Source organism: Patella vulgata, chromosome 5 (assembly GCF_932274485.2).
Source record: "Patella vulgata chromosome 5, xgPatVulg1.2, whole genome shotgun sequence".
Classification (NCBI taxonomy): Eukaryota; Metazoa; Mollusca; class Gastropoda; family Patellidae; genus Patella; species Patella vulgata.
In genome coordinates, this window is record NC_065883.2 from 65,631,447 (window position 1) to 65,775,625 (window position 144,179).

At 35.9% G+C, this 144,179-nt stretch overlaps 3 protein-coding genes and 1 long non-coding RNA gene across 11 annotated transcripts in view; 2 read left to right on the forward strand and 2 right to left on the reverse strand.

Annotated features, from left to right (window-relative positions):
* Window positions 1–25,501: 25,501 nt before the first annotated feature.
* Window positions 25,502–100,230, forward strand: LOC126820427 (TNF receptor-associated factor 3). Of its 4 annotated transcripts, none has more exons than XM_050548398.1 (12): window positions 25,502–25,568; window positions 36,121–37,808; window positions 60,785–60,896; window positions 73,330–73,576; window positions 73,804–73,908; window positions 77,460–77,621; window positions 78,108–78,188; window positions 80,863–80,937; window positions 81,995–82,108; window positions 88,011–88,082; window positions 91,997–92,195; window positions 93,426–100,230. In XM_050548398.1, the coding sequence occupies exons 4-12, from the start codon at window positions 73,331–73,333 to the stop codon at window positions 94,001–94,003; spliced, it is 1,632 nt and encodes a 543-aa protein (XP_050404355.1). In that variant the 5' UTR covers window positions 25,502–25,568; window positions 36,121–37,808; window positions 60,785–60,896; window position 73,330; the 3' UTR covers window positions 94,004–100,230. The 4 variants fall into 4 exon arrangements, with proteins under 4 accessions (XP_050404355.1, XP_050404356.1, XP_050404353.1 ...); XM_050548399.2 differs by lacking the exon at window positions 25,502–25,568 and adding an exon at window positions 33,672–33,764; XM_050548396.2 differs by lacking the exon at window positions 25,502–25,568 and adding an exon at window positions 34,592–34,741.
* Window positions 29,822–74,981, reverse strand: LOC130012823 (uncharacterized). Of its 3 annotated transcripts, none has more exons than XR_008788053.1 (3): window positions 73,222–73,342; window positions 72,579–72,672; window positions 29,822–31,249 (listed from the first exon to the last, which is right to left on the reverse strand). It is a non-coding gene; the product is annotated as an uncharacterized LOC130012823 (long non-coding RNA). The 3 variants fall into 3 exon arrangements; XR_008788055.1 differs by lacking the exons at window positions 29,822–31,249; window positions 73,222–73,342 and adding exons at window positions 60,762–60,838; window positions 74,883–74,981; XR_008788054.1 differs by lacking the exons at window positions 29,822–31,249; window positions 73,222–73,342 and adding exons at window positions 67,997–68,364; window positions 74,883–74,981.
* A 5,619-nt stretch (window positions 100,231–105,849) lies between the features above and the next one.
* LOC126820439 (WD repeat and HMG-box DNA-binding protein 1) lies at window positions 105,850–126,465 on the reverse strand. The gene is made up of 16 exons (XM_056100821.1): window positions 126,361–126,465; window positions 125,192–125,364; window positions 122,854–123,038; window positions 122,401–122,482; window positions 121,350–121,515; window positions 120,381–120,498; window positions 119,728–119,836; window positions 118,825–119,001; window positions 118,184–118,291; window positions 117,194–117,396; window positions 115,687–115,823; window positions 112,064–112,146; window positions 110,921–111,058; window positions 109,456–109,559; window positions 107,191–107,326; window positions 105,850–106,129 (listed from the first exon to the last, which is right to left on the reverse strand). The coding sequence occupies exons 2-16, from the start codon at window positions 125,357–125,359 to the stop codon at window positions 105,926–105,928; spliced, it is 2,118 nt and encodes a 705-aa protein (XP_055956796.1). The 5' UTR covers window positions 125,360–125,364; window positions 126,361–126,465; the 3' UTR covers window positions 105,850–105,925.
* Window positions 126,466–136,042: 9,577 nt separating this feature from the next.
* Window positions 136,043–144,179, forward strand: part of LOC126820436 (suppressor of cytokine signaling 5) — an 18,614-nt gene continuing 10,477 nt past the window's right edge. The window contains exon 1 of one of the 3 annotated variants that reach the window (XM_050548418.2): window positions 136,043–136,168. Coding sequence is in view for 1 of the 3 variants with exons in the window: in XM_050548415.2 (XP_050404372.1) it covers window positions 139,941–139,950 (10 nt within the window). In the remaining 2 variants the exon portion in view is untranslated. Of the gene's footprint in view, window positions 136,169–139,818; window positions 139,951–144,179 lie in introns of those variants that run through there. The other 2 variants (XM_050548415.2, XM_056100822.1) reach the window with 2 other exon arrangements.

Below are 144,179 nucleotides of genomic sequence, written 5' to 3' on the forward strand. Positions count from 1 at the left end.
TTACCTGACATTAAGTCAAGCGAGTCTAGATCCGGCCAATCAGATTTCGTATCGAGTAATGGGCGTCTTCCGTAAATGGTCTTCCACCAATCAAAAAATGAGATTAATCCAACACGTGGCATCTCTAATATTTGCCGGGATTTTTGGAAGATATAAATATATCTAGCTAAACTTTCACCATTATCTTCACTTAATAAATTACTTTGAAACGACAATATTGGATCTCTCTTATATTCAGGTAAGCCTCTATGTATATTTTAATTGTTTAAACTTTATATATATTTTATTCTAACCTTTGACTTAGAATTATATCCTTTTATATCGGATCAATACGATTAGTAGAATCGAGTATTACATTAATAGATATTTCTTCATCTACGTAAAATATTAATTAATAAACGGAAAAGTAAGAATTGATATGATTCATTACTTGTTTAATTACTTGAGAATATTTTACAATATATATATTTATTAAAACGGAAAAGTACGTTTGTCGACGAAATACTTGTTTGTTTAAATATGTTTCAATAACAGATAATTAATGTCTAAAATAATTAGAAATGGTTCGCGCTAAATTAAACGGAAAAGTAAGGATTTACATGATTTATTACTTGTTTAACTTCTAGCGAATATTTTACAATATATATATTTTTAATAGACGGAAAAGTACTATATATTCGATAGATTACTTGTTTATTAAAGAAATGTGTTATTTAGATTAGTGGAAATAATTAGTGACTAAAAAGTACGGTATATGTTATTTTCGATTAATACTTGTTGCTAAATAGAGAATAAAGATTTAATAGTTATATTTACTAAAGATTTAATAGTTATATTTAATAAAGATTTAATAGTTATATTTATTAGTTACATTTAATAAGGATCGTACATTTAAGAAATTCTACATCAGTAACTTGTACCTCTTCACAAGCGAGTTAGCTCTATTGTATTACATTGAAATTATACATATATTATTATTGTTATTATATGCTACACCACCCTATGTATATATATTATTATAAGCTACACCATCCTTTACATAGTATTTACGTTATATTGTTATTAATGTTTGAATTTGAATAATGATGATCTTCACTTAATAAATTACTTTGAAACGACAATATTGGATCTCTCTTATATTCAGATTAAAAACCACCGAAAACCACACTTTTACAATTGGGGAGATGTTTTAAGATCCTGACTGATGTCGAAACAAGGAGTTGATCCAGATAATTTTCCAAGATATCCGTTAAGAAACAAAGAAACAGAGAAAACAGGAGAGATATCGGAAACTGAAATTACAGTTAACACTGACATTAACACGATAGCTTCAAACTCCTCTACAGAAGACAACGGTACACAGGTATTTGCAATGAGTTCCCTGCAGTTACCCAGATTCAGTGGAACGGGAAACGAGACAGCCGCAACTTTTATCTGTGAGTTTGAACATTTAATGGCAATACAAAAAGTGACTAACGATAGTTTGAAATTATCAAATTTGTCATTTTATTTAACTGGAGAAGCCAAACTTTGGTTCCAGAAACTGACACCGGAACAGAAAGACAGTTTCCAAATAGTGAAAAATTTGTTTTTAGATGAATTTAAATATGTTTTAGACGTATCTAAATTAAAATTACAATTGCAACAACAGACTAATGAAAGCATTGAGCAATACGTATCAAAATTAGGCCAGATTGCCTTCGCCAGTGACGGGAAAGTGCCCGAGGAGTTAATAGTGCATACCGCGATGGAAAATCTCTTGCCACGAATAAAATCGAGTGTAACACAATCTAACCCCAAAACAATTAAAGAACTGAAAAGTGCTATTGTAATTGCTAATAGAGTAGCCATGTTACAACCATCAGAAACTGTTGTGGCAGCAGCCACAGGCAATATGCAAATTGGGCCAAGTATCTTGAACACAGTTACAGACACTCTAGGCAAGTTTAGGGACGAGATGGTCGACTTGAAGAACAAAATGGCCGACATAGCAGCCGAAGTTATGTATGTAGGTCACCCATTACGACAACCGACCACAGACGTATTTTATGAACAACGAAACCAGTATCAACATGGACAACAATATAACCAACCACGCTACCATTCCAACAACCAGTCGCAGTATTATAATCACACGTTTTCAAAACAACAATTTCCGCAAGGACAGAACCCACGACACCAATGGAACAGTCGGAATCAACGCTGTAGAGGTTGCGGTGAGTTTAATTGCTCTATTAGAAATTGTAATGGGAAATTTTGTAATTTTTGTAATTCTAATACCCATACATATAACAAATGTTATAAACGCCCAGGCAACAGAAATGGTGCTCAAATGAAATGATTCGTGGTGCCTGGATCAAGCAAATATGGTTTGAACAGGCATACAGAAACTATTGAAATTAATGAAAATAATGCTGGTCAAGTAATAGCCGTACAAACGTCCCTGGAAAGAAATATGATTGAAATTATGATAAGTTCAAAACAGTTAAATGCATTAATCGATACCGGGGCTAGTATATCTATTCTATCTTTCAATTTATTTAATAAGTTAGGTTTTAAGAAATCACAAATTGAACCATCAAATATAATCAAAGTAACTGGAGTAGGTGGTGATCAGTATAATGTTTTGGGTACTATGAAGGTACTGCTTTATATAAACAATGTTTCACTCCAACACGAATTCCATATTATGCCACAGGTACACCACCCAGTAATTTTAGGACTTGATTTTATGGAGCGATTTAATACAAAAATAGATATAAGTAAACGTATTGTGTCATTTGATGAGGGAATACCTGACATAGCATTGATATCGAACAACATAGGCTTAGTTAGACCCCAAAAATCTATCACACTTAAAGCTCGTCATCACGTTGACGTACCTGTGAGATTGGCAAATTTTAACTATTGTAACGCAGTTTTATTAGAACCAAATCCCATTCTTGCGAAAAAAGGTATTGTAGGAGCTAGATGTCTTGTTCAACCATTGGAAGGAAAGGCTGTGCTACGTTTATTAAATTCCACAAATAAAAATATAAAAATTTATAAATCTAACATATTAGCCACAGTAAATAATATTGAAGAGAATTCTATAATGGACTTATTAGACAATGAACATAGCACGCCTGCAAATCCGGGCGGTAATGTCATGTCTTTAAAATCCGAGGAATCTCGTGAAAATGAACTCGAGTTCGATTTAACAGATTCTGACTTATCGGATAATGAGAAACGGGAATTATTGTCATTTTTGAATACAAATCGACACGTATTTGCGAAGAATCTTAAAGAATTGGGTAAAACAAAGGGTTACAAACACGTCATAGATACTATGGAAAACGAAGGTCCGGTACGTTCACAATTTTATCGACAATCGGCCGAACTTAGAAAGGAAACCTCGCGGCAAATAAAAGAAATGCTTGACAACAATATCTGCGTTGAAAGCAACTCACCCTGGCGGTCACCGGTCATTATGGTTAAAAAAAAGTCCGGAGAATGGAGATTCGCTGTAGATTACAGAAAATTAAATAAAATTACTAAACCAAATTATTTTCCAATAATACGCTTTGAGGACGTCATAGATTCCGTTGGGGAAGCACAAGCAAAAATATTTTCAGTATTAGACTGCGCGAGTGGATTTTGGCAATTAGAAATGGATGAAAGTACAAGACACAAGGCAGCATTTATTACCCAAGATGGCGTGTATGAATGGAAGCGAATGCCTTTCGGATTAAGTAACGCTCCAATGACTTTTCAAATGGTAATGACTGAAATATTACGCGACATGAATTGGCAGTACGCTCTTGTCTACGTCGATGATATCATCATTTTTAGTAAAAATTTCCGCGAACACATTCAACATCTTAAAAATGTTTTCCAAAAATTGAGCAAAGCGGGTGTGACACTAAAGCCTAATAAGTGTAAATTTGCAGCACAAAGTGTTAAGTACTTGGGACACATTTTTAGTAAAGATGGAATTTCAGTTAACCAAGAGAAAACCGAAGCTGTACAAACTATTCCAGTACCAAAAAACCAGCATGAGATTAGACAATTTTTAGGCCTTTGTAACTATTACAGAAGATTCATTTTTAATTATTCACATATCGCACAACCTTTGAATGATTTACTACGAAAAGATATAAAATTTGAATGGACAGATAAATGCCAAAATGCTTTTGAAACTTTAAAAAAGACGTTAGTGTCGCCACCTATCTTAGCTTTTCCGGATATGTCCAAACCGTTTATATTGACAACTGACGCTTCCGGTTTCGCGCTTGGTTACATTCTTTCTCAGATTGATAAAGACGGACGCGAGCACGTTATTCATTACGGCGGTAGGTCTTTGCATCCCTTTGAAAAAAAATGGACAGTTACCGAACAAGAATGCTTAGCCGTTTTGGAAGGAATCAAAACATTTAGAGTTTATTTGGCTTCTTCTCCTTTTCAAGTCATAACTGACCACAAAGCCTTAACATGGCTCAAAGATACAAAGCACACGTCAAATAGACTTCTTAGGTGGGCAATCCAAATTCAAGATTACCAATACGAAATTGTGCATAGACCAGGAAAGAAAAATCAAAATGCAGACGCTCTGTCGCGAAGAATGTATCCCGAAAAACCTGTCAATGAAAGCATTGATGACATACCTTCAATCAATAATTTAGAAATACCGGTAATGTCAAAGGACGATTGCATAGAAGTCGAATTTACATACGCACAGGACAAGCCAGAATCCACAGCGGAAATCAATAGTATAACAATAACAAATTTGGGAGATTCTGATATCGTCAATTTACAAAGGCAATGTTCCGATTTCAAAGATATATTTCAATATTTGGAGGATGGGTATATCCCAGAAACATATGACGAAAAGTTAGTAAGAACCATTGTTTGTAGGTCTTTTGAATACGAAATAGTAGATGGTATATTAAGTCATTTCCCCCATCCACGTGCAAAGACGGATAAGAATACCACCGTCAAACAAATTGCAGTTCCTCGGATACTAAGAGATGACTTGCTAAAATCGTATCATAATTCTTTAGCTGGGGGTTGCCATAAAGGTAGGGAAGCAACTAGGTTAGCAATCATGCAAAAATATTGGTGGCCAAAACTTTATGACACGGTGAATGACTACATTTCCAATTGTGAAATTTGTCAACGAACAAAAAACAATGCGCATAGTAAAGTCCCTTTAACTCCCATGCCTATCGAAGCAGCATTTTCCAGACTTCATATAGATTTCCTTGGTCCACTACCTGAAAGTCCAGAGGGGTATAAGCACATTTTATTGGTAGTAGATTCTTTCTCTGGTTGGCCTGAAGCATTTCCTACAAAAACTCAAGAAGCTAAAGAAGTGGCTGACAAACTTTATCATGAAATTTTTACAAGATATGGTGCTCCTAGAGCTCTATTAAGCGATCGTGGTTCGGCCTTCATGTCGCATTTGGTTAAAGCAATTTGTGAAATATTTCAGGTAACTAAATTAAATACAAGTTCGTATCATCCCAGCACAAATTCCACTTGTGAGCGCCGAAATGCCGTAATCGAACAAGCACTGCGTGCTTATTGTAATAAGGACCAATCTAATTGGCCATCATTAATTTCGTCCATCATGATGAGTTTTAGATCCTCTATATCCCAATCCTCTAATTATTCACCATTTAAACTTCTGTTCGGTAAGGAAATGCTTCTACCTTTTGATACCAATATAGTACCAAAAGATGCCATCGGTAAAAATACAGAAATGTACTTGAATCAATTGATAGAGAAGTTGAAAGTTTGTAATACTATTGCAGCTGAAAATATTAAAATGTCGCAAGATAGGAACAAGCTTTACCATGACCGAAACGCAACTATCCCAAGATATGAAGTAGGCGAATGGGTCTTGTTGAAAAACGAAAAGAAAGTTAAAGGATTGTCTCCTAAATTACAACAAAAATATATCGGACCGTACGTCATTATTCAAAAAGGACCTAATTTTACTTACAAATTACAAGATGCGGAAAACGATAAAATCAACAAAGGTTTTACTAACGCGTCGAAGCTCATACATTTCAAGGCCAAGAATAAAGTAGACATCCCTAATCAGAATGTCAAAAATCAGATCCAATCTCAGGTTAAGATTCCACCTCGTCAAGCACAGACTCCTTCAGTAAATAATGATGACGATAAATTATATGACATGAAAAAGATTATGCAGTCTAAAATACGTAACAATCGAAAGGAATACCTTATACTCTGGTCGGATAACAGTAGGACGTGGGAGCCATTTATGAATATTCCTCTCTACATCCGCAATGATTTTCATGAGCGAAAAACAAATTTGGGAAAGGCTAGAAAACGCTCAGCGCAGAGCAAATTTATCAGGAAATTACCTTGAAATCATACACGTTTAACAACATCAGTGACCCCCCCTCCCTTATTGATTAATTTCTTTTTATGAAATGTAGCAAGCTAAACAATTATAGATTCGTCTATGTTTATTAGTGCTAGAATTATTGGCGTGCACCCAATTTTTCACAAAAAAATATAGCTTAGCTACGTCTCTTATTTTTTTACCTTTTTATTTTTTTTTTCTAGGCCTATTTTCAAAATTATGGATAATTTTACTGGTATTCTTTGCTAATTGCCCCCACATGGTCTTCGCCACTGATGTTATACAACGAATTAATTACGGGGTAATATTCCGGCAAGCCAATCCCAAGACAGTGACGTTCGGAGTGGAAAATTGGGTCCATACGTTTGAAATACCACTACCTACCACCCAGAGTATTCCTGAATTTCCCAGGTGTGTTAAGAACGAGAAAACGTGTCTGCTAAGTCATCAGTTACTGAAAGATGTTAATGCTATAAAAATAAAAACATTGACTAATATCAACGAAACGGTGTCGCTAATAAAGAAATTAATACCTCAAACAAGACAGGTGCCTATAAGTAGATCCAAAAGATCCTTGCTACCCTTTATTGGAGAGTTCTCGAAATCTCTCTTTGGGACAGCTACGCAGGATGATATTAAGTTATTGGCTAATCATATAAATGAACTTACTAAGCATGAATATCAAATCACAAAGGACATGACGCAACATGCTAAGCATTTTTCTTCATATATAACGAAAGTTAATAAAAGGTTCGATAATGCTATGAAAGGTATTGAACAAAATCACGATGCCATTGTTTTCGCTGTCAAAAATATGGAGTCTACATATTCTGATATTAGAGAAGCTTTAATTGCTATATCGCACATACTGACTGATCAAATACAACAGTCTAGTGTTATTGAACATCAATTAAATGATTTAAAGAATGGCATTCAAAGCCTAATAGAAAATAAATTGTCTTCATTGATAATAAACCCCGAAACATTGAGGCGTACCATTCATCAATTAAGTATCATGTTGAAATCTAAATATCCTACTTTTGAAATTCTTTATACTGACGTCAGATATTACTACGCTAATGCGAAATTTATTTTAACTAAACATAAGAATAAGATATATCTATCATTAAAATTTCCTATTGTTGCTATTGTCAAGAAATTAAATATGTATAAAATCGAAACAGTTCCAGTGCCAATTAACCAAACTTCACCTCACACCACTCAACTTCTTGATTTAAAACAGTATTTGGCGGTAACTCAAGATCAACAACATTATGTAACCTTTAATTCGGATACCATAACTAACTGCATTGGTGAAGATAATATTTCATGCTTTTTCAAAATTAATTTATACGCAAGTACGGTTGCTTCTTGCGAATTCGCAATATTTCTTGACAATAAGCAAAATGTAAAGTCAAACTGCGATTTTAGATTTCAACAAAATAATAACGCCCAATTCATTAACCAGTTATCACCTACATCTATACTGATTCATAATATTCCTGCTTTGGCTTTTATTTGTGAACATAGTAAACAAAGGATGGTTCAAGGTTGTAAATTTTGTATTATGTCAATTCCGTGTAGATGCTCAATATCTACAAATGAGTTTATTATTACAGAAAGTTTAGGTAATTGTGCACATGATTCAAATGAAATTACTAAATTACACCCTATTAACCTTGGTTTGTTACAACATTTTTTTAGTGACACTGATTTAATGTCAATATCTGGTAGTTCGACTTATCCGAAACCATTAAATATTAGTAATATTCCTACATTCAAATTATATTCACATGCTTTTAATAATATAATCGCTAATGACAAATCTAGTCATTTAAGTTTGGAACGTATGGTTAAAAACGCTAAAAAGGATGAAATGATTTATAAATCCTTATCGGAAACTATGTTGGATAGTCATTTAGACATGACGACTAATTATTTTGACACAAAAACTATATTAACTATGAGTTCGCTTCTTGTATCTATGGTATCATTATTAATTTGCTTGTGGTTATTTTGTAAATTGCGCACTGTTACTGCAGCACTTTGGTTACTGAAAAAGGCTCAGGCAGCTGCATTGGATAATAACTTGCCATCATTTGAATATCACCCGGAAGTCGAAACAAACCAGGACATTATATCACAAAACTATACGTATTATATTAGCGCAATAGCCGTCACAATTCTTATTTTCACATTTTTTGTTATACTTTTTAAATTTTGGAAGAGACAACTTTGTAACGCAAAAATAATATTAGAAGTAACGTCCGGATATTCTTGTGTACAGTTAACTGTTTTGAATTTACCATTATGTGGGAATTATTGGGATATTATACATCCTGATAAGATTAATAACTTTTCCCTTAATTTTTCAATGTTCCCTACCCTTACTGTGGACATGCCAAATTTTAAAGTCACCAATAAAATTACAGGTGATATGATTAGACCTAGACATAAAATTCGACTTTCCTTGTACCAGGCTTATAAACTTAAACAAATTTTATCTCATTCATTTACGACCTATCTGTTGCTTGAGCATGGGTATACATCGGTTATATTGCCACAAAATTATGCCTAAATACGAAGCTCCCATTCATTTTCTGATGTTGTAATTAGCTCAAACCTTTTCCTATTTTATATTCCGATAAATATCTTTTTATAGTTTTAATATATTATGTATGTATATTTTTATTTGGTATATTATGTACCTATATTTTTTTTTGTGTATATTATGTATGTATATGGGTTTTTTTTGGTTTTAATTAAGGTTAATGCGATTTTACGCATTTAGCCATATTTTGATGATTTGAATTTTGAGGACAAAATTTTTCACGGACGAGGGGTATTGTAACAGTGTACATTGACAAAATATGCAATATATTTTATTTTAGATATTTTATTCTTATGTATATTTTATAGATTATATAGTTTATTTTAAATGTATATATGTTTATTAAAGACGTCGAGTCTATATTGCATAAATCAACCTTGACGCTGATTTGGTGTCAATAGATCTTAAGCATATTATATAATGGTATACTGATATAGAAGAACTTGAATAGAGGGTCCTTTATTGGTTGTTTATTTTAAAGTAATTAAGTAAGATTAATGGTGACAGCTTTAACTTTAAAAACAATACCTAGGATTACACTGACGCTATTACTCGGGTTGTCGTTACCTGACATTAAGTCAAGCGAGTCTAGATCCGGCCAATCAGATTTCGTATCGAGTAATGGGCGTCTTCCGTAAATGGTCTTCCACCAATCAAAAAATGAGATTAATCCAACACGTGGCATCTCTAATATTTGCCGGGATTTTTGGAAGATATAAATATATCTAGCTAAACTTTCACCATTATCTTCACTTAATAAATTACTTTGAAACGACAATATTGGATCTCTCTTATATTCAGGTAAGCCTCTATGTATATTTTAATTGTTTAAACTTTATATATATTTTATTCTAACCTTTGACTTAGAATTATATCCTTTTATATCGGATCAATACGATTAGTAGAATCGAGTATTACATTAATAGATATTTCTTCATCTACGTAAAATATTAATTAATAAACGGAAAAGTAAGAATTGATATGATTCATTACTTGTTTAATTACTTGAGAATATTTTACAATATATATATTTATTAAAACGGAAAAGTACGTTTGTCGACGAAATACTTGTTTGTTTAAATATGTTTCAATAACAGATAATTAATGTCTAAAATAATTAGAAATGGTTCGCGCTAAATTAAACGGAAAAGTAAGGATTTACATGATTTATTACTTGTTTAACTTCTAGCGAATATTTTACAATATATATATTTTTAATAGACGGAAAAGTACTATATATTCGATAGATTACTTGTTTATTAAAGAAATGTGTTATTTAGATTAGTGGAAATAATTAGTGACTAAAAAGTACGGTATATGTTATTTTCGATTAATACTTGTTGCTAAATAGAGAATAAAGATTTAATAGTTATATTTACTAAAGATTTAATAGTTATATTTAATAAAGATTTAATAGTTATATTTATTAGTTACATTTAATAAGGATCGTACATTTAAGAAATTCTACATCAGTAACTTGTACCTCTTCACAAGCGAGTTAGCTCTATTGTATTACATTGAAATTATACATATATTATTATTGTTATTATATGCTACACCACCCTATGTATATATATTATTATAAGCTACACCATCCTTTACATAGTATTTACGTTATATTGTTATTAATGTTTGAATTTGAATAATGATGATCTTCACTTAATAAATTACTTTGAAACGACAATATTGGATCTCTCTTATATTCAGATTAAAAACCACCGAAAACCACACTTTTACAATATGGAAGCCGAAAAGTACCCGTTTGCTCCTTCTTGCCTTGGTTCTAATCTCGCCCCGCTATGCCTTCGCTGCTCTACGTGTAACAGCGCGAAGTCAAGCAATAATCAGACAAGTAATTACACTATAAAATAAAAGAGTGCAAGAAATCATATTTTTCTAATAGAATTGAAAACAGTCAAAATAAGCAGCGTGAATTATTTAAAATATCAAATTCTCTTCTTGATCATACACATGGTCAAACAATTCTACCAGAATCTGATAATCCATTTGAACTTGCATGTAAATTTTCAAACTATTTTTTAGAGAAAATTCAAATAATCCGCTCAGAATTAAAACCAATGGTATTAGCAGACGGTGACAATCATAATCGTGATTCTTAAATCCCTCCGACTTTGTGTAGGTTTCAGAATGTCGGTGAGAATGATATTAAAAAATTAGTGAAAGAATCTTCTAAAACCACTTGTTCCAATTCCATCCAAATTCCTAGTGGATAATCTTAATGTGTTTTCTCCGGTTATTACCGACATCATCAATTCTGCCATAAGTGAAAATTGTGTCCCTGATGTATTTAAGCTTGCCATTGTTTTTCCTTTGATCAAAAAGCCAAGTCTTGACAGAAATCTTGAAAGAAACTACAGACCAGTGTCCAATTTAAGTTTTATATCAAAGCTTTTAGAACGTTGTATTTCAAAACAGTTAGTGTCTCATATAAGTGATCATGATTTATTGGAAAAGTTCCAAAGCGCCTACAGAAAATACCATAGCACTGAAACTGCTCCCATACGTATACACAACGACATCAACTTATCTGTAGATAAGAGTGAATGTGTTCTACTTGTACTGCTGGACTTATCGGCAGCTTTCGACACTGTTGACCATCTGTAACCGGTAGCCGTAGCTATCTTAATTATTTGTATTTCGTTTTCCGGAAAAGCGCTCCGTAGTTCTATATTTAGACTATGGGTGTAAGTTTTGGTACCTATCGCTACTCTAGTAAAATCTATCGTTTTCTCGGCACAGTCATCGCCTGTTTAATATTTTGATATTTTTATATTGTGTAAGAGTATATATTTCTAATTGAGCATGCTGCCTATGTTTTTATTATTGTTAATTGTGTCTGCCGACTGTATTTTCAAGCAAGAACTTTACTATGTATTTATATGTATTTTCACTTAGTTTGTTATAATATTTAGTGGGCAGATTTTGTAAGTAAATATTTTTGATGGGAACTTATATGCATCTGGTAGATAAATTATCTAGCTATCCGTGCCTATCCTTAGTTTTGTGGTGCCTACTCTGTGTCAAAAGTTCTGCATATTTTTTGGATAGTACCCGTGTCTGGATTTTAGATTCCATGCCGACTTGTCCAAGGGAGATAATATTAGCTTCTTGTTTATCAAGAATTTATTAATTAGTAGACATGTTTAATTTAAGTCTTATTTAGTATATTTTATCCTTTCAAATTATTATTTATGCATGTTGTAAGCCATGTGTCATGTTGGTTTAGTTGAGGCATGGGTTCTTTTATTTATTTTGTGTCTGTTAGTTTAGGATTTCACCCCACCTTTTATTACTAGGTGGATGAATAAGTTGAGTCTCATTGCCTCCATGCATTAGCCATTTGTCTTCTAGACTGGATAGTAATATCCTGGCTCAAGGAAGTGTTTTGACAGCGTTTGAACACAGTGTTTTATTTAGTCTTTGTGTCTCGTAGTAGAAAGTGTTTTTAGAAGTGTTTTGTAAGTAATTATTAATATTACATAGTTAGAGACGACCACAAATCGTCCCGAAGCCACGTAATTTCGGATACCCGAATTTGACCTTGCTATCCCCAATCGAAAATTATATGTATCATATATGTTTCTAATTTTTATTAAACCTTTATAAGTTCCTGTTGTTTCAGTGTCTATTAATTTATTAGACTAACAGTGTGCGGGTAACACTAAAGTTTAATTGGTGGCTGGAGTGGGATAGTTTTGTGAAGAATTGGGAAGAAGTTGATGTTTGGAGTTATACTATGTTTTATCGCTGTGGAGATGTCATCAATTGTCAACATGAATAGACTTGATAACTTGAGTCTTGGAGAGTTGGAGGCCGCTATTGCAGAACTTACGGATTCGTATAACAGCGACATTGCAACGCTTGGGAGGATGTTATCCCAAACAAGGGTTGATGCTGTTCCTCCATCATTCATGAGTCAGAGATCGACAGTTCCTGTTAATTCGCCATCTTTATTTTCTGACATGAGCAGATCTCCTGTTCGATGTCAGAATCAAAGGCAATCCAGTGTTCGTTTCAGTTCATCTACGTCAGGTTTGGAGAGAACTGCAGATTATTACAGAGATTCGAATCCTGTTAGAACGAGGACGTCTACGCCAGTAGAGACTCAACGACAGAGAGATAATATGTATGGACCTGTGTCTAATATCTCAACCTTAGCCAGTCGCTGTTCTCCAGAATCTAGCAGAAGGGCAAGACAAGAAGACAGTCATATGTCTGGATTTGACAGAGCTCAGACAGCCGATGCTAGACCATTACAAAGGTTGGCTAAGCCTATTGCGATGCCCCCGAAGTATAATAGTGAAACACGATTGAATGATTATTTGGTTCAATTTGAAGTCACTGCAGAGATCAACTCATGGAGTGAAGGTGATAAAGCGAGATTTTTGGCGATTAGTCTTACAGGTAAGGCAAGTGATATATTTGGTACGTTGAAACCAACTGATGTTCTTAACTAACCCTGTTTGATAGAAGCTTTAAAGCAGAAATTTGATCCCCCGGAGTTAGCGGAGATGCACAAGGTACAGTTACGAGAACGACGAAGAAAGAACAACGAAAGTTTATCGGAGTTTGCTCAAGCTGTCCATCGCCTGGTGTATTCTGCTTATCCCAGAAGTAGTGAAATAACGAAAGAAGAGATGGCTAAAGATCATTTTATCCAGTATTTTGGAGATAGCCAGATGAGAATGCTTGTAAGCCAAGCACGTCCCCGAGATTTGAATGCCGCACTACACCATGCTATGGAGTTAGAAGCCATCAAACATTCAGATCCCGATGTACGCTCCACTCATGTAGCTAATGCAAAACCCAAGTCTGGAAAGAAGGCAGAATCTGAGAGTTCTGAACTGCATAAAATGATAGCAAGTTTGAAAGAAGAATTAAAAGAAGTGAAAGAGGAGTTACGAGAGTCAGAAAATAAGATTTCAGATAGGAAAAGAAGAGACCTGTCTGAAGTAACATGCTTTAATTGTCTAGAGTTAGGGCATTATTCTACGACATGTCCCTCACCTCGCAAGAGTCCCCCTGTTGGCTCTTGGCGAGATGGGAGGGTACCATTTCAGCAGACTAATCAGAGAGATACACCTGCTGTACCAGTTCCCATGTCAGCACCTTCAAGGTCACATCATTCTAGCTTAGACAGAACTGTTGGTGTTGTGAACCCTTCCAGTTCCGGTATTTTTGTTGAAGGCAAAGTAGAGGGGCTGGACACAGAATTTTTAGTTGATACAGGTGCTAGCCTGTCGATGATTTCAGAAGATTTTTATGATTCGTTTGAAGAGAAAACCGAGTTGCGTCCGGTTAATTGTAAGCTGTTACAGGCTGATGGCTCGCCTTTAAACGTTAAGGGTCGTGCATCTCTTAAGATCGAAGTTACCGATAAGAGTTTTGTTTTCCCATTTGCAGTTGTGACCATGCCAACAAAGGCTATTCTTGGTCTAGATTTTGCAAAAGAGGAAAATGTTATTATTAATGTTCCTTTGTCAGAGATTTATGTTGGTGGTCAGGTGATCCCATGTCAGACTAAGGGTGGAATTGGTGTATGTCGTGTTATCCCCGAATCGGGTACCGAAAAGGATGATTTGGTTCGTGGTTCTTTGATTGATACTTTGCTTAAATCTTGTAAGGAAAGCCTAACAAGTCAGCAGTATAATATTACAGTGACTACTTTGTCCAGGCATATAAAGGCTTTTGCGGTTGATAGTGATGACGTTGGTAGAACGGAACTTATGTCTCCTTGTATAGAAATTGGGAGTCATCCACCGATTTGCCAACCATCCAAATTACCGCCAGATGTTTTGTCTTACAATTATCATTGTCATTTTATTGATTGTAAAGAGAGGTTTCGCTCAAAATATTTCTGGAGAAGACATCTAGCTACACATTTGCCGAAGAACGACAATACAGATGATATATATGCTAAGCTTGTCATGGATGAAGTTGCAAAGTCTAAAGGTAATACTTCAAAATCTACACTGAAGACTGTTCCGGTAGCAACAGTAACAAGTAATTCTGTTGGTTCTAGTCCAGCTAGTGTTGTGGATTCGGAGGCTACCAAACGTTTTGTTTGTCAAATTTCTCAGCAGCCCAAATCGACTTTGTCGAACGAAGAGAAGACTGTTGATCTTGAAGTACCTGTTGATATGTCTTTTAGCCCTAAAGAATCTGTTGCAGTTTCGTTAAGTCCAAAGAAACTGCCTACAATATCTTTGAGTCCCAGGAAGGATAATTCACCTATGAAATCTGATGCAAGGCCTAAAACTTCCGATGTATCAACATCTCCCCCACCCTTATGGCCCATTGCTATGTCTAACTCAGATGGGCCATTGGGATTTACAATTAAAGAATCCATACACAAAACATCAGAGGCTGGTGGAAAAGAACGCCTTTACCGACTTATACCTAGATGGGGACAGGAAGTTGCAGACTTTGATGGTAACGGGAAACTGAAGGGTTTCAGGACAACGCTACAATCTTTGTATTGGCCCGTCGATGAAGCTCCCCCACCGCCCTTGGAAAAATTAGAAGAAAAGAGATAACGAAAAGTGAACTTTAAGTAATGTTTGCGAGTTTAATCGACAATTATCGTGTTGAACTGATCGTGGTTCATAGTGATATAAAAGTGTGTTGACTGTATACGTTATTTGTATTTGTGTTGTGATGAATATATATATCGCGGGAACAAATCAGTGATTTTCAACTCTAATGACTGTGTTAATTCTTTAAACTGTGATTTTATAGATCATCAGTGTGAACTGATTTCGCGAAAACATCGCGTTTGCGAGCTGAAATTTGGACAATATGTCGCGTGTTGGAGTAAAAGTGACTTGAACTGTGATTTAATGATTTGACATTTTGAACTTTATAAGTTTATTCCAGTTATCAGTGTTTTGAAATGTTTAATTTGTTCATTATGTTTACTATTTCGATCGAGGACGATCGATTTTCGGAGTCGAGGGTAGTGTAACCGGTAGCCGTAGCTATCTTAATTATTTGTATTTCGTTTTCCGGAAAAGCGCTTCGTAGTTCTATATTTAGACTATGGGTGTAAGTTTTGGTACCTATCGCTACTCTAGTAAAATCTATCGTTTTCTCGGCACAGTCATCGCCTGTTTAATATTTTGATATTTTTATATTGTGTAAGAGTATATATTTCTAATTGAGCATGCTGCCTATGTTTTTATTATTGTTAATTGTGTCTGCCGACTGTATTTTCAAGCAAGAACTTTACTATGTATTTATATGTATTTTCACTTAGTTTGTTATAATATTTAGTGGGCAGATTTTGTAAGTAATTATTTTTGATGGGAACTTATATGCATCTGGTAGATAAATTATCTAGCTATCCGTGCCTATCCTTAGTTTTGTGGTGCCTACTCTGTGTCAAAAGTTCTGCATATTTTTTGGATAGTACCCGTGTCTGGATTTTAGATTCCATGCCGACTTGTCCAAGGGAGATAATATTAGCTTCTTGTTTATCAAGAATTTATTAATTAGTAGGCATGTTTAATTTAAGTCTTATTTAGTATATTTTATCCTTTCAAATTATTATTTATGCATGTTGTAAGCCATGTGTCATGTTGGTTTAGTTGAGGCATGGGTTCTTTTATTTATTTTGTGTCTGTTAGTTTAGGATTTCACCCCACCTTTTATTACTAGGTGGATGAATAAGTTGAGTCTCATTGCCTCCATGCATTAGCCATTTGTCTTCTAGACTGGATAGTAATATACAAGAAAAAAAAAAAAAGTAATATCCTGGCTCAAGGAAGTGTTTTGACAGCGTTTGAACACAGTGTGTTATTTAGTCTTTATGTCTCGTAGTAGAAAGTGTTTTGTAAGTAATTATTAATATTACATAGTTAGAGACGACCACAAATCGTCCCGAAGCCACGTAATTTCGGATACCCGAATTTGACCTTGCTATCCCCAACCGAAAATTATATGTATCATATATGTTTCTAATTTTTATTAAACCTTTATAAGTTCCTGTTGTTTCAGTGTCTATTAATTTATTAGACTAACAGTGTGCGGGTAACACATCTATTAATACTCCTAAATCGACTACAGAATGTGTATGGAATCAAAGAAAATGCTTTTGAACTTATTACTTCGTATCTAACAAACCGACATCAAACAGTTATACATGTAGTTGGTGATCACTCTTCACCGAAAAACATTCTCACTTGTGGCGTTCCGCAAGGATCAGTTCTGGAACCCATACTTTTTAGTCTTTATACATCACCCATTGAAGACATAGTTCGTAAGCATGTTCTGTGTTTCCAATTATACGCTGACGATACTCAGATTTATCTATCATTCCAACCCTCTGTTGACAATCATTTCATATTTTCTAAATCAAAACTTGAACAGTGCATAGATGGCATTAAAACTTGGATGACTTCAAACTTCCTTAAGTTAAACGATGACAAAACCGAATATCTACAAATTGGTTCTAAAACTGTGCTTAGTATAGTTGACTCTGATCCTTCAATTCGTAGGGGGGTTGGATGGCCGAATGGCTAGCACGTGCGTGTTGTATCATACGGCCTGTCATTGAGTCAACTGGCGTGGTTTCAAATCCCCGGTTGTACGTGACAAGGAGTAGGGTCCCCTGTCCAACCTTGTGGGTTTTCTCCGGGTCCTCCGGTTTCAAACCACTGCTAAAAAAACCTACGCGCAAGCGAATTATTGAAATAAAATTAAACCATATGTTAGTCCCTAAATGACCTAGTTTGTGTTGAGTGGACGTTTAACCCCATCTCTCTCTCTCTCTCTCTCTCTCTCTCTCTCCCTTCAATTCGTGTGTGTAAAACTGTTATCTCCCCATCACAAACTGCAAGAAACATAGGAGCCATCTTTGACTCACATTTTACAATGGAAAATCATGTTAATAATATTTGTAAGAATGGCTATTATAATCTACGCAATATAAGTAGAATACGTAAATTTTTAGCTATTGATGCTACTAAAATCTCTTGTTATTTCACGTCTTTATTGCCTGAACTCCCTGTTAACTGGTCTACCGGTTAAGCTACTTTCAAAACTACAAAAACTGCTAAATTCCGCAGCACGCCTGGTTACTGTGCGGGTTATCATGCGCACAGAATTCCAATTCTTTATACCCTTCACTGGCTTCCTGTATCATTCAGAATTGATTTTAAAATATTATTAATCGCGTAGGGTTAGAACCTCCATACTTGTCCGAATTGATAAAAATCCGCACTCCAGTGAGAAACACAAGGTCTTCTAGTGATGATTTACTGTTAGTACAAACTCGAGCCAGACTAGCATCCTATGGCGAGAGGACCTTTTCATTTTATGCACCGTTACTTTGGAACAAATTACCTTATTTTATTCGGAAATCACCTTCTATCATTACATTCAAATCGCACTTGAAAACTCATTTATTCAAATAGGCTTTTTACTGATTTTACACATTTGACTGTTTTATGTGTAGGTAAATTTTTTACATTGTCTTTCTCGTTTTACTGTTTTTAGGAACTGTTTTTATATTTTGTTATTTCTTTTTTTCATTTTTTTTTATAAATGTTCTTTTTTATCATAAATTGTATTTTTCTTTGTGATTGTTAAGCGCATCTGAACACTTCGGTGAAAGATGCGCTATATAAATGTATTAAATAATAATAATAAAATAATTAAAATACTATGCCAGATTTAGGCTTGATTTGTGCCAAGAAAATTACTGATCACTCCATATAAATCCTCATGTTAAAAGACATTTCACTAAACTACGCCTAAATTTATTCCCGTTCGCTGCAAATAAATACAAATGACAACAAATAACCAGCTCCACGTAAATGTAAATATTTAAATGATCTAAGATGTACATATATTCCAATCAAATTTCAGACCTTTATTAATAGGCCAATTTTTTTTCAAATTTGTGCTCTAGTAGTACTAGAGAGGTAATTATAGCCAGATCGATATATTTGGACAAGGCGTTCTCATATAAGAACCACAGAATAGGCCTAAATAATTCAGTTTTATACCAATTGTAAATCAACAAAATAAAAAAAATAACATAATTAAGAATATTACAAAATTCTAACCCCAAAAAAACTATTATCATTATATTATTTTTTTTCCTTTGGACACTACATGTATTTATGGAAAGATGTTTGTTTTTGAAAATGTGTCTATATATTATCTCTGTATCTATGGGTCTATGACCTAATTACGGAATAACTTATTTATTTATTTGAATATAGTGCTTTTTCGTTCGGAGGGAGGGGGTATTTAAGGTGTCTGACCTGCATCGAGGAAACACTTAACCAGCAAAAATAAGACAAACCTGAAGATAAACCCGGGGATTGGATGGGATTCGGTCGACTTCCCGCCAAAGAATGTCACAGAAAGACTCACAGGGCTTCTGGCTGATCAAGGTAATGTAGCAACGGCCTCCTGGCGCGGAAAATCAACAGCCCATGCACGGTATGGTGTGGCGTTGTCGTCAATAAAGATTGACCTTGTGAGATTTGGGGCCAGAATATCTCTTTGGTACCGTTGCCCACTGTGATTACTTTCATCTGTTATGTATGTATAAAAGGCAACACCATATCATGATAGAGCCTGCTCTGAGAAATTCTTCTGCCTATATCACATAACTTGATCCTCAATATCACGCTTTATTACACTTCAATTGCGGTATCAAACAAGCGGTGTCAATACATGTACACGATACGCGGAGATTTTGGAACAGGGAAAAACAATAGGGCTCATCCACTCATCGTCCAATGTCTCACAACGAATATGAACCTGTAGCCTTTATCGCGTTCACAAGGTTTTGTTTACCCACATGATTGAAACTGTAGCCTCTATCGATTCAAAAGGTTTTCGAGGGGCTTAATTCCGGAACAGAAGGTCGCGGAATGCTGTTTATCGATAGGAGTCGTGCTCCCATGCTCCCAATTCATCACACTAGAAAGCTTACAAACTTACGCTTTGTGTATGTAAGGCCATAACTCAAGCAGTTCCACCCAAAAATCAAATTCAACCAACATCTTTTGATCCTTAACATCTAAAACGGGAAAAAATTGAAACACAAATTAATGTGAGAATGTGACCGGATAAACATTTACAAAATTGACAGATTTGTATTTATAGCTTCGTATCGGTATCATTGAAAGTCCAAAGAAACATCCAAAAACAGACGAACCTTTACTGTAACCTGCGCCTGACGACGGTGGAGGTGCGTCAGTTGGCTCATCAACAGCTTTATTTACTTACAAAAATCGAAATTTAAACGAAATGAAACGACATGACTGAAGTCATAATGATAGCCGATGGCACACCTAGGCTTCCTTATACAAATCTTCCTTGGTGCACGTTTCATGTTCCTACGTCGCCATACCTGTGCTCTACCATGTGCTCATGGTCAAGAGAAAGTGATTGCCATCCGATCAGTGAATTGTTCGCCATGACGCCATGTTTTAATCATGTCGTGCTCTGTAACATGTTATTCGTGCAGCCTTATGGTCACGTGACAAGATAGTCGGGTAGTTCTCTTAGCGCCATGATGTAACCATTTACTTTTCAACAAAAGGATGTGGTCGTACGAGTCTCGAAAGAGCTACATCTTCTCTTGCAGACGTATTGTGAGCTCTAACAGAACGTTCTCGAAAACGCCCCAATGGCAGACTGATTACCACTCGGCATCGTATTCTACGCAAAATTTTACTCTAGAAAAATTGGGTCTGGTTTTGTGCCCATTTGGTGGACACCCCCCCCCCCCCGCGCTGAGCCTCCAGACTATAGAGGTTTTTCCTCGGTACAGTAGTGTAGCAACCCGGGAAAGTTGTTCATGAGTTAGTAACAAGCGTTGATATATAAATCCAAGAAACTTGTCTACTAAACATAAACTTATTATAGCCTTGCCATGTTCCTACTTTTAGTTCCAGTCCCAATATTGAGACTGATTATTAGACAGAGACCGTCCCTGTATTAAGTTCTGTAAGAAAAATGTAAAAACGCACTTAGTAATGGCAGTTTATGCTTAAAGATACATTATGGGAGATTCGATAACGAGTTTGCAGTTCTCACTATAATAGTTAAAAACTATAAAATGTAAAGGCAATTTGCTGAAAATTTCATTCAGATTGATCCACTAAGAACCGAGAACTAAGCTTTTGAAATTTCCGCGTGGCCCCTGTCATCATTACTAAAGTCAGTACGGTAAACAGCATAGTCTCGATTATCCATTTAATCGTTAAATCGTGAAGGAAAATTATGCAGTAAATCGGCTCATAATCCACTTAAAGATCGCAGGCTAAGATGAAATCTAGAGATGATTATGGTCTGGTAGGTTAATTAGTGTCTAATTAATAATTTAAATAACATTTCAGGCCTAAAGAAAGACCTGCAATAGACATTTTTAGCTATTGCATAATATGATTTTAGTTGATTGCAATTTTTAAATGTATTTCTTGTTTGTAGTTTAAAAGAGAATATAAAGAATAAAAATTGCTTTTGATAATAGTATAAAATGAATGAATTATGATATGTCATGAATAAATTATATATAACTAATAATAGAATTATACACTATTGTCATCAATCGACTGCAGATGTGGTATTGTAATCTTTAATTGGTACAATTCTCTTATTCCTTTCATGAGACTTTCTTTAGCCAGCACGTGCTTCCATTTGTGGTCATCTTCGAGCCAGAGCAAAAATCACCCCCCCCCCCCAAAAAAAAAATGACATAATAATAAAACGTTATCAATATTTTCTTAAATATCCGTTGGTGAATAATTGGGTTAGTATGCAATGAATAGCGTAAAGTTTTTTTATAAACAGAACTGTGCTTAGACAAGTTGGAGACATGTACCAATGTATCGAGTTCGTACTCTCGGAGGGAGGCCATTTAACAATGGTTTCACTACTGCATATTTTCTAATAAAGAGGGGATGTACGACATGGAGATCCGAGTATTTGATTTAGTGATTGCAACTATTGGCCTATTGTTCTGCTCCGACTGGGCATACATCATAGTGTGTGCTTTTGGGGAATATTTGCCCGGACAGCGGCACTAGGGCCTACACTTATATCGAATTGGAACTGCCACCTATGTGTACATAGGAAGGAACTCGGTTTTTCGTCCCATTAGAACGACTATTTCGTTGTCCCTTATCAGGCCGTCTGCCCTGCACCTCTGACTAGAGGGAACCACACCGGGAAATCCTGTTGAACTTTCTCTAGTGTGGCCTTTTTTAAAAAAAAAATGTCATAAAATGTTATAAATCCTGATTAATATGAAACTCATCAAAAGTAAATATTCACTTGTCGGCTGCTATCACTGAAAGGGGTGACGTTGGGCAGAGTTACTTAGCTCTCAATAATTTTAACTTTTCTTCTTCTAAAAAATTAAATTCTAAAACATTTTTTAAAATTATTATTAAAATAAAACAAATTTGTTGTAAGTATTTCTGATAAAAAATTAAATTCTAAAACATTTTTTAAAATTATTATTAAAATAAAACAAATTTGTTGTAAGTATTTCTGATAAAAAATTAAATTCTAAAACATTTTTTAAAATTATTATTAAAATAAAACAAATTTGTTGTAAGTATTTCTGATAAAAAAGATATTTCCTATTTAGTGTAAATTTGTACATAAAATAGAATCGGAAGGCACCAATTCTGCTTCACCAGTCTGCACAACGACTTCCAGCGTGAACAAAGTCCGTGTTATCGAATTCAAAAGGTCAGTCGTCTTCTATAGACCCAAAAGAAGGCGTTCGCATTATAGGTGCTGATCCAGGAAAATTTACAGGAGAGAGTTTGCCAGGTTCTGGTTACGGAAATTTGACATTTTACAATGCATAATGCCATCATCGTCTCCAAATTACGTAGGCATACATACACACTTAATTTATTTATCTATTTTATTGTAAAACACATCTGGGCACTTATAAGAAAGATGGGCTATAAAAAGTACCATAATAATAATAATAACGCTGAGCTTTTTAAAGATAGAAATCCAACACTCCGTTTGACGTCAATATTTATTTAATTAATCACATATTGTGATTCAATTTCATTGATGCAGAGCATTAATGGTGATATCACATATGTTTATATCATTATCTCGCGTTTTGAATGCCCATCCTATCCCACCATCAGATGATAAAGGATAAAAGTGCTGTTTTAAATTTTGTTTATGTAAATTTTTATGTGTGTTTCTCAAATCTAACCATAGGATCTTTCTGCAACTTTGCCTGCCCCCCCTAAAAAAAAATAAATAAATAAAAAAATAGATGGTTTGTTTTGATTAAATATATTTTCAAAACATTTTACGAATCCGAAATCACCGAATTTTACGAACGAAATAACTGACTATGCATAGTCGTGGATCTTTTTTTCTTTTAGTACCGTGACAAAAATCATTTTCACCCGCAATTGTCTAATTTCAAAAATTCGTCGCTGTGATTTCGTCCCAGAAGTTGAGGCCAACTTCTTTAATATTTGCACGATTTTTATTAAATTTTGAATATAAGTAGATCTTACTGACGAAACTTGAAAGATGCCATTAGAAATTTTCTAATTTATCTCCTATTGTAGAAATTTAGGATCAAAGTTTTCAGAAAATCGACATATTGAAACGTGAAAAATCCCAAAGGCCTTTGCGATATTATTACTTACAGATATGGGAGTTACATTTTCTGAATCCTTGACGGAATGCCTAAAAATGTTCAGAGCAGAATTTTGATTTCGGTCAACTGATGGTCACCATTTGGAATGTAATATGATCTGGTTGATCCAACTTCAACGATGCCATTAGAAATTTTATACCTTATCTCCCCTTGGAGATATTAAAGATCAGAGTTTTTTTTTTAAAAAATCGATAAGTAGGTCAGATTGCCTTAAAAATTTATTTCTGTACTAGCTAAGAAAATACTGACGCGTACACAAAATATGGAATTTGTCGACCGAATCGGAAGTGCCACCACCTTGAAACGTGAAATATCCCTAAGGCCTTTGCGATATTACTTACAGACATGGGGGTAACATTTTCTAAATCCTTGAAGGAATGCCTAAAAACGGTCAGAGCATAATTTTGATTCGGGTCACCTGATGGTCACCATTTTGAATTGAATATGAAAGAAAGTGAAAAATCCGCTTTATCGAGTATGAAAAATAAATACAATCGGCCGCAAATGACGGACCCGCGGTCGATCAAGGGTTTCTATCCTTGAGTAGGATGGTCCATAACCTGAATTATGTGAGCTAATAAAAACTGAACTCACTTGTCCGCATGATATATATCTCTAATCACAAATACTTCAATAACGAGGTTGCTCGTCCAAAGCAGGCAGCAAACAATTGCCCAAAATAGACATTCACATGACAATATTCCTTAACTTATTACCAGATATCCTCTTACAGTCTCATATAACAACTTTTGGTCTTCGAAGGAATTATTAGTGAGCAAAAATTCGCACGTGTATCTGTTATCACTATAGTCACTTCAGTCAGTTATACAGAGGGATAACTCGTGTTTTCCTTTTGTGTTCGTCACTTCCGATTGTTGAAACTTATTACGTGTCTATCGTAGCAATGATCTCTGTGTTAAAATTATAATATTTGGAATGTGTTTAACCAGTTCTATCACATATGTGATAATGACTGACACCAATATTGTCCTTTACAACACTCCAGCATAAACATTCAGTTTCTCAATATCTGGTATTCATCTAATATTTTTCCTTTTTTCAGCTATTGGACCTACCAATGTTTTTTCTAACCTGGAGATCTCCTTTCCTCCATGAATAATAATGGCATCTTTCTTGTCAATGGGAGTTGTGATTCTAAACTACCGAAATTCTCTCTCTATACTTTCGAGTCAATCTTCCCAACAATGTGAAATGCTTGAGGGTTGATATTAAGGCCTTTGTGTTCTTGGGGGACTAAATGCGTTGTCATTCCCCGCCATGTTTTCTTTTCGAGATCTGCTGCTCAATTTTTCTTTAATTTCTGTCTTTTCTTCTCAAAAGTTCGCCACCTACTTGGGCTACTCTTATTATCTGCTCTAATCTTTGTTTTCTCTATTTCTGCAAGTTTTCATCCTCGTCGCCAATTAAATATCTCTATGCGTACATAGGCCTGCGTTAAATTCAATCGTCCCATAGTGTATTCCCCGTAGCTAGAAAATTCTAGAGTGACATAACAAAAAGTATTCGTTACAGGTACTAAGGTTAAAATATTTAATGTAACCAAGACGGTTAACTGGTTTTGTCACTAATAAACAGCCTTGCTCATTGAAGCCGGTCAGATTTTAAGCCACAAAAATCAACGTGGCCAGACTTCGATTGTTGATGAATGAAGGTTTTATGGTAATTCTTATCATATATGTTAAAATAAGCCCCAAATATTGGCTGTTTATTTCACTATCTATACTTACTTGCATCAACATTTAGCGATATGTTCCGGACTCCTTCTATGACCGAAAAAATAAAAATAAATCCAGTTATCTCCCCTTAACCACTCCTTAACTCAGTACTTTCAATGTTCGGGCAGCCATTTTAGAGCCACGCGGTTTTAAGGATAGGTATTATCTTAGTCATTTCTAAACCTTCTACCGTTGCTCATTTTATTATTTTATGTAGTTTCATTTTTTTGGAGAGTCTGTCTGCGTATGTGTCTTATAAGCGAGCACTCGAATGTCGGAAGAGTCTTTCAAAAATGCTCGAAATGTGGTCGAGCCATGTCGTGTGCAGACAACTACGACTGTTGTTATCGACACCCAGTATGTTCGGAGGCGGTTAGATCTGTTTGATAAGGCCAACTTCAAGTTTGGTCTAAGGTCACGAGATGTAAACAGGACTAGCGCTAATGCCAACCCAACCCAACCCAACCCTGGACCTAGCCCTAACGCTTGTCCTAACCCTAACAATCACGTGCCCTAACCTTATTTACATCTCATCGACCATAAGGATATAGATTTAGCTGGTCGGAGGCACAGAAATGAAATGAAATGGGGTTTAACGTCCTACTGTTCTGTTCCTATACTGGGCTAATGAAGACGGGCATACATTTTCACATTTTGCTCGAGCAGCGCACAGACCGAAAGCTTCCAAGCGAACTGTCGTGCTAAAAGTCTTGGATAATTGGGATTCTAGTTTGACTCGCACTCAAACTTCAGGTTAAATTTCTTCCAAAAATATATGCCAAATAAAGGACTGTCTCTGTGCTCAAAGCGCTTTGACCTTATCAGTGCTTCAAATGATCAATTGGGCAATAGTAGTGCAGAAAATGTTCAGTCCTCCGGGGAAAATGGAAGTCTATTTAACACTTCCTAGGCTTTTCCAGGTCTTAGCAGAGAGCCAGACGAAAAACACTCCATTTCCTAATGTATGTTACCTTTTATAAGTGGTTTTCGCCCTTGTTTAGCATGCAAGATTCGATAGACCAGAGAGTCAATGAAGGTTTAGCTTCAAAACCTAAGGGAAGACCGGATGAGATTTGGGAGAACTCTTTAAGCACCCCAGCAAACAGGAAACATGGTGTAAAACGCAAACGATTTGATAGGGTTGGACAGTAATATCAAAGAGGGAATTATGAGTTCAGCAGACTCCAGGCATTTGGGCACTCCTGATCGTTTCAATAATAAATCCTATGGAGTTGTTAACGCAGATTTGGGTCTTTTGGACTTGGGCTCTAGATTACTGCTTAGACAGATCTCTTAGGCTAATTAATTACATTTTATTTAGACAAGACTGTTTAAGATGAAGACAAACAGGAAGCCTTGCAGTCTTTGACTAAATTACTTCAATCCATGGCGGATGTCACACCTCGCTGTATCTATGAGCCAGAAGGAGTCTCTATTTGAGGATCATGGCTTTGAAGTATAAGGCTACGACAATCCACAATAGGCTCTAAACTATTTTGTGGCAAATTCTTTAATATTTTGCACAATAGTGCAAAAAATTTATGTGACGCTAAAGCGACACAGCATCTCAATGATTTAAAGAGAAAGGAGTTAAAGAGAAAAAAGGGTTCCTGACAAACAACCTTTCCATAGCCCCAAGACGCCTCGGCTAGACAATTTTTCCATAGACAGGAAGAGCCTAAGAATAGCTTCAGTAGGAGTTTTAGGATAAGAGGTCTGTCGGGTCAGGGCTTTAAAATGCAAGGTAGTCAGGCTTGGGCTTTCGCCACCGAAAATAAACCACTGGAGCCTAATCGAGACGGCAGATGTAAATCAGTCGGTAGTGGGAGGTCGTCTGCGGCCAGGGTTAGTAAGTTACAGGGCTATTAAGTCGGTCAAAGAGAGGAAGGCTCTGGTGTTCGTCTACTTCCTGGTGTTCAATTTTTGAGCAAGACTCAAGACTTGCTACTGATTCGGATGATGTTTTGCTTTGTCCATATATATATATATATATATATATATATATATATATATATATATATATAGGTTTTAAAAGCGTATATTCAGGGGACTAAACTTCTTAGGATACAAACCCGTTAAATGGACAAACACAAACTAGAACAGACAGGAGTAGAGTAAACCTTTATATTTAATCTAAACCCGCTTCCTAAAGCTACGAATTCTTTTATTTGCTAAATGTTGATACAGGAACGTATAGATACCTTATAAACATTGGTCTTACATTTAAAAACCCTCGGTTTGTTGTATTTTTATACGCCCACATTTTCATGTGGACGTATTATGCCGTCGCCCCTGTCCGTCCATCCGTCCACAATTTGTTTGTGGACTCTCTACAGGTCACAATTCTTGTCCGATTTTGACAAAATTTGAAATTTTGGTTTATCCCAAAAGATCTCGGCTGCTTTCGATATTGGCATGTATCGGATTGGAACTTCATTGATTATAGCCCCTATTTGTACGAAAAATCACGTTTTTAGCTTGTGGACCCTATAGAGGTCACAATTTTTATCCGATTTTGTTGAAACTTGAAATATAAGTTTATAACCCAAAGATTTTGGTTCCTTTCGATATTCGCGCATATCGGACCGTAACTTCCAGAATTATGGCCCCTGATTGTACGAAAAATCGCGTTTTTAGCTTGTGGATCCTCTCGAGGTCATAATTTTGATCTGATTTAAAAAAAACATATTTTTATATCACCGTTACACCCTAAGGAAGGTTGAGTTCGAATTTCGTGAAAATCGGACCAAAATTGCCTGACAAAATGGCCGCCGTTTGTACGCGAATAGTGTAAAAATATGGTAAATCAAGGTTGTAGACCCTGTATGGGTCACAATTTTAATTCGATTTTGATGAAATATGAAATGCTTGTTTATGTTTGTCACATATCGGTTCGTAACTTCCTGAATTATGGCCCCTGATTATACGAAAAATCGCGTTTTTAGCTTGTGGTCCCTCTGGAGGTCACAATTATTATTCGATTTAAAACAACATTTGATTATATCACCGTTACACCGTAATGTAGGTTGAGTTCAAATTTCCTGAAAATCAAACCAAAACTGCCGGACAAAGTGGCCGCCGCTTGTACGCGAAAGGTGTAAAAATATGGTATATCAAGGTTGTGGACCCTGTAGAGGTTACAATTTTAATCCGATTTTGATGAAACTTGAAATGCATGTTTATAACCCAAAGATCTTGGTTCCTTTCGATATTTGCGCATATGGACACAGATCACTAAAGATTTCCCCATTGACTCCAATGTTAATTCTCGTATCTTAGACCGGCTCTTAACTTTTTCCCAAATTTTCGTTGGGTAGAACGCTTTCTACCACAGATGGAGCAACATGTGGCAACCACTTGCCCAAAAGCACGTATGAGGTTCTTCATGAAAAACTTGAGATACACAAGCTGGAAGTAGAGACAAGTAAACATGCAATTTCAGGCCCTACATTTCAACGTAACCAACCTCTCAACTCTTGTATCCTTCCGCATCAAAATTATGAATATTCACCAAAACCTGGCAGAAAATGTATTTTCAAACCCTTTTCCTCAATTCTACACCAAAAAGTCAACAAAAATCGCCATGCAAAAGGGGGAAAAAGGAAAAGGGAGAGGAAGACTAAAAATAGCTTTGGCCCTTGTTTCGTGGGTGACGGCGTAGGAATATTTGGTGATCTGTGTCCTATATAGGGGTGAAACTTCAGGGATCACCAAAAGGCCTTTTTTATTTCCTTCCCATGTGTTCTGGCAACATGCCGGTGAAAGAAAATCAAAATCAAAGAATAACTGTAAAAATGATGGCCCTTTAAGTACACATGCTGCTTTATGTACACTGGTGCATCTCAGGTCCATAGGCCTTTTGTGCTAAAATTTAAAAATCTTTCTTATTAAAGGCAGTATCTGAGTTCTGTGAAAAAATTAGACAAGTAACAAAGAAACTACATACAAAACACTCATAATTTGGAATTTTTTTCAAAAATATAATTTTTTACTGCCATGTGATGAAAAATGTACAAAATTTACATGTAGCATCTCTCAAAATACCAATAATTTTCCACTTTTTCAAATATCCGGACGGACAAGAAATATATTTTTAGAATCTGTGGACAATATGCAAACAGAAAAAATGCAAACCAGTTGCAATGATTGTAATATTAGAGATCTATACTGAAACATGTATGCCTACCCCCTGAACATGCCACTGATTGAATTAATCTAATCTATGGTTGCAGAACTTACATTACCAAAGGAATCTGTCTAACAGCTATGTTTTACCATCCCTGGCTAACATATGCACATATAAACTAAAATAGGTGCAATAAATATGAATTATGGTTAAAAATAGGCCTTGATGAATGAAAAAAATGCCATGTTTGGTCTATGATCACCCCTCTCTAACAGAAGGGTCACAGAATACACAATTTTCACAAATTTGGGAATATTTCAATGTTTCCAACATCTCAAACCTCAGAGGCATGTTACAAATTTGTATTGCAATCCTTGTGCTGAAGCAAGATGTCTGGAACTTTACATTAATTTCCTGAAAAAATGAAGTCAAAAAAGTAGTCATGACAGACATGACAACATAAAAAGAGGCCTGAAAAGGAGAAAAATTAACATTTTATTGTTTTATAGGCAACATAAATGCAGCAAACACCACAAATGCTGGATTTTGATAAGAAAATATTGAAAATTAAACTGACATTTACACATCTACACCAGTTTTATATCTGGGTCTGGTCTCATTGGCCTGAAATGCCTCAGGGTTCTACGTTTGACTCTGAACAAATAAGGGTTAGAAATCCTTGAAATGCACAAAAAAAATATTTTTGGGTGAAAAATAACATTCTTAGCTGTAATTCAACCACAAATTCCAATTAAGATCATTTACATGTCAACACAGGTGCATTTAAATCCCTCAAAACACATTAATAGAAAAGGGTGGGGTGGGGCATTTATTTCCTCTCTAAACAGAATGATGGAGTAAAAAATGTCTAGAAAGGCTGGGATATTGCTTCCTACATGAAGGAAATGCAAGAATTTAATGTTTCAAAGAAGAAAAAAATGCTTATTCTGGGTAAAATAGTGGCAAAATTGAGCCAACCCCTGTTTTGAACATTTTGTACAAACCCATCTGCTGTACATTATTAACTCAGTGTTACCAATTTTCAATTTTCTGTAGGAAAGCTGGAGCTATTTCTACACCTGACAAACATGTAGATCCCATCTAAGTTATATTAGCAAAGAAAATATGGGCATTTTTAGACATTTTGACTCATTTTAGTAGTCATGAAAATATTAATTTCTACATCCAAATGGGGGGAATCTCAAGATTTTTTGTGAATATTCCTGATTTTTAGACAAAATTTGGTGAAATTTCAATACTGTTCATTTTATCTGTGCTTTCTGAGACTGAATAAGCCAACATTGGGCATTAGAATATTTTACTTACTGTTAAAAATTCAATAAAAATTGAAAATTGAGAAATTTGCAGTAAAATCACAATTTTTCTTCAAAACTTTGATTTTTTTTTTTTTTAATTAACTTTTTTTAGTTTTTCTGTAGCCAAACTATTTTATTCATATTTTCTGAGAATTTAATCTTCATATTTTCAAAACTAAGGCATATCAGTGACAGCCTTATCACACACAGACAGGACACAGATCACTAAAGATTTCCCCATTGACTCCAATGTTAATTCTCGTATCTTAGACCGGCTCTAACTTTTTCCCAAATTTTCGTTGGGTAGAACGCTTTCTACCACAGATGGAGCAACATGTGGCAACCACTTGCCCAAAAGCACGTATGAGGTTCTTCATGAAAAACTTGAGATACACAAGCTGGAAGTAGAGACATGCAATATCAGGCCCTACAATTCAACGTAACCAACCTCTCAACTCTTGTATCCTTCCGCATCAAAATTATGAATATTCACCAAAACCTGGCAGAAAATGTATTTTCAAACCCTTTTCCTCAATTCTACACCAAAAAGTCAACAAAAATCGCCATGCAAAAGGGGGAAAAAGGAAAAGGGAGAGGAAGACTAAAATTAGCTTTGGCCCTTGTTTCGTGGTGATCTGTGTCCATATCGAATTGTAATTTCATGAATTATGGCCCTTGATTGTAGGAAAAATCACTTTCTTTTTAGCTTGTTCTCTATCCATCTCTCAAAAATGTGGGCGTATCCTGCCTGGCAGCCGCTGGTTTTTCATGTGGACGTATATTGTCGTCGCCCATGTCCGCCCGTCGTCCACAATTTGTTTGTGGACAATCTACAGATCACAATTTTTATCCGACTTTGACGGAACTTAAAATATAGATCTATCTCCCAAAGATCTCGGCCCCTGTCAATATTGGCATGTATCGGACCATAACATCATGAATTATGGCCCCTAAATGTACGAAAAATCACGTTTTTAGCGTGCGGGAACGCTGGAGGTCACAATTTTCACCCGATTTTGATGAAACTTGGAAATGCATGTTTATAATCCAAAAATCTTTTCGCGCATATCGGATCGTAACGTCTTGAATTATGACCCCTGATTGTACGAAAAATCGCGTTTTTAGCTAGAGGTCATAATTATTATACAATTTAAAAAACCGTTTGAATGTATCACCGTTACACAATAATGTTGGTTGAGTTCGAATTTCATTCGGACCAAAACTGCCGGACAAAATGGCTGCCCCTCGTACAAAAATAGTTTATCAAGGTTGTGGACCCTCTAAAGATCCCAATATTGATCTGATTTACTACATATTCTTGAAATGCATGTTTATATCCCAAAGATCTTGTTTCCTTACGATATTCGCGCATATCAGATCGTAACTTCCTTAATTATGGCCCTTGATTGTACGAAAAATCGCGTTTTAAGCTTGTGGTCACTCTAAAAGTCACAATTATTATCCAATTAAAAAAAACCGTTCCAATATATATCACCGTTACACCTTAATTTTGGTTGAGTTCTAATTTCGTGAAAATCGGACCAAAATTGCCGGACAAAATGGCCACCCCTCGTACGCAAATAGTGTAATAAACGTCTGGTATATCAAGATTGTGGGCCCCTCTAGAGGTCAGAATTTTGATCCAATTTTGATGAAACTTGAAATGCATGTTTATTACCCAACGATCTTAGTTTATTTTGATATTCGCGCATATCGGATGTAACTTCCTGAATTATGACCCTGATTGTACGATAATCGCGCATATCCGAACGTAACTTCCTGGATTATGGCCCCTGATTATCACCATTCAACTATAATGAAGGTTGAATTCGAATTTCTGGAAAATTGAAATGAAATTTCCCAACAAAATGTCCGCTCTTTGTACGCTAATTTTGTAAAAGTGTAATACGAAGGTTGTGGACCCTCTAGAGGTCACAATTTTTATCCGATTTTGATGAAACTTAAATACATCTTTATATCCCAAAGATCTCAGTCCCTTTTGCTATTTGCGCATTTCAGACCATATCTTTCTGGAATATTGCCCCTGATTGTATAAAAAATTGCATTTGTTTTTATCTTATTCTCTATCCATCTCTTGCAAAATGTGGGCGTATCCTGTCTGGCAGCCGCTCTTCAATAGACTCGCCAATCCATCCTCATTGGTTTTCTCCAACAGTTAATGACTGCTATGCTCAAGCGAATTGTTGAAATAAAATTGAACCTGGGGATCACGGTGGCTAAGTGGGTAAGACGCTGGCTCGCTAGCCTGGAGGCCGGGTGTTAGATCCCTGCATTGGCCGAGAAAGTTCATCCAGATTTTTCGGCGTGGTTCTCCCTTGTCAGTAATGCGGGACTCGGACTGGGGGCCTGGCAAGGACAGCTGTCTAGTCGTTCGGATGGGACGAAACACCGAAGTCCCGTGTACACATTGGCATGCACGTAAAAGATCCCTTGACAGTTGGAATGCGAATGCGTATGCCCGTCTTTATTAGCCCAGTTCGGAGCAGAACAGTAGGACGTTAAACCCCATTTCATTTCATTTCAAATTTGAACCTAATTTGTGACGAGTAGACGTTAAATCCCATTTGCTCTCTCATTATATTTATTAGAAAAGAGTGGCTGTAATTAAATCACATTCAATTTTATATTAAGTGAAATGTGCCCTTTAAAAATATTGGCTACGAGCCAAATAAGTCGTCAGTTTTGAAAATAATCTTATCGCGTGAATACAACTGAGTGCATTATTTTGTTTTGCTGATATGCGTCATAGCATCTATAAATCAATAATGGATTTTATTCAGAGTTAAGAGGTTGTGTCATTTAAAATAGTGGTATAGTACTGTGAGAACTGCGTTCCCTTGCTTTGTTCGGGACAGTGAAGGCGTCCACGTCCATTTTCAAGGAAAACCAAACGTACGTAAAATTCCTTAATGTTGTGAACAATTGGGCTATTGTCATTATGCGAAATTGTTGCTTTACTTAAAGGAGCTAAATCGCTAATATTTTGGACCTAGAATGCATATAATAATGTAATCCCATTGTATATGAACCGATTTACATTCATTTGTTTCCGTTTTGGCTCTAATTTCAAATCAGTTATGTCCAGCGAAATACGGCATGAGTCCCAACTGACTGGCAATTTTTAGCGTCTGGTTATTCCAGTATATTGTGCATGCTCTCCAGATAAGATATGGCGTCACCGCTTGACATGAGTTGTGGAATATGTCTAATCTCGTTCTTCCTGGTCATTTGTTACAAATGACGCTGAAACGCACTATGGTACACGATTCGTGTACCAATGGAAAAATGTTTATTTTGTACCAGAAGCCTATATCTTTTTCCGGTAAGATCACAACATCAGTGTTGATTTAAATTGACAAATAATTCGTGTTTTCAACGTGTAAAACTTTGGATGATATTGAGTTAGAGACTTAGCTACTTTAACTTTTTGAATAATCTCGAACATCCTTTCATTTAGTGTACAAACGACGGCATGTGCATCACGCACTGGTCAGTTCTTGACTTGGGATCCTAGTCGGAGTTGAACTTGATAGGCATATGATTGTAGGAAATTTATTTTACATTGGATGTCAAAGCCTGTTTAAAGCATTTATTTATAATTTTGGGAAGTCTGCCAAAAACGATTTCTATATCAGTTGTTATTGTAATTTATTGGGAAAACCGTAATTTATTATGAGTAACGAAGTTATCGGGCATACCCAACAATCCACATTAAATTACGTCACAATTCACAATTTTTGAAAACAGATTTTCTATAAACACGTGCAGCCGGTATACAATCACAGGTGTGATGGTATCGTAGGGTTATTGCCGGGGACCCCAGATTGTCATTCTTGGATAATATTAGGACAAATACCGTAATAGAAATCGTAAGTTATTTTTACGTGCATTCTAACTTAATTGAGTAGATCGGAACGATGCCACTTGAAATCACAAGTCGAAACCCCAGTACTTTGAAGATCTCAATCTACCTGCATTAGTATCGTTCAATGTCATGAGATCCAGTAATTGTCTGGGCATCTCATGTGAAATCTGTGGAAGAATAACGTCATTATTATTTCAATGTTCACGTCCAAAATGCATAGGTCAGCAGTTCAAAATACTTATGTTGAAATACAGGATTGACTTTTCCATAATACAAAAAACAGTTTAAGAGAGTTATGTATTTGTTATTTTCACATTACACTCCCCCATTTTGCATTATGCATTATAGACAAATGTATTTGAGACTTTTGCATAATAGACCTCAGGTTGTAGATGCAGACCCCCATTTAATTTCACATTCTCGGTACCCACAAATCTCATATTTTGCAAGTGCTTTTGTGTGGTCTGGAATGGACAAAGGGTTTGATTTAACATTTTCGGCCAGGTTTATTCTGCTATACAATACACTTCATGTAAATGTGGTTGGGATGACATACATTTCTTAAAGGGTGTCAATTCTGACTTGACCCATTTATATTAGAAGTAAGCAACGTACATGTTATCGTCGCCATGTTATTTGAGGTTTTCCCAAAATTCTAACGGAATTTTAGCCCTTATCATTGTTAATTTGTTGATCTTCCACCTTATGATGTCAAGTTGCAGACCATCACTGTCTAAGAAACGCCATTCAGCAGACGACCAGCACCAAGACCGGTCGCATCTTTTCTATTTTGACTTTCTTGTAATAATTGACTAGTTTGTTTTCTTTTTGAGTGAAGCTTGTAAGATCGCAACATCAATGTTGATTTAAATTGACGAATAATTTGTGTTTTCAATGTCAAAGACTTTGGGTGATATTGAGTTAAGAGACTTGCATACTTTAAACTGTAAGAGGAGAGGCATGGTGAGGTTCATAACCGGTGGAGACTACACTCACATGGCTATATTATGAAAGTTTAATCTCTAAAGGGAATATCAGCCCAGAACTGGTTTAATTTTCAGTACCGGTATCGTCAAAGATATGATCGGTATGTTCAAAGATATGATCGGTATGTTCAAAGATATGATGAATTGAATATATGCCAACAATGGACATCCTCTGCACACAGCAAGCAACACCCTAAACTGTTTAAATCAGTTGATGGGTCTTATTGTCGTCCGATTTAAATTCGAGCAAGGGAGGGGGTATTTACCGTTGATAATTTGCTTTTGTTTCTTGATTAACTGGTACTAATATAATCAATATGACAATATTTTAGCATGGATGAAGTCGCGACAAATTAGATATTGATCAGCGACTTGACTTTTCTTTTCTCTCTTTTAGGTGTGGTACAATGTAATTGGTTGAATTTCCTGATGGTGAACATAAATGAAGATATGATGGAATAAAATTAAGATGAACCTACAACTGGTCACAATGATAAGTGTTCGGAAAAAAGATATATCTACAAAATATTGAATCATCGGATGAAGGCATATATATTAACAATGACGTTTTATCCAGGAAACAAAAAGCAAATCGTACACATCGGTTCCAAACTATGCTGTGCTTTCTGACTGGACAGTGGGTGTAACACTATTAGTGTATAACAGTAGACCAGTTTCGTAAATATATGGTTTATTTACAACGGGAACAGAATATCAAACATCTACATAATTACAACAATCTTGAATCAACCATTCTGCCCCTCTGCCAAGGCAGCGGCTGAACTCGGGTGAATCCATACACTCGTCCAACCCTTTCTTCTCCTCCCGGCTCTTCTCTGCTAACTGTCAGTTAACTCCTCAATATATACCCTTGTTCACAGCTATCATGACGCCATCATTACTTGGAAAATGACGGCCGACTAGTTCCGTTTTCATTTTTAGAAACCGGTACCATCCATGGTTACAAAACTTTAAATTGAAGTTTATACTTCGTGCTTGTGTTCATGCAGATCATTAATTTCAGAGATATGGCTCTTGTTGTTTATAGATTAAATTTATCGCCCGGTTGATTTATAGCCTACACATTTATATCCATGTCACGCATAGCCTACTGGAAGTGAGATCGGCTAACCTTTCCAGGTCATAAGCCTCCATGTCCGCCATATTTATTTCATAAATTAGAAACAAGTATGGCGGCTTGGGGTCGTTAACTTTTTTTATTTAATTATTTCGGTATTTTTGTAACCGGAGTTCTGCTTTAAGTAGATATAACAAAGTCGAAGAAAACGAGTACGAGCGTGTACTATTTGCAAAGAAATAATAAATTTTAATTCTATATCTACATGCAAATACAAGCAAACATCATTATACAGCCATTGAATAACCGAGCATGACGTCACCCGTCACCGTAGTCATTTTGGGTTTGTGACAACCGACATGCCAAGTTTCCTGTCGATTTTTCTTAACTTGGCAGAGCCTTCCTTTTTGGCGTTTTTTTTTTTTCGAAAACCGTCACACCCAGTAACAACTGGATGACAAGTAGCTCTTGGTCCAAAAACCCGAGTTGGAAGCATAATTAATGAGACGTTAAGTATTTCAGTTTTACTTGTCTTTACTAAACTAGGATCTGGAAGAGATGTTATCATTGACGAGTTCTGAGTGGTGTGAGGGATTAACCAATGGAACGGCGAGCTTTAGGCGTGTTTTTCACGGAACTGTGGGTAATCCATTAGTAACATCAATGTTGATTGGTTAATCAAATGTCTGAAGTCATAGGGTCAAAAGCCGCTCGTATGACCTCTAACGCGACCTATCGCCACAACCGGTCAGATCTTCTTGTAGTGTAGGCCATCGAAAGTATAAAAAAAAAGAAACGAAACGAAATATAGATCTGTAGGCTATTTTAATCAGATTGAACTCAGCGTAATATCCCCTTTAACATGTTATTTATTTGGGAATGCCCAGTCAATCTTTTCACATGAATGTTTATATTCGGCTCTGTATTAAGTCAGTTTTTCGGGGAATATGCGTAGTTTTGAATAGACCTATGTGTTGAGGGGAGAGATAACTACAATTTTCCACAAGGTATGTCATTTTCAGATCTATTTTGTCATTATTTTTTGTAATAAAAACGGGTAAAAGCATGTTGTTTTTTTCTTTTGTCAGTAATAAAAGAATTTATAAGACATCAGGGGTGGATTGGGTCCGGGCTCCCGTGTCGAAGCGGTCCCTTTTACTGACCTGGAAAATTTTGAAATATGAACCCCAAATATGCGATTTGGTGGCATATCTGATTATAATCTCTGTCAAATAATATATCTCATAAATCGATTAATTTATGCCCAAATCCCGACCTGCAAGTAATTTACAACCGTCAACCTGTGAAATTATCATATCGTCATATTATTAATTAACGTATTATCATTGTATCGTCACGAGTATTTAACGGGTTAAAAAATGGGACTAGTTGAGAAAATTTTGACCATTTGATTAACCAGTTAGGAATATTGAATAAGTAGGAATATTTTCATTGAAAAATGCAGGATTCCGAATTCCGGCCCACACCCGGCCCAGAAAGTCTATTATACCAGCCCATTCCAGACTCCAGGGGTAGGCGTGGCAGCCCGTTAAAGCCACCGGCCACATACAAAATGATCATCATCGCTCCATGGTAGGTCCAATACCCCCCCCCCCCCCTCCCCATATAATGTTCAGCAGAAAAAGTTTTTTTAGACGAATTGGACAAAAAAAATTTTTTTTCATTTTTTGTCGCCCCTGCAGGACATTATAAATCGATTAAGGAATCATAAGAAATTTAGCTGTTCAAGTTATTTAAATATCCATAGTATTCTTCGACTGTATAAATAATCAGGAATTTAAACATGTAAACAAAGAAAATATGCTGGCTACGTGAGAGCAGACACTCGCTTGTATGGTGTTGTGCCAAGGCACGAAGCTATTCCTTCTTATGGGTGTTGCAGGAATCAAATTACCCTCTGTAGGGGTAGGACAATTGCACAACGCCACCTAGGAGTCGTGGCTAAAGTGCAGACAGCTCGATAAATTAAACCTAATTAAAAACTTAAACATACCGTATGCAAGAGCTAAATCTGTCTATTGCTGGTCTTTCTTTAGGCCTGAAATGTTATTTAAATTAAGATTAGACATTAAAGATACATTATGGGAGATAAGATGAAGAGCTGGTAGTTCTCATTATAATAGTTAAAAACTAGATAATGTAAAGGGAATTTTCTGAATATTTCAGTCAAAATGATCAACCCTGAACCGCGTATTTAGCGATTGAATTTGGGTTGATGTTATAGCGCACACTTCAAAATACCAAAAAACGGGAGGAGCTACCAATATTATAATAGCTAGCTGAGCAGAAATTCTAACGTATCTGTAAAGCCAGGCTGACACTTGCACGATTTTGTCGTGGCAAGTTGGGGCACGAACTGGGAGGCTCCCGCACTGTTCACGAATGCGTGCCCATCAGTGTCCACATTGACACGAACTGGCACGATGAGTTTACGCACTTCCCGCATTGGCACGACGAGTTTGCGCAATTCGGACGGTGTTCACGACCCGGTCGCTAAATTTAGTCGTGACCAAAATTTTGAACGGGACTACGCACACTTCACGCCAGTTTACGACTAGTTTGCGCACTGGCACGACTCGAGTCGTGCCAATGCGTGCCACGGAATCGTGCAAGTGTCAGCCTTGCTTAAGCGGGAATTAAGAAGCATAACCACGCCTTGACATGATCGGTGAAGATCGTTTTCTACACATCAGCGAAATGGCGACACCGCTGCCAACCGACAAGACGGACAAGATGTTTAATTCAAATAGGAAGCCGAGAAATATATTAAAGCGACAGAACACGCGACGACACAATATATAACACGAAAGACCAGGAAATTCAATACATCAGGTAGGAACATATCGACATGTAGGCTCATAATATACTATTCAAAAAAAGTAGGGGATATTTGATTTTGGGGGCTTAATACTAAAATATGCAAATGACTACGAAAAAAGTCACTATAGAACCTAACAGAAGAAACATTTCCAGTTACATGTGACGCCCAAACGCACCAATAGCTACCGCATGGGGGTCCAACCCAAGATTTGCACGACTCTGACTTTAAATGTTACAGTCATTGTGGCATTGAATTCCAGGGTGGAAACATCAGTTTAATTGTTTTAGTGACCAGAAAACAAATTTTGATATGCGTCGGCTTACCCAGCAAATCAGATCAGCGCTCGTCTTCAAACAGACACTGGTGTGAGAGTGAGTGGCCAGACGATTCGGAATCGACTGCATAGGGGTCACCTTCGCGCCCGACGTCCTCGCGTGATCCCTTGTTTGAGAGATCATCACATTCAGGCAAGACGTCGTTGGTGTAGGGATCGTCAACAATGGGATAATCGACGCTGGAGCAATGTGATGTTTACAGATGAGTCAAGGTTCACTGTTGATTTTTTGGACAGACGTAGGAGGGTGTGGCGTCGTCGAAACGAGCGCTTCCAAGACGTTAACGTCATCAGACATGATCGATTTGGGGGTGGTTCTGTTATGGTGTTGGGAGGCATCACTGTTGCTGGAAGAACGGCTTTACATGTTGTTGCAGGGCGTGTTACAGGCCATACTACCGGGACAACATCTTGGCAGTCCATGTTGTGCCGTTCGCACGACGTCATGGCCGCCGTTTCATCTTCAAGGATGACAACGCAAGATGTCACAGGGCCAGGATCGTTACAGGTTACCTCCAACAACAGAACATCACCACATTACCTTGGCCAGCACTGAGTCCCGACCTCTCCCCCATCGAGCATGTCTGGGACATGCTTGGACAGAGGTTACGTCAACGTCAACAACGTCCTGCCAATGTCCAAGAACTTGCTGCTGCGTTGCAACAGGAATGGGACAATCTGGACCAAAATGACCTTAGACGTCTCATTAGGAGTATGCCACGTTGGATCAATGCTTGTTTGGCAAACAGAGGAGGATTTACCTGTTACTGACTTGGTTGTGATGCTGTGGTAACTTTGCTGTTTGACCCCGGGTATCATTTTACCCTTATAATGGTCAGTCTGTGCCTTACTTAGTCTAACGATCATTTGGAATAAATCGATGAATGTGAACTTCATTTCATTTTGTCATTTGTTTCTTCGTCAGTTTCATTAGGTGACTTTAATAACACTTAAATATCAAATATCCCCTACTTTTTTTGAATAGTATAGTAATAAATATGCTGTAATAATAATAAATATGCTGTAATAGTAATCCGTTATGGGTGAGAATCAGATTATCAAAGTTAGCTATAAAAATAAGGCTATATTGTTCTTTAAACTCATGGCTTGGGCCCTGTTTCACGAAATCTTAACTAAAGATAAAATCCAAATTTTAGTAGATAACTTCAGTTTTGATAGGCTAAGCACTAAAATCAATCTAATATTATCCAATCAAATTACTAAAATTTGGATTTTATCTTAGTTAAAATTTCGTGAAACAGGCCCCTGGAATAGCAAGAGAACGGGTTTTAACATTTATATAGTAAGTGCAGGGGGACTGCACCACACAAAATTTACACAAAAACAAATACACGGACAAGACATCATACTCAGGAAAACACAAACAGACAGACAATTCAAAAAAGTGAATGGATCAGGGGGCTAGCCGTAACCGTCCACTGCGCTGTACAGTCCCGGGTCTGTAGTAACACAGACTTCACTCAAATTTGAAAACAATTAGGAATACCCATTGTGCAATGCCAGCATGAGTCATGGTCTGCTATATGCTACACGAAATACGAATGCAAGTATATGTAGTAAAATTCAACTATACAAGTAACCACATCGGTGAAATGTATAAAAAAGTAGTCCAAACCTAAATGCTCTAAAATCAATCAAGAAACGTTTCAGTATTCAATACATATAGGGCACATGTTCTATCAGTCACAAAAACAAAAACAAAACTGAATACAAAGAAGCAAATAGGAAATGTAGACTGTCTCGAGGAACAGCCGTCTGCTGACTGAGTGGCGACGTTCACTCGGCAAACCTCGGCAGATTCCGGTATCCTACATCTAGCCTCGGCTGTGTGACAGTGAGTAAGTGATATGTACCTACGCCTATACATTTGCGATGCGGCACCGGTTTACTTATAAGGGAAACTTGCCCGCGTTTAGAAAGAAGTTCTCAAAATTGCGTCGTTCGAAGAGTGTGTAGAATTTTCAGTGCAAATTTGTCCTTGTCTAAAGAAAATAGGATAAACTTGAAAGAAAAACAGCTTCAAACTTTGAAAATTTTGTAAGATAAAACATTCTTCAAATATAATCCTTGAGTGGCATTTAGCGATTGAACACATTAAAAACACAACACAGTTTATATGGAAATACAATCACTGGTTTATAAGTATAGCACGACGTTTCGACAAGTATTCTCTTATCGTTATCAAGCACAAATGATATTTAGTTAAACTAAAAGGTGATATTTATAGTAAAACAAAAAAGAAGCCATAGATAAATGCTGTTAAAATACAAGATAATAGTTAAATTGATCAAAGGATAATTAAAACTTAAATATAGTTAATTGGTCGTCATGGACAACGCTATTGTAATCCGGGAACTTGAAAGTAGTTCTAATGGCGGACTTTGTTATACAGCCGAGATTAGATGTAGGGTACTGGAATCTGTTGTGGTTTGCCGAGTGTGGCGACGTTATTTTGGGAATGACGTCATATCTTAGAAGGTGATAAAAATCACAATAATACGGGAGATAATCCAGATAAATTAACGTTAAAATCTTAAAAACTATAAGTTTTAGCGGCTAATCGGAATTATTAAGTTATGTAATTGTACAATTTATAATATATTAATATAATACCCCACACAAGAAATGCAAGACAGGTATGCTGAAGAAATCGTACTATGTAAATGTATTTATAAAGGCATAAAATTAAGGGAGTTAATGTAGTAGTCAATGTGGTATGCCTCCAGTTGTTCAAATGATTTCCCTTGATATTTCCAAGGTGAAGATTGACAGCTGTCAATCAGTCTGCACCGGTGGCTATGATGCCTGTCGCATTTTCGTGACTACGAAAGAGTGTTCATCTTGAATTTGGGCCTAGCCTCCATCGTCACTACTAAAGTCGGTACGATAAAATGTAATGTAATCAGAAGCAGCAGACCGGGTTCTAATCCAGTAAATATCGCAGGCTAGCGATGTCATCCAGAGTTAATCATGGTCTGGATAAGTAAATTAATAAAATAAAACCAAGTACGAACAATCCAAACCATAAGACAGAATTCGAAGTCCTAAAAAACGTTATTGGCAAAATAGTGTATTCGAGCTAAATAGTGTAATCAGCAAATGGACTGCTCCTCGTGTACAAAATACACGACAAACAGTGGTAACAGGTGTCCGGAAGAGTAAGTTTACCCTGCCTGGCGCCACACCCGTCATAGCTGCATCCAAACTAAAAGGCGAAATGTCGGTAAAATAGCGTGATTGGCCAATGAACTATCGGTATGCAAAATGCACGCGATGAAATGTGTTAACGATGTAGTAGACATTATCAGGGAGATAGTAATAGTATACGTGTCAATTAAATATATCTAGAATAATAGCCGTGAGAGACACGTTAGATAACATTTCAGACCTAAAGAAAGACCTGGACCCGATTCCTAGAAAATTCTTAAGCACGTTCTTGTGCTTAGATTTAAGTAGACTTTGCATTTAAGTAAACTTACCTTATTTTGTGTTCCCAGAAAATTCTTAAGAACGTTCTTGTGCTTAGATTTTAAGTAGACTTCATTGTAAGCACAAGAACGTTATTATGCGTTCCAAGAAAAAACTTAAGCACAACTTCGTTCTTAAACATAGTCAATCTAAGCACAAGTCCCAAGCAAGGTATACGGCTTGCTTAACAACCTTAAGTCTGTTTCCACTTCAAAAAGATGGCTGATCGTAGAGTTATTCGACGGCATTTCCGACACCTTTTGATACCAAAGAGACAATTACAAGACAGAGAAAATCCTTCTCCAGAAGAAATTAAGAATAGGCCTACTATAGAAAATTTCGCTTCTACCCTGAAACCATTTTATTTATTTGCCAATTAGTAAACAATAGGCTACAAACACACGGGCTACTTAAGATCAGGCGCTCTCACAATTATTCAGTTAGTTTGTATGTGTCTGCGTTTTTTTATCTTGAGGTACATGTTATATGTGTATAGGGGACATGTAAAATGCATCTAAATCAACCATATATATATGAAGTCAATGAAGCAGCCGAAAAATTTATGACGTAATTCGCATACCGGTACCAAAGTTGTTTTAGTGACGTTAAAGAGCATCGTAGTCTCAGTTTATGGTAAACTTTACCAGTCACAATGTGCTTAGACTTATACTTGGCTTGTGCTTACGTAAGAATGGTCTTGAGAATTTTCTAGGGACGGTATTTTTATAAGTTTCTTACGTAAGAAAAAGTGAAGCATGACTTTGTGCTTACTTTAAGAATTTTCTAGGAACCGGGCCCTGCAATTGGCAGATTTAGCTCTTGCATAATGCATGTTTAATTAACGTATCCAGACCATAATCAACTCTCGATGTCATCGGTAGCCTGCGATATTTATTGAATTAGGATCCGATTTGCTGCTCAACTTTCATTCATGATTTAATTATGAAAACGATAATCATGATCGAGGCTAGGCCGAAAATTCAATCGCTAAATTCTCGGTTCAGAGTGGATCAATTTGACTGAAATTTTCAGTAAATTCCCTTTACATTATCAAGTTTTTTACTATTATATTGAGAACTGCCAACTCTTTATCTAATCTCCCATAATGTATCTTTAATTTACAAGTCAATCGCGTGATAAATTTCGTACCAAAATCTCCTCACCGCCACTAGTCTTGTGACCAACGTCTAGTATCCCCCCGTGTCGGCCTCGCTCCACTGTCTCCATTGAATCTTGGGGGTATTGTAGCCCGGAGCTGCATTCACTCAACTGCAGCCTTCTGCCACAACTCGCTCATCCGACTAAACTCACGGGGCAAATTCTCCACCATCGTGCACAGCCTACCGATTACCGGTTGAGCTTCACATTCCATGTAAGAGAAATGCACCCAGAGATAGGTACCCTCCCGCCTTTGCGTTTGACAGACGGCCACTCGGAGTTTCTGTACTGAAAAGCCCTCAGTTCTGTACGGTGTTACACAATTGACATTATTTAGGAACATGTCACTTAACGCCTTCCATACATGAAATCGTTTAAAACTTTTTTTTATCATATTATGACCAACTTTAGTTAGTTCTAGTGTTATAGCCCTTGTTTCACTTTGTTACACCTAGTGAACGCTCTAACATCAAAAGTTTTCTGCCAATCTGTATGAAATTTATACGTGTCCTTTAAATTAGTAAAAAGAAGAATCTTGTTGAATTTCAGCAGTTTATGTTTATTAGTTCTAGAATTATGGTCCTTGTTTCACTTTGTTGCACCTTGTGAACGCTCTAACATCTAAAGTTATCTGTCGATCTGTATGAAATTTATATGCAGTTACTTAATGTTTATTAGTTCTAGAGTTATGACCCTTGTTTCATTTTGTTGAACCTTGTGAACGCTCTAACGCCAAAAGTTATCATCCAATCTGTATGAAATTTGTATGTATCATTTAGATTAGTGAAGCCACGAAGTCTATTGATATTACATTAAAGATACATTATGGGAGATTTTTATAGAGAGTTGGCCATTCTTGCTATAACAGTTCAAAAGTAGATGATGAAAGAAGAATATATTGAAAAATTCAGTCAAATTACTTTATTCTGAACATAGTTATCATCGTTGTAATATTTGCCTAGAAATGGTAGCGAAATGTGTCTTCACCTTCGCCGAACGTTTGATTGACAGGCGTTAACTCCACTTACATGTCTCGATTATTAAGTAAAGTTTTCAATGGCATACGGAAACGTTTTACAGCGGCCTCGCTAAGTACTCTCTATCATTTAGCCTCGATCTAACTGACGTATTTTCATCAGGTTACCCCTTATTTGATTTAATCAATTAGTGAAATCCTATTTAAATCCGAGCTGTAGCCGAGCCATCCGTGGGACTACAGAGTTGATTTTGGTCTTGTTGTTTAAATAAAGATCTAATTTATAATTTCTATAACATCTGAAGCCTAAATTAAGACTTGAAATAATCAAATTTAGCTCTTGCATAATGCATGTTTAATTATTTCTAGAGTAATGGCCCTTGTTTCATTTTGTTCAACCTTGTTAATGCTCGATTGATGAAAGTTATCATCCGATATGTATGAAATTTATATGCATCATTCAAATTTGTGAAACGAAGGTCTATTGAATTTCAAAAATTTCCGACAATTATTTCTACAGTTATGGTCCTTGTTTTACTTTGTGAACCTTGTGAACGTTCGAATGACAAAAGTTATCATCCAATCTGTATGAAAATTATATGCATAATTTAAATTAGTTAAACGAAAAAGACTGTCAAATTTCAAAATTGTCTGTAAATTACTTCCAGAGTTAATGCCCTTGTTTCAGTTTGTGGAACCTTGTGAACCCTCAAACGACAAAAATTATAATCTGATCTCTATGAAATTGTCTTGTAACTGCACCCAATTACCTCCAAAAGAATAAATATGTGACAACCCTTGTCGGCCGCCCGGACGATTTAGCTGCTGTTGGCGTATGTTTCGTTGCCTGGCAACCTATCCTCGACGAAAACTCAGCGAAAACTGGGAAAGGACAACGTCAGTCGTCAGAATGGAGCTAAAAAAAACAGCTTAATGAAGTGTACACTTCCTCCGAAGTGTTCATTTCCAACACACTTCTATAGACACTTCAAATGAAGTGTTAAAAAAACTCCACCGAAATGTTTATTTCAAGCACACTTCCAAAAGATGGCCTGTTTTCACAACATTTCATCGTCACTTCTGAAAGATGGTCTTTTTTCACAGCATGTCATTAACACTTCTGGGAGATAGTCTTTATACAACCACATGCCTTTCACACTTCTGGGAGACAGTGAAAATAGATGATCATTTCATCGTCACTTCTGAAAGACTAGTAAAAAAACGATCATTTCATCGTCACTTCTGTGAGATATGATCATATAGATGATCATTTCATCATCACTTCTGAAAGATAGTCTATATACAACTGCATGTTATTAACACTTCTGGGAGATAGTGAAAATAGATGATCATTTCATCGCCACTTCTGAAAGACTATTAAAAAAACGATCATTTCATTCACACTTTCAAAAATTGATGAAATAAATGATGAAATAAAATGTCGCGCAGCTTATTATATATCCCCCCTTTCTGTGTCGGGGAAATGTAATCCTGTATTCATTATTTACACATAATAATTAATCAAATTGGTGGTTATTCACTGTTTCGCTTCGTCTAAAGTCCAGTGGTACGGAACTCGTATTATTTGACGGGGATATGGCCGGGTATTTAAATTAAAAATGTGGGTCTTAATACAAAATTCCAGATGTCATATTACGTATCACTGAAAAAGCACGTTCTTTGCTCTTTTCAAATATGTAAATTATTTTCTGCCGCATTTATATTTATTTACTTTGAAAAACAATCAATGTTGGATGGTCTAAAATCTATTACCATGTTTACGGAGAGGTACTTTGTGTGTTGTTGTCCACCAACATGGCGGCGTCCTGTATCTAGGTCATGTATCGGATACCGGTACGCTCTAATAGGCATAGACTATAATCAAAATGGCCGACGAGAATTGAATGTTTGTATAGTTGAATTTCATTAAGACCTAATGTGGCTTTGAACACACGGAATGCAAGCATGCCTGCCTTATTTGACATTATATTATTTCAAATTATACTGTCACCATGGGTCGTAGGCGTAATATAGCGATTAGCGACGATTCCCGAATGATCGAGATTTACTGTCGGCATTTCCTTTATCAGGCTACCGCTTCAAAATGTACACAAGTGAATGACGAGTCTTATGTAAAACTGATCTAACAAATAAACTTGCTATTTCTATCAATGATTCGGGTACCTAAATATAATAACAGGCCATCATACATGTGTAGGCTACACGGTAAAAGTAAACGTAAATTTGGTAATCCTTGTAAGATTTGATGTGTTGTGTAGGCTGCACGGTGCCGGTACATATTTAAAATATTTCATTCAATACGGTATTTTAAAAGACCAAAGCCACCAATAACACTCAATAGCCAATACATGTAATTTTACATCTGACTGAAAAAATAGGGTTGGCTGTCAAAAAATTTTTGTAAACGTATATGATAGCCTAATATTGCTGTGATATTTAACTGTAGTTGTCGAGAAGATTTTTTAAGCAAAACTTTATTAAAATAACCAAATAATAAACTGGATCTTAGTAAAGCATCTAAAGAATGGGCTAATGTAAAGCAAAGTAAGATTTGGCAAATAAAAATTCCATTTGGCCATAAAATATATAAACAATTTTGCATGTGAAAGTGATAGCTATTAAATTGCTATATCCTATGTTTACAATATTATGCTACTGACATTTTATTGTTGTTGAAATGAGTTAGTGCATATTGCTTTAAGCGGTGGACACAGTAGCTGAATGATTCTGTCGAATGAATCCGCGCCGTCACTGTCATCTGACTGAGTGATTCGCGAATCAAACATGTTTGATATATTCGCCCGAATTATAGTTAATCACCAATCATATCGAGAAGTCACGTGATTGTTTGAAGACATGGTCGCTGCCATGTTTAATCATGCGAGGTCAAAGGTGATGCAATCGACTAGTGAATCGGGTGGGAGTATGCCCACTTATTTGGCCGAAGCCGAATGATTCAGCTAGTGTGTCCACGACAGACCTTATGATTTCACGCGCACACATTAAGCACAAGACCATTCAACCCCCACATTGAAAAGAAAATACGCAAGCAAAGAACTAAATGTTAGCCCAGAAGTTACATGGTTTGTGTTGAGTGGACATTAAATCCCATTTTTTCACTATCTCATATACAAACACAAAATGTGCAGTGTGCTGTGGGAAATTTTACCTTGACAGCTGCCATATGACCTACTCTTATATCAAATTACAACTTCTTTTACATGTTGCTTTTGATTTCCCGGTTGTACGTGACAAGAAGTAGGGTCGCCTGTCCAACCTCATGGGTTTTCTCCGGGTCCTCTGGTTTCCTCCCACTGCTAAAGACCCCAACGCAAAAGCGAATTATTGAAATAAAATTGAACCCATATGTTAGTCCTGAAATGACCTAGTTTGTGTCCAGTGGAGGTTAAACCCCATTTCTCTCTCTCTTTTACATGCACACACACACACAAGACCTCGGGTTCTTTTACGTGCGCACCAATGTCCTAACTACTCCAAACAACTATGGATACTTTCTTGACAGGCCCTCCGCCCTACACCACTGACAATGAGAAACCTTTGGTCAGAAAATCCTAATGAACTGTCTAGGCCAACAGTGGGATGCTGGTTAGTGAGCCTGCATTAAGCAACTGATATGAAATGAAATGGGGTTTAACGTCCTGCTGTTCTTCTCTGACTGAGCAAATGAAAACAGTAATACGCCATTCTATAAGGGAAGTTTTGCCCTGACACATTGAATTCAAACTGCCAAGGGTTCTTTTATGTGCACTCCATTACTTTGTCTCTTGCCAGGCCTTCCGTCCTGCACCGCTAACAATGGGGAACCACACCAGAAAATCATGATAAACTTGGGATTTCTAAGTTAGCGAGCCAATGTCTTACTCACAGAGCCACTATAGTTAGTAAAACAAATGTCTTACCCACCGAGCCACTGTGGCTCCCCTATATTAGCAAGTGACAAATTGAATGATTGGTTATAATGCCCTGTTTTTCTGCTCCATCTGCTGAAACCGGGGAATAATCTGTCAGACAATTTTGGAGAATGCACAGACAGTATGAACAACTAGATGCTGTTTCTTGCCAGGACCTCTGTCCGATAGGGGATCACGTGGCTAAGTGGGTAAGACGCTGGCTCGCTAGCCTGGAGGTCGGGTGTTCGATCCCTGCATTGGCCGAGAAAGTTCATCCAGATTTTCCGGCGTGATTCCCCCTTGTCAGTGATGCAGGACGGAGGGCCTGACAAGGACAGCTGTCTAGTCCTTCGGATGAGACGAAAAAACCGAGGTCCCGTGTATACATTGGAATGCACGTAAAAGATCCCTTGGCAGTTGGAATTCGATATAAGAGTAGGCGATAGTGCCGCTGCCCGGGCAAAATTTCCCTCATAGCGTCGGGGTCTTTATCAGTGGGAGGAAACCGGTAAATTGCTAATATTTGAGACCTAGAAATTGATACAGTTGGGTGGAAACGCATATAATAATGTAATATGAATGAGTATAAACAGATTTACATGCACTTGTTTCTGTTTTACTATAATTCTAATCAGTTATGGTCGGTGAAATGCGACAGAAGTATCAGTTGAATGGTAATCTCTAGCGTCTGGTTAGTCCAGTCTACCCCGATAGTATTTATTGCACATGCTCGCAAGATAAGAATATGATGTCACCGTTTGACGTGAGTTGTGGAATACGTCTAAGCTCGTTCTTCGAGTCCCTTGTTACAAATGGCGCTGAAACGCATTATGGTACACGATTAGTGTACCAATGGTAAAATGTTTATTTTGCCTTAAATATTGGATATCAGAAGCCCATATTTTCCCCGGTAAGGTCACGACATCAATGTTGATATTAATTGATAAACAATTCGTGTTTTCAATGTCGAAGACTTTGGATGATATTGAGTTACAGACTTAGCTACTTTAACATACTTAACAGTTTATATAACTAGATGGACAGTAATAATTCTGATAGTCCTATGTTCCCACGTTTACATTCACACTTCTCCGCCATAACACCGCTTGGTTGGGGGCATTGCGGGATTTAAACCTCTTAACCAGCCCCAAAAGTAAATGATTAATAACACACCCGACCGATGGCCTCAACAACAATTATCCATTGCCACTGGCACTGTTGCAAACCCATCAATTGTGTTCAGGAATATATGACATGCATATATTTACATATACGCATAAGAACGTTAATATTTCTGGAAGTATAAAATATAACACAATATTCAATACGTTTCCACGAATTTAGGCTATAACGACAAACAATCTCAGAATAGTAACGTCTATGTTCATATACATTAAACATGGAACTGTATCAAATAAAATTAACGAAACGGAAGGTAATTTCCATGGTCCCAGTAGCTTAGAAAGCGATATGCACGTAGGTTATAGGTCAACTTTGAGCTGACATCGATAAGCTGATCCCTACAAAAAAAAAAAAAAAAAAAAAAACTTGACACAAACCCTAGTTAACATTGATCGTTAGATTTGCGTAAAGTTTACGTCATTATGGTTAGATTTTGGTTAGCGTCCAATAATGGTAAAATTCTACGGTTAAATTCACGTTACTTTTACGTCAGAATGGTTATGGTTCCTTCACGGGCAAAGAACATTTGGTTATTGGTTGACTGTATTTCCCATTTACTGCCGCAAATAATGAATAATTTTGAAGGTTTTAATGGTTGGTTATATTTTCGAAACTTTGCTCATCAAAATTTGACATTAGAATAGCGTCCAAAAATGATGTTTATTTAATGTTAAATTTACGTTAAAATAGTCGGTCAGTTGAACAACATTTGGCTCATCTTTTAACGATAATTTAACGTCAGGAAATGACGTAAATCTAACGTAAAGTTTACGGCATTTTTACATTAGAATAACGTTATTTTCTGACGTAAATCTAACGTAAAAATTACGTCATTTTCTGACGTAAATCTAACGTAAAAATTACGTCATTTTCTGACATTAATCTAACCTAAGTGACGCAAACTTTAGCTAAAATATACGTTGGATTTACGTCAGATTTACGTTAGATTTACGTCATTTTCTGACGTTAAATTGTCGTTAAAAAGATGACCAAAATGATGGTAAACTGACCAACCATTATTACGTAAATTTTACGTAAAATTAACATCATAATGTTATGTAGGACAGTACTTTAATATAGTTCAAACAACATAAAACTCTCAACAAAAGATCTGTAAATGTACCTGAAGAATGTGCAGTGTTTCTTAACAGCTTGAATTATACAACTATAAATATTAATTCATATGTAATTAAGTATGACTGATGTTTTTCCGTCTTCTGAGAAAAATGGCGATTAATCGTGCAATCCATGACGTATTAGAAACCATCGAATCTTCCGTAACCTTTGAACCTTATGCTCAGTAGTTAAAGAAAATATTAAAGATACTGTGCCATTATGGAAGACCAAACACCTCTTTATTCAGTGTCTTAATTCTTAGTTCTTAATTCATAGTCCGTAAATCTTATTTCTTCCTTTGATGTCGTATTTCGAGAATTGAACACTAAAATTAACATATGTATCTTAAAATTTTTATTTGTTTTACAAATTAGACATTTGTCATATCAGATTTGTAAAATGTATTTTTGTTTAATTTAATTTTATTTTAATATAAAGACAAAATTTAGTTTAGTAAATCCAAAATATTATCTACATTTAAATTTCATCATAGACATACAAAGAAAAACAAATCTCGATAAACAAATTTCTAAATACAAATCTCCAAATACAAATCTTGCAAAACATTTCTCAAAAAACATTTCTTCAATAACATTTCTCCAAAAACATTTCTCGAAATTCATCGAACCGGAACATTATGACGACATAAGCGGAATCCAACCTGGCTTACAATAAGTCACCATACAACAAAGGACAATCGATAAACATATATACAATAAGAAAAATTCACTCGATGACCGTGATTTTAGTGAAATCTGAAATCGCGTGAGTGTTATATATATATATTGTTGATCTGATCTAGCATTAAATAAAATAAATTGAAAGTTGTTTATTTTTAGTGATGAGGTTTTTTCTGGTAGCGACATTTTTCTTTGAACAAACGAAAGAGGGTTTTATCTCTTCTAAATCATGTAATCATGAATGTGCCAGTAAAATAGCTAATATTCGTATATTCAGCGATAGACAAATAGATAGTGAAGCGGTTTACGATAACTAGAATTTCGTATTAAGACGCGAATTTTGACTTTTAAATACCCCTCCCTCACTAAATAGAGTTCAGACAATCCAAATAATATCTGCTTTAACAATTTACGTAAATATGAATATGTCAGAAAATATTTTACAATTTTGAAAATGTATTCAGACCTTTTTATACGCCCACATTGAAATGTGGTCGTATATTGTCGTCGCCCTCGTCCGTCCGTCCGTCAGGCGTCCACAATTGCTTATGGACGCTCTAGAGGCTAAAGTTAATATCCGATTGACTTTAAATCTATACACAGTGTTGAAGGTCATGAGACGAAGAAGCCTATTGATTTTCAGCGATTTCCGATAATTACTGCCAGAGTTATGGCCCTTGATCACTTCAAAATATCTTATGGTCGCTCTAGAGGCCAAAGTTAATATCTGATTGACTTTAAATATATAAACACTGTTTAAGGTTATGAGACGAAGAGGCCTATTGATTTTCAGCGATTTCCGATAATTACTGCCAGAGTTATGGCCCTTGATCACTTCAAAATATCTTGTGGATGCTTTAGAGGCTAAAGTTATCATCGGATTGACTTCAGATTGATACACAGAGTTTATGATCTTAAAACGAACAATTATATTGATTATTAAACATACATTATGCAAGAGCTAAATCTGATTATTGCAAGTCTTTATTTAGGCTTCAGATGTCATAGAAATTATAAATTAGATCTTTATTTACACAACAAGCACAAAATCAACTCTGTAGACCCACGGGTGGCTTGGATTTAAACATAATTTCATTGATTGATTAAATTTTTAAATGGTGTCGTAAGCTGAGATTAACCGTTACGTTTACCAGTGCCGCAACCGCAAACCCATTTTCCAAGCATTTCAGACCAAAGCAGAAGGCAAATTTTTGATTACCTGATACAATTAGATAACAGAATGACCTATGAGCACTATCATTAGATGAATTTGAGAATTCTCTTCAGTGTCAAAAACAAAAACCTTTTATTCTCCGTGATGAAAATAATGCAAATTATAATATACATACAGTACACGTATTCGGCAGTTCTGTTGACGCACATCACAGAATATAGCGAGAATCTTCGAACTCACAGAAGTAAACAAATATCATCATAAGCTCATGAACCTTGCGAGCTTATGATGATATTTGTTTAGTTCTGTGATGATAACTGATAATTGTTCTCTAAAGAAGTAAAAAAAAATTATTTAGCTTCAATGAAGAACTAAGTAGAGGTTAAAAAATGAATTACACGGTTCTCGGTATAATGAGGTCAAACTCATAAAGTTCTTTCGTTGTAGTACAATTCTTTTTTTTTTGTTGTTTGTCTGTCATTTTTTTCCTATCTTTTCTTTTTCCTGTTCTTTCCTCTCCCTCTCCTTTCGTTCTCTTTTCTTTTTTCTTTCTCTTTTTTCTTTATAGGCTTAGGCACACTTTGTTTAATGAGCTTAGGCCCACCTGTCACGGACAGGTGGACAGGTGGGCCCAGTCCGGCACTGACGTTTACGTCATACTCCCGGAAATTTTAGATCGAGGCTAAATGATAGACTGTACGAAGCGAGGCCGCTGTTGAGCGAGGCCGCGTGTCAGTCAATTTGAATGAAAGTTCGATATATACGTCCTTGATATTATGTTTAGTTGTGGTTAAAATGTGAGTTTGGATATCGGTATTATACGCTCTTTTCACATGCGTTTACAGAAAAATTATGGAAATTGATAAACATCGCAGCTAAAATCACCCCAGTTGAATTGCAGTCCCATTGGATCACTGTTTCCAATTTGAAATATGTCTGCTTCGAGAGTCACGTAGGCATACCGGTTACAGTACAAGAGTACACGCAGGCTATCATGCAAGAAGTCGGCTATAATTATGCCTCATTGATTTGGTCCATTCCTTTCAAACTTCCGCTTCTTATCTATATATTAAAAGTCTTATTTTTAATTTGTAGTAAAAATAAATGTGATACGAATTGAATTGCAACCCCGTCTCAAACCAATAAGCTAACGGTACCACAGCCATTGAAAACGTTATTTGATAATCGAGATTATGTAGGTGGAGTTAAAGCCTGTCAATCAAACGATCGGCCATTCTCGGAGAATCTATTTTTGAACTGTTACAGCAAGAATGGCCAACGCTCTATTTAAATCACCCATAATGTATCTTTAATGAATTTTGATAACTTGAACAGCTAAATCCATGGTATTAAATGTTTCGTATACTAAACGTTAGCATGGGGCAGTCTTTATAAAAACAAAACAAATTCTAATGATTTTTTCATAATTACTTAATTTTTTCATAATTACTACGCAATCAGGTAGATAACAAACCTTAATCTCTCAACCCTTCGTGTTTCGAGATAAGACATGAGGCCATTACCTTCAATTAACGTAGCACATGCGGGAGCGATTCGCACCCGGCATTTGTAAACAAAATTGACAATATTTTTAATAAAAACAACGATTGATTATTGTTATTTATAATATTTCTGCCAGACCCAACTACTATTGAGCATATAATCCTACCTGAAACGGGTACAAATCGTCTTTATTTAAAATCGAGGCGTTAAGCCGTTACTAAGACCGCCATATTTTTAAACGATACGCTGTCATCATGAAGGCGGGGCCAAATATAAGGCTTTTATAACAGCCAATCAATAGGGCAATCTAAAGCTCTGTAACTATGAATAGATTTCGATGGCGGTTAATGTCAGACAAAAACAACGCTTCATTAATTTAAACGCGAATATTTGGAGTAAGGCGACAGTTGTGCCTCTACATTGGCCTCTGTAAGTTTAATTAATCATAATAGCATAAACGTATCTTATTTTAAAGATGTTACATGCATTAATAAAGAAATTGAGTTTGCCACTTGGAACTAAAGGCATCCAGTCGTAGCTAAAAACAAACACATCAGTATATCTCAACGTTTTTAGCTACGTTCTCGTAGCTAGTAATCAGGTTTTAGTGTATTATAAATGTTCCATTACCGAAAAAAGTAAAAATATGCGACAACTCTTGTTGGCTGCTGTGGTCGTATGTTTCGTTGCCTGGCAACCTATCTTTAATGGTATGCATCCCAAATATCTTGTATTTTGTGTTATGGCCCGTAATTTGACGATAAATACCCCACCCCCTCTCCTCATTTAACACATGGTAGTGTCACTTCAATTACAAATGTGCAAGAAAGAAAATTACATTTTGTAGCAAACAATAAACATACTTTCAGCTGTATATGAACAGATATCGAGAATTTTTTTTATTAAGATCCCGCCCCTCCCCTCACTAAATAAAGTTTAGTACCGTGGAACTTTGATCTCTTCTCAAGGTATATAAATATGCCAGAAAATAACTTGAAAAGTTGTACGCTATTAAACTATTAATTAATTGAGAGTTAGTGGGTGGGGTCTGAAATGTTAAAATACGGGTCATACTAAGACATTCCAGAATGCTACACCAAACAGAATACTACTGAAAAAAGTTTCATTTACCTTTTCAGAGCTGTAAATTATATTCTGGAACATTTATATTCATATACATGTACCTTGAAAGGGGTATTACAGTTGGGTAACGTTAAATACTATTAAGTTAGTGGGGTCGGGTGGGGTGGGGTATTTAAAAGTTAAAATACGGGTTATGTTGTAATGCATGAGCGGGAAGTGTTTATTTATTTATCCCTCTTTCAATATATTACTTATTCCCTGGCACATTCATGATTACGTGATTTAGAAGAGATTAAACACTCTTTCGTTTGAGAAATTCAATAATTATATGGCTTTCAGACAAAAGCTAATTTCTGAAAATAGACTACTTTCCATTTATTTTCTTTCTCGAAGGCCCGGTCCGATTAGCCATACTACGCACGTTGTTTCACTAGAGTCGCGGTCTTCGAGCGATTTTTTCTTATCGTGTATATGCTTGTTTGATTCCCCATTATTGTATGGTGACTTATTGTATGCCAGGTTGATTTCCGCTCATGTCATAATATTCCAGTTCGATGGATTTCGAGAAATGTTTTTTGATAAATGTTATTGAAGAAATGTTTATGGAGAGTTGTATTTAGAATTGTTTTGTTTCAGATTTGTTTTTCGTTGTATTTCTCTGATGAAATGTAAATGTAGGCTAATTCTTTAATTTCTAAAATAAATTTTATCTTTATATTAAAATACAATTAAATTACATTTTACAAATTTGATATGAAAAATGTCTGATTTGTAAAACAAATGGTAATTTTAAGATACAAATGGTAATTTTAAGATACAAATGGTAATTTTAAGATACAAATGGTAATTTTAGTGTACAAATGTCGAAATACGACAACAAATGAAGAAATAAGAATTAAGGACCATGAATTAAGAAATAAGGACTAAGAACACTGAATATAGAGCTGTTTGGTCTTCAATATGCCATGACTATTCAAACCAGCCATTGCTTAAAACCTTTCAGGGTAATGAGAGGTGTAAAACGCATTTTTTTCGGAAAAATATGATAAAATTACAAGATTAACCAGACTACGACAATCTCGACGTACTGCACCTATTGTATTGATGTGTCACTTGACAGAACAAGTGTGTAGTGCATAGTGTAGGCGTGAATGTAGGGATGGTCACATAATGAAAGTAACAACCAGCTGCTCTTTGTGAATGTATTGTAAAAAAAATGACTAAGATTATATTATTAAAGGTGTTGTTCACCACACGTGAATAATAAATAAGGTATAAACCATATGAATATAATTTTTTAATAATAAGACCGGTTTGTGTTATTCTATTTTTATTGTAACAAAAAAACAAAATGCATAAAAAAATTTCAGACATTCCTATATTAGTACGTATTCAACGAATTATTCTAGCATGATATAATCATCGTCAATAACCAAATTAAGGAAGGGTATAATAAATGTGTCCATGATGTCTCAACAAAACCAACCTTTTTCACCAATGAAAAGGATAAAAGAAGCACAGACAAGGACCAAGTTACGACATAAAATTACCGACTTTTCATACATAGCCAAAAAGGCTACATTTGGGTAAATATTAATGGAGATATTTCAAAATCAAAAAATCTTTTAAATTTTGAATATGATATGTAGGCTATATTTTTAACAGGTCTTTCATTGTCGGTCACTTTTTGAAACAGCTTCGGTGTTATTGACAAGGGAAAATAACGGCCTTGGTGATTAGTGGGAAAGTTTTTGTCAAAGATTCTGTTATCCGTACTTTTGATATTTTTTGTTTATGAAATCATTTAAATTTTGGAAGTGATGTGTAAAATATAATATATATGTCACTTTTGATAATACTTTTGACGCGGTGTGATTATGGTATTATAGATGGTTCAGAAATGATACATATTCATTTGAAGTTCTGGTTTCTCGTATATGTATAGCAACTATTCGAATATTTGCTAGATATTCGTCGAATATTCGAGTCTAGTCAGTACTGTACAGCGATATATGTATATTTATGTTCCGGTATTATCCGAAATTTATTATATCAGAAAATATATTATATTTATTATATTATATCGAAGAGATTTTGATTTCACAGTTTTTACGTATATTTTTGAAACAGTTTTCGAAGTTTATTGGTTCTGTTTTGCAAGATCTTTTTCGACGTTCCAAAGTAAAAGTTTGGTGTTAAGACCACTTAAAGATACATTTTAAATGTTCCTATTATTAATTAGAACAGGTTTCGCTTTAGTTTTTTATATTTTACGCTTTACATTTATTGCTTTAAATCTTCCTAGTGCAAAAACTGAAAATTTGACCTTTGACCTCCAGTGTCACAAAGAACAAAGGTGAATTTGGCAATTTTTATGATACAAGAATGGCTGCGCATTTACTTTCAATGCAAATGACCTCATTTAACCTTTGACCCCGAATATCTCGAAAACGCCCCAAAGGTGGGATGATTACCAATCAGCATCGTATTCTACGCAAAATTTTACTACAGGAAAGGTGGGTCTGTTTTTATGCCCATTTGATGGACACCCCCCCCCCCCCACGCACTGAGTCTCCGGTCTAACGCGGATTTTATTTCATTCACAGTTTCGTTGTTCGGTTTTTATACGCCCGCATTTTCGTGTGGACGTATAATGTCGTCGCCCCTGTCCGTCCTTCCGCACTTTGTAGACTACACAGGTCAAATTCTTATCCGATTTTGACGAAACTTGAAATATAGGTTTATCTCCAAACGATCTGGGTTCCTTTCGATATTGGCATATATCGGGCCGTAACTTCATGGATTATGGCCCCTGATTGTACGAAAAATCGCGCTTTTAGCCTGAATATTTTCTGAATATCGGACCAAAACTGCCGGACAAACTGGCCGTCGGTCGTACGCAAATAATGTAAAAATATGGTATACCGAGGTTGTGGATCCTCTAGAGGTCACAATTTTGATCCGATTTTGATGACACTTGGAATACATGTTTATGACACAAAGATCTTGGTGCCTGTCGATATTTGCGCATATCGCATCGTAACTTCCTGAATTAAGGCCCTTGGTGTTACAAAAAAAAATGCGTTTTTAGCTTGTGGTCTCTTTAGAGGTCACAATTTGTATCCAATTTAAAAAAAAAAACGTATGAATATATCAGCGTTGCACTCTAATGATGGTTGAGTTCATATTTCCTGAAAATCGGACCAAAACTGCTGGACAAAATGACCGCCCCTCGTACTCAAATAGTACAAATATATGGTATATCAAGGTCGTGGGCCTTCTAGAGACAACAATCTTGATCCGATTTTGATTAAACTTTAAATTCATGGTTACATCGCGAATATCCGAAGGGACTCTCCTGGATTATGACCCCAGATTGTTCAAAAAATCGCATTTTTAGCTTGTAGGCCCACTAGAAGTCACAGTTTGTATTCAATTTAAAAAAAAGGTTAAATATATCACCGTTAAACATCAATGAAGGTTGAGTTCGAATTTCGTAAAAATCTGACCCAAACTGCTGGACAAATGGTACTAGTGTAAAAGTTTATAATATCAAGGTTGCGGACCCTCTATAGGAATCACATTTTTTATCCGCTTTTGATGATACTTAAAATATATCTTTATATCCCAAATATCTCAGTCCCTGTCGATATTCGCGCATTTCAGTCCATAATTTCCTGGATTATGGCCCCTCATTGTACGAAAAATCGCTTTTTTAGCTTGTTATATATCCATCTGTTGCAAAATGTGGACGTATCTTGCCTGGTTCTTTAAGCATTGGCATAGGCGGCCATTGCTCAGATGATTCTTTAAGAAAATCTGGACCCTTATCCAGTTGACAGATTTATGGAATTCACACTAACACCTCGAGAGGCACCATAAGCGGGATTCTGCATAAACGGAAAATACCTCCATTGATCAATTTCCGATCACTGCTAGGCGGTTTGACCCGAACACATGATAACGCGCTTTCTCGTTCGTGATATAGGCTACTTCAGTGTCGTCTGTCTGTCTGTCCAGACGTACAATTGGGTCACTGTTGGGGTTTGGGTGACCAAGTGGTTTAACGCGTTTCATTTGGCATCACGATGTCCTAAAGGCAGATCAGTTTCACAAGGTCCATCCTCTAATTTTTTAGACGTGTCCATAATACTTATGAACCGTATATCTTCTACTGACATGAATTGTCGGTAATCACACAGCCTTTCACCGAATTCGAGATTAAAATACCTTTTAAAATGTAGTTCTAAATTATTGTTTTGCTAAACAACAGCAATCAGCCAATGGGTGCGCGCGTGACCCAAAAATCCCGAGCGCATTCAATTTTGGGCACAAAAGTACCGTTAAAATATTTGATTATCAGCCATGAAAAGGCGTATTTTCACAAATGTTCAATGCTTAAACATGGCTTAAAAAAAAATATATTTTACTTACCTTCTATGAGGAGGGGGGTCACTTTTGGTTTTAGGCAGATAGGACGAATGCAATTAAAGGGTTTCCATCCATAATTTCAGCTTTAACACAACCTGAAGTTATTCTGCAGTTCGTATTATCAGTACTGTTATACTCTGAAGACGAAAAGATGTGACGATTTCAGCTTAGTATGGCCTTATTCTCAGATTAAAGGTGAGTTTTAAGGGTGGGGGTGGGCAAAACTAGATCTTGACATTTCACTTCAAATTTCAATGTAAACAAATTCTGCAAACAACACAATCGTAGTAAATATTATAGATGAAAATGAACTTGGCTAATCTCTGCTTGGCCGAAAAAGTTCATCCAGTTTTTTTTGGCGTGTTTTCCCCTTGTCAGTGAAGCAGGACCGAGGTCCCGTGTACACATTGGCATGCACGTAAAAGATCCCTTGACAGTTGGAATTCAATATAAGAGTAGGCCGCAGTGCCGGTGTCTGGGCAAAATTTCCCTCATAGCACACTGATGGCGTATGCCCGTCTTCATTAGCCCAGTTCGGAGCAGAACAGTAGGACGTTAAACCCCATTTCATTCCACCCGCCATCTTGTTTTTACGCCTTCAAGACATTTCGTCTGCTATCATCTCAAAATACTCACTAGTTCTAACACTTTCCGTCGTTTTTATTGCTAACGAGAATTTATTTGATCATTTAAAATACACCTTCCAATGTAATTAAATTGGTAATTTTGGCTATTCCTATCTTCGACGGACCCCAATGTAACTAATTAACTAACATTTTAGCATCATTTTTGGGCATATAACAAAAGCAATAAAAACATAACTATACTATAACAAAAATTAATTTAATTTCGCCAAATAAGACACCCTGTCTAAATACTCGACTAAAGTCAATTCCTCTTGTTGGTGTCTTCCTTTTAATTCATGGAGCTGGCTTTGGATTTGAGCATATTTATATCTCTTCCTTGGTGGTTCCTGTCCCCGGCATACGGGCATACTGAACGATTCTAATCTCATTAATAGTTTGTCCTTGTTGTAAAAATGTGATCATTTCAAAAACATTCGAATTGGCTTTTCTAACTAGCTTCTTGATCCTTGAATGCCATCCTTCCAGAGTGTTGTTGGTTCTGTGCTCCTCTGTGTCGTAGTGGTTCCACTGATGAGTAGCAAATTCACCCTCGATTCATTGATTTGTTACGTAGTTGACCAATTCAGCTATTTTTGGATTGACTATGGCATTTCTGCTATAATGTGAAAGTAGGCATCTTCAACCTGTAAGTAAAAAAGGCTTGGTAAATAAATTTGATAACAAATACGAATGTGAAAACCACAGTGGTCAAAACGTTCCACGTCTACTCCAATAAGAGAAGTCGAAGGCCAATACACCAAGACATAATATAATACACCTACCCTTTCTACTGGTACCAACGGTAGAGCTGCAAATCGCTGTACCACCTTCTGTATTTCTTCATCTTCTCTATATTGCACTTGTAGACCTACATTCTGTGTTCGTCTCCAAATACACTGGGTAAAATGAAAAAAAAAATCCAGCCTTTCCATTCTGTATTTGGGAATATTTCCAACACTGCTAATTCAAAATTAATCTAAAATATAATATGGTAATACAATAATCAAAGAGAAAATTCGTTTTTGTATTTATTATAATCATAATAAAAAATTTTTTGTGATGAATGAAGAATAACCTGAAACAGTCCAGGTGCCAGCATTGTTTTATGAAAGAAGAATTACCTGAAACACTCTAGGTGCCAGTATAAAACCATGGGTGGTAGCAGAATCACATAGAAGGCCGAAGAATCGTCAGGAAGTGACTTGGCGTTTATCTGGCAGGAAGAAAAATGCCAGGGGAAAAAGTTGACCATTAATGTTGCCATGGATTTATACAGTTAGTAAAATATTCTAGGAGTTACGTAGAAGGTATAATTGGTTTTACTGAAGATTTTACGATTTCTTTGTAGTTTGAAAGTGTACTTTTAACCTGAATAAATAAGAACACAATTATTATATACAAGATAAACAAAACAAAATTAATATTGTGATATATATGTTAAGAAGTTTAACTCAAAATTAAAACAATTATTAATATAACTGAAGAGAAAGGAACTTAGGTGTGTGTGTGTGTGTGTGTGTGAAATAGCTGTATTTTACGTCCGCTTCCACCGGAGTAATATCGCAGACAAAGGAGCTGATCAGGAATTATTTCTTAGGAACTGAGGAATTATGACTTGCCTTTATATCATGCGTAGCAGGTTCATGGTTGTGGTTATTGTTTAACTTCACTAGAATGTCGTTCACTGTTATCGCTGTAGTATTACAATTCTTGGTGTTGCATTTCCAAACAGTATTTGCATCTATTTTTCGTTTACTTACACGGTACATATAACCACCTGATATCGTCCTCCGCGACTTGTAGGTACAGAGCTTAATACAAGTTGTGCGTTTGCCATTGTAGAAAATTATCTGAATTTTGGATAGTGTAACGGGATTTTGTAACACTTTGGTCCTTGAGACAATTTTCGATTCTTTGCAAAATTGTTTCTTCACTCTGTCTATAGAGTCAAGTCTCACGTACGTAATGAACGAGAATATATAGTTATACATAAAAAACAGTGATATTTTGGTTAAATCATAACCATTGTCAAAATTCCATCAAATTCTGGCTGTTTATTGACCTATGGTTGGTAAACCAAAATAAGGTAATGTTTCCTATCTTGTCGTCAGAAATACAAAGGTTTATTCCATATATCGGATGGAAATTAACTTCTAGGTTATCGAAGACCTGCAGAAATTAGGGGGTATAAATTATGGTGTATAGCGAGTTGAATCAGGGCTCACCCAGAAATTGCTAGCAGCCATTATTATTGAGAACGGGGAACCTACAAAGCCATTACAGCTTATCAATAAAGTTGTAAAACTATTTTATGCTGTAGCCTTGTTACGATCACTGGGAAATAAACACAAGAAGAAGAAGTCCTGTTGTTGTTGTTTATTAAAGATTTAACGTTCAATACAATGAATATGATATTATGGACAGGTTGATTTAATTAAATTATTTACATTTGAAAATTGTTAAAAACACAAAATATAAAAGTCCTCGGATACTAAAAGTTTCTTAGAGCACACTTATAAATTCGCTGTCGTGAGAAGAGAGGGTGGGTCGTCTTCTCCCTAGTCTTCTTGTTGTTGTTGTTTATTACAAATTTAACGTCCAATACATAATGCATGATATTATGACCAGGTTGATTTAATTAAGTTATTTACATATGAATGAGTAAAATATAGAAGTTAGGTAAAAACACTAAATAATAAAAAGTTCTTGTATATCTAAAAGTCACTTTAAAACAGATTTATAATAATAAAAAGTTCTTGTATATCTAACAATCACTTTAAAACCCGGTTTTAAAAATGGTTTTAAAATCGTTGTCGTGGGAAGAGAGGGCAGGTCATCTTCTCACTTTGTCATAATGAAAACAAGTTAGAATAGGAGATCCAGCTGTTTGATGCCATCGCAGCGGATCGAAAAAACCCTGAGGGAAAAAGAATCCGCTGTTTAATGTGGAAAGGCGAAGTTCTCGCAGTAAAAACCACATAGCTGGATCCGTGGAGTATTTACAAATAAAAATGTCCGTGTGGTTCTTTCCATACAGTAGAAGTTAGTTAAAACAAATCCTTTAGCACAGATCTCAAATAATAAAAGTTAGTTAAAAAGTCCTTTGATACACATCACAACTTCGGTTTTTAAAATCATTTATTTTCTGCAGACCATTAAAATATTTCTTTGTGTCTGACTCTTCCCAGATAAAAGTTACCTGAAAAGGGAAAGAAGACCTAGCAGCAACACAGAACAGAACAATTTAAACATTTATAAGAATAGTACATTACACTAAATACAAATTATATAGATTTATATGCACTGCCATAGTTAATAAAGGGTTGTGTAGATCATTATTCCTTTTATCATTATTATTAGATTATATTATTATATTAAATCATGCAGTAGACTGAACCGCCATACTGTCCTACAACAATAGTTCCTTCCTTTGTAACTATATATGTAGTTCCCTATCTTAATGTCAACCTATTCTGATATTATTATAACACCTAGGTGGCTTTGCCGCCAAACTGTTCTACACAACCAGTTATATTTCCATGACTAGTGCTCTTTTCCGCAACTTACTTAACAGTTGATTCCCGATTCTTCTATAAATTTTGAGAAGGCTTCATAAATTTTATATGACATATTCCGAGTGCGGAAGAGGAAAATTTGGGGGTATATTGAAGTTTGGCATCTTCCATTAAACTTATTACGGGTAGTCTTTTATCTTCCAATTTATTGCATGTAATGAAGACATGATTAACGGTCAAAATCGCACTTCACTGGCTTATATTTATGGTCGGTAATTAAATCTTTAGTTCTATGTCTTGTGATTAACCCACAAATTTTGCGCGATGGGTGATTGATCTCCGTTTTTACAACAAGGTCTTTATTTAATTTGAATCTAAAAGTATTTGCTTTGGCCAACTCAGTTTTCCATTCTGATTTAATTTTACTTTTAACAATGCTAATAAATTCCTGAACGCTATATTTTAAGTCTTCGGTTTCGCAGAGGCTGGGCCCTTTGCGAGCCAGAGTGTCTGCAATCCCGTTTCCTACTATGCCGACATGAGATGGTATCCATACAAATTCCACGGTTCTATTTTTGCTTTGAAGGGAGTTAACATTTGCACAAATGTTGTGAACAATTTCTGGTCTTGGTGTTGTTTGGTCGTGTTTTATTGACTCTATACTACTAAGGGAGTCTGACACGATGACTGCTTTTTGAACGGTGCATGACACAAGTCACTCAAGAGCTGTCGATATTGCCTTTAATTCTGCTGTATAGATGGAACATCCATCTGGTAACCTTTTTGATATATTAACATTGAATTCGGGAATGCTGACACCTGTTGTTGTTGTTAGTTGGTTGTATTTTACGTCCGCTTCCACCGAGGTGATATCGCAGACACATGCTGACACCTAACGCAGTTTTGTTTATATTAGGATCGTGAGATCCATCCGTGTATATTTTCACATGCGATGGCCATTTTTCGTTCAAGAGCTCCCTCGAGAGCATTTGAACTTGTTGCGGATTTTCTTTTTTCCTAACAACATTATTTAGGCTTGTATTATAGTTTGAATTCAGTAAAGTCCAGGGAGCTTGATAAGAAAATACCCTGTCAGTGATTTGATAGTGGTTTAATCCTAGATCTTTTAATAAATCATTTGCTCTGTGACTGAACGGTTGAGTCTCCGATTTCACATTTCTTGATGATTTTGTGCACTTGAATGTTGGACCGCTGTCCCCTAGATACTGTAACTTGGCCCAGTATCTTAATGTTAGTTCGTTGCGCCTCAATTCGAATGACATTTCACCTACTTCCTGCAATAGACTTTCCTGTTGTTGAGGCTTTTGTTGCTATCTTTATAGCTTGGTATTGTAAACTGTCTAATTTAGCAAGAGCTGTTTTATTTGCACTCGCAAAAGCAACACGGCCATAGTCACATATTGATCTTATCATGGACCTATATATCATGAGCAGGGTGGTTTTATTGGCTCCCCAGGATATGCCCCCAGGATATGCCCGTCAGGCATCTCATTACATTCAGAACTTTCTGTCCTCTCTTAACAACATTTTCAATATTATGTGGTATGAAAGTCATTTTACGATCAAAGGTCACCCCTAAAAGCTTTGCCTGATCTTTAAATTCAATTCGGATATTGTTCAATTCTAGTTTCATAGACGCCACTTCCTTATGATTCTTACAGAAGAGCATACCTACTGTTTTACTTTCAGATATCCGAAATCCCCAGTCATTAGACCATTTTGACAATTTATCTAAAGCTTCCTGCATTCTCGTTCTAACCGTACCGTAGTTATTCGCTGCACACCAGATTGAACTGTCGTCTGCATAAACCGCCACGTCAATAAGTTTCTTAATGTAGTTATTAGATTGAAGGTCATTAATCATGATATTGAAAAGTGTCGGGCTTATAACAGAACCCTGGGTGTGCTATTTTCCAGTTCATATTTATTGCTTATTGAGAGACCTACATTAACTTGTGTTTGCCTATCGTTTAGAAAATCCTTGATCCAGTGGAACATTCGTCCTGTTATCCCTAGTTCATGTACTTTTTTAAGTAGGCCATCCACCCAGACTAAGTCAAATGCCATGGTCAGGTCGACGAATACTGCACACAGATAATTGTTCTTTTTAAATAGTGAAGTCATGATGTCATGCTGTAACCTTACAATATGATCAATAGTGGAGCGCTGCTGTCTATATCCACTTTGATTTGGACTAATTAATCCATTACTTTCACAATAATATCTTAGCCTATTATTTACCATAGTCTCAAGTGTTTTGCATAACATAGAGGTCAAACTTATCGGCCTATAGTACTACAATTTTATACATGTTTAAAAATGCACTGATGGAGAGTAGCGAATAGGTGAAGTTGTGAACACTACTTGGATGATTTGATGATATTCATCATTAATTGTCAATTGGTGATTAAGATTCATATTGAGTACTTGGATAATTTGATGATTTTAATCATTAGTTGCCAATTGGTGAATAAAATTCATTGTGAATCAAATTCATAAAATGTTTAACACCGTTAATTGGGTCCTAATAACAACATGTCTCTCGAAAGTCGATATCTGCGCCTTCGTGGGAAGGATTAATTTTGGTCACACTCTGTAACTGCGCCGTTGTGGGAATACACCTCTCCGTGGACAGTAAACGATTGATTGGTTGATTGAAACTCGAGTCTGCCACCTAAGTTTGGTGATATTAGAACACTTTGAAGTTGCTGTATTTACGGTCTGGAATAACAGGAAAACGCGTTTGCGGTCTTCAAATTTTCTTAATTTGCACAGGGGGTGGGGGTGGGTGTCCTACACGGTACGCTCCGCTACTTCGCCTCTCGCAGACGACCGGGACCGCTGTCTGTTACCAAAATTTTTTTAAGGTTCTGCGCGCCCACACTTAATTCATCGAGCACGCACGCCTATGCATCATGGGACCACGTTATGTATAAATTTATCTGATATCTCTAGATGTATCCTCTTTATATCATATATTATTATTGGCTTACTTATTCACCAAGGAAGTTACTTAAATATCTATTTCAGTTTTAGACATGTGACGGCGTTGATGAGCATAAAAGGTCTGACTATATATTCATTTTATTCGTGCAAATCATGAGAGACCGTGTTAAAAAAGGCAAACAAACTGTTAAAAAACATCATTGATATTGATCGTTACACGCAATGACGTCTAGTTATTATAGACGTCTATAACCCTAAGTTTTAGTATTTGAATGAAAATTTATTAAATTTAAAACAAAAATCAAGTGAAAAGAAACGAAAATTAAAAATAAATTTTAAATCCATGTAAAAAAGGGGGAATCCAATTTAAAGAAAACAATATAACGTGTGGCCTGATTCCCATGTGTACGAGTACTGCAATTTCATGGACGAGAACTGCCAAGTGGACTAACACTCGCCTTTTCAGACAAAGATAATAAGTTGCGACGTTTTTCACTTCAGCTGGCTCTATCATGTTTCCGCGAGTGGAATTATAAATGTTCTTCATACAAAGGCCTGCAATTCAAAATGTATGACAATGAGTTAAATGGGGCTATGACCACAGGTGTTACAAATGTGTGATATGCTTTACTTTTTATAGAGAGATTTCCCGAATTGCAAATGGACCGTTAAGAGACGCATGATGTTTGGCTTGTATTTCAACGATATCCCAGTAGACAGGGTTAGCGCTGTCGTTGAATATGAATTATATGCATCAGGAAAACGTCCATGCACAAGAAAATTCGCCAAGTGTATGGTCTTTTTGTGTCTAGAGATACTGTGCACAATCTTATGTACGATCTTGATCCAGGTGCGGATTAAGTGATCGGCCGTCTGAGCGGGTAGTTATGACCCCAGTGACGGGGGTTCGAGAGCCCTTCCTAAGAAAATTTTAAAAATTGCATCACCGTAGAGCACTTTTCTGTCTATTTACATGTGTAGATACAAACTGGAACCGATAATTTCGTTGCCCAAATCTATCTAAGGAAAAACAAATGAAATTGGTTTAATATTTCGTGTCTTGTGCACCAATTAATTGAACAAGACGGGTATACTTCATGCAATGTGCTATGACGGGTCAGTTTGCGTTTCCGTTTCTTCTTCTTCGAAGTCCCGGTGTTAGTCTCGAAATTGTAAGTGGTGGTGGTCTGGCGCATCTAGTTTTTCGGTTGGGTAAGATAAACCGAGGCGTGCACGTAAAATAAACCCAGATTGTTGGAATTGGCCGTAGCCCCACTGTACAGGCACAATTACACATATCGCACACTTCTCATCAACCTGCTTGATGGACAAAAGTAGAAAAGTTAACCCCCATGTTATGGACATACGGATTTATAAGCATTTCAATATATGGAGGATTCTAATAATAAAGTAGTTCTGCAATGGTTAATCAACCACTCACTTGACAAAGTGAAAAGTTATTTCAATTGTAGATACTGAATTCAAGCATTTGGGGAAAGGAAATGTTTGAATATTACTTGTTGTTACCCTTGTAAAAATTTTAAAAAATATTGAAAATATTACATGTATGGTCATAAATAACTTTGTTCGCCGGCAATGGTATCACATTCCATATCTTGATCAACGATAGAGACAAAATCTTTTTCACAGAAACGCTTTGTCTATTCTATAGCAAGAGAAGTGCCGTCGTCTCCTTCCCAGGTGGTAAGAAACTCTCGCTGGGACCAATTCTTGTGTACTTTTGAGCTTTGACCATAAGCGTCAGATTTAGTCTTCCGATAACCGTTTTCTTTTGACGCTTGCAATTGGCTTTCACCTTTTTTAACAACTGATCCCACGCATCTACCATTTTAACAAGACATAACTACTGTATATATGTGTATAAAATGCTGATATAAAAAATTGGCTAAATGACAAAATTCCAAACGTAAGTTTGACAAAATTCCAAACGCAAGTTTGGCAAAATTCCAAACGTAAGTTTGGTCATGGACCTTATAATTGTTTGGTTATCACTGCTTAAAATGGAGTAACTCTGACATGGCTGGAAGTGGCAGTCCTTGTTCATATGACAATATTGGCAACAAACCATTGTATTACGTGTTGTTTTCGTAAGAGTTTTTATTACGTGCTTGCGTATACGTACCTTCGGTACGAAACACGCTTTGTTTTGGAAGCGTTTTTATTTTGTTTTTTCTTCTCGATTTTAGTCAGAAGTTGCAGTCAAAACAGTGCATGGTGCAAATATTTTGAAATCGTAGATTTTGTTGGCCTCCGCGGAACTTTTTTATTAAATTTAAATTGGATCATTTTTGACATACCGGAATAGTTTTACGGATAGTACAAAACATTGACCATATCTCGGTTATTTCTGAACAGATCTTCATGTTTTGATTCTTTGGACAAATCCCGAAGGGGCTACAACTGACGGTTCTTCAGCATTTATTCGACATTCAAGACGACATTATCTCTGTCACTATTTCCTCCATTTTGAAAAAATAACTAAAAATCACATTATGGTCGTCTTAGCTCCTGATACCGCCTTTCATTTTTAATGACCGTGTTCCATAAAATTTTGAACCGTTTGACCGTCATATCGGATTTTGCAACAAAAAAAAGCAAAAAAAAGCTTCAAATCCATATTCAGCAGCCATTTCCTAGTATCGATTGTAGTTTACGTACGGATTCAAGGTGTTGCCAACGTGAAATAACCTTTCATTCGATCACTGATAACAAATAGATCAGCGTTGATTTTGACTAAACGCCATCCAGGTCATTTCTATGAAAACTTTAATTATATTCAGTGCATGTGCAGGGTGTTTGCTGTTGGTGGATATAGGGATAAATCTTAATACATTTCGCCGAAACACGTCAGTACTGCTTTTGCTCAGTTCTAGTTACGTGTTTCGGTTCCCGTTTTTGCGGATTTTATTCAAGAGTTTGCAGCCAAAAATGTGCATGGTGTTGCCAACGTAAATATTGTTGGCCTCCGTGGAGCTATTCATTAAACATAAATTGGTTCATTTTTGACCAATAGGAAGTGTGTTACGGACGGGACAAAAAATAATTCCATAATGGATCTGACGGGCGGTTTTTCGAAATTCGGAAGTTCGCTCTATTGCATTGGTTTTAGCATCAAAGATTTCTAAAGTTTTTTCGGCATTCATTAAACATAAATTGGCTCATTTTTGACAAACAGGATGTGGTTTAGGCCTACGGACGGGACATATCTCGGTTATTTCTGAACAGATCTTCGTCGGGTTTCATTTTTGGATTCTTTTGACGAATACCATAATGGATCTGACTTCCGATTTTTCCCGAACATGAATAGTTCTCATCATTTTGAAAATAGACTAAAAATGACATATATATATATGTTGGTGTTAGCCCCAGATATTATCTTTCATTTCCAGAGACCTTGTTCAAGAATATTTTTAACCGTTCGGCCGCCATATTTGATTTTACAAAAACCTTCAAACCGATTTTGATTCCGAAAACCTTTTTTTTTTTTTTTTTTTGAACCTGCTCCAAGTGGCAGTAATTCTTAGGGGGGGGGGCGATTTTTTTAATTTTGATTTTGTTCACTTCCGGTTATACTTTGAAAGGTTTTTGACCCTTTACCTTTGCATATTTGATGACCCTGACGTCTACTAACAACTAGTATCAAAAAATCAGTCTTAAGAGTATAATTTCCGGTTTAAGAGTTCAAAACGACAGGTTATTTCACTTTAATAGGTTTTTGATGTTACTATACTCAATAGTTCATGGTGCACCTTGATCGTTAACGTGACAAAGCGTAGTTTCGATTGAATTTGATTATGTATATATGAATGTATATAAACTGATTTACATTCAATGGTTTCCGTTTTTACTCCAATTTCAAATCAGTTATGTTCGGTTATCCCGACATTGTTTCTGAATGTAAATTATACCGGTGGTAGCGTATAATACACGCCGGGATAGAGTCGATAAAGCTCTCCTTTGTTTTAATGTTTATTTAATAATTTATATTCATGTTCAGTCGCCGTCTTTTTAATAACACCTTGACCTTGTCCAAAACATCTGCCGTTTGCAAAAAAATAAATAACAGCTACAATAGTGGAAGGGGATCCGTGTTTTTCTTCGCAAGAAACGAGTCAAAGACCACAAAAAAAGGAAACTCGTGGTTGGTTGGGCACGCATGCGCCCACTTCATTCGAGAAAAATACGCTGGTTCGGGCCATTGGCGTGTTCTATGTTTAGAAAGGTGTTTTCCGGGATTCAAATCGAAAAGTGATTTAGGTACTGGTTAACTGTAGATTTTGTGTTTAATTCTGATTTTTAAGTGATTCGATGAATAATTATGGATAGTCTGTTGGTTTGTAAGAAACTTTACATTAGTTAAAGAAAGCATACTTGAAAAGGCACGTCCATGTGTCCTGATGTATGTTTTGACTTGCCTTCTCTATTCTATTTTTAGAAGTGGTACTCAGTGTCTCAGTGGTAGGTCATCTGGGTTTTCAGCATACCCCCGCCTCCGCCTCCGCCTCCTGTCAATTGTGCAGGACGGATGGCCCGGCAATGGACAATTAATATCATATTCGTCGTTCAGATGGAACAAAAAAACGCGATCCCATCCATGTAGGCCTACACATTGGCATGCATCATCGTGCATGATCATCATGATCATGCATGTAAAAAGAACCCATGGCATTGGCAAAATTTCCCTCATAACACACTGTATAGCATATGCCGGTTTTAGGCAAAATATAGAGCTTGTTTTGGGTACTTACTTCTGTAATTAAAATTGTTTCGGCTAATTCTACTAACTGCTGCTCTATAATATTAACTGTAACACTTGTCTAGCAGTATGGAAAGTCGAACGGCCTGAAATAAAAAAAAAGGGTAGTATTAATAATTTACAATTAATACACAAATTTATATTATAAACCCAATTTTACATTATAAATATAAACCCAAATTTAAAATTACACTTGATTTAAACTTTGTTACAGATTATTCTTAACAGCTAGCATTCTCCAACTGATAATTGTTGTGTCCAACAATTGTTATACAAAGTCTTATAATCATTATGGTACAAGATACATTGTCCCGAAAGTATTGGGTTTCCAATAAAAGTATGGGAAGTTTAGTGTATGGAAAGTATAGAGACACCCAATCTTCTTACTAGAAAAATACTGAATCACCCGAAAAACACCCAATAGGGAGAGCACTGGTCAAAAATGTCAGGGTAACAGACCCTCCCCTCCCTCAATGAAGTTAGCTGACAATTATGATGTCTAACAACAGTTTATTTATAGCTTAAGTTATCTCCCCACGAAAACAAAGTTTTGAGAGGGATTTGAAGTAAATTTGTGATAGATTAATTAGTTTGAATTTGTTTTTAGTCCTGCAATAGGCAGATTTATCACATACATAATACATCTTTAAAAACTGCAACTCAGGATAAATGTCAGACTCAATCATCGTAGATCACTAATTATCGGCAAGATTTTAATCTGAATGGTTTTCTCTTATTTTCAGTATGGCAGCGCCTAGTTTTAGGTCTGTAGATCTACAGAGTGTTGACCTGAGTAAACTTCAATTTGTCAATAAACTAGAGCCGAGATATGAATGTCCAGTTTGTAAACTTGTTCTCAATAAACCGATGCAACTGGGCTGTGGTCATCATGTTTGTGAAAAATGTCTGAACAAAGTATTTGAGAAGGGAGATAAAGCTACATGTCCTATAAATGATGATGAATATTGTAAAGACTTATCAAGGAATGAGGTAATTTGGTTTAATCTCTTTTTCTCAATACAATAATTCGGAAATTATCTGCAAAAGAAAAATAACAAAAAGTAGTAAAAGATCTGACCAAGATAAGTATATGGAATAAACATAATATGGATCTATTCATATTTTCTTGTTTCAATTATTTTATCATTATCACACTTCACTTAATGTATGCTGATTAGATTTATTGCTGTAATATCTAATATAATATATTTTTGTAGGTGTTTCCTGATGCCAGTGTTGGAAGAGAAATACTTAATTTAAAAGTTTATTGTACAAATAAAGAACATGGCTGTAACCATACGGATTCTTTAAGAAAAATTCAGGTTTGTATAAAATTCATTGATGGTAAAATGGGAGTTATCTCCCTTGAATTTGAATATTATTTTATTTCAAGTTCAGACATGATATATTTTATCACATTTGAATTTGAATATTATTTTATTTCAAGTTCAGACATGATATATTTTATCAGTTGCATTTGTTGAGCAATCATATTGAATAACTTATTTCATTAAGTGTTGTGTTGTGTTTATAGCAGGTTTAGACATGTATATAATAGATCAAATCTATTAATCAATTTAAAGACTCGCGCACTAAAAGTTACGAAAACATATCGAGGCTATCTTTTAGCCAATCATATTGGGTTATTTCCTACGTATAGATTACTTGTGTATGAATCAGGAATTATTTCCTGATATAAGCTTATAGCCATTAGAACTGTTCTTCAAAAGTCAATAAGGATTTTGGTTTTAATTTAGGTCTTAGGACCAATAGAGAGAGAAATGGGGTTTTAACGTCCACTTGACACAAACTAGTTCATTTCGGGACTACATGTATTCGTGACTTATATAAACACATAGTTATTGATTAAGTTTTGTCACTTGATATAGTTTATTAATAAGTTGATACGAATATTTCCTGTTTGTACAGTTGTGAAACTGAAACTAAGCACTTATATGAGCCTATTGTTTGCTAGTTAATGACTATTTAATGACATTGTAAGCTTTGAACTTCTCACCATAATAATAAAATTATCAGTGGGGAATCAATTAGTAACTAAGGAAATATCAGTAACCAATTTATGCAATTTATGTAACAGTATAAAAGCCACACACTGTAAGATATAGTCCTGTACATATTATTACATTTAATACAGTACTTATACTATACATTGTATCTGCACTCATTATAGTGTCAAACTCACATTGTGTATAATATTATGCATTGATATAGAATGATAATATAGAATAATCCTAATCCATATAACAGCATGTTAAACACAAATGCTAATGGTTACCTTCTGTTTGTTGTTGTTACTTTCTGTTTGTTGTCGTTGATAATTAATGGTTACCTTCTGTTTGTTGTCGTCTGTTTTCCCAATCACATTCAAGGTAACCTTGTTGGTCTAATTTATGCAATACTACTGCGCATGTTCACCTCACGTTTTCTGTTCAACCTTGACATTGGCAACCAGTGTCAATAACATCACTCTTCGTTGTAAATACACGAGACAAATTAACTGTCCTGTACTCGATAACAAATAAGACGACTATAAGAATTTTAATAATCAGTACACATTTTTTTTTTATATATATACTATTCAAAAAAAGTAGGGGATATTTGATTTTTAAGTGTTATTAAAGTCACCTAATGAAACTGACGAAGAAACAAATGACAAAATGAAATGAAGTTCACATTCATCGATTTATTCCAAATGATCGTTAGACTAAGTAAGGCACAGACTGACCATTATAAGGGTAAAATGATACCCGGGGTCAAACAGCAAAGTTACCACAGCATCACAACCAAGTCAGTAACGGGTAAATGCTCCTCTGTTTGCCAAACAAGCATTGATCAGACGTGGCATACTCCTAATGAGACGTCTAAGGTCATTTTGGTCCAGATTGTCCCATTCCTGTTGCAACGCAGCAGCAAGTTCTTGGACATTGGCAGGACGTTGTTGACGTTGACGTAACCTCTGTCCAAGCATGTCGGGACATGCTCGATGGGGGAGAGGTCGGGACTCAGTGCTGGCCAAGGTAATGTGGTGATGTTCTGTTGTTGGAGGTAACCTGTAACGATCCTGGCCCTGTGACACCTTGCGTTGTCATCCTGGAAGATGAAACGGCGGCCATGACGTCGTGCGAACGGCACAACATGGACTGCCAAGATGTTGTCCCGGTAGTACTGGCCTGTAACACGCCCTGCAACAACATGTAAAGCCGTTCTTCCAGCAACAGTGATGCCTCCCCACACCATAACAGAACCACCCCCAAATCGATCATGTCTGATGACGTTAACGTCTTGGAAGCGCTCGTTTCGACGACGCCACACCCTCCTATGTCTGTCCAAAAAATCAACAGTGAACCTTGACTCATCTGAAAACATCACATTGCTCCAGCGTCGATTATCCCAGTGTTGACGATCCCTACACCAACGACGTCTTGCCTGAATGTGATGATCTCTCAAACAAGGGATCACGCGAGGACGTCGGGCGCGAAGGTGACCCCTATGCAGTTGATTCCGAATCGTCTGGCCACTCACTCTCACACCAGTGTCTGTTTGAAGACGAGCGCTGATCTGATTTGCTGTGATGACACGATTTCTCAAGGCCAAGGTACGGATAAATCGATCCTGGGCTTGAGTTGTCGCCCTTGGTCGACCTGAGCGTGGTCTATCCTGTACAGATTGTGTATGACGGTATCTGGACCATAGCCTGCTTATGACAGACTGAGAAACATTCATCGTCCGCGCCACAACCGCCTGTGTTGTGCCGATCTGTAGCATGCCAAGGGCACGTAACCTTTCATTTTGGGTAAGCCGACGCATATCAAAATTTGTTTTCTGGTCACTAAAACAATTAAACTGATGTTTCCACCCTGGAATTCAATGCTTCATTAAGGTTTTATTTGCAATCTATATGCAACAGTAGCCTACAAGTATACCTAAGTGTTGAAAGTAAACAGTTAGTCAATCTTTCCAGGGAATTTGACTTCAAAGAAAAAAAAGCTGTAAATAAATTTGGCACGATTCCAATTTTAGAATTGTTATCAGATAAATAAATAAATAAATATCAGTGCAGTAAAACGTAAAATTAATATGAGCAAATAATTAATGATTTAATGTGATATATTGATAATTCAACTGTCCTTAATAAGGCCTTACAAAACAAATATTCTGATTCGTAGTAAATCCTTACCAAAAATCAGATACATTAGGGAGGTTTTTTTTAATTTTGTGTTTTTATTTTGTCAAAGGATCAAGTCACTACTGGGTTTAATTAATTCTCACTTGACATTGCAGGGCACTACATTTTTCTCGTCATGTTATTTATGGGAATGTATTTTTATCTAATGTCAGTCATGACTGTCACTAACATTTATCAGTGTTGCGTACCCATCAATATTTTGCTTCCTGTAACTAAGGGAAAATATTTATTAGATGTAAATAAATTTTAATTACATCTAATAAATAGTTTAAATGACTTTGTTTTTATTTTTAATTTTTTGAAATTGTGACAGAGGAGTACCTGAGAATTAAATATTTATTTTGTATAGCCTGAAATAAAATTGATTTATATAATCACTCTGATTAAAAATAGATGTTATTTCCATTCGGGAAAAGCAGAATTGTACCTGACTGTCCTTCCATAAGATTAAGTTTAAAATGATAAATCAAAAGAATTTGACAAAAGTTTTAAAAACTTAGGTGTGCACATAAAAAAAAATCCTTGACCATTGGAATTCAAAATAAGAATAGGACATGGCTATGTTGTCCTGACAAAATTTTCCTCATTGCATGGAGTATGTCCATGTGCAGAAAAGTAGAATGTTAAATTGATTATTGATTTTATTTGATATTTTCTCAATTACAGGATCATTTGAATCAGTGTCGATACCAAGTAGCAAAATGTCCGAATGCAGGGTGTACTGAAAAAATACTTAAAGAGAATTATGACGAACATGTGAAATCATGTCCTTATAAGAAGATCAAATGTCCAAGATGTAATCAAGACTTCCCTAAAATCAAGGAAAAGGTATGATATAAGGCATGAAAATTGGGACACGGTTAAAGAGTTCCGAGTAAAGTTCAATTACAGTGTGTGGTATAAGATACATGTACCAGTATAGTACTTTGATTCGTCAGTTATTAAAAGGATGACCAAGAAGATTTTTTATACGGCCATTTTGAAATGTGTAGAGTCAAAAATTCAAATATGGCATGTGGTCGTATAATATCACGCCAATCAAGGCTTCTTTTACATGCACACCAATGTGTATATTCTGTTTTCTATCCCATCCAAATGACTAGACAGCTGTCCTTCTCATGTTCTCTGTCCTGCACCACTGACAAGGGCAATACTCAGCAGAATATCCTGAGGAACTTTCTCACAGTGGTGAGCTAACCCTAAACCTCTTTATTATCTAGACAGAGTACAGACATTAAAGTGTAGAGAAAACGTAACATGATAATGTCTTTATTTAAGACGATTAAACCAGTTTTATAATTTATTTGCTTATAGGAACATAACGAAAAGGAATGTCCGGAGGTTGAAGTTCATTGTCCGTTTAAATGTGATGCACCAATGATGAAGAGAAGAAATGTTAGTATATGTAAATCCAGAATTAAAAACCATATATTCACCATGGCACACGCACTAATTAAAAACTTGAACACAAGACACAAGCTTGCCATGCACTTTTGAAAAGAGATCTACAGTGATTTAGAAATCACTAAAATAATATTTACAGGATGAGAAAGGGCGTCCTTAAGCCTATAACTGTCATTACGGTATTAGTCATGTTAAGGATGTGTCGCGTTTGTTTAAATAATTGATCTGGTTAAAGTTTACTTTCTAATGAAATCCACTAGATTATCAATGAAATCCACTAGATTATCAATGAAATCAGCTAGATTATCAATGAAATCAACTAGATTATCAATGATATCAAAGAGATTATCAATGAAATCAACAAGATTATCAATGAAATCAACTAGATTATTAATGAAATCAACTAGATAATCAATGAAATCAACTTCAGTCTAAATAAAAGTGTTTTAAAGGAAAACTTGTTTCTAGAAGATGGTCAACCTGAATTTACATGTGTCACTTTCAATGGTCTGCATGGTGAATATACTAGGATGGTGAATGTGGTTTTTGTCTTATTCTCAGAAGATACAGATTAAAAAATGAACATACTCCATATTAGATTATGTTAGTCCCAAAATTGTCTGGTTGCGTATTAGTTGAACAGAAAGGAAAAATGGCTGTACTTTAATCAATATCACTTTATGAAAGATGTATAAGCTTACAGTTGTAAGATTTGACCTTGGTCTAGGAGTCACGTCAATCATGCTTATCTCCCTTGGGTTATTTAAACTGAGGTTTTTTATAAAGCACCTTTCCAGGTATACTTATAGAATCTTTGAAAAAGACACTTTATGAAAATTTATACAGTAATAAAATAGAACTTGTCTATACATCAATCCTACTTATCTCCCTTGGGTTATTTTATCTGGGGTATTTGATAAAACATCTCTTAAACATAGCAAGAGCTAAATCTGCCTATTGCAGGTCTTTCTTTAGGCCTGAAATGTTATCTAAATTATTAATTAGACATTAATTAACTGATCCAGGCCATAATCAACTCTCGATGGCATCAGATTTCTCCGATATTGAATACGGTTCAGCCATATTTTGATTTAAGCTAAAAATGGAGGAGCAAGACTTAGCTTCGAACAACCAGTACGGTGCTTGAAATTATTGCACACGTCTTTTCAAACATTCAAAGGCTAATATCTTTGCTCGCAATAGAGTAATTTGAATGAAATTTACAAATAATTCATTTTACATTATCTACTTTTGAACTATTATAGCAAGAATGACTAGCTATTTATCTAAATCTTACATAATGTATCTTTAAGGTATACTTTTTATACGCCCACATTGAAATGTGGCCGTATATTGTCGTCACCCCCGTCCGTCCGTCCATCGGTCCGGCGTCCAAAATTGCTTGTGGACCCTCTAGAGGCTAAAGTTAATAATGATTGACTTTAAATTTATACATAGTGTTTAAGGTCACGAGACGAAGAAGCCTATTGATTTTCAGCGATTTCTGATAATTACTGTCAGACTTATGGCCCTTGATCACTTCAAAATATCTTGTGGACGCTCTAGAGGCCAATGTTAATATCCGATTGACTTTAAATTTATACATAGTGTTTAAGGTCATGAGACACAGAAGCCTATTGATTTTCAGCAATTTCCGATAATTACTGCCAGAGTTATGGCTCTTGATCACTTCAAAAAATCTTGTGGACACTCTAGAGGCCAAAGTTAATATCCAATTGACTTTAAATTGATACACAGTGTTTAATGTCATGAGACGATGAAGCCTATTGATTTTCAGCAGTTTCCGACAATTACTGCCAGAGTTATGGCCCTTTATCACTTCAAAAAATCTTGTGGACGCTCTTGAGGCCAAAGTTAATATCCGATTGACTTTAGATTTATACACAGGGTTTAAGGTCATGAGATGAAGAAGCCTATTGATTTTCAGCGATTTCCGATAATTACTGCCAGAGTTATGGCCCTTGATCACTTCAAAATATCTTGTGGATGCTCTAGAGGACAAAGTTAATATACGATTGACTTTAAATTTATACAGTGTTTAAGGTCTTGAGACAAACAAGTATACTGATTTTCAATGAATTTTGATAACTTTAACAGCTATATTCCATGATATTAAATGTTTCGTATACTAAACATTAGCATGGGACAGAACTTTATAAAAACCAAACAAATTCTAATGATTTTCTGATAATTACTTCATGAGTTGTTACTCTTAATCAGATTTTAGTGTATAATAAATTTTTCATCACCGAAAGAAAGTAAAAATGTGCGACAACTCTTGTTGACTGCCCGGACAATTTAGCTGCTGTGGGCGTATGTTTCGTTGCCTGGCAACCTATCTTTGAATCTTTGAACAAGACACTTTATCTCTGTATTGCTGGTAATATAAGGTGTGTTTGTTTGTATCCGTGGTGATGCACCTAACCATCAGTTTGACAAAATAGAATTGGCTAGTTGATCAGTTATCAGTTTGGTTAGATGATATAAAATATGTCAGTGGAGGAGAAGGACTAAAATCTGGCTTTACCTGTAGCCTAGAGAATGGGGTAATAATGTTCAGCATTTCAAAAATCCCCTTTAAAATTTTCATATAATCACACAGATGTTGATTACCATTTAATAACTATTATATTTTATTTTTTAGTTGCCCCAACATTACGAGACTTGTGCCAAAAGACCTGAAGAATGTGGCTATAAGTTTTTTGGTTGCACAAAAATGGTAAGCTATTTTATTTAACAGCTCATAATCATTGTCAAAATTAAATGAAAAAGACTATCTTGCAATTGCCAACTAAAAGATAGGGAACTTAGGGATTAGAATCTATATGGTAATTATTTTGGGTTATCACTTATATTCATAATGCTTTGCAGTAGTTCATCATATCCTTGTTATCTGGGAATATAATATGATTGTTCTGTTTTTGAAAAAGCATATTGATTTAAAGTCTTATTACCAACCCCACAGATTTTCTTTAAGAGTTCATTTATGGTCTGGAGCCACGGTGGTTAAGTTGGTTAGATGCTGGCTCACTAGCTTGGCTGGTTTGGGATCGCTCCCTGTGTTGGCCAAGAAAGTTCTTTGGGATTTCCCGAGGATGGTTTCCCCTTGTCAGTGGCGCAAGATGAAGGCCCTTACAAGGACTGCTGTCTAGTCATTTAGATGGGACAAAAAACCGAGGTCCTGTATACACATTCGCATGCACATAAAAGATTCCCTGGTAGTTGGATTTGATATAAGAGTAGGCCCGAGTGCCGCTGTCCAGGCAAAATTTCCCTCATAGGACAAAGTATGGCGTATACCTGCTTCATTAGCCCAGTCGGAACAGAACAATATGACACTAAACCCCATTTCATTTCATTTATTGTCTCATATAAGTAATAAGATCAATTTCAACATGTATTCCTGTAACTGTATAGAGACTTCTTGGTGATCTGAGAAACTACAAAACACATGGATCTTTGTTCCTATATTTCATGGATGTATTGAAGTTGCAGTATTTTTGTGATCTAAGATTAATCAATCATCTTAGATCATAATCAATTTTGTTTTTATGACCTATAAGTGTTTCTTCTATTGCCCACATATTGAAAAGAAGAATGCTATTTCATTACCAGAGTTCTTTCCCTTTGTTACAAAATCTTGTTACCATCTTAGAAACTTTAATTATAATCTGATCTTTTTGAACTTGTATGTGTTCTTTAGCTGATAACTCCTTGGAGGACTTTTTGTAATGTTTTATTGCCTGGCAACCTATATTTATCATTATTTATTCCAGGGGTCTGAATTTGAACTAAAAGAACATATGACCAATGATACTGATAAACATGTTGAATTAATTGCAGTGTATATAAGTGAGAGAGATAAAAATTCCACAGTAGCACAGCATGCTGTAAGTTGATTTCAATATATTATAGGAATCGCATGAGTTTAACTGTGTCGTATTAAGAGTCATTATTCATTAAAGCAGGCCAATTAAGTGACATAAACTAGGTCATTTTGGGACTAACACATGGTTCAATTATATTTGGGGGTTTGGGGGCTAATGGTTAACACATGTGTGTTGGATCAGAAGGTCTGTCATTGAGTCAAGTGGCATGGTTTCGATTCCCGACTTGTACGTGACAAAGAGTAGAGTTGCCTGTCCAACCTCTTGGGTTTTCTCATGGTCCTCTGGTTTCTTCCCACTGCTAAAGACCCTGGACTCAATGACAGACCTTACGATTTAAAGCGCATAGTTTACGCCAGTTGTCTAAACTTAGTGAAACACAAACTGAATAAAGATGTTTGACTCGACTGTTGAGCACAATTATTGTTAACAGCATAAAAAAAACCCCAAGACATTCGATTTTTGTATGAGTAAAATGGGCATTTGTTTTATTATGGATATTATAAAAATATCAAATATCACATAACAATTTTAAGGATATGATTATGATATAAAGACAAGCTAAAAGCTAATATATATTTGCTTCATATATCTACTTTCTTTTATAAATACCAGTAATAGTAATTAACAGTTGAAGGTAAGTATTTTATGTGAAAGAAAATTATAAAATAAATGATGTGAATAAATAAATATGATGATAAATACGCTTAATTTACATCAATAGTTTAGTGCTATTTTGTAGGTTAATAAGATGTATTTCTGTCAATCTTGACAATAATTTGCCATCAGTCAAAGTATTTTGCTAAGTTTATATACTGGTAATCATGAACATATCTGGAATATTTTTTATTTTACATACTACAGCATTCTGTGAAATCCGTTATTATTTTCATGCCCCGATTGATTACCTTAATAATTTTATAATCTCTTGAAGTATTCAATTGGCTGTACTAGTACAGTGTCCAACATTTTAAAGTGAAAAGATGAATTCAAAGAGTGGTTCAAGGTAGTGGACAAACACAACCCGTCAATCAATTGGTCTGCCAATCGTAAGGCTTGGATGACAAGTGCTATTTAGTCAAAGATTATATATTCAAAGTAAATTGTTATGCAATTGTTCGATAAAATGTAATAAAATTTTGAATGTACAGAAAGCATTATCATATTTTAAGTTCTGCGTATTCGAGGGTGCATTATAATAAAACTTACAGTATTCGAAGGTACAATAATACTTCTGGTATACTGAGTATTTCAACATGCTGTCTAATCTGGCATATTGTATTAATCCCTTACGATGTCGGAATTTACAGAGTCCAGTGTATGTATATATATATTGTTTCTATACCTAGTTACCTACATTACTTTGAAAATTATATGAAACATGTCAGTAATAAAATAACTATCTAGAATGGACGCATTTACTCTATTTTACGTATATATATTATATCAATATGGCCTGAAGAGGTTCAAGAGAAATGAAAACGCTAGCCATAAAAACATGTTTATTTCTTTTTTCAACGTAATTTTTTATATATATACATAAACAAAAAATACGTCCAGGTAAAAAATTATCCACTTTATTTCATTTTGACATACATTAAATCATATAAGCTAGCTGTCTGCCTTCTATGGGTGTCTTCAGATATTAATAATGTATACAAGATATTGAAATATGATACATATATATATATACTAAACAGCAAAAAAAAAAACGTCAATACGATTTCAAAATCAGAGAGGCACTTTAATCAAATCATTCTGGAAAACAATTTACTAAATGGATCAAAGCAATTTTTTGTGAACAGTATGTTGACACATTAGTGATTAATTCATTACAATTCCAAGACATTACGAGAAGGTTTAAAGTCTGTACACAGTCTATACATCAGTATCTGGTGTGTCCACCGTGAGTGTCAATAAAAGCAGCGCAGCGTCTGTACATGGAGTGGACCAGAGGATTGATGAACGCCATTGGCACCTGGAACCACACTCTCAGAAAAGCCTGGCGCAATCCATCAACTGTGTTTGGTCTCGGTACAACATTATTAAGTCTCCTCTGAATTTCATCCCAAAGATGTTCAATCGGGTTTAAGTCTGGACTAAGGGCTGGCCAGTGCATAATGTTGACACCGTTTTGCTGTAGAAAGTCTCGAGAAACTCTGGCGGTGTGGGCACGGGCGTTGTCATGCTGGTAAACTTTGTTTCGATGACGTGCAAAATGTGGTATGACGTGGGGTCTGAGAGCTTGATCGATGTAGGGCACTGCTGTCATACCGCCTCCTCTCCCTGGACCAAGATTTTAAAACACCACAGGACCCGCTGTCTGGTTCAGGCTGATTCCACCCCAAACCATGACGCATTGGTCAGAATAACGCGCGCCACGTCAAAGCCATATTCTGGTCCTGCCATCTGCAGTTGATACAGTTCTCCATTACCTGTGTCACCAGTTCTGGTGTTGTTGGGCAAACTGTAGACGGTCATGTCGATGGCGAGGGGTGAGGATTGGTCCCAGTAAGTTCTACGGTAATGGATGTTCTCTCTGGCGAGACTTAGGCGTACTGATAGGTCTTCCGTGTATTCCCACTGTCTGATGTGCTGTCTCAGATGCCTGTGTGAAGGTCCTGTCGCCTTGTGGTAACTCTGGGTCTACACGTTCTGGGACGATCATCCGTGGTGTTGGTGGCGTTGCTGAAGCCTGTAGATGGTCCGTACATTGACCTGGAAGTGATTGGCAACGGCTTGGGCAGTGTGGCCAGCGTCGAGTCTTCCAAGCACCTGGTTCCTCTGAGCTGTCGTGAGTCGTAGCATGCTGCCGACGTTGTAGTATGAATGATTCAACCAGGTATGGGGGTGCATTTTATAGGGCTGGTCCTGGTGTGTGAGAGAGAGAGAGAGAGAGAGAGAGAGAGAGAGAGAGAGAGAGGTTTAATGTCCAATCGACACAAACTAGGTCATTTCGGGACTAACGTATGGTTTAATTTTATTTCAGTAATTCACTTGCGCGTAGGCGTCTTTAGCAGTGGGAGGAAACGGAGGACCCGGAGAAAACCCACGAGGTTGGACAGGCGACCCTACTCCCTGTAAAGTACAACCGGGGATTCGAAACCACGCCAGTCGACTCAATGACAGACTTTATGATAAAGCGCGCGCACGCTAACCATTCAGCCATCCAACCCCCCTGGTCCCGGTGAACAGCACATGCAGCATGAGTCACATAAAAATCATGGAGAACACATTACCATCTCAGAAGTCAGGTTGCGTTTTTGAGAACATTTCCTGGGTTCAATTCTGTGTTTGGGAAGGAGCCTTATTGCTCATGTAAAGTTTGAAATGTGGTCACAAATATACAATAAAAACATTTGGCAAGTTTTATGCAATGTGTCTATTCAGAGTAACATACCAACATGACATTTCTTATGCTGCTTAGTATATATACATTCTTAGAATAATAGATTTCCATGACAATGGATTATAAATAATATTGGGTACTGTACAAGAAAAGGTTAAAAGTATATAATACATAACATGACATTAATTTACATTGTTTTTCTGGTGATGGGATGAAAGATGTTTACCTTGTAAAATGAGAGTCGAAGGAAGCTCCATTGAAATAATGAATCCAATGATTTTCATGTAAAACAAAGCATGCCACATGCAAATCAAAGAATGTAATATATCTCATTGTATGTTGTGATTGTAAAGGGAGGTAAAACAGAAGGTCAACTAACCTCCGAATGAACCTTCATAGATCGCAAATTAATATTCCGAGTAATCGAACAATACCTTTAAGTGCACAAATTGAAACGTGTGGAGGTGGAAAATTCAACGTATTTCCCTTGTACAAATTGAATTTTTTAAATAATGATTTACTTAAATGTAAAGAAATTTATTTCATCAAAAAGTACAAACCAGGAATAAATAAACAGATATTATAGTAAGAGATGAAATAATTGTTTTTATAAGTGTTTTTATTATTATTTTTTAAATTTTTTTTCTGGAATTTAGTCAGTTTGTGCAGCCAAAACTGTACATGGTGCAAACATTCTGCCAACGTAGATGTGGTTGGCATCAGATTGCTATATTTAAAAATAAATAATATTTGTGGGTATAATAATCTTATTTTAGGAATATGGTCGCCTGTCGAACCTCGTGGGTTTTCTCCGGGTCCTCCAACTGCTAAAGACCCCTATGCGCAACAAATTATTGGAATAAAATTAAACCATATGTTAGTCCCGAAATGACCTAGTTTGTGTCGAGTGGACGTTAAACCCCATTTCTCTCTCTCTATTTTAGGAATTTCAGAAAATTTATTGTCCCCCGCCTTTCGAAGAAAGCAGGGGACTATTAAAATGGGTTCATCCGTCTGTCTGTCTGTCTGTCTGTCTGTCTGTCTGTCCGTCTGTCTGTCCGTCTGTCTGTCCGTCACACTTTTTGGGACACAATAACTCTCTTCCTAATTGAGCTAGAATGTTCAAACTTGGTGTATGTGTTTATTAGGTCAATGCCTTGATGGAGTTCGAAGATGAGCATTTTCCGCTTAGGGTAAGCAGAGATAAGCAATTTGATTGGTTGATGCTTTGGGACACGATAACTCTCTTCCTAATTGGGCTAGAATATTCAAACTTGGTGTATGTGTTGATTAGGTCAATGCCTTGATGGAGTTCGAAGATGAGCATTTTCCGCTTAGGGTAAGCAGAGATAAGCAATTTGATTGGTTGATGCTTTGGGACACGATAACTTTTAATTGAGCTAGAATGTTCAAACTTGGTGTATGTGTTTATTAGGTCAATGCCTTGATGGAGTTCGAAGATGAGCATTTTCCGCTTAGGGTAAGCAGAGATAAGCAATTTGATTGGTTGATACTTTGGGGCACGATAACTCTCTTCCTAATTGAGCTAGAATGTTCAAACTTGGTGTATGTGTTGAGTAGGTCAATGCCTTGATGGAGTTCGAAGATGAGCATTTTCCGCTTAGGGTAAGCAGAGATAAGCAATTTGATTGGTTGATGCTTTGGGACACGATAACTTTAGTTCTAATTAAGTGAGATTGATGAAACTTGGTGTATAGATTTATTATATGAATACCTTAACTAAGTTCGATAATGAACATTTTTTGCTGAGGGTAAGCAGAGTGATAAGCAATTTGATTGGTAGAAACTTTGGAACACAATAACTCTCCTTCTAATTGAGGTAGAATGTTCAAACTTGGCATAGGTGTCTATTAGGTGAATGTTTAAACTTGATGTATATGTAGATGTTCATTAGGTGAATGTCTTGACTGAGTTCAATAATTAACATTTCGAGCTGAAGCTAAGCAGAGCTAATCGATTTCATTTGTCGATGGTTTGGGACAAGATAATCTTGATTCTATCTGATAGAGAGTGATGAAACTTAGTGAAAAAAATAAATGTGCGATTAATTAATATGTGTCATCTATTTATTTTGCAATTTCGGCGGGGGACATCAGCCTCACTGTTGGCTTGTTAAAATAAGTTTCACCCAATTTGCTCAAAATCCATGACATTCCAATGTTCGATTTATCGATGCTTTGGAACATAATAACTTTCAATCCTTATTGTGTGAGATCAATATTAATGAATATTTTGTGCTCTGCTTAATTAGATTAATAAGCAGTTTGATTGCTGGATGCTTTCTAAAAAGATAAATGTGCAAGTAATTTAGGAGAATCATATGTTTATTTTGGGATTAAGGCAGGGAACAACAGTCTGACTCTTGGTTTGTGAAACTCTATTGTTTGTTTAAATTTATAGGTACATGTTGTTCATTATTTTCTGGTAAACCATCATGATTTAGATTATTTAACACCATGTTTTATTTCAGCCTGTTGGAAATGTTTGTGGTAAATCATCATAAAATTGATTATTTAATGTTATATTTTATTACAGCCTGTCGGTAATGTACCAGATGATATAAAAGCTAAAATATCATCAGTAGAAAATGGTATTAAAGAATTAAAGGTAGGTATAATAACTATCATACACTTATCTCCTACATGATCAGTAAAATCATCTGCAAAAGCACATGCTATTGTTGGCATTGCCAATAAAACATAAAGTAGACAAGTCTTTAACTCCGGATCATCCACAGTCTTCGACATTGCAAACATGACTTATTGGTAAATTTATATCAACATTGATGTTGTTATCTTACCGTGAAAAGATGGTCTTCTGGTATCCAATTTTTAAGACACAATGAAAATTTTAAAATTGGCACACGGTGAATGAGGCTAAACATATCCCACAAGGTAAGACTACCAGTGTAGACTGGAATAACCAGACACCAAAGACTGCCATTTGCCGAACATAACTGATTAGAAATTACAGTAAAAACATCAGTTTATATACATTCACAATACATTATTATATGCATCATTCATGACCCATTTCTAGGTGCCAAAGAATAGCAATTTAGCTCCTTTAATTTAAGTGCATTAGAAATTACAATTAATTAGTATAATGTATTACATCATTATATGCGTTGCAACCTATTTGAGTCCATTCCTAGGTGCCAAGGAATAGCTATTTAGCTCCTTTAAATATGATGATAAAAGTCTAATTTTGATTGACTTGTAAATTTCTTTCACCTATTCGGTCCAAAATTCCTTGTAAATGCCTTACAGCTCCAAATGTCTGATTTTTTTAAGATACTTTTTCCAACTTTGTTGGATCTGTTTTTATACGCCTCGTGGTGGATTTGTTTGGCCACTCTGAATTGTGGTCATTAATTATTCACAAAGTTATGGCTCTTGTCATTTAAATGTAAACATGTTTGGGAAACTGTAACAAATTATAAAAAATTTTTATAAAATTTTGGGGTTATTCTGTGGGAAGAAGCCTATTGATATTTTGATTTCCACTAAATGGTCTGCTGTATTGGACAATTTGTCTAGCCTATGATACTAAATGTTATTATAATAATGAGCAACCTTTACTATAAGCTGATTTTATACGCCCACACGGAAATGTGTTATATATTGCCGTCGTCGCCCCCCCCCCCATCCATCCGTCATCTGATATTGTTTTTTGAAATTGATATATGTTGTTTAAATTAGTGAGATGAAGAAGCCTATTTATTTAGCTGAAATTTATATGCATCACTTATATTAGTGAAACGAAGAAGACTATTGAATTTCAGCTATTTCCGTTAATTATGTCTAAGAGTTATGGCCCTTGTTTCACTTTGTTGTACCTTGTGAACTCTCAAAAAACAAAAGTTATCCTCCGATCTGTATGCAATTTATATGCATCAATTAGTTTTATGAAATGAAGATTCCTATTGAATTTCAGCAATTTACGTTAATTATGTCTAGAGTTATGGCTCTAGTTTTACTTTGGTCAACCCTGTGAACGCTTGAATGACAAAATGAAATTTATATGCATTATTTAAATTAGTAAAACGAAATTTCATAATTTCTGTAATGTTAGGTTTCCACTATCACAATTCGTGCTACGACTGGAATAATGGTTTTAGTCGTGGTTATCTTGTCAGGTCTGGTTATATAATGTGGTTATGTCGTAGCAATCGTGTTGACCGTATTTTCATGTGGACGTATATTGTCGTCGCCCCTGTCCGTCCACAATACGAAACTTGAAATATAGGTTTATCCCCAAAAGATCTCGGCTGCTTTCGATATTGGCATGTATCGGATCGAAACTTCATGGATTAAGTCCCCTGTTTGTACGAAAAATCACGTTTTTAGCTTGTGGACCCTATAGAGGTCACAATTTTTATCCGATTTTGGTGAAACTTGAAATGTAAGTTTATAACCCAAAAATCTCGGTTCCTTTCGATATTCGCGCATATCGGACTGTAACTTCCTGAATTATGGCCCCTGATTGTACGAAAAATCGCGTTTTTAGCTTGTGGACCCTATAGAGGTCATAATTTTTATCTGATTTAAAAAAACGTTTTATTATATCACCGTTACACCCTAAGGACGACTGAGGTCGAATTTCGTGAAAATCGGCCCAAAATTGACAGACAAAATGGCCGCCGTAAGTTCTCAAATAGCGTAAAAATGTGGTATATCAAGGTTGTGGACCCTATAGAGGTCACAATTTTTATCCAATTTTGTTGAAACTTGATATGTAAGTTTATAACCCAAAGATCTCGGTTCATTTTGATATTCGCGCATATCGGACCGTAACTTCCAGAATTATTGTCCCTGATTGTACGAAAAATCACGTTTTTAGCTTGTGGAACCAATAGAGGTCATAATTTTTATCCGATTTAAAAAAACGTATTATTATATCACCGTTACACCCTAAAAACAGCTGAGGTCGAATTTCATGAAAATCGGCCCAAAATGTACAGACAAAATGGCCGCCGTTCGTTCTCAAATAGCGTAAAAATATGGTATATCAAGGTTGTGGACCCTATAGAGATCACAATTTTTATCCGATTTTGTTGAAACTTGAAATGTAATTTTATAACCGAAAGTTCTCGATTCCTTTCGATATTCGCGCATATCGGACCTTAACTTCCTGAATTATGGTCCCTGATTTTACGAAGAATCGCGTTTTTAGCTTGTGGACCCTAAAGGTCATAATTTTTATCCGATTTAAAAAAACGTATTATTATGTCACCGTTACACCATAAGGACGACTGAGTTCGAATTTCGTGAAAATTGGCCCAATATTGACAGACAAAATGGCGTAAAAATATGGTTGTGGACTCTATAGAGGTCACAATTTTGATCCGATTTTGATGAAACTTGAAATACATATTTATAACCCAAAGATCTTGGTTCCTTTTGATATATGCACATTTTGGATCATAACTTTCTGAATTATGGCCCTTGATTGTACGAAAAGTCGCGTTTTTAGGATGTGATCCCTCTAGATGTCACAATTTTTATCCGATTTTAAAAAACGTTTGAATATATCCCTGTCAAACCCTTATGATGGTTGAGTCCGAATTTCGTACAAATCGGACCAAAACTGCCGGACAAAATGGCTGCCCTCGTACGCAAATATTGTAAATATATTGTATATCAAGGTTTTGGACCCTCTAGAGAGTGGACACAATTTTGATTCGATTTTGATGTAACTTGAAATACATGTTTATAACCCAAAGATCTTGGTTCCTTTCAATATTCATACATATCGGATTGTAACTTCCTGAATTATGGCCCTTGATTGTACGAAAAAATCACTTCTTTTTTTGAGCTTGTTCTCTGTCCATCTCTTGAAAAATGTGGGCGTATCTTGCATGGCAACCGCTTGTCAAAGTTAAGGCGGCCCTTGTTTCAGTTTGTAGAACCTTGTGAACCCTCAAATGACGAAAATTATAATCTGTATGAAATTGTCTCATAAATACTCCCCCATTACCTACAAAAGAATAAATATGTGACAACCCTTGTTGACCGCTCTAGATGTATTTAAACAAAACAATAGGCAATTGTGTTTTTTTTGTACTTTATTTTTAAAAAGAATTTTATTTTTCATATTTCTGCATGATATAAAATTCCAAGTCTATACAGTACTTGAATTTGTTGAATAAATGTTAAATATTGGTGTATTGTATTCTCCAAAGTGGTTTCCCCTTGTCAGTGGAGCAGGACGGAGGGCATGACAAGGACAGCAGTCTAGTCGTTTGGATGGGACGAAAAACGAGGCTCTGTGTATACATTGCCGTGCACAAAAAAGATCCCTTGGCAGTTAGAATTCGATATAAGAGTAGGCCATAGTGCCGCTGCCTGGGCAAAATTTCCCTCTGTATGGCATATGCCCAGCTTCGTTAGCCCATTATAGGAGCAGAACAGAACAGTAGGTAGGAAGTTAAACCTCATTTTATTTCATTTCATATTTACAGAACCAAATTATAATAAACTATACAACTAATTAACGTAACTGATGTATATTTTTAATAGCTTAAAATAGTTGGATTAACAGAAAAAGTTATAACAATGGAGAGGAAAATGGCTGATCTGCCTCGTAAAACGGTTCTTGAACAACAAGCAAGGGATATTGTTGATATCAAAGATAGAGTTGCCACTTTAACAGAACAATTCCGAAATATGGACGGAGGTGCCACCATAACACGTTATGGCACACTGAATGATATGGCGGGTGAGTTCCAATGAAGGGGGGATAAATCTTGCAGTTTAATAAGAAAGTAGCTTTGTTATGTCATTTGGCGATATAATTAACAATATTTTGTAATCAACTAAATGTATTCAATTTTTTCAAGGTATTTATATTCTAATCAGATTGCTAATAAAGCCCTTGGTCATATAGAGGATACTGATTGAACATTACAGAATTAAATTCTCTCAATCCCCAAATAGTGACAATTGTGTGAAAAGGGGGACTTCACGCAACATCCAATGCATTGAATGCATAAGGTATCTTGACTAACCATGACCGCTGAAACATATTCGTTGTGTTTGATTATGTCACGATTCTACTAGCACTACCTCCTTTGTCGGGACTAACAGAGCTGTGACAGGCCTGAATTCTGCCCCACTCAATTGTAATTCTGTCAATTCGGAACATTCCGGACTAACAATTGAGCACCCCCATTGTTTCATAGATTATGCAATTTATCTATGAGATAAATTCAAGAAGAATCAGTAATTGATGTAGATATAAAGCATTATCAGGGCTAGTGTGATACCCTGTTAAACTAAATCTGCTTCAGGGCTAGTGTGAGATCCCTTTAGATATAAGGTAGTATCAGGGCTAGTACTAAATCTGCTTCAGGGCTAGTGTGAGATCCCTGTAGATATAAGGTAGTATCAGGGCTAGTGTGAAGCCCTGTAGATATAAAGTTGTACATGTATAAGGGTCAATGTGAGACCCCTGTAGATATAAAGTAGTATCAGGATTAGTGTGAGACCCCTGTAGATATAAAGGAGTTTAAGGGTCAGTGTGAGACCCCTGTAGATATAAAGGAGTATCAGGGCTAGTATGAGACATCTGTAGATACAAAGTAGTATCAGGACTAGTGTGAGGCCCCTGTAGATATAAAGGGGATTCAGGGCTAGTGTGAGATAATGGTAGATAAAAAGCAGTATCAGGGCTAGTGTGAAACCCTGTTAATATAAAGCTGTTTCGGGGCTAGTGTGAGATCTCTGTAGATATAAAGTAGTATCAGGACTAGTGTGAAACCCCTGTCGGTGTAAAACTGTATCAGGGCTATTCTGAGACCCCTGTAGATGTAAAGCCGTATCAGGGCTCAAAAGGATGGATAATAATATAGCTACTTTTTAACCTTAATAGGTATTGATCAGACGACCAAACTTTATGCAGAAGGTATTTTTTTGTGTGTGGATAATTTTTTCCTCTTATTATTTTCAGATGCGTTTACCAATCAGCTGGCCACTCATGATCGTCAGCTTGGCAACCATGATGTGAGAATAGCTGAAATGGATCTGCGATTTCAAATATTAGAAACGGCAAGTTACAATGGTGTAATCATCTGGAAGATCAAAGACTACATGCGAAGAAAACAAGATGCTGTTAATGGAAGAACGCTGTCGTTATATTCTCAACCATTTTACACCAGTAAATATGGATACAAGATGTGCGTTAGGACGTATCTGAACGGAGATGGTATGGGCCGAAATACTCATGTTTCCTTGTTCTTTGTGGTCATGGGCGGAGAATTCGATGCCTTGTTACCGTGGCCATTCCAACAAAAGGTCACATTATACATCATGGATCAAGGCCCAGGTAAACGCCATCTTAGTGACCATTTTCACCCGGATGCTACAAGTACAAGTTTTAGACGACCTGTTTCTGAGATGAACGTGGCCTCAGGTTGTCCACTGTTTGTCAGCCATACTGTTTTGGAAAGCAACTCAAACCAATATATAAAGGATGATACTTTATTTATCCGCTGTAATGTAGACTTAAATGGTTTGGATAATTTTTAATTCAAACAGAGTTGAACGATGTTCTGTTTATTACAAAAGGCTTCCAAGTGAAGCCTCATCCCAGAATGCAACCAAGGGTTTATGACCACTTTTTTCATTGTTTAGAACTGCTTCTATTAACCCTTTAGTGCATGGTACATGCATTATACCTCAAGACAGCCCGAAAACGATGCAATACTACAGTTGCTTAGACCCCTGAAACTGTCCAAGATATTTGAATAGTTCTGCATGTTTTAAGACCATATTCTAGTTCTTTGAGGCGCTACAGTTATGGGTGGTCTAAGGAACACTAGGGGTTAATTAGACACCTACTTTTAAACTGTACACAGAGCATACCCTTCAGAAAAAATGATTGCAATATCCTTCACTCACATCACTCACATGTAAAGCAGTAGATTTACACATGTGCTGTCTGTTGCCAACCGTCCATAATTCATTTAAACATTCCTAAACGAAGCTATGCTTTCGCACTTTCGATCCTTTAGAAATAATTATAGCTTGTTCAGAAGACAAAAGGTGATTGTGAGTGTATATTTCATTGCCGGGCAACCTGTGTTTTTATTCTGTGAAAGTTCAGCATGAGAATCAATGATAACAAAGGTGGTCAACTAAATAAAAAAAATAAAATCAATCTCTTGGTTTGTTAATCTGAGCATCTAAAAAAATTCTAAATGCCATATTTTGGTCATACTCATTTCTTGACATATTTTCCAGTTCTATATTTTTTCTTGCTTTCCCCTAATAAAAATGGTATGACCTTGTCGTGGTTTAGGGGCTTTAGATCTCCATTCTGTTAGACAGTGAAACATCCTTTTACCATCTGGCTCAAATGTTATGCACATTTATTTGTGGAAAATGCATATTTTAGAAAACTTTTTGGGAGAAAACAAGTCTTCTCTTCAAATTATCCAAAGTTCCTTTATTAGTGATGCAAAGATAAAATTTACAATATGCCAGATTTAGAAATATAAATTCTTAACAGAAATGATTAATATTGTTATGATAGAAAGTGATTGAGATCGACCAACAAACCATTTTTGACCTTCAACTCTTTCACTAAATTTCAGTAGACCAACTCTGTAATTTGAAATAACTATAGAAAATCAGCTATTAAAATTTGACTAGTTGTCACTTGTAACATAAACTGAAGGTCAGCTTAAAGGAGCTAAGTCTCTAACTCAATAACATCCAAAGTCTTCGACAAAGAAAACTATGTCAATTTAAATCGACATTGATGTTGTGATCTTACCGGTAAAAGATGGGCTTCTGATATCCAATATTTGAGACAAAATAAACATTTTACCATTGGTACACGAATCGTGTACCATAATGCTTTTTAGCACCATTTGTAACAAGGGACTTGAAGAACGAGTCTAGACATATTCCACAAGTCATGTCGAACGGTTATGCCATATTCTTATCTGGAGAGCATGCACGCAATAAATACCTTTGGTGTAGACTGGAATAACCAGACGCTAGAGATTGTCATTCGATTGAGATTCCTGGCGTATTTCGCCGAACATAATTGATTAGAAACTACAGTAAAAACAGAAACGATTGACTGCAAATCAGTTTATGTACATTCGTATTACATTATTATATGCGTTGCGACCCATTTGTGTCAATTTCTAGTTCCCAAATATTAGCGATTTAGCTCCTTTAAGAGCAGCTGTTATAGAAATGCTTATTTGCATAAACTCTGTAACTCCTTACCCAAATGTGATTGTAATGTGATAAAAATATGACCAGGCATAATGACCAGTCAGTTTTAGATAGTATTTAATTTGTCATGGTTAATATTAATCTGGATAGAAGATATATAATTAGTTAAGTATTTAAAGGGTGTTTGGCTCCATATTTTAAAATGTTCATTGTGTTTTAAATATTGGATATTAGGATCCCATATTTTCAAGCCAACATAACAACTTCAATATGAATTGAAATTGATCAATGTTGAATTCCAATTTGTGTTTTTAATTTCGAATATTATGTAAAATGTTGAGTTAGAGATTTAGCTCCTTTAATCCATTATTGTATATGACAATCTTGTATAGTATATGTTTTGATGTCAACACTTGAGCTTATTCATTTATAGAATATAAAAAGACTAATGTACATCAATAGGGAGGTCATTATGTCACCCGACGTGCTGTAAGTGTACATTGTATGTATTGAATTATTGTCATTTGTAAGATATAATTAAAAGATTGAAGGCCTCGGGCACAATATTTGCAAGCTCTTAACAAGTACATGTATATAGCTGAGGTATATATTTATGTTATATAGTCTTTTGTCATCATCAGTGGCCACTATTATTGTAAATTTTCTGTAGAACTTTCCATATTTGCAGGAAATTTTATTTTTATTTACTGTGCATTAACTAATTTGTTGAGATGCCATATTAATTAAAGATATGTTAACTATTACATGTTTATTTGTCTTATTAATTAAAGATATGTAAATTATCTACCACTATCTTAGTGATAACAGATATCAGTTTCGTAAATTTATGATTTATTTATATCAAGAACAGAAATGTACATACACAGGAACATAAATCAAACATCGATACAGTACATTAATATAGTCTCTACCCCTCTCTTCTCCTCCCTGCTTGTCTCTTGTCTGTGCCTTCTTTCTGCGTCTCTTCTCTTCAGAAAGCACAGGGTCTTATATACCCTTGTATAGTTAACTGTGCAAATTCTATTTAATCAAGAACATTTTCACTACATGTGGTAATTAATACGTATGTAATTAAATATGTGTATATATGTAGTGGACAGTACATGTATATCTTATATCCTAGATCAATTACGTATGGGATTCAATGAGTTCACACATGTGGGGTTCAAATTGGTTCTATGAATTTAAATAAATACTTTATATGTATACAATATAATCTTAATATGATACGAGGTATGGAGCAATTTGTCACAATTATCATACGATTATATGTTATATTAGATAAAGATATGTTAACTATTACATAATTAGAGGTATGTAAAACTATAATAGTTAATTAAAGACATGTTAAACTACAACATGAATATCTATCATATTACTTATTTAAAGATATGTTAACCGTAACATGATTATCTAGAGGTATTAGAGGTATGTAAAACTATATTAGTTAATTATAGACATGTTAAACTATAACATGAATATCTATCATATTACTTATTTAAAGATATGTTAACCGTAACATGATTATCTGTCATATTAGGAATAAAACCAGTAATTGCACCCCATAAATTTTTTGTTAATAAGTGTATGCTTTTTTTTACTGCCTACTATTGTATAATGATAAATAATTATGTTTGCATTTGTTTATTATTAAAGGGCTAATATAAGTTTTATTAATCTCCGCAAAATTTCACTACGGTGATCGAGAATATTTGTGGGCAATAACAACAGATCATTTATTTAAATCTAATCTGGTGGCAATGTGCTTACATCAAGGCATGAAACCACTTACTTATACAGGTAGTCATGTCATATTGCTTGGGTAGAGCTTCTCCAGATTTTAAAACATATAGTTGCTTTGCGAGTGATGAGGGTAAATTTAGACGTTGTCCACTTAAAGATTTAGATAAAAAAAAACAGCTGGATGTTAATATAATGCTATAGTAGTTCAAAAATAGATAATGAAAAATGAAATGACTGTTTAAAGACATACCGTTTATCGTTTATCATTCATTATCGTGGCAATGGTACCCGACAAGCGAGACTGCCCCGATGTCCATGTTATTAAATTTTTAAATGTCATAGATGTTTACCGTAAATCTCGGCCATCTGAAGATGGCAAGTTGCTTTTTCTGTTAATAAATGTCTAAATATTAATTTTTTTGATATATAACATTTGAAGCCAAAAGAAAGACCTGCAGTCGGCAGATTTTGCTCTTACATAATGCATCTTTAATTGACTACAATTTAGATTTTTCGAATATATCTTTGTGTTATCATTGTGATATAAATAATTTTGTAAAATTATGCCCCCTCACCTAAAACCTTTGTGAATGAGATAGACGCTACAGTTTTTATACGCCCACATTGAAATGTGGTCGTATATTGTCGTCGGTCCGTCCGGCGTCCACAAGCTCTAGAGGCTAAAGTTAATATCCGATTCACTTTACATTTATATACAGTGTTTAAGGTCATTAGATGAAGAAACCTATTGATTTTCAGCAATTTCCGATAATTACTGCCAGAGTTATGGCCCTTGATCACTTCAAAAAATCTTGTGGATGCTCTAGAGGCCAAAGTTAATATCCGATTAACTTTAAATTTATACATAGTGTTTAAGGTCATGAGACGAAGAAGCCTATTGATTTTCAGCAATTTCCGATAATTACTGCCAGAGTTATGGCTCTTGATCACTTCAAAAAATCTTGTGGACACTCTAGAGGCCAAAGTTAATATCCAATTGACTTTAAATTGATACACAGTGTTTAATGTCATGAGACGAAGAAGCCTATTGATTTTCAGCGATTTCCGATAATTACTGCCAGAGTTATGGCCCTTGATCACTTCAAAAAATCTTGTGGACGCTCTAGAGGCCAAAGTTAATATCCGATTGACTTTAAATTTATACGCAGTGTTTAAGGTCATAAGACGAAGAAGCCTATTGATTTTCAGCGATTTCCGATAATTACTGCCAGAGTTATGGCCCTTGATCACTTCAAAAAATCTTGTGGACGCTCTAGAGGCCAAAGTTAATATCCGACGAAGAAGCCTATTGATTTTCAGCGATTTCCGATAATTACTGCCAGAGTTATGGCCCTTGATCACTTCAAAAAATCTTGTGGACGCTCTAGAGGCCAAAGTTAATATCCGATTGACTTTAAATTTATACACAGTGTTTAAGGTCATGAGACGAAGAAGCCTATTGATTTTCAGCGATTTCCGATAATTACTGCCAGAGTTATGGCCCTTGATCACTTCAAAAAACCTTGTGGATGCTCTACAGGCTAAAGTTAATCTCATTGACTTTAAATTTATACACAGTGTTTGAGGTCACGAGGCGAAGAATCCTATTGATTTTCAAAGATTTCTGATAATTACTGCCAAAGTTATGGCCCTTGATCACTTTGAAAAATCTTGTGGACGCTCTAGAGGCCAAAGTTAATATCCGATTGACTTCAGATTGATACACAGAGTTTAAGATCTTGAGGCGAACAAGTATGTTTATTTTCAATGAATTTTTATGACTTGGAACAGCTAAATCCCTGATACAGTATTAAAATTTTTGTATACATAATGTTAGCATGGGGCAGAACTTTATAAAAACCAAACAAATTCTAATGGTTTTCTGAGTTGTTGCTCTTAATCAGATTTTAGTGTATTATAAATGTTTCATTACCGAAAAAAGTAAAAATATGCGACAACTCTTGTTGACTGCCCGGACGATTTAGCTGCTGTGGGCGTATGTTTCGTTGCCTGGCAACCTATCTTTAACAGATTAACAGATCATTTTCAGAATTGGTGAGAAGTATTATGTTCATGAGAGGACAAACCCTGATGGGAGCTGCAGTGTTTATTGGATTTATTTAAATTTGGTCATGAGAGGTTGAACTCTATCAATATCTCCCCCCCCACCCTTTTCCAAGAACCTTAAAAACCTGACTTACTCACTTGGCCACCATGGCTCCCGAATATGGTAAAGAATCTTGATCTTATTGTATAGATTTGTTATCATTTACATAAATATACCAATTGATATATTGCGTGTACAGAGATCTACATAGAATTTAATGAAACTGTCCAGGTTTTCAAAATAAGGTTAAAATCACCCAAAAAAGAGATATTTTTGAAAAAATTGAATTTCAAATCAAAATTTATGAGGACAGTGTGCAATATCACCCAGCATGAAAGCGAATGTAAAACCCCACAGTGTAGGAAATTCATATTTTATGAATAGAGTTGTTTGCACCAAAGTAGGCTGCTTTATACATCGTGGCGTCACGATCCTATTTATGGCATATCTTGTGGCATATCGGCACAATGAATTTAACTTTTCTTTTGATACATAGATATATTTATTCAATAGAGAAATAAAATGAACAAAAGAGGGTTTAATATCCTATTTTTCTGCACCGACTGAGCTAATGAAGATATATAGATTATTTCTGATTTTACACTGTCAAGTGAGGACTATCTATATTTGCTTTGTGTTTGAAATTGTGATCTCTATTACAAGCTTTTGCTATTAATAAAGTTTACATTTTATATATTTTGTTGACATCCTTTGTACTTATACCCAGCAATCCGCCAGGCCAATTACCAGTTGATTGTCATCATCCATGTGCATCTTCCCTCGAGTTGTAGGGGGTTGGATGGCCGAATGGTTAGCATGTGGGGTTGGATGGCCGACTGGTTAGCACGTGTGCGCTGTATCATAAGACCTGTCATTGAGTCAACAGGCGTGGTTTCAAATCCCCGGTTGTACGTGACGAGGAGTAGGGTCGCCTGTCCAATCTTGTGGGTTTTCTCCAGGTCCTCAGGTTTCCTCCTACTGCTAAAGACCCCTACGCACAAGCAAATTAATTTGAAATAAAATTAAACCATATGTTAGTCCTGAAATGACCTAGTTTGTGTTGAGTGGACGATAAACCCCATTTCTCTCTCCCTCGAGTTGTAACCTTGACCATACTGTGTCTATCACAAACAGATATAGTTTAGACAGACTGCCATGTTGTCAAATATGTGCTGTTGTCTACTTAAATTATCCAATGGAAATGTCAGTGAAATTGTGCACAGGCAGTCTTACAAATTTAAAAATTTGGAAAATTCCAATTTAACTAAATAATTCACAAGAAATTGGCTGTGATTGGTCGAAAAAATGGAATTATCCAATCAGATGGGTCAACAATTGCTAGAACTGTTGGAATAGTCAGGAACAGAGTAACATACTGAAATTCAGGTTTTGCTTTAAATTTACACCGAGAGTACTTTCTTTTTTAAAAGAACCAGCAGTTGCCAGGCAAGATACGCCCACATTTTGCAAGAGATGGGTAGAGAACACGCCAAAAAAAAACAAACATTATTCTTACAATCAGGCCAGGGGCATAATCCAGGAAGTTATGGTCTGAAATGTGCGAAGTATCTCAATGGACTGAGATCTTTGGGTTATAAATATGTATTTCCAGTTTCGTCAAAACCAAATCAAAATTGTGGCATCCAGAGTGTCCACATCCTTGATATAGCATATATACTATTCAAAAAAAGTAGGGGATATTTGATTTTTAAGTGTTATTAAAGTCACCTAATGAAACTGACGAAGAAACAAATGACAAAATGAAATGAAGTTCACATTCATCGATTTATTCCAAATGATCGTTAGACTAAGTAAGGCACAGACTGACCATTATAAGGGTAAAATGATACCCGGGGTCAAACAGCAAAGTTACCACAGCATCACAACCAAGTCAGTAACGGGTAAATCCTCCTCTGTTTGCCAAACAAGCATTGATCCGACGTGGCATACTCCTAATGAGACGTCTAAGGTCATTTTGGTCCAGATTGTCCCATTCCTGTTGCAACGCAGCAGCAAGTTCTTGGACATTGGCAGGACGTTGTTGACGTTGACGTAACCTCTGTCCAAGCATGTCCCAGACATGCTCGATGGGGGAGAGGTAACCTGTAATGATCCTGGCCCTGTGACATCTTGCGTTGTCATCCTGGAAGATGAAACGGCGGCCATGACGTCGTGCGAACGGCACAACATGGACTGCCAAGATGTTGTCCCGGTAGTACTGGCCTGTAACACGCCCTGCAACAACATGTAAAGCCGTTCTTCCAGCAACAGTGATGCCTCCCCACACCATAACAGAACCACCCCCAAATCGATCATGTCTGATGACATTAACGTCTTGGAAGCGCTCGTTTCGACGACGCCACACCCTCCTACGTCTGTCCAAAAAATCAACAGTGAACCTTGACTCATCTGAAAACATCACATTGCTCCAGCGTCGATTATCCCAGTGTTGACGATCCCTACACCAACGACGTCTTGCCTGAATGTGATGATCTCTCAAACAAGGGATCACGCGAGGACGTCGGGCGCGAAGGTGACCCCTATGCAGTCGATTCCGAATCGTCTGGCCACTCACTCTCACACCAGTGTCTGTTTGAAGACGAGCGCTGATCTGATTTGCTGTGATGACACGATTTCTCAAGGCCAAGGTACGGATAAATCGATCCTGGGCTTGAGTTGTCGCCCTGGGTCGACCTGAGCGTGGTCTGTCCTGTACAGATTGTGTATCACGGTATCTGGACCATAGCCTGCTTATGACAGACTGAGAAACATTCATCGTCCGCGCCACAACCGCCTGTGTTGTGCCGATCTGTAGCATGCCAAGGGCACGTAACCTTTCATTTTGGGTAAGCCGACGCATATCAAAATTTGTTTTCTGGTCACTAAAACAATTAAACTGATGTTTCCACCCTGGAATTCAATGCCACAATGACTGTAACATTCAAAGTCAGAGTCGTGCAAATCTTGGGTTGGACCCCCATGATGATCCCAAGCATCACATGCATTCCATGCGGTAGCTATTGGTGCGTTTGGGCGTCACATGTAACTGGAAATGTTTCTTCTGTTAGGTTCTATAGTGACTTTTTTCGTAGTCATTTGCATATTTTAGTATTATGCCCCCAAAATCAAATATCCCCTACTTTGAATAGTATATTTACACTATTTGCGTACAGGGGTGGACATTTTTCATAAAATCAGGGACCATAATTCAGGACGTTACGATCCAATAAGCGCAAATATTGAAAGGAACCAAGATCTCTGGGTTATAAACATGCATTTCAAGTTTCATCAAAATCGAATAAAAATTGTGACCTCTAGAGTGTACACAAACAAATTGTGGACAGACAGGGATAACAATATACATGTACCTCCACATGAAAATGCGGGGGGTATAAAAATATATAATGGAATTGTTCAGCTTGTAATTACGAATGCATCAATTTTATGCATAGTTATTGTCACTGGCCTCTTTGCTACAGTGATCATCATCCTTTGGAAATCTCACCAGCAGTTGCCAGACGAGATACATCCACATTTTATAAGAGATGGAAGATGGAGAACAAGCTAAAAAAACTAAACACGATTTTTTGTACAATCCGGGGCCATAATCCAGGAAGTTACGGTCCAATATTCACGAATATCAAAAGGAATCAAGATCTTTTGGATATAATCATACATTTAAGTTTCATCAAGATCGAATAAAAATTGTGAGTTCTAGAGGGTCCACAACCTTGGTACTTTTACACTATTTGCGTTCAAGTAGTAGCCATTTTGTCGGGCAGTTTTGGTCCCATTTTTATGAAATTCGAACTCATGCATCATTAGGGTGTAACAGTGATATATTTAAACATTTTTTTAAATCGGATAAAAATTGTGACATCTAGAGGTTCCACAAGGAAAAAAAGTGATTTTTTGTACAATCAGGGGCCATAGTCCAGGTATTTGTGCATATTGAAAGAAACCAAGATCTTTGCGTTATAAACATACATTTCAAGATTCATCAAAATCTAGAGGGTCCACAATCTAGGTTTTACATAGTTTTACACTATTTGCGTACAAGGAGTGGCCATTTTGTCCAGCCTTTTCGGTCAGATTTTAAAGAAATTCAAACTCAATCTTCATTGGGGTTAACAGTGATAAATATAAATTGCAAATTCTAGAAGGTCCACAAGCTAAAAACGTGATTTTTCCGACAATCAGGGGCTATAATCCAGGAAGTTATGTTCAGTTATGCACGAGTATCGAAAGGAACCAAGATCTTCGTGATATAAACATAAATTTAGAGTTTATCAAAATCAGATCAAAATTGTGACCTCTAGTGGGTCCACAACCTTAATATACTATACATTTACAATATTTGCGTACGAGGAGCGGCCATTTTGTCTGACATTTTCCGTCCGATTCGAACTCAACCATCAATATGGTGTAACGGTGATAGTTTAAATCTGATAAAAATTGTGTCCTCTGGAAGGACCACAAGCTAAAAACGCGATATTTCATACAATCAGGGGCCATGATCCAGGATTTTACATCCCGATGTATGCGAATATCAAAAGGAACCATACATACATTTCAAGTTTCATCAAAATCTGATGAAAATTTCTGGCCTCGATCTTTCGTAATGCATGAAGTTACGATCGATACACGCCAATTTTGAAAGGAACCGAGTTACGTCAAAATCGGATAAAAATTTTTGCGATCTGTAGAGTGTCCACAAACAAATTGTGGACAGACGGACGAACAGGGCTGACAACAATATACGTCCACATGAAAATGTGGGTGTATAGAAATGTCAGTTATTAGTGTCTGACATATATATTTGGTACAACTGAAATCATTTTTTGCAGGCCTAGATGTGTATACATTCAAATAACATATGTAACAAGCCAACTGTGAGGCTGATGTCCCCTGCCAAAATCCTCAAATAAATAGATGACACATATTAATTAATCGCACATCTATTTTTTTCAAAAGTATCAAGCAACCAAACTGATTATCAACTATACACTAAGTTTCATCACTCTCTATCAGATAGAATCAAAGTTATCTTGTCCCAAATCATCGACCAAGGAAATTGCTTATCTCTGCTTAGCTTTAGCCGATATCTTAATCATTGAACTCAGTCAAGATAAACATCTACATCAAGTTTAAACATATTACCTCAATTAGAAGCAGAGTTGTTATGTTCCAAAGTCTTGTCCAATCAAAATGCTTATTGCTCCTTAGCCTAAGCAGACAATTCTCATCATCGAACTTAGTCAAGGTATTGATGTAATGAAACTATACACCAAGTTTCATCACTCTCACTTAAATAGAACTAAAGTTATCGTGTCCCAAAGCATCAACCAATAAAATTGCTTATCTCTGCTTACCCTAAGCAGAAAATGCTCATCTTCGCACTCCATCAAGGTATTGACCTCATAAACACCTACACCAAGTTTGTACATTCTAGCTCAATTAGAAGGAGAGTTATTGTGTTCCAAAGTTTCGGCCAATCAAATTGCTTATCACCCTGTTTACCCTGAGCAGAAAATGCTCATTATCGAACTTAGTCAAGGTATTGATGTAATGAAACTATACACCAAGTTGCATCACTCTCACTTATTTAGAACTAAAGTTATCGTGTCCCAAAGCATCAACCAATCAAATTGCTTATCTCTGCTAACCCTAAGCAGAAAATGCCCATCTTGTAACTCCATCAATGCATTGACCTAATAAACATATACCCCAAGTTTGAGAGAGAGAGAAAGAGAAATGGGGTTTAACGTCCACTCGACACAAACTAGGTCATTTCAGGACTAACATATGGTTTAATTTTATTTCAATAATTCGCATGCGCATAGGGGTCTTTAGCAGTGGAAGGAAACCGGAGGACCCGGAGAAAACCCATGAGGTTGGACAGGCGACCCTACTCCTTGTCACGTACAACTGGGGATTCGAAACCACGCCAGTTGACTCAATGACAGGCTTTATGATACAGCACGCATGTGCTAACCATTCGGCCCAAAAAGTGTGACAGACGGACGGACAAACCCATTTTAATAGTCCCCTGCTTTCTTCGAAAGGCGGGGGACAATAAACACTAAAAAATAATATGGAACACAATTACTATTTTCATTATAGCGATGTTTCCTTGAAGGTTCTCTCAACGTTATTTGCTTGATAACGCTGAGAGAATCTTCAACAAAATATTGCTTTAATTTAAATAGTAATTGTGTTTATAACCTTTGTCTTATCCTTTTATATCGTACCATGTGTTGTCAATACTAATGTTGTATTATTTGTAACAAATTCATCTTTCATGAAGCTTTCTAAAAATATCTTTATTTTTCTTACATTTCAACCAGTTTTATAAATAAATTGTTTTAAAATTTCAACACAGATTTCATTCAGTCTTTTGAAAAGGCAAAATTTGATAATTTAGCATTAGTAGATTGCGATAGAGGTTTTTTAATGTCTATTTCTTTTTGTGCTTTTTTATTGGAAGGCTTAATGTCCGCATCTTCATCCTCTCTTTTACGTTTTTTCTGTTCTGTATTTTCATCTCCATTTTTGGCATTGGCTTTCAAGGATTTAGCTTTCTGTATCCACACCTATAGAGAAAAGTAAATTATCAGTATACTGCTATCAAAGAATGGAATGGGGGTTGACGACAAACCTGATAACTTTTAATTTGGACCTCGTGGTTAGTAAGGGAGCACCATACTCCCTTGGGTTTTTTCAATCTAATCCCAGATTGAGAAAGTTCATCAGTGATTTAGGACGGAGGACCTGGCAAGAAACAATAGTCGTTCGGAAGGGACAAAAAAAAAAACAACCTGAGGTTCCGTGTACACAATGGCATGCATGTAAAAGAACCCTTGACAGTTGGAATTCAAAATAAAAGTAAGCCGTAGCGCCGTCATCCAGGCAAAATGTCCCTCATAGAACATTGTATGGCATATGGACGTCTTTTAATTAGAGTGCAGGAGCAGAACGGTAGATATTAAACACCATTTCATTTCATTTTTTGTCCAATCCAAATGCTAAGCATCCTTGCAGGCACAACCGCCTGACAAATAGTACAGGTGTCCAGGATTCTTTTTAAATGCATACCAATGAGTAAACAAGTAGATATTGTGTATTTTATCCCATCCAATACAGCAATGACGAGGAAAAACCATGTTAATAAATCCTGAGGAAGTCTCTTTGCCGGTCGAACCCCTGATCTGGTGAGTGAGATAGCACCTTAAAGCGAGAATTTCATATTTTCTAAGAAAGTCAAAACATAATTATTTCTATGTCTTTTGCTCAATAGGTTATTAATTCACTATTATACGATCATAGGTGTCATTCTCACACTTAAAACTCATTTACACAGGAAATAACACCACAATTACCTCCCTTGTTTTCATATTGAAAACAATGGTCAGCCATTTCCTCAACGTTGGAATTTGAAGTTGAAAATGATATTTTTGCCAATTTCTCAGATGGCAATAGTGAATTATAGGATTATTCTTTAACAAGGTAGGACTGTTTATGGATACCATCTATTTTGAGGCTTTATTTTAATACGTTTTAAAAATATAACTTAAAAATTTGAAATTTCTGCTTTAAACACAGTGCCATGATCAATCTTTCAATAAATTTTTACTGCTACCATTTCATATAATACCTGTCTATCATCTTTTGATAAAGATCTAAATCGATCTGTTGCCATGGATCCAAAATCTTCTTCAGATAAGTCTGGATGTTCTTCCTCTAAATCTGTTTTATTGTCTTCCAGCCATAATTCAAATGCATTCAGACATCTAGAAGATAAATTATACACAACATACAAAAGGGATTTTCAAATAACTGAAATGACAATATAAGATTAAACATACATTATGCAAGAGCTAAATCTGCCTATTGCAGGTCTTTCTTTAAGCCTGAAATGTTATCTAAATTTTTAATTAGACATTAATTAATAAAACAAGACCATATTTTGATTTAATCTATAAATAGGAGAGCGAGACTTATGTTCAAACATTATCTATTTGTTTGGCTAGCTCTTTATCTAAATCTTACATAATCTATCTTTAAAGTAAAAATCTTTTTTTTAATCCTGAGTTAGTTTTCTCGTACATTGTCAAGAATTAATTACACAATCAATGCCTGGAGACATAAAACTTATTTAAAGAATTACTCAAATTATTAATTTAGTCACTGAGTAAAATATACAAAATCTTTGAAGTATTTAGATGAATAATATATCAACAGGAAAGAACTTTAGTTAATGAATGAATGAAATGGTGTTTAATGTCCTACAGTTCTGAACCGACTGGGCATATGCCATACAGTGTGCTAAGAGGGAAATTTGGTCCGGACAGCAGCACTACAGCCTAATCTTATATAGAATTCCAACCCAAGGGTTATTTTACGTGCACATCAATGTGTACACATTACCTCGGTTTTTTGTCTCATCTGGAAGACTATACTGACAAGGGTTTTAGTTTATGACAGTGATGGGATTTGGCCCGTATATTCCGGACTTGTCCGAATCTTTTTTTCAAACGCCCAAAATTGTTTGACCGGGAATATGCCCAATCGGACATCAAGACATGGTGAATAATATTCAAAATTCCAAATTAATATAGTTTACTGAGTGTATAACTACCACTCAACCCGATTATCGTCGATAATACGCTGGGTTTATTAGGTAATTAAGTGATCAACGTATTTATTGTGTTATACCGTCTAAGTGATCAACGTATTTATCGTGTTATACCGTCTATAGTATAAACCTACCTTGATTTAACTACTTAATCTGCCTTGATTGACTGACTTAATCCTTTGTCGGACAATTCATCAATCTAATCTTAAACAGAAGTCATTGCTTTCCTTTTGTCGGACTATTCATCAATTCAATAAGAATGATTATAATTTTAATCCACCTCATTTGTCGGGCATCTTAATCGCATTGATGTGAGCCGACATCATCTATAATAAACTAATCATAGATGTCACATATCGTAAGAGTAAATAACACCCTAAATCAATGGACAGTCATTTTGTCTACGATATCTTTTACGTCTTTTAAGAATCCATATAGAAATTCTCATCCACAGTGGTACTTTCCCTTGATCTCGAGCGCGGCACGAATATTGCTTATTTTTAGGCAGTGCTTACTATGAAGCCGTGTGATGAGTCACGTAGGCTATTAGTCTCTATTATCCAGAAAAATATTCTACGAATATGTTGAAGACTAGGAGTTTCTGGGTGACCGAGACTAGTACGCACCCAGCAAAATAACAAAAAGGGGAGGGGCTACCAATAGCTATATGAGCAGAAATTCTAACGTATTTGTAGGCGTCAATCATTCTGCTGTGTTGCCTATGATGCCTGTCACTCTGTCGTGACTATGAAAGAGTATTATTCGCTGAAGTTAGCTATGCCTGTTTACAAGTGATTTAACTATTTCGGAAGTTCTGCATTCATTTGCTGCCGTATAAACGAAGACACGTAATTCTAAAGGAATATTATGGTTGTGAATTTGATGCCGAAGCAGGATCGGCAAGCTTTCATTCAACATATCAAGAAAATGCTTAATTTTGTAGGACATTTACTGACATAAATTTGAATGCCGTACGGGAATTAAGTGTGAAAAATAGCGAGGTCACCAATTTTTATTACGTACGGGATTTGAATATTTTGTTGACATGTGGTTTTTAATTGTGGTATGAATTGAATACTGTACGGGAATTAAATATGAAAAATAGCAAGGTTCACCTATTTTTATTACGTACGGGATTTGAATATTTTAACATGTGACTTTTAATTGTGGTACGAATTCGTCTGCTTAAATAACGATAAGAGTTATGCCCCTTTATTTTCGGTAAAATGTCCGACAAGTAAAATTTTGAAATCCCATCACTGGTTTATGATATATAAAACTTACTTCTTATTATTAGATTCTTCTGTAGATTTATCTTTACACGTCTTCTGGACATCTGTTTTAGATTTTTCACCTTTAGCTGTAAATAACTTGGATTGGGATGGAATCTAAAAATAATGGAATGAAAAGGAATTCTATGTCAACCCAATGCTTTCTTTACTTTGAGACTAACACAATAAAGCAATAAACTAACTCATACTTCTGGAAAAACAGCTGCTTATTTTATAGAGAGAGAGAGAGAAATGGGGTTTAACATTCACTTGACACAAACCAGGTCATTTCGGGACTAACATATGGTTTAATTCTATTTCAATAATTCGCTTGCGCATAGGGGTCTTTAGCAGTGGAGGACCCAGAGAAAACCCACGAGGTTGGAAAGGCGACCCTACTCCTTGTCACGTACAACCGGGGATTCGAAACCACGCCAGTCGACTCAATGACAGACTTTATGATACAGCGCGTGCACGCTAACCATTCAGCCATCCACCCCCCCCTGCTTATTTTATTTGGGCAAGAATACTCTTTGAAACATCACCCAAATAAAATAAACAGCTGTTTTTCCAGAAGTATGAGTTATAGTTTAAAAATTACATTAAATATACATTATGGGAGATTAGATAACGAGTTGGCAGTTCTCACAATAATAGTTAAAAACTACATAATGTAAAGGCAATTTGCTAAAAATTCCAGTCAAATTGATCCACTATGAACTGAGAAATAAGCGATTGAAAGTTTCGCATAGCCTCGGTCATCATTACTGAAGTCGGTACGACAAAAATCATAGTCTCGATTATCCATTTAATCGTTAAATCGAGAAGGAAAGTTATGCAGCAAATTGGATCATTATCCAACCATTATCGAAGGCTAGCGTTGACATAGAGAGTTGATTATGGTCTTGATACGTTAATTAATGTCTAATTAATAGTTTATATAACATTTCAGGCCTAAAGAAAGACCTACAATAGGCAGATTTATCACTTGCATAATGCATGTTTAATTAGACCATGCTAATTTGAATTTCTGTTCTTCAGGAACATACGGAAGGTCTGTGTAACCAGGAGTATTTTTTTTTTTTATGTTATTTTTTATATGTGGTTGATTATGGCTAAATCTATTTGTTAAGGCCAACTCAATTTTGTCAAGCTCGCCAAGATGTAAATAAGGTTAGGGCACGTGATAGTTGGCAAGAATTGTAGGTTAGGGTAGGGTAAGCATTAAGGCTAGGTCCAGGGTTAGGGTTGGGTTTGGCGCTAGCCCTGTTTATAATTTGTGACCTTTGACCAAACTTGAAGTTGGCCTTATCAAATAGATCTGACCGGTTGATTATCCAGTATCTTTGGCCAAACCAAGTAAGAGTTGTGTCCCTTCGAGCAACAAATTCGATAATTCTTGCATTAATATAAATAAATGAAGAACGGAGAGGAGTTCAGAATAACCTGCGTTTTTTTTTATCAAAATGAACTCCTACCTTTTTCTGGTTAGTTTTAGAAATCTTGGTACTAATAGGCATTATTGATGTTGATTTTGGTTTTTCTATCTTTTTATTCATACCATCAAACACTTGAGTACCTTTAACTGGCTGTTTCATCTTCTCTTGTGTAGAAATCTGGAAGAATAGACGAAACTTATATTAGGTTCAGATATCTGCATATCTATGACTCTTAAATAAACTTGTAGGTTACATTGTAATCTGATAATATTACCCCCAATATATAATGAATTCTAATACAGGTTGCAATTTGTATATGATATTGTAATTACTTTTGATATGTCATAATTCCAGCTGAAAAATGTCTCAGAAACTGAATATATACTCAGAGAAAGAGAGAGAGAGAGAGAGATAGGGAGAACTGGGGTTTAACTCTACTCGACGCAAACTAGGTCATTTCGGGAACAACATATGGTTTTTAATTTTATTTCTATAATTCGTTTGCACGTAGGGGTCTTTAGCAGTGGAAGGAAACCAGAGGAGAAAACCCACAAGGTTTGTCATGTACAACCGGGGAATTGGAACCACACCAGTTGACTCAATTCAATGACAGACCTTATGATACAACGCACACACACTAACCATTCGGCCATTCAACCAGACAATGTCACTGGTGTCATGGTGTCAATGATGTCATGCTCGGTATTGATTTGTTACAATATGTTAACATAATTTAACATAGAAACATGGTTTAATCTGTGGAGCCACGGTGGCTAAGTGGGTAGGACACTGGCTCGCTAGCCTGGAGGTTGCGTGTTCGATCCCTGCATGGGCCGAGAAAGTACCACAGATTTTTTCGTTGTGGTTTCTCCTGGCCAGTGGCGCAGAACCTACCAAGGACAGCTGTCTAGTCAGTTGGATGGGACGGAAAAACGAGGTTCCATGTATACATTGGCGTGCATGTAAAAGAGCCCTTGGCAGTTGGAATTCGATATAAGAGTAGGCCATAGTGCCGCTGCCCAGGCAAAACTTCAATCATAGCACACTGTATCGCGTATGCCCGTCTTTATTAGCCCAGTCGGAGCAGAACAGTAGGACATTAAACCTCATTTCATTTGTGTTGATGTAGGAAAAGAATTCGAAGAACTACAAGTAATTTGAAGGACAATAGACTAGACATACCTTGAAAGGATTAGATCTACCTATTAATGGAGCAGCAGGTGTTGTTGTTGTCTTAGGTTTTGGTTTGGTATTTAATAGAAGACCTGCAAAACAAACAGAATACTTCATTTGAAATTTAATTAGAGATTTATGCTATATGAGTTATAATGGTATGTGAATATGAGAACAGTCTGACATAAAAGTTCTCTGTTTATTTAAACATGATTGAAACTAGAACCCTGGTACTGCTGCCTTGTGTCATCTGAAGAGTTATCTAATCAATAAAATTGTTGATATAATTTCTCCAGTCCATATACTATCACTTTAACGGAGCTAAATCGCTAATATTTGGGACCTAGAAATTGACCCAAATGGGTCGAAACGCATATAATAATGTATTCTGATTGTATATGAACTGATTTACATTCAGTTGTTTCTGTTTTGACTCTAATTTCAAATCAGTTAGGTCCAGCGAAATACGGCATGAGTCTCAACCGAATATAAATTTCTAGCGTCTGGTTATTCCAGTCTATTGCGCATGCTCTCCAGATAAGTTATGGCATCGCCGTATGACATGAGTTGTGGAATATGTCTAGCCTCGCTCCTCCTGGTCACTTGTTACAAATGACGATGCAATGCACTATGGTATATGATTCGTGTACCTATGGTAAAATGTTTATTTTGTCTTAAATATTGGATATCAGAAGCCATCTTTTCCCGGTAAGATAACAACATCAATGTTGATTTGAATTAACAAATAATTTCTGTTTTCAACGTGTAAGACTTTGGATGATATTGAGATAGAGACTTAGCTACTTTAAATTATTTTTTAAAGGGCATTTAGTGAAAGCAACATATATACTATTCAAAAAAAGTAGGGGATATTTGATTTTTAAGTGTTATTAAAGTCACCTAATGAAACTGACGAAGAAACAAATGACAAAATGAAATGAAGTTCACATTCATCGATTTATTCCAAATGATTGTTAGACTAAGTAAGGCACAGACTGACCATTATAAGGGTAAAATGATACCCGGGGTCAAACAGCAAAGTTACCACAGCATCACAACCAAGTCAGTAACGGGTAAATCCTCCTCTGTTTGCCAAACAAGCATTGATCCAACGTGGCATACTCCTAATGAGACGTCTAAGGTCATTTTGGTCCAGATTGTCCCATTCCTGTTGCAACGCAGCAGCAAGTTCTTGGACATTGGCAGGACGTTGTTGACGTTGACGTAACCTCTGTCCAAGCATGTCCCAGACATGCTTGATGGGGGAGAGGAAGGGACTCAGTGCTGGCCAAGGTAATGTGGTGATGTTCTGTTGTTGGAGGTAACCTGTAACGATCCTGGCCCTGTGACATCTTGCGTTGTCATCCTGGAAGATGAAACGGCGGCCATGACGTCGTGCGAACGACACAACATGGACTGCCAAGATGTTGTCCCGGTAGTACTGGCCTGTAACACGCCCTGCAACAACATGTAAAGCCGTTCTTCCAGCAACAGTGATGCCTCCCCACACCATAACAGAACCACCCCCAAATCGATCATGTCTGATGACGTTAACGTCTTGGAAGCGCTCGTTTCGAAGACGCCACACCCTCCTACGTCTGTCCAAAAAATCAACAGTGAACCTTGACTCATCTGAAAACATCACATTGCTCCAGCGTCGATTATCCCAACGACGTCTTGCCTGAATGTGATGATCTCTCAAACAAGGGATCACGCGAAGACGTCGGGCGCGAAGGTGACCCCTATGCAGTCGATTCCGAATCGTCTGGCCACTCACTCTCACACCAGTGTCTGTTGGAAGACGAGCGCTGATCTGATTTGCTGTGAGGACACGATTTCTCAAGGCCAAGGTACGGATAAATCGATCCTGGGCTTGAGTTGTCGCCCTTGGTCGACCTGAGCGTGGTCTGTCCTGTACAGATTGTGTATCACGGTATCTGGACCATAGCCTGCTTATGACAGACTGAGAAACATTCATCGTCCGCGCCACAACCGCCTGTGTTGTGCCGATCTGTAGCATGCCAAGGGCACGTAACCTTTCATTTTGGGTAAGCCGACGCATATCAAAATTTGTTTTCTGGTCACTAAAACAATAACTGATGTTTCCACCCTGGAATTCAATGCCACAATGACTGTAACATTCAAAGTCAGAGCCGTGCAAATCTTGGGTTGGACCCCCATGATGATCCCAAGCATCACCTGCATTCCATGCGGTAGCTATTGGTGCGTTTGGGCGTCACATGTAACTGGAAATGTTTCTTCTGTTAGGTTCTATAGTGACTTTTTTCATAGTCATTTGCATATTTTAGTATTATGCCCCCAAAATCAAATATCCCCTACTTTTTTTGAATAGTATAATACAGGGCTTGCCACCAGCAAATTGGAGGCGAGTAGATGACTACTCACGCAAATATAGACTTGCGCGAGTGAGGCGAGTACATGTATTTACTCACGCAGAATGATGTGCGTGAGTAGCCATTTAAATTTCATGTGCCTAATGGCAATGCTCTTGTCACTTCGGTGGAAGCGGACGTTGAATAAAGCTATTTCACACACAATGACAATGCATACTCTTTTATTTCCTTGGCAGTAATATTATCTGTAAATCGTCTTCCCATGACAAGAACGTTGCAAGAGAAACTGGGCTTCCCTTTGCCATCGTTGGCGTGCTGAGGGGATTCGGGTAAAGCTTAGAAAGGTAAAAGAACAGGCAAAACAATTTCAATCCCATCAATTTGCAGAAAAGATGCGGGATCGAAAGAATTGCTATTAATAGAAACGACAACATCCGCTCAATGTTTGATTATCCATACACGGCAAAGGACAAACGCTTAAAAACCGCCTGGCAGTTCGCGTCTCAAAGTATTTTTAGTAACAGTTGGCACTGGAAAGACACGCCGCGTGCGCAATAGTGCATCGATATGAAGGCATACAAATTGTTTACAGCTTTTTATATTACGATATTCAATTATTTCTGATTAAATTATTTTTTATATTTGCGCGAGTACTTAATCACTCACGTAAATTTGGTTTTACGCGAGCGTAGCGTGCGCGCGAGTAATTACTCGCGTCTCGTGGCAAGACTTGTAATAACTGATAATTTATTAACTGCAATGTTTCAATGAGGGTATCAAGCAATACTGCAATGTTATCAAGAAACACTGCAATGTTTCAATGAGGGTACTCTCACCGTTACCAACTAATACTGCAACGTTATCAAGCAAAACTGCAATGTTTCAATGCGAGTACTCCTACCGTTATCAAGTAATACTGCAACGTTTAAATGGGGCTACTTTCATCGTTATCAAACAATACTGCAACGTTTTAATGAGTATACTCTTACTGTTATCAAGCAATGATGCATTTAATAAAGCTAGTGAATGTTATCCATAAGCTGTCTGTAATTGTATCATTTGAAGGGTAGAACCCATTGATAAACTTGAAAGTTATTTGAAGCCATTATAACTTCTATTTGTTCAACATCACCACCAATATTAAGGACGGTTTCATCAAATATCACCACCAATATTAAAGACCGTTTGGTTAAATAAATATTACCACCAATGTTAAAGATGGTTTCATCAAATATTATGAAAGTCATGATGAGAGATATGATTTTAACTTTGGTTTACCTGTAGGTTGATCCTGTCCGTCTGCTTCCTCTCTTTCTTCTATATTATCATCTACTATATCATCCTCTGTCTCTTCTTCCATTGGTTCTTCTGCTATCACATGACCATTACTTTTTGACCAATCATCTGCTTGATAACTACACACAAAATATACAAATATCTTTTGATAATCAAAATCCATTTCGACGTAATTAATGATTTTTACACAAGAGAATAACAAAACCTTTTTAATGCAGAGGAATTTTACTAGATAAGGATCACTCTCCCAACATTTTAATTGAAGTTGAGTTGGCAAGCCTCACAGCCAACAGTTGTATAGTTTATATACTAGTCATTGACTAATAAGAGAGAGAGAAAAATGGGGTTTACCGTCCACTTGACACAAACTAGGTCATTTCGGGACTAACACATAGTTCAATTTTATTTCAATATTTTGTTTGTGCGTGGGGGTCTTTAGCAGTTGGAGGAAAACCATGAGGTTGGACAGGCAACCCTACCCCTTGTGACATACAACCGAGGAATCGAAACCACGCCAGTTGACTCAATGATAGACCGTATGATACAGCATGCACGAGCTAACCATTCGGTCATCCCACCCCTGACTTATAAGATAGCTTGTGGCTAGTAAATGATTGATCTCCTGCTTTCATATTCAGGGTCATTAAATAAAATGTCATATATGAAACATTGTAGCTCTCAATCAGATTACTATTACATTTATATTACATTTATTATGAAAGGTGAATTGAAAGTATGTAACCAAATAGCTTTGGAAGCCATAATATCTTTGTCAGGTATGTTCGATATGGCAACATTTAAGATTCATTTTTTTATAATCTTTAATATCACTGACACAGATAGATATTATAAGCAACATCACATGCTCATTATGTTGAACAGTTTGTTCCCCAGCTACAACCTGTTTCAGCACTTGTACCCAAATATCATAAATAAATAGTGGACACACTAGTCGAATGATTCGGCTGAATCAATCGGTGCGGAAATTCACCTACTCTGTCCACTGTCATTTTGATATATTCGCCTAGTGTGTCCGCTTCATTGAAGCATTTGCCCGATTGTAGAATTCATTAGCCAATCACCACTCATATCGAGAAGTCACGTGATTGTTTGAAAACATGGTTGCTGCCATGTTTAATCATGTGACATGAAAGGTGAGGCAATAGACTGGTGAATCAGGCGAATAATTTGCCTAGTGTGTCCACTGATTCGGTCGCAATTTGGCCGAATGATTCGGCTAATGTATCCATTGCTTTATGTTAATATGTTTTGATTACATGTATATATAATCCTTTTAAGACATACAGAAATAGATTTCACTAAAATTAACACACCTGTATGTGTATCGAAACATAGCATGTTAATAAATTCAGAAGTAGTATATCCATATAAGTGTGTTAATTTTACATGTATACATACATGATAGGGCTTATTCATCATTTAATAAACTATACTAGATCCGAAAAATAATCTATAAAACAAAACCTACTTGACAGTATTAAATAAATTATCTTCTTCCTCCTCCTCTTCTACCTCATCTGTTTTATCTTGAGCTAACTGACTGATTCTCTCTGCTAGTTGTAATTTACGTAATCTACTGGCGTATTTTATAGCTAACTGTAACGTATGATCTTCCGACATTAACTTACAAACTTCTAGAGCTCGTTGTTCTCTATCTGATCTCACAGCCAACTGAAATATATTTAATATATTTTCTAATCAAGTTCAAGAAGCATATATGAGAGACAAAGAGATTGTTTAAAAAACATTTGACACAAACTAGGTCATTTCAGGACTAAGATATGGTCCAATTTTATTTCAATATTTCACTTGTGCGTAGGGATTTTTAGCAGTGGGAGAAAACCTGAGGACCTGGAGAAAACCCATGAGGTTGTACAGATGACCCCTTGTCGCATACAAGCGGGGAGTAGAAACGACACCACTTAACTCAATGACATATCTTATAATCTTACTCGAACCCATTAATCCATACGGCCATATACTCCCCGGAAACCCTCTTCCAACATGCAAGGTAAATATAAAACTGATTAATTAGAATGAGACTGTAGTGTTCAATGATGATGTTCAATTGATTTAAGTCTCATGGTCAGTTGAGAAATGTCTCGGAATCTGAATTTATACTAAAGTTAACTTCAACTTTCTCACCACCCACAATCAAATTATTTCAGCCTATTTTTAAATATTCCAGAATTTATTATTGAATTTTCCAGTTTTAAATTGCTGCATAACCTTTGGTGGGTCATGATTTTATAGGCTGATATTAGTGATATAATCATGTAATAAATCTCATGGATAAATAATCATGTAATAAATCTCATGGATAAATAATCATGTAATAAATCTCATGGATAAATAATCATGTAATAAATCTCATGGATAAATAATCATGTAATAAATCTCATGGATAGATGAGATGAGTCTTACTGTAAATCTTTAATAATCAATAAATCATACTTACAGCAAATAATTTCATGAGAGCTTCTTGTGACGGTTTCAATACTTCTTCTAATTCGTAACTATCAGCAGGTAGATTGTGGGAGAATAACTTACATCGTAACAGACATTCCTGGTAATACAAAATAATACATGTAGTTGAAATGAACTGGTGTAACCTGGGTATCATATGATATGGTCTTGTTTATTAAGCCCTAATTTATAGCTTATTTATAATTAGGAATAGAGAGAGAGAGAGAAATGGGGTTTAACGTCCACTCGACACAAACTAGGTCATTTCAGGACTAACGTATGGTTTAATTTTATTTACATAATTCGCTTGCGCGTAGGGGTCTTTAGCAGTGGGAGGAAACCGGAGGACCCGGAGAAAACCCACGAGGTTGGACAGGCGACCCTACTCCTTGCCACGTACAACCGGGGATTCGAAACCACGCCAGTCGACTCAATGACAGACTTTATGATACAGCGCGCGCACGCTAACCATTCAGCCATCCAACCCCCCTATAATTAGGAATAATATAGCTTTTAATTTTTGTGTTTACAACAATAATTAGTATAAAAATATTTTTCTAGAACACTTGGTGACACTTTCACTTTCCAATTCTTGAGGAAGTTTACACAGATAACATTTTTTGTTGTACTCACCTCAAACTGTGACTTTTCTGTGTTCATTTCACACAGTGGTAGCTGGTAAGGTAAGATGGCTACAGCTGGTCGCGGTAAAGTGGCAGGATAACGGGAACCTTTACAAGGTATGCATCGGATTTGTTGAGGATTCTCATGTAAACTAACAATCCAGTAATGATCTGATTTTCCTTTAGCCTTAAAAAATCAAATATTCTAGCTGTAAACACAGTTGTCCAATCGATAGAGTCTGCAAATAGGCCAGCAAAAGTTGATAGAACTACTTTTTGTAACTCTTCAACACTGAAGTGGATTTATCAATCTGATTAAAACACAGATCCTATTTCGTTCCGTTTTTTTACAATTTAAAATTTCGTTTTACTTGTTTTTACTACACTAGAATCTGGAGTTGTTATCATTGAAGTGTTCTGGATGATGTGATGGATTAGCCAATGAAATGGTCTGTTACAACAAGCTTTTGGTGTGAGCTCCCGGAACTGTGGGTAATCCACTAGAAACATCAATGCTGATTGGTTAATCACATATCTGACGTAATGGGGACAAAAGACGCTCGTATGACCTCTGACACATTTCCCAAAACAACTGGTCAGATCTTAATGTAGTGTAGGCCATCGAAAGTACAAAAAAAACGAAACGAAATATAGATCTGTATTTTTATCAGATTGGTGGATTTATTTATCCTGCGTCGTTTAAAGCAGAGATATTGAAATGTGTTCATACACAACAAAATAGTGCCAAATAATAATGGTCATATAGTTAAAGGGGAATAACTCTAATTAACATGGGCATTATTCAGATACACAGCTGTGAGGTGTTGATATATCTTCAACCTTAAAAATTTCCAAAATCAATCTTTATGATCATAGATTATCTATGTTACAAGATACAATTTATTGTACTCACTTGATCTTTTGTGTTTGCTACTTGACTCCACTGAAAACCTAATCCTTTATTCAACATTCTTAATATACCACTAGAATCCACAGAAAATGGTGTTCCTTCTTCTGAAAACCTGGAAAACAACACAAATTTATCATTACAGCTCAAGTCAATAAGTGGTTCCACAAATTCTCTTACATATTTAATTCATTATGTCTACCTACATGTAAGCGTGTCTGGAAAATATGATTATTTTGCAAATGACAAAATGTCCGAACTAATTGTGTCTGATATTTTTAACCTTGTGCCATACATGTTTTAATAATAATATTCAAAACATTGATAAAGATACAAATCAGTGCCCCCAAATATGAGATCTACCAGAGAAATTATACCTTACAAAGCCTAAATCTGTGTCTGACAATGTCCACAACAGGTGCCTTATTTCCAGACTTGCATGTAAGTGAAGAACTCCTTTAAGCACTTAGCTAGCCTATCCATGTTAAAGTAGTTGATCTAGGTAACTTACCCTCTCCATGTTAAAGTAGTTAATATAAGTAACCTACCCTATCCATGTTAAAGTAGTTAATATAAGTAACTTACCCTATCCATGTTAAAGTAGTTGATATAAGTAACCTACCCTATCCATGTTAAAGTAGTAGATATAAGTAACTTACCCTATCCATGTTAAAGTTGTTTTAGGTGATATAGGTAATGGTATATCATTAAATATTGTTCTTTTTCTACTTCCTACTGTTAATAATGATACACCTAATAACTGTTCTCCTGGTATACCTACAATATACACAATAAATACATTAAACGTATAGGGGTCTTGGGCGACAGAAGGGGGGTTGGATGGCTGAATGGTTAGCGTGCGCGCGCTGTATCATAAAGTCTGTCATTGAGTCGACTGGCGTGGTTTCGAATCCCCGGTTGTACGTGGCAAGGAGTAGGGTCGCCTGTCCAACCTCGTGGGTTTTCTCCGGGTCCTCCGGTTTCCCCCCACTGCTAAAGACCCCTACACGTAAGCGAATTATGTAAATAAAATTAAACCATATGTTAGTCCCGAAATGACCTAGTTTGTGTCGAGTGGACGTTAAACCCCATTTCTCTCTCTCTCTGGGCGACAGAATGGTCTAAAGGGTGTGCTTTAGACCATAAGGTCTGTCATTGAGCATGGTTTCGATTCCCCGCTTGTTACAAGGAAAAGATCTCCTCTCCAACCTTATGTGTTTTCTCTGGGTACTCCGGTTTTCTCCCACTGCTAAAGACCCCTTCACGCAAGCGAATTATTGAAATAAAACTGAACCATGGGATAAGTCCTGACATGACCTGGTTTGTGTTGAGTGGACGTTAAATTCCATTCCTCTCTCCTTTCACACATCTATGATTACTCTTTCAAGAACACCTAATGTCACTTCTTATTTATCTAAAAACAATTTATCATTACCCAAAGCCTACCTTTCTTCTGAAATCCAAGTCAAATCTAACCCTTCATTTAGGTACGGACAGGTGCTGTGCACAAGGTTCACATAGCTAATAAATTTTGTTGTACATTTGTATTCACACAGCCAAAAAATCTATTTTGTACATACTCAAAAATATTTGATCTTATATGATAGGTAATTTTTTTTAATACTTACCCATTCCTCTATGATATACTAGAATTAATTTGTTATTTTTGGCTGCCATGGAAACTATAGGACCGGGTATAATAAAGGTATCTTGTTGTAGACCAGCTACAGTAAATAATCTAACATTACGTGTTGATGTGGCTACAGCTAACCAACCATTACCAATAGTTACAGCCTAAAATATATAAATATACTAATATAACAATAGTTACGGTCTAAAATATATAAATATACTAATATAACAATAATTACAGTCTAAAATATATAATATAACAATAGTTACTGCCTTAAATATATAAATCTACTAATATAACAATAGTTACAGTCTAAAATATATAAATATACTAATATAGCAATAGTTACTGCCTAAAATATATAAATATACTAATATAATAATAGTTCTAGTCTAAAATAATTTAATATATAAACATACTTATATAATAACAGTATTTACATGTGAAATGAAATGAAATAAGGTTTAACATCCTACTTTTTTGAACCAACTAGGATAATGAAGAGGGGCTTACGCCACACACTGTGTTATGAAGGAAATTTTGCCTGGACAGTGGTACTTGGGTCTACTCTTGTTTTAAATTCCAACTTTCAATGATTCCTTTACACGTATACCAATTTGTAAAAGAGACGTCGGTTTTCTGTACCATCCGACGACTAGACACTGTCCTTAAAGCCCTCTCACCTGCACCAACTGACAAGGGGAAATCACACTGGAAAATACTGGACAATTTTCTCTATCAACTCTGGGATCGAACTCCAGACCTCATGCTTAGTGGGTCAGCGCCTTTACTCACCGAGTCACCATGACTTCAATCTAATATTACATACTGCTCAAAACAGATCAACGGTCTGTATCAGTGACCATATTAATTGTATTTCAGATTTCATCCAAAATATACTGTCATCTCCTACTTTTTTGCACCAACTGGGTCAATGAGAAAGGGTTATACGCCATGCAATGTGCTATGAGGGAGTTTTGTTCTGTCTTTGTTTTATTGTGCAGTTATCCAGCATATTCTATTCAATAAATGAATAAGTTTCTAACCTGTATATCTTCATCATCAGGCATTGTTATTGACCATTCTTTAGCATTATCCCACGATCCAAAATGCATACATGTTAATTTACTACAAAATAAATACAAAATGCATACATAATTTATGACAACATAAAACAAACTGTCTGTAAATAAGGAATATTTGACCATGGGAAAAAGATTTAGAGAAAATATTTTTTGCCTGGACAGCAGACTGTGCAGACATCTGCCAACGTTTTTTTTACGTGCACAGCAATATGTACACAGGACCTCAGTTTTTCGTCCCATAAGAATGAATATACATTGTCCCTTGCCAGGCCCTCAGTCCTGCACCACTGACATGGGGCAACCAAGCTGGAAAATTCCCATAAACTTTCTCGGCCAACACCAGGATCGAACCTGGGACCTCTAGGTTAGCAAACCAACATCTTACTCACTGAGCCACTGTGGCTCCCAACATACCTTGGTGTATCATCATAAGTATGTGATGCTAAAACTACAGCCTCTGATGATAAATCAGCCATTGTATAGTCCATGTTATTACTGATATGTAATGGATGATGTGTAGAGGTATCGTGAAATTCTACATCTATAGAATTCTCTTCATCGTTATTATACTGTCTTATAATACCAACACAATTCCATTTCTATATAAACAACAAAATAAAACTTTATTAGGCTAAATACATTTTTTTTGTATGAGAAACAGCATAAACATCTACATCAAATTTAGGATATTCAAAGGGTTGCCCCAGATTTCAATTTTATCAGAAAGACTGAGGATGTTTAGGTTTAAAAATTAAGGCCACCTTCAGCTTTCATCAAGATCAAGAGACATAAACAGTGCTAGTGCTAACCCTACCCCTAGACCTAACCAACAATCCCCAGCAACAATTAGTGCCACAACTATGTTTACATCTAGTGTGTTGAAATCTGCAGGTGGCCTTAATATTTAGATCTGACCAAGTAGGGACATTATGTCTCAGCAGAGCAAACATTACCTCTCACAGCTCAGAATTGACCCGGAAAAATTCTAAGGATTTAAAATTGGAACATTCTTGTTGTTCCGAGTTTAGTGTTCTCACGCTTTAATAACCAAATGTACGATCCCAATATCTATTAGCATGTTCAGGCACCCAAGTTAAACTGATTTAAAATCCATGGCAATTTTGAACTATACTATTCAAAAAAAGTAGGGGATATTTGATTTTTAAGTGTTATTAAAGTCACCTAATGAAACTGACGAAGAAACAAATGACAAAATGAAATGAAGTTCACATTCATCGATTTATTCCAAATGATCGTTAGACTAAGTAAGGCACAGACTGACCATTATAAGGGTAAAATGATACCCGGGGTCAAACAGCAAAGTTACCACAGCATCACAACCAAGTCAGTAACGGGTAAATCCTCCTCTGTTTGCCAAACAAGCATTGATCCGACGTGGCATACTCCTAATGAGACGTCTATGGTCATTTTGGTCCAGATTGTCCCATTCCTGTTGCAACGCAGCAGCAAGTTCTTGGACATTGGCAGGACGTTGTTGACGTTGACGTAACCTCTGTCCAAGCATGTCCCAGACATGCTCGATGGGGGAGAGGTCGGGACTCAGTGCTGGCCAAGGTAATGTGGTGATGTTCTGTTGTTGGAGGTAACCTGTAACGATCCTGGCCCTGTGACATCTTGCGTTGTCATCCTGGAAGATGAAACGGCGGCCATGACGTCGTGCGAACGGCACAACATGGACTGCCAAGATGTTGTCCTGGTAGTACTGGCCTGTAACACGCCCTGCAACAACATGTAAAGCCGTTCTTCCAGCAACAGTGATGCCTCCCCACACCATAACAGAACCACCCCCAAATCCATCATGTCTGATGACGTTAACGTCTTGGAAGCGCTCGTTTCGACGACGCCACACCCTCCTACGTCTGTCCAAAAAATCAACAGTGAACCTTGACTCATCTGAAAACATCACATTGCTCCAGCGTCGATTATCCCAGTGTTGACGATCCCTACACCAACGACGTCTTGCCTGAATGTGATGATCTCTCAAACAAGGGATCACGCGAGGACGTCAAGTGCGAAGGTGACCCCTATGCAGTCGATTCCGAATCGTCTGGCCACTCACTCTCACACCAGTGTCTGTTTGAAGACGAGCGCTGATCTGATTTGCTGTGATGACACGATTTATCAAGGCCAAGGTACGGATAAATCGATCCTGGGCTTGAGTTGTCGCCCTTGGTCGACCTGAGCGTGGTCTGTCCTGTACAGATTGTGTATCACGGTATCTGGACCATAGCCTGCTTATGACAGACTGAGAAACATTCATCGTCCGCGCCACAACCGCCTGTGTTGTGCCGATCTGTAGCATGCCAAGGGCACGTAACCTTTCATTTTGGGTAAGCCGACGCATATCAAAATTTGTTTTCTGGTCACTAAAACAATTAAACTGATGTTTCCACCCTGGAATTCAATGCCACAATGACTGTAACATTCAAAGTCAGAGTCGTGCAAATCTTGGGTTGGACCCCCATGATGATCCCAAGCATCACCTGCATTCCATGCGGTAGCTATTGGTGCGTTTGGGCGTCACATGTAACTGGAAATGTTTCTTCTGTTAGGTTCTATAGTGACTTTTTTCGTAGTCATTTGCATATTTTAGTATTATGCCCCCAAAATCAAATATCCCCTACTTTTTTTGAATAGTATAGTTTAAAAATATGCATCTCCAGATTTTGAGCATGTGATTTGGGTTGGATATTTGCGTTGACCATTAAACAATAATAAGTCCTAAACCTACCATAAATCTACTAGATAAATGTACTGGTGTTGAACCTGGTTGAAAAGCCTTTTGTAATGGTGTGGGTTTATAGGCGTCTGCTAGTGGTAATGGGCGTACTGACTGTACAGCACTAACTATACTACTAGCATCATCATCATCTTTATCTGTTGTTTTTATATCTTTCATAAAATCTACAATACACAAACTTGATCACATTATCAACTATCTTAGTTTTAAGTTTTTCCCCAACCTTGTGGGTTTTCTCCGGGTCCTCCGGTTTCCTCCCACTGCTAAAGACCCCTAGGAGCCAGCAAATTATTGAAATAAAATTGAACCATATGTTAGTCCCGAAATGATCTAGTTTGTGTTGAGTGGACGTTAAACCTCATTTCTCTCTTTAAGTTTTTCTTTTTAGTTTAAATTACCAAAAGAAAGGGACTGTCATTTGGTCAACAATCAACTAGGGTTTAATGTCCTAATGTTCTGTACTGATTGGGCTACTGAAGACAGGGATCACAATATAGTGTGTTATGATGGGAATTTTGCCCGGACAGCAGCACTGAAGCCTACTCTTTTTTTTTAATTCCAATTGTCAAGGATCCTTTTATATGCACCTCAGTCTTTGTCCCGTCCGAATGACTATACACTGTCCCTGTTCTGCATCACTGACAAGGGGGAAACCATGAGGGAAAATCTTGATGAGCTTATTAGAGAACCTAGGATTGTACAATGAATCTCGGGTTGGCGAGCCAACGTCTTACTCACTGAGACACCATGGCTCAATCCTCTCATCAACAATAGTGGTCACATCTAAGGCTGATATTCAAATAATCTAATTCAATATTTGAATGCTATTCGAATATTCAATTTAATAAATATTTGAACCATTTTGGGTCCACTTCAGATCTCTAGACACTATAAATATTCTAAATTTCTATATAGTTTTCTTTATCGAAACCACACCTCTCCATTCAATGACAGACATTATGATCTAAAGTGCACGAGTTAGACCATTCAATCACCCCACCCCCCTACATATATAAACTAAGCATCATCGGCGCTATTGTCCTCTATAGTATTAGGTTCGGATGTTTTATTAATCACTGTAAAACCATCTTCACTAGCCTGATTTAAAGTGCACATGTTAGACCATTCGATCACCCCCCAACATATATAAACCAACTAACCATCATCATCACTATCATCCTCTATAGTATTAGGTCTGGATGTTTTATTAATCGCTGTAAAACCATCCTCACCAGCCTCATCAACTAAAGTGCATGAGTTAGACAATACCATCACCCCACCCCTCTACATATATGAACTAACTAACCATCATCATCGCTATCATCCTCAATAGTATTAGGTTTGGATGTTTTATTAATCGCTGTAAAACCATCCTCACTAGCCTCATCATCTAATACTGATTGTTTCTCCGCTGTAGCTTGTATTAACATGTCGTCATCATCGTCAAATACACCTTCAAAACTGGTTTTATTCTCTACCTTTTCACTCTCCTAAAATTAAATACATTATTAAACAAGAGGACTCACTCTCATCAACATCCTGTGCTTCTGTATACCAAATTTGTTTCCATGGAAACACAACAATTACTAAATCTGAGAAATTTTAAATTAGCAGCGAGGACAACTAGTATAGCAGGTAAATGCAGGTATAAAGTTTATCAGATATGCTCAGGAAACAAAACAGTGTGGAAGAATGGACAGAGCCCTTTTCTATACACCTTTAAATTTATTTTGTTTGGGATAATAAATCGTAGATAATTACAAGTAAATATATCAAGTTGTCTAACTTCTCAATGAACAATGTTAATGGAAGCGATTTTACGTAAGCAGCAATGCTTGTTATTGTATCCATATATAGTATGTAAATATATCTGTGACTCATTAAGAAATAAAATATTGGATAAACTTTAAACAAACAACAAGTGCAAATTGGTCAGATATTACTCCCCTAAAAAACACTGACTACAGAACATTTTGGTTGTCATTTAATTTATGACACTTTATGTGTGGGATCAAGTTAGAATAAATATAAATATATTTAGAAAAGAAAAAAAATTGTTAAGAAGGTATGAAAATTTAGAAAAAAACATATCGAAGGTTTCCTATGAATTATCTATATTTCTTCACATAGCACTTAATTACATTACATGCTGAATATATTATAATAGTATTCATTAAGACCACTCAAATTTTGAAATTAGTTTATAAACATATCCATGTATAAATGATGACATACTGTACCTGATTAATAGCTGTATTAGACATAGCCTCATCTATAACACCTAGCTGACCCTGAAAAATAAATTGTATCAATGGCATTTAGTAATAGAAACTGGATGAATGTACTTAGGACACTAAAACTTTGACAGCTTAGAGAGAAATGGGGTTTAACATCTACTCAACACTAGGTCATTACGAGACTAATATATGGTACAATTTTATTTCAATAATTTGCTTGTGTGTAGGGGTCTTTAGCAGTAGAAGGAAACTAGAGGACCCAACCATGCCACTTGACTCAATAACAGACCTTAATGATTTAAAGTGCACCCCTTAGACCATTTGGCCATCCAACCCCCTCACTTTGACAACACTGTAAGTATATTCCACAGCAGTGATGGGATTTTACCTGTATATTCCGGAATTGTCTGAATCTTTTTCCGAAACGCCCAAAATTGTCCGGCCAGGGAATATGCCCAATCGGACATCAAGACATGGTGAATAATATTCAAATTCCAAAATTAATATAGTGTACTGAGTGTATAACTACCGTGCAACCCGATTATCGTTGATAATGGGCTGGATTGATTAGGTAATTAAGTGATCAACTATTTATCGTGTTATATCGTCTATACACCTATACCTTGATTAACTACTTATTCTGCCTTTATCGGACAATTCATCAAATCAATCCTGAACAAAAGCCATTGCTTCTCCTTTGTCGGACGATATATCAATCCAATAAGAGTGATTATAAACTTAATCTGATTAACCCATGATTTCTCCATTGTCTCACGTTTTAATCTCCTTTGTGTTGGACAATAAAACGTAGAAATTAGTCATATATGTCACACCTCAAATCAACATACATTGTATCCGATAACTTGTTTGTGATATATTTTTGGTGGAAGCCTAAGTTAAATAAAGATATTTCACACACACGCATATGCGCTTATATAGTTCAGTAATTAAAATGAAAGTACAAATCTCGCGAGACACGTGAAATTAAGAAATGTATACGTGCTGAATGCAATACGCCTGATATCCGAGAAAAGATTCTATTTTTATGTCATATTGTCGGATTTATGATCATATTTTGAATGGGGTTTATGTCTTTAAATAAATAAATAAACACGCTAAGAAATGTTGACGAATATTTCGATTAGAATGACATAAGTAGTTAATTGTTTTAGACGATAGCGCTTGCTACAGTCGAATGCAATTATTTAGCAGTTGGTGTCACTCGCTAGTTGTATTAGAGCGTCGTTAACTACGGTTTACGGCCAAATAAATTTCGGGATGTCATTTTTTTGCCTTCCAGATATATAAATCGAAACGAAGTATCAGACGAATGTCGGACTTTGCTGAAAAATGTACCGACGTATGACCCGAAAAATACGGTAATTTTTGGGGAGTTTGTAACAGATCGGCAGAAGTCGGCACGCTGCCATTCTATAGTATTACGATGTCATGTAATTTTGTAGGAATATTATTGACATAAATTTGAATACCATTCGGGGTTAAAACATGAAATATAACGAGGTGCACCTATTTTTTTTTTTACATATGAATCTGAATATATTTTGTTGACACGTGATTCTTAATTGTGTTTTGAAAACGTCTGCTTAAATTACAATGAGAGTTATGCCCCTTTATTTTCGGGAAAAAAAGTCTGACAAGAAATCTTTTGAAATCTCATCATTGTTCCACAGTATTAGGTCTTGTGTATCAAAGTACCTAATAAATGTACACATTTTTTATGCCATCTGAATAACTACATTCACCTATCATGCTATTGGGTGTCACAAAGTGAACATTTACAATTTCGATAGTGTAATTTTTAAAACTGATTTCTTTTACCTCAATATCACAGAATGCTAGTTGATTATTATCTGAAGGATTCCATACTAGAGCTGTTATTCTTAAACTTTTTTCATGTTTATGACTGAAAAAATAAATGGTATTATTACAATGAATTCTGGAAATAAAGTCAATAAATTTTAATACAGAAAACAAGTTATCTTTAAATGAATTGGGGTTTAACATTCCACTGTTCGGCACACGCCATACCATGATCTATGAGTCAAATTTTGCCCAGGCTGTGGCACTACGGCCTACTCTTTTTGGGAATTCCAACTGTCAAGGATTCTTCTATGTGCAATGTGTACATGGAAGAAGAACAGTTGAAGAAGAACAGTAGCACATTAAACCCTATTTCATTTCATTGCCGGGGATTTTATTATCTTTTGGATTATTTACACAGATTGGTTCCTGCTTATCCTCGGATGCATCACTGAAATCCAAACTTGTCAGCACTGTTCCAGGGAATCTTCCGCCCTCCTAATCTTTTCAAGTGTGGGGGTTTTATCGTCTTTTACTTGGATTTTTTATCATTTCATAATGGTTAAATTGCATTTTATTGTAAAAGCATCAATGCCACATTACTTTTCAATCATCGACACAAAATTTATTCATGTATTACCTTTCGATAAATCTATTTTTATGCCAGTCTATGATACACATAACACCATCTATACAACCTATAGCTAAATACTTGTGGTTGGGTGAAAGGGACATAACTGCTATTGTCTGGAAAATAAAATAAATTTGCCACAAGATTTTTATAACATTACAAATATAACGGAAACATGGACCGACATGAAAATTAAGTTTTACGAAAGCGCTAAAACTGAAGGTGGGACTCAAATTGTCAAAACTGCCAAACAACCTGTAAGTTCCTTGCAACATCATTATGTTCAGGAGACGACAACTGTCAAGACCAGTTAAATTAGTTTGATAAAGTTTTCTTATAAATCATTATTTTATTTTTCCTTTTAAATGAAGCCTGTTTCAATACAAGACAGGGCAGGGAATGTAACAGTACGATAGACACTTACAACTGGCCCCCAGATCCATTCACTTGATTTGATATTTTGTTGCGTATTTCTTGCAATGTGTCTTGAGAGAGAGAGAGAGAAATGGGGTTTGACGTCCACTCGACACAAACTAGGTCATTTCGGGACTAACATATGGTTTAATTTTATTTCAATAATTCGCTTGCGCGATGGGGTCTTTAGCAGTGGGAGGAAACCGGAGGACCCGGAGAAAACCCACGAGGTTGGACAGGCCACCCTGCAATGTGTCTTGAAAGCAGGTTTGTTTTATCAGTTTTGTTTGTGTGTAGTGCGGTCCTCCTGCACTTACTATTATATATGTATCTGATAAGCATAACAAAGTGGGACAAGATATGTATTTATTTTCTATTTTTGATGATATTGACTCCAGTAGGTTAGTGTGTAGTTTCTTTTAGACAGACACAAGCACCATTGAACAAATAATCAATTCAGTTTCAATGCTAATCCCTATCACAATTCTTAATGACAAGGCTCTACAATGCCACTGAAACACTCGCATTTGCGAGTGAATTTTGACAATGGCGACCAGATATTTATAAATGCTAGGTTTCTGGCGAGTGAACATATATCTTGAAGTTCCTAATTAACACTATAGCTATCTGTCCTTTTCTCCGTAAAGATAACGTAATCGGCAATGATCCCAGTCGACTGTCACTCTTGTTTACTTCCTGGTTTGAAATTGGGTCAATCACATTGTCCTCTGCGAGGAAATTCTCATTGCGCATGCGCTGTATTTATCGGAAGTTTATGAGACAGCTGACAGCATGGCTAGCAGACGAATCAAACCTATATCATCTTACTTTACTAGTAAAGTAACTTCGTCTTGCAGTGAGTCTCAGTCGGGGGAAAATGATGAAAGTCATGCTACTGACGCTACACGACCCAAACAAGCAAAATTACAAGCTTCGCCGTCTTCGTCTCGCAGTGAGTCCCAGTCAGAAAAAATGTTTAAAACATCTTTTATTATTAGTATAAATTATAGGACGACAAGTTGAAGAGTTATGTATGTTCACAATATAATTTAGCTATATCATACGACAAATTATTCTAATCTTCAGATTTGGCAACTGAAAATTTTGTTTGGCTAGTGGTTTTGAAAATTTACTTATGTTTGCACAAGTATGTTCAAAATGCTGTGTAGAGCCTTGAATGAGTTTCAATGTTAATCTCTATCACAATTTTTGATGAGTTTTAATGATAATCCATATCACAAGTTTCAATGCTAAACTCTATCACAATTCTTAATGGGTTTCAATGCTAATATCTGCCACAATTCTTAATGAGTTTCAAGGATAAGCCATATCACAATTCTTAATGAGTTTCAATGATAAGCCATATCACAATTCTTAATGAGTTTCAATGCTAATCACTATCACAATTCTTAATGAGTTTCGATGATAAACTCTATCACATTTCTTAATGAGTTTCAACGATAATTTCCATCACAATTCCATTCTGAAGACTACACAAAAGATCAAACTCCCACTGAGATAAGCAATTCAACAATCAAGAACCATCTCCTGTAAATCAGCTTCAATAAGCTGATCATCATTTGTCAGAGTTACTATTGGTCTAGTTTGCTTGATTAGGTTAATACTTGATAACTTTGCAAGACAACAATTTATTTATATTAAATGTAAAATAAAGACCTGTGTTATCTGTGGAAATGATAATGTTGATGTTTTCTCCCATGTTGATCTTTTAATCATCTGTATATCTTTATCAACAGGTATCAACAAATACTATAAATATAAACAATACATAATTTATGTACAGTTACCAACAATAAACTATATAAACAATACATAATATATCTACAAGTACCAAACAACTACTATATAAATTATCAACAAATACTATAAATATAAACAATACATGATATTGACTGTCGTTCGAGTTTTCACATGGTTCTATAAAGTGAAACAATGGCCATAACTCGTCGTCTAATTTTTACCAGTTTCAATCTGCTGTTTTTTTAACTATTTTTTGCTTTTGGCTGTTATGTCCATAACCCATATAAATAACGTATATAAATTTAATACAGATCAGATGATAACTTTGGTCAGGAAAGCGTTCATATGGTTCTACAAAAAGAATCAAAGGCCATCTAAGACTCTTAGAAGTAATTAACAAAAATTGTTGAAAATGAAATAGGCTTCTTCATCACACCAATCTAAACAACATATATAAATTTCAAAACGATCGCATTATACATGTAGTCTGTAGAGTGTTCACAAAAAATTGTGGACGACCAACAGACATCTGGACGGATGGGGATGACAACAATACATGTCCATAAAAAGCAGAATTTAATGTAAATGTTACCTCTCCATCTTTTGTCCAAGTTATTCTGGATAATGATTTGGATAAACTGTAAGAGAAAAAAAAAATTCTCCATGGTATGAGAAATTACAAATAGCCTTGGATTATGAACAATCAGCAAAAGATGAGATTTAACACCCACTCAAATGAAAAAAAATCTTTATTTCAATAATCCACTTTCACAATTGAAAAAATTCAGAGGAGCCAAAGAAAAAACCCCACAAGGTTAGGTAGATGACCCTATTTTCCGCCACATACAATATACAAGTGTAGGATTAAAGCTATATTTCTATTGATGACATACAGCTTGTTCTCAGAACAATTACATGTAGCCATCGAAATAGAAAATTAGGCAAGCTTGTAACTATAACGAAATGAAATGAAATGGGGTTTATCGTCCTACTTTTCTGTTCCGAATGGGCTAACGAAGATGGGTATATGCAAGGCTCTACAATGCGACTGAAACACTCGCATTTGCGAGTGAATTTTAACAATGGCGACCAGATATTTATAAATGCTAGGTTTCTGGCGAGTGAACATATATCTTGAAGTCCCCAATTAATACTATAGCTATCTGAACTTTTCTCTGTAAAGATAACGTAATCGGCAATGATCCCGGTCAACTGTCACTCTTGTTTCTTTCCTGGTTTGAAATTGGGTCAATCACATTGTCCTCTGCGAGGAAATCCTCATTGCGCATGCGCTGTATTTATCGGAAGTTTACGAGACAGCTGACAGCATGGTTAGCAGACGAATCAAACCTATATCGTCTTACTTTACTAGTAAAGTAACTTCGTCTCGCAGTGAGTCTCAGTTGGGGAAAAATGATGATAGTCATGCTACTGACGCTACACGACCCAAACAAGCAAAATTACAAGCTTTGCCGTCTTCGTCTCGCAGTGAGTCCCAGTCGGAAAAAAATGTTTAAAACATCTTTTATTATTATAGGACGACAAGTTGAAGTGTTATGTATGTTCACAATATAATTTAGCTATATCATACGACAAATTATTCTAATCTTCAGACTTGGCAACTGAAAATTTTGTTTGGCTTGTGGTTTTGAAAATTTACTTATGTTTTCACAAGTAAGTTCAAAATGCTGTGTAGAGCCTTGGGTATATGCCATACAGTTTGCTATGAGGGAAATTTTGCCAGAACAGCGGCACTAGGGTCTACTCTTATATCGAATTGCAACTGCCAAGGGTTCTTTTATGTGTACTCCAGTAAATTTTTATGAACAAATAATTGATAGATATGCCTACCTGACATCATTTGTTTTTGGTAGTAAATTTAAAACTTTAATACACGATTGATCATCCATTTTCCATATTCTAATACTTCCATCACAACTTGAAGATGCCTACAAAATTCATATCAATATCAATATTTTATATCAAAATTCATATAAATATCAGGTTTATACTTGATTTAAGAAAAACATCAAATTGTTTGGAAAAACTAGATAAATAACAACAAATATTCTTTCACTGGAATCATTAGAGTAGCGGATACTTTCCTGCACCAATCGGATTAATGAAGATGGAGATAATGCTATGCAGTGTGATGAAGGAAACAGTTCCGAGAAAGGGGCCTACTCTTGATTCAATTTCCATCATTCTGGCAAATTTTAACGTGCTGCCAATATATACAGAGGATCTGTGTTTTATGTCCCATCTGAATGACTAGACACTTTACCGTGCCAAACCCTCCGCCTGTACCACAGATAAGGGGAGCCACAGTGGCTAAGATGCTGGCTCGACAGCCTGGAGTTTGTGTGTTCGATCCCCTGCATTGGAAGAGAAAGTTCGAGATAATTCAACCTGGTTTCCCCTTGTCAGTGGTGTAGGACCTGACAAGAACAATTGTGAGCTGTCTAGTCATTCGAATGGGATGAAAAATCAAGATTCTGTGTATACATCTGCGTGCATGTAAAGATCCCTGCAGTTGGAATTCGATATAAGAGTAGGCCATAGTGCGGCTCGGGAATAATTTCCTCCATAGCACACTGTATGGCGTATGCCGGTCTTCATTAGCCCAGATCGGAGCAGAACAGTAGGACATTAAACCCCATTTCATTTCATCACATATTGGAAAATCGCATTGGAATCAACCTCAGGACCTTTTGTTTAGAGTGGCAGTGCCATACTCACAGTGACTCATAGTGTAGAACTCATATCACGTTGAAGACATTAAACTATGTTAAAATGTAATAAACACTGAAAAACACTCAGTTTGTGACATAATTTAAATTTGCAAACAAACGAAAATACTTTCTTAGTTAATTACCAGAAATTCTTCTTTGGGATCTAATGCCAAGCTTAAAACTGGAGCTTCATGGCCTCGACAAACTTTATGACTGCTACTTTCAATATCAACTATTTTAATAGTAAAATCACTGAAAAGACAAAAGATATATCATCATTATGTGTAATTGTTTTTTTACAAAACAGGACATTATATTTTCAGACTAATCACTCAATTGCCATTACTCTTATATATTCTGTTTATATCCGACACAAAAACTTGTTTAAAATAAATCTGGGACATCTTGCAGTGGAAGATTTAAAATGTACGACTGGATAATCTTTCCATCCCTAAATAAATAATGATATTCTGTGTTAAAAAAAATCAAAAAATCTGCAGCCAAAAGAGAGAGAGAGAGAGAGACTAAGTCATTTCAAGACTAACATATCGTTCATAATTATGTACGTGGGGGTTTTTAGTTTGAGGAAACCGGAGGAGAGAGATGGGATTTAACATCCACTTGACACAAACTAGATCTTTACGGGACTGACATATGGTTCAATTTCATTTCAATAATTTGCTTGCTGTGGGAGAAAACCGGAGGAATCGGAGAAAACCCACGAATCTGGACATGCAATCCTACTCCTTGTCACGTACAACCTGGGAATCGAAACCATGCCAGTTGACTCAATGAGCCTTTAAAAGTATATCAATCGCGATCATGCCAATTGATACAGATAGTATTATTTTGCTAGTCCAGGCATAGCATAAAGAGTGCCTAATTATTGTACATAGATTAACATTTGTTTAAAGCTTCAGCCCATTTTATTTTTGGGATGTTGCAGATTTACAATATACAACCCCCCCCCCCCCCCCCAAAAGAGTCTATTAATTTTTTTTTCATATAATTATGATGTCATTGTTACTATTATTAGTAACAGTCTACAAATATCAACAAAACACCTGTATTAAACAAACCTTGATCCAGCTACCATTGTTGTTCCTGATTCATTGAGAAGCATGTGATGTACAGGGGAGGTAAATCTTGTAACAATACCATCTGGAAGACCATCAGGAAAAGTGTGAGCTTGAATGGAATTGCTGTCAGAAGCTGTGAAGAAACGTCCATTCTGAAATATTATTAATAACAGTTTAAGATATAAATCAGAAGTTATTATGGTGAAATAATTCATTGAATCAGACACATATTGAGTTGAACAAGTGTATATAGCAAGTTACAAGACACATAGCTAGCTAACTGAATTAAACAGGTATCATCATATATTTATTCTATAACTACATGCAAATACAAGCAAATATCATTGAATACAGACATTGAATAACCTATGGTTGTATTCAATGGCTTGTACATGTACTACTTTTGTCCAGAATGTCACTTTCAGAATTATGTTAAACTAATGACGTCACCACTAAGCAACCACAATTTTTGGTGATGATTTTTTTTGTTGATAATCTGGATTATCAGTTCAATAGTGTATTTTGAGATTTGCATGTAGTTATAGAATAAAAACAGACCTCAATGACCATTGAATACCACTTGGGTTATTAAATGGTTCACTCGAGTGTATCCCTGTCGCATTCCACTTGCTATCGTATTGAGATACACTCTCTTGCACCATTGAACAATGAGAGCGGTATTCAATGGTCATTGAGTTTTATCTATATATATGCAGGAAGTTACAAGACACAAACACTGATGTATATGTAGCAAGTTATTTAGGGGAGTCCAATAAAAATAGTTTTGTGAGAGAGAGAGAGAGGAATGGGGTTTAACGTCCACTCGACACAAACTAAATCATTTTGGGACTAACATATGGTTCAATTTTATTTCCATAATTCGCTTGCGCATAGGGTCTTTAGCAGTGGGAGGAAACCGGGGGACCTGGAGAAAACCCACGAGGTTAGACAGGCGACCCTAATCCTTGTCACTTACAACCAGGGAATCAAAACCACGCCAGTTGACTCAATGACAGACTTTATGATACAGTGCGTATGTGCCAACCATTCAGCCATCCAACCCCCCCAATAGTTTTGTGAGTTGAGACAGTAATAAGTTATTTGGTAATGTAAAATAAGATAAGTATTGGAGGGGTGAGATAGGTACAGGTACACATATAAGGTCATTTGAGTTAGACAAGTACTAATTTGTATAGGAGAGACAGGTAAACATTGATTTGAGCGGAGAAATGTCTAATCAGCGAAAGGTACAACTACTAAAATATGATCAGGAAACAAAACCAAGACAGATGCCTATTTCAAAGTCGCTCCCTATAAATCTGTTCCTTGCTGAATAAATAGCTTGTTCCTTGCTGAATAAGCAGCTTATTCTGTCCTGAATAAACAGATTATTCCGTCCTGAATAAACAGCCTGTTCCATCCTGAATAAACAGCCTGTTCCGTCCTGAATAAACAGTCTGTTTCGTCCTGAATAAACAGCCTGTTCCGTCATGAATAAACAGCCTGTTCCGTCATGAATAAACAGCTTTTTGAGTAAAAACTGAGTAAAGTATCTATGTATTTAATTGAGACAATTAGTACATGTAATTGAGTTCTACTGGTAGTGATAAAAAGACAAGTTTCCGTAAAGTAAATTGCTTCAAAAAATACATGTACAACTTCCACTGGTAAAATTATTTTATAAAGTTTTGACAAGACTTAGTTTGAATTTACCTTAAATGTAATAGAATAAACTTTATCACCAACACGATGAGAGATTGTATCATCATCATCAATACCTTGCCATATTCGAACATCACCATCAGTTCCACAGGTTAACATATATCTAGAGAAGAAAAAGCATCAATGCATTAAAGAGGAGAGAGAGAGAAATGGGGTTTAACATCCACTAGAAACAGACTAGGTCATTTTGGGACTAACCTATGGTTTAATTTTAATTCAATTGCACGTAGGGGTCTTTAGGCAACCATTAAAGAATAACTACACATAACTTGCTGAATGCTGATATTCGTAAAAAAAAATAAATATGGAAGAAAATGAGACTTTGCAGGGTTATTAATCCTATAAATTGACCAAGTCGTGGAACCTCAAGTCCCAAGTTGCCGCACCTTGAATCCGAGTCTAGTCCCAAGTCGCTGACTTTAGTACTGAGTCAACTCCCAAGTCTTCATAAAACCCTGAGTCCAATTCAAGTTGCCAGTTCATCAAATGAGTCAGCAATTCATAGTGAATAAAAAGTAAATGTGAGTTATGCCCCCTTGCGGTGACGCAAGTCCCAAGCTCTTTCAAGTCGCGAGTCGTCACAATTGTTGAGCCCGAGTCGAGTTGCAACAAATATTTCAAGATGGGTTATAGTTATTGATGGGACTTTAGCTTGAGTCACAAGCTTCGATTTCCCACTTCTGTAATCAAGCCTGGAAATAAGGCACCTGTCACTGACAATGTCAGGCATAGATTCAGGCTTTGTCAGGCACAAAACCTCTGGTGCCTGTCATTTTAGGCACTGATTTGTTTTTTTTTAATGATATTATTTATATATGTCCGGCACTAAGTTGAAAATGTCAGGTTCCATTTCATTAGTGCCTGACATTTTGTCAGGTACATCTAAAACCGTTATTTCCAGGCCTGTCTGTAATTCACTATTGCCAGTTGTGGGAGACAGAAATGTGGTTTAACGTCCACTCGACACAAACTAGATCATTTCGGGACTAGCGTATGATTCAATTTTATTTATATAGGGGTCTTTAGCTGTGGCAGGACCCCGAGAAAACCCATGAGGTTGGACAGAAGACCCTACTCCTTGTCACGTACAAGCGGGGATTCGAAACCACACCGTTTGACTCGATGACAGACCTGTCTCTCTTATTAGTTGTTTTCTTTTGTCAAATGGTAAACAAGTTTGATTGATCGGTCACAATGTCACAGGATTGAAATGTCATATATTCATATATGAAAGTTCATCCTGATTTTCCGACGTGGTTCCCCTTGTCAGTGGTGCAGAACGGAGGGCCTGACAAGAACAGCTGTCTAAGTCCTTTGGATGATACGAAAAACCAAGGTCCTGTGTATACATTGGAATGCAAGTAAAAGATCCCTTGGCAGTTCGAATTCGATATAAGAGTAGGGGATAGTGCCGCTGCCCGGGCAAAATTTCCCTCATAGCACACTGTATGGCGTATGCCCATCTTCATTAGCCCAGTATAGGAGCAGAACAGTAGGACGTTAAACCCCATTTCATTTCATTAAATCATTTCATTTATTCATTATTAGGCTATATGTTTTTGATTCGGCATGGGGTAACTAGCTAAGAACATTGTAATTTTTGCACTTGAAATGTTTCACAAAAGAGGACCAAAAAGAAAAAAATGCAGAAATAAGCAAATTATGCCATAAATCATATCTTTTAAAGTTTTATGGATTCTCTATCATCTATGTCTATATTATATAGTATTTTTAATACATGATTATGATTACAATTACATGGCTTCTCGGTTCAGAATAATAATAAACTATTATCAACTTTTCATAAATAGATTGCTTAATACCTCCCACTTTCTTCAAAACATAAATCAGTATGTCCTTCATTGTGAGCATATCGTAAAGGTTTCATCCTAATTCCTATGGCTATAATCTATTTATTAATATTAGATCTTACTGATCAACTGTTTTGTTTACACTTTAATATTGATGGCATTTCCCGCAATATTTATTTTTGGCGGGCCAGTCGCAGAAAATAAAACTCTAGACTCTTATTGGATGAAAAATAATCACTTTCTAAAGTTAAAAACCTAGATAATATATTACATTCAAACATTCATTTAATGTAAGTATTTACAGCTTTGTGCGATATCTCACTATAAAACTGATTATTTTATTAAAGGCTGTCAATTTTGAAGCAGAAAATGGTTTATTTTTCATGTGACGTCACATATCACTCCCACGCAGGCAATATTATATCCGGCCAGTCGAAAAACCCCGTGATAGCAAAAATTTCCTAGAAATCCACTAATTAATTATGGGCTAACGGTTTCATGTGTTAATTATTGAAGTGCTGCTGAAACAATTATGGCTTCAGGTAATTACATGACATAATTATTTAGTTTGTAGCCTAGCCGCCTACCACGGCGACGGTTTATTTTTTCAGTGTTGTTCTGTAGCAAATAAATACTAAATAGACGTTTCCCACAGAGAGTATTCGCGAGCTGTCATTCATTCATTCATGAATAATCTGAATAGACACCGACAGGTAGGCATTGTGATTCATTCATTCCCCACCTTCATGTCTGATCGACCGTGGGAAAATGTATAGATCACATAGAAAGGTTGATTAGCTTACCTGTTGATCTTTCTCTTCTATTTTTGATCATCGTCTGCTAATCATAGCAGAGCAGATTATGCATGCAGTTGACATAAGAGAAGTAAGATGGGTAATTTTATGTTTACATGTTTTTTGCCAATAATTTTATTGGAAACTTTAGTAGAAAACCCAAATTCATAGAGGTGACTTTCGGTTTCAAAAAAGGGTAAATTCTGCTTTGAACTAAAGTGATTCCAGACTGTGGTTAGTAAATCGACTTACAGTTACAGTGCTTACACTTTTTCTGTCTTGAGTCTTTCGGGAATTCAGGTCAGCAGACGGTTGTTGCAGTTATGCCCAAATTGAAATGTTTTACATGTTTGTGTTTTTAAGTTTGGATATTATGGAAAATGTTCAGTTAGAGGTTTAATAAAATTATATATATTTTTTACGTAAGGATATGGGGAAGGGGGTGGGGTGTGTGTGTGTGTAATTGAGAGCGGACTTGGTATACAAACACAGATGACTATAGAGGTACATATATGTTGTGAGCTAGCTGTGCTTTTCCTACTCTTGTTTTAATTCACTTATTATTGTAGGGAAGTGTGAATGGTGTTTTCAACTGTCGGGTATTTCATCATGATTAAAAATAAACATTGTTAACAGTTTCTAAGTGTTTCACTAGGCCAGTAATAGCAGTTACACATGGTTAACTTAATTTAATGTGAAGGATGATATCATGTTATTGTTACATGTAATATAAATAATAGCATGTTTCTAATATCTAAGCCATAAAGGTTTACGCTTTATTGAATAATTAAAAGAATGCATATATTTATTTGATCAGTTCATGTACATGCATGTACCAGTAATTTACACTCAATCACAGTCTAAACTTTAATGGAATGGACCCCAAAAAAGATTTTTTAAGCACATGCATCAGTCTGACTGGCATTCAGTTGGTTTAAATATTTTTGTATATTTTTGATGAACTTTTGTTAATTATTCCATTTTGATTTATTTTGATTCATAGTGTGATACATTTGATAATAAATTAAAAGTGTCAGTTTGAGTGAAAAAAAAATGAAAGTTTCAGTTTGAGTGAAAAAAAAAAATGAAAGTTTCAGTTTGAAAAAAAAAAAAAAAATGACAGTGTCCATTCAAATGAAAAATGTTTAAGTGACATGTTAAGTGAAAAATGAAATTATAGTGTCAGTTTTAGTGAAAAATTAAAGCGTCAAATTGCGTAAATATGAAATACATGTACTTCGTTCTAGTAGATGGATATCTTTCTTTTTCCAAATTTTCCATTTGCAGTTAACATTTTTATGCTAAAATAAAATCAAAAGAAGTAATAAGTGACTTCTGCTTATTCTGCCTAGCTGAAAATGTAAAGTCTTCATGTTAAGGATACATTAGTTAAAAGCTAAAATCTTCCAATTGCAAGTCTTTCTTTAGGCTTCAGATTTTATAGAAATTATTAATTAGAAGACATTTATTTACATGACAAGCTCATAGTCAACTCTGTAGATCCTCGGATATCTTGGGTACTGCTCGAATTTAAATAGCCATCCATTTAATAATTAAATCAATAAATGACTGACCAAGCTAACGTTTACCGTAAGTCACTGACATCACTATCGGAGACTGGCGATGAAAGGCCTACCAATCGAGGGTACCGTAGCCATGGCCCATGGGGAATGTTACTTGATAATCAAGAATATGTGGGTAGAGTTATCTTCTGCCAATCAAACGATCGGCAATTCAGTGACAACTCTGTTCAGAATAAAGTAATTTAACTGGAATTTTCAATATTTTCTTTTCTTATCATCTATTTTTGAATTATTATAGCAAGAATGGCCAACTCTTTGTTAAACTCGTAACTAACACTGTAACCTGAGTATTCATTTAATCTTGTGTATCTAGCACTAATTTCTTTCACATTCGTTTAATATCCAATCTTTGTTTAAAAATTCGTAAAAACTGTTTAAAATCACCATAAATCTTTTAATTTGTACTTCTGTCCAGTTTAAAGCTGACCATTCAATTTTGATAATGAGTGTTCAATTGTTTAATTTCTCAGTCACTATTAAAAAATAAACAACCCAACTGATTAATGATGTTTTATGATTAATTTTGGAACAGTGGTCAGGAAATTAAATACTTGTAAATTAGACACTCATTATCAAAATTAATCAGTCAGCTTTAAACTGGACACAAGTACAAATTAGATTTTTTTTTGTGATTTTAAACGATTTTGACAAATTTTTAATCAAAGATTTGATATTAAACGAATGTGAAAGAAATTAGTGCTAGATACACAAGATTAATTTGATTTAGAAAGAAGTGACCTTGTTCTTTTAAGAGAACTCACAAAATTCTTACATGTATATTTAAACTTCCAGTACTCATTAAATCGCAATGCATTATTTGCATTTTCAATAAAATATCAAATTTTTCTCCGCTTATGTACATAGATTCATAAATTAACATTTAATTAAGAAAACAATATCAAAATACCAATACTATATAATCTCTCGACTTGGATTTAAACTAGGCCCATCAGGTTTTTCTGCTACCAATAAAAGATGGCAGCGTTCTGTTATAATGAGCATCATACATGTAGATCAGTGAAATTTCAATTTATCACACCTTTGTTTAATACTGATTGAATGAAACCATTTTTGGACGGATATTCCTAATGTAATTTGATACTGATTCCTAAACCGCTAAAATGATGCATCAGGAATTTACATAAAATAATTGGAGCTTTTAGTAGTTGTATCAGTTTTAATTACATATATTAGCAGTAAATGAGTGGAATTAGCACTTCACTGATTGATGAAAAAATAGTTTTCTGATTGACATGATTTGACTTCACAGTTACACAGTGGATAACTAATTTAGATTGTTTGTAAAATTTGAGACAGTTTATGTGTTGTGCATATATTTTGGTCATTTTCAGGAAATTCAATAAACACTCTCTAAGAATACCCTACTTCTTGGATATTCGTTAATTATCGGTTATTTTTAAAGTTGTTGATCATCATTTGTATTTTTCACACAATTATTTTATTTATTTTACAGTTTAATCCATGCTAAAATGTAATCAGATTGACTATTTCACTTTTAATTAAGAAAATAATCCAAAATGATATTCGGTCAAGATAAAAATAGACACATAAAAACATTTTATCCAACACTTACAGGTTACAGGTAGCACTGGCTTGTTTAATTATATCGTCTGAAGAGGATGCTATAGACCAGGTGTGTCAGATCCAGCCTGCCAAGGGTTTAAATGTGGCCGTGGAACAAATTTCAACAAAACTGACGTGTCAAAAATTCTTAGAAATTAGAGCTAGAAATCATTTGTTACTGTTTTCTGGTTTCAGTAATATTTTATCTTGGCAATTTGGAAACAAGTCTAAAAGATTATAATATGTAACGATTTTAGTCAAATAAATCAATAAAAAATTTTCTTTATCTTGATATTTTTGTATAACTCTGGCCCACTTGATGTAAAATTTTACTAATTTTAGTCCATATGGCCCCTGAATTGAAGAGAGTTTGACAGCCCTGCTATAGACGTTGCAAAATTATCAGTTCTTCATATCCTTTTAAATACTGAATGGAATTAAACAATTTTCGGGCAGATATTACTTTTAGAGATCTAATATCCTGTTATTCAAAATTAGTCTTCTTATTCATTTGGAGGAATGAAGTCTCGTTTATATGGTAAAATGACTTTAAACTTATTACTTAATGCAAAAAACACCCCAAGGGGGCAGCAAAAACTTTTTAACAGAAGGAAAACAATAACAATTGATGTGACGTAAATAACCAATTTCATTTATGTTTATGACTTTTCTTGACACAAAAATTGACTTATGGTGAAGCATTACATGTATGTACATTCTTTTAACACAGCTAATTTCTCTCTGTTAGTATTAAATGCTACGGCACCATGGAATCATTTCATTTAATAATTTCCTGTTACTGCGCTTTTA

Coding starts and splice junctions, on each gene's coding strand:
- LOC126820427 (XM_050548398.1), top strand. CDS start 73,331: ATGGCAGCGCCTAGTTTTAGGTCTGTAGATCTACAGAGTGTTGACCTG. Junction 73,909..77,459: donor ATTCTTTAAGAAAAATTCAG/GTTTGTATAAAA, acceptor TCTCAATTACAG/GATCATTTGAATCAGTGTCG. Junction 77,622..78,107: donor TCCCTAAAATCAAGGAAAAG/GTATGATATAAG, acceptor ATTTGCTTATAG/GAACATAACGAAAAGGAATG.
- LOC126820439 (XM_056100821.1), bottom strand. CDS start 125,359: ATGAAAGATATAAAAACAACAGATAAAGATGATGATGATGCTAGTAGT. Junction 115,824..117,193: donor AATTTATTTAATACTGTCAA/GTAGGTTTTGTT, acceptor TTTTGTGTGTAG/TTATCAAGCAGATGATTGGT. Junction 107,327..109,455: donor GAAGAATCTAATAATAAGAA/GTAAGTTTTATA, acceptor TTTATCTTCTAG/ATGTCTGAATGCATTTGAAT.